The following is a 137,891-nucleotide window of genomic DNA, read 5'->3' as shown; positions in this document are numbered from 1 at the left end:
AAACTACTACCCATTAGCATCTGTAGCTGGACTCACAGCATCTAATTCCTTCTTTAATTCCCTAGGACCATGGACTGATTAATGAAGTATACCAATCAATTCTGAGTATCTTTGAACTTTGAATATCTTTTTGAGTAAATCATTTGACATTTAATCTTAATTTTATTTCTAGCTGTTAAACGTGCGACCAAGCAAAGTGCAGCATTGAGTGTTTAGAACTTATCAGGAATTCATTAACAAGAAGAACATTAGCTTAGTGTTGGACTACTTTTAGATAAAGTTCAGATTATTCTATTAAAAAGAGTGATTAAACTCAAAAGCTCCAATAAGTGACTTCAGTTTGTTCTATGAGATATCATTTCTTACGTGAAGGGAGGATTTCAACCGTCCTTGTTTGTTTGAGGAATTAGCCGAATAATCAACTTGTCTTTGATCTATGACCATTTAATTAAGTGGAGGAATGACTAGGAAAATGAATAAATGAAACCACTTGGTGATGAGTACTCAATGAAGGCTCACTGATAAGGAAGTTACAGAATCTCTTGACATAGTTGTTTACTCTAACAACAGTTCAACTTAAAGACTTTAACAAGTACCGTACAAGACAGCATCCAAATCAGTTCGCTGGATTTGCCAGTAATTCATTTGGGCTTGTTTGGGGGACTTTGGTTGAATGCAACTTCCAGAGCTTGTTGATAAGGAGATGCTACCTAGCTATATGTAGTAAGTGTCCATGTTTGGCTGTTTATGTCCAATGTTTGGTTATTACTTCTGTCTTCCATGGGGAACCCCAAGAAGACTGACTCCCTCTGGTCTAGAGACTTACTGATCATCCATTCACAAGTTGGTGTGCCTAATCTCTCATTAATTTAATCCAACTAAGGCAATTTGAAGCAGATAATCAACATCAACTTGATTATAAATTCATAATGCTTATCCTTCTTCGAGCAGCTGCGCGTATCAACAGATTTGTGGGTCTTGAAAGTATAACAAGTGAGATCCCAAATCCATTAATTATTAAGATCTACACATCAATACAGAACAGATATTTATCTATTTAAATTAAAAGAAAGATTCAAAAGAAGATATAAGGAATGACTGTGTCCTTGCAAGTTGAACCAATTGGTAATGTTATATATGCACTGAAAAAATATCTGATTAGTTCTGAGAAGTTAGTTCAAGGGAGAAACTCAAGTTGATCACAATAGAGTCAAAAAGGTACTCCTTGCCATAACTTAGTGCCTCTACATGAACATATAGGATGATTGATTATTCCCTTTGTAGTGGCTTTTAGGTCTGTTTTTATCTAGACTTGTGATTGGATAAACCAACCAGTGTTGAAAATATAATAGGCAAAAATTATCTGAAGTAGGCTTTTTTAAGTCTTTACCTTATCTTCTGTCAACTTTTTCAGCTCTACATGGAAAAGGTTTCATGTTTTCTATTAATTTATCTCCACTTCTGCACATTTTATTTCTGAGATTAGACTCAGAACAGGAAGCATATGGCATGCAGGAAGCATTGCCTTTCAATCCCAAGCAATGCCCATTCACAGGGATCATCTAATGAATGTGTGGACCACATACAGGCCACCAAAATAATGTACTTATAAGAGAAGAAAAAAAATCATAAGTAGGTATCACCTCTGAAATGAGTTGATTAATTAAGGTTACTCAAAACAGAATTCCAGTGAAACATCCATTGATGGGAAGAACAATTTTCCTGGTTGCTGTGGTAGGTATCTGTCTATTATGGGTTTTAGACTTTTAGCCTGTTGGATGGGAACAGCAGCTACAAACAGAAGTTTTGATAGTGTGGACAGCAGAAGTTGTTGCTCTACATCTATTGTCGTTGATAAGGACTGTTGATCTTTTCTTTTATACTTTTAAGACCCTAATGAAGCATGAAGAGAGAATTATTCACATTCTCTTGGATTGGTTCGTGTTTATCAAGAACTTGATTTAGAAACAGACATGAAACGTCTAGGTTCATATTTGTCTTTCTATCAGAATCAGAGTTCTTTCTTGTGAGGTTGACTATTGCTTGAATTAGATGTCCATGAAAAACCACTTCCATGCCATACAATTTTCAAGTCATTCGTTTATTTCATGTTATTTTTTTTTTATAGAAAATAATATTTTTAGAAGCAATCCTGTCTAAGCACCAAAAAGGACAAGATCCAACAAGAGAGTGGAAATTGACCACACTATCAACATGGGTCAGAGCTCCACACGGCCAAGGAAGGCATGCTCTCCTCCCCCTCTCCCCTCTGATTTTTAAATTTTTCCTAAAAATAAACTCTCTCTCTCTATGTGTGAAATATCAGCACTTGCCCTTCCGTCTCTTCAATGTAGGTTGTTAGCTCCGCCCTTCATTGTCAAACTATAGATCCTTGAGCTTCCAACGATCAACAGTAATAAAGGTAAATTTCAAGGTATCATTTGTAAATAGAATACCATTACAATGGTAATGGGATGGGAAAGTTTTAGGGTTTAGAAGGAAAATCAAGGGTGGAGGACAAAGGAAAGCCGGATCCTTCAGTATCAGCCGCCGGATCTTTTTTAAATCTTCCCTATTAGGAAGGTTATTAGACCGTCAAAGCTGATGTCTTTTAGTGGACTGAAGTGGGACCCACCCGAAGACGATTGTAGCAAAATAAGCATTTTGAACTTGAAGTCATCAAGACGAACTCCAATATGCTAAAAAACAGCTTATTCGCCGGTCAACTTTACCAAAAGATTTTCTCATTCCATATTCTCGTCATTATTGTCACCGTGTGGGCCCCGCACAATCAGTCTTCTGCAACGCTCTCAAAACAAAACTCGGTTCTGACTCAGTCGTAAGCCGGAACGCGGCTTATCGACCTATGCGCGTGCCAGGTGTTTGTTGAATTGTTCGATTGTAATAAATATCTGTATCGACCTATGCCTCTACCAGGTGTTTGTAAATTGGTCGCGTGAAAAAAATGTCTGTATCTGCTTGAACTACCAGAACGCGGCGAGTCGGCGGTGCCCACCAAGTGTTTGTAAAATTGTGCGCTTGAATGGATTAGGCATTGGTCTTTGTCAGCAAGGATCTGAGTCGTATTTGTGACATAAGATTCTCTCGTATCAAGCAATTGAGACCTTTCTCTGACTTTCATAGATGCTGATGATCAAAGATATTAAGAACCAATTATTTACCAACACGTCTCAATTTACTCAGATTGAACCCAAAATAGTGCGGTGGCGGAGATTTAGTTAGAATTTGGAAAGGAATCATGCTGATGATAGGAACAAAAGCACGTTTATCTCTTGTTGGATTATCACCAAAACGCTCATGTATCCGAGTCTAGGAATCCATGATTGCAGTTTCATACTAGGAAATATCAAGAGGACTTGAAGCATTAACTGGAGATAACGATCAGGTAAACCAATCACCCATAGAGAGTGATGATGGAGAGTCCATTTTGCTCCAATATAAGAGGTGGAGGAATCTTAATCAAACCAGTTAAGCATATGGTGAGATTACAAAACTAAGAATCGGTCAGAGTGTTAAAATACTAGTTGCAAATGGATTCTCAATAACCCAATTAATAATCTTAATTTAAATTCATCAAGATTTCTACGTCAAGAAAATTCAAGTGAGTAATTTATTCTCTTGGTGGTAGATTTTGAGTATTGCTTGATGTATCTTTGTATCAATCACTAAAAAAATCTTCGGACAAAAAATCTTGGAATAGATGGCAATCAGCCACAGTCTATTGGTATGTGCAATAGGCTTTGTGGGTGCTAAAATGTAGACTTTCGGAGCCCCTATGACCTACATGATAAATGGGAGTGTGGATCATTTCCTCTGGCGAGAGCACTATGCGCTCTCCCGCATTACAACCACAAATTATGTGGAGCTCACAAGTAAAAAATTAATAAAATATTTAAAATATATATATAAAACTCATCACCCTAATCCTATGAGTCCCCTACAATTTGTGGTCAACAGCCGTAGGGGGAGCACAGAATTGAAGGTGATGATCTAGACTCGATAGATGGGTGTGAAGTTGAAGAGCTTTAGTAATCAAATAATTGTGAACCCATGCTTCTAATATGTGTGTGGACTTTATGTTAAACAATATTCAAAGCCCACAATTGCATTAAACAATAGGCCCATGCTTCTAATATTTGAGTGGGCTTTATTATGCAACAGATTTTAATAGTCGGTTCTCAAAACTCTTGTCAATTGGGCCGGACTACGTTCATTTTTGCAGCACCTGTTTCAGTGGCTGGTGTGACAGCCATTTGAAAATTTCAACAACCCTTTCCACTCTGATGTGAAGTCGGGCCCTTCATTGTAGCCCACAATGAGCTTTACCCATGGATTTTGAGGTGGGCAGAAGAATGGTCAGTGGGCCGAATCCATTGGAAAATTCGTTGAATTACGACTGGTTTTTACCTTTTAGCAAAGGGAATTTACGTGTACCTTTCTTCATTGATCTATTGTTATTGTCTAATTATGCCTTAAGATTTTACACATAAATGTGTTCATAATTGATGAATTGGAAACACACCCATCAATGATCGAGAGTATAGAGATCTAAATTAATACTGTGAGCTTACTCTTTGACGATGTGGTGAAAAACCTTAATTACTAACTTCCACCCATTGGACTGGAATCTTCACCACTCCAACAAGAACCAAGGAACAACCTTTTGGCGAAATTCGGTAAATGGTGAAATGATGGGGAAAACGAAATTTTCCAAAAATCGCCGATTTCGGCAATTTTCTAGCGAATTAGCGAAATATAACGAAAATTGCTACCGGTGTTTCTCGTTTTCATTCGAATCCTCAAATCAAATTGAAACACTTACCATATCTGTAGAGCAACAGTGATGGGGAGAAAGGAAGTGAGAGGAGAGACTGAGAAGAGCTTGTTGAGTTATTAAACAAACATGCTTGAAGAAGAAAAAAACGCTACTTCACACTTCACAGTTGTCGGAGAGTGTGGCTGTCATCATCTAGATGGCTTAGAATAACGTGTTCATGTTATCAAATGCAAAACTCTAACCAGCAGAATTGTCATGATGCTTGACGAGCTCTTATCGTGGAAAGTGACGACAGAGCAATTAATAATTAATAAAAAAAGGAAAACAAATCACAATAAAAATAGACAGTAACCATCACCTTCCTCCAGATATGTCTCCGAATTTTGGATATTTGTTCATCTTTGGACTTACCGGAATGGAAGAGTATGGAGAGTAAAGAAGGAAGAACAGCGTTGCTCAAGTTGAAGAGAGAGAAGTGTAGATGCACCAAACTCGCAGGGTGTTTTTGTTTCCGAGGATGAGGATCAGTGATGAAACTCGCAGGGTATTTTTGTCGCTGCACCTCTGCGTCTGCAAGAAGAATGAGACGAAATGAAAGAATGAATATGAAGAAGAAAAAGAAAAAAAAAAAAGAAAGAAAGACATTTGAGGTTTGTTGACCACACACGTGTGGTTGTGTGGTAAAACAATTACAGAGGGATGACATGCTTGCTTTACATTAATGGGGACATGAATGATTTTTTACATTTGTTAAAACACATGTTAGTTGGGCCGGCCGAGGTTCATTTGCGCAGAACCTGTTTTAATGGCGGGTGTGGCAGCTATTTGAAAATCTCAATGACCCTTTCCACTCTGTTGTGAAGCACGGCCCTTCATTGTAGCCCACAATGAGCTTTACCCATGGATTTTGAATTGGGTTGAAGAATAGTCAATGGACCGAATCCATGGAAAATTCATTGAGTTAGCAGTGGTTTTTACGCTAAAAAGAGAGTTTAGATGTAGCTTTCTTCATTGATCTGTTATTATTTTATAATACACATTTGCAGATACACAAATTGCAAATATGTTGCATAATACATTACAACATGGCAAAACATAACAAAAACATGCAAATATCCTAGGCTCACCACCAAGGATAGATTATTTGTAAGACGCAAGATGAAAGAACAACCTTCTAGGTAACATTTTCATGAAAGGAAACAAAAGGATAAACAGCTTTAAACAACATACAAACTCCTTAGGAAGCACTGTAAGATGAGAGCTCTCGAGACACATGTTGCATTGTTGGTCGAGATTCTGGATTTTCATTCAAACAAGAAGATGCTAACTCCATAATCAAAGCCAATTTCTCAGCTACTTGATTTATAGGAGGTGAGAGACGTTGGTCGGCCATATCCTTCAATAATATGCCTTGTTCAACAGATAGCAATGGTGAAGAGAATAACGATGGCAAAGAGGAGATGAGTTCTCTTGGATGCTTTCCAATCATCACTTCAAATGTCAATACACCAAAACTGTAGACCTCACATTTTTCAGTTACCCTCATTGTGTAAGCTAGTTCTACAAAACAAATAAAACAAGTGAAATAAATAAATTAAAAACAAAAAGAAAATTAGATTGAGGGAAATTCTCTAAATAAACAGAAAAATGAAGACAACAACTATGATGACAACCAAGGTTTAAAGTATCGGTATGCGATGGTGATTTTAAGAGCGTCGTCGGTATGTTCCGACCTAATATATTTTGTGTAATTCGGGTTCGGTCGCGGTGGGTCAAGGACGCGACGGGTCGTGGGATCTTGCCTGATGACAACAATACTAGTCAACTTTAAAATTTTATCCTTTGAAATGAATCAAGATGTTGAGAAAGCGAGCGAACCTGGTGCAAAATATCCATATGTTCCTGCAAGACTCGTCCAATGGGATGAATTAGGTTTGAGAAATCTACTAAAACCAAAGTCTGAGACATGAGGCTCAAAATCTGAATCCAACAAAATATTGTTGCTTGATATATCCCGATGGATGATTGGGGGCGTGCAATCATGGTGCAAGTAAGCTAAAGCTTGGGCTACACCTTTGACTATATTAACCCTCTTACTCCAATCCAATTCTATCGCTTCTACCTCCGTGCTTAGGATCTTAGACAAGCTTCCTCTCTCCACATATTCGTAAACCAAAAATGAGTGACGTACGTGCGAGCAAAAGCCATACAATTTTACAATGTTTCGATGTCGCACTTGCGTCATCACAAGAATTTCATTTTCGAAAGTTTCTGGATTAGAAAGCTCATCATCCAAAGAAGCTGAAGAAGAGGTGAACTTCTTGACAGCTACTAATTGACCTGATGACAACTCTGCTTTGTAAACACTTCCATAGCTTCCTACACCAATGCAATGCTCATGGTCAAATTGTTCAGTTGCTTCAATGATGTCTTGGTATGCTATCCTTCCATCATAGTTCCATATTGCAAACACATCTCTACGTTGTTGGCATGTGATGGGGTCCTCCACATTTGTGCATCTCATTCGTCGGCTAAAGAGTAAAAATGCCCCAACAGATGCAAATAGAAGAAACAACAATACTGCTAAGAGAGAGATGATAAGACGCAAGGTTTTGTGGCTCACTTTCACGACTTGCTTTGTGGTTGATGCAGAAATGCAAGGTTTCAAACCCGTGACATTGCCACACAAACCTTTGTTGTGAATGAAAGCCTCACTTGAAGCATTACGAATAGCATGGTTGTTTGGGAGAGGACCCTCTAACTCATTGTAAGATACATCAATTGTAGTCAAACTGAACATTGAAGAGAAAGTAGATGGAATGGAACCAGACAGCTTGTTGTGGGAGAGATTCAAGTTTGTTAGCTTGTCCAAGCTTCCAAATTGCGGAGGAATCTCTCCAATGAACAAGTTATTGCTAAGGTCCAACAACATCTGTAGGGAAACTAAATTACCAATTTCAACCGGAATGCTTCCGTTGAATCTGTTCTTGCTTAAATTCAAATAGAGAAGATTTGAGCATTTCCCTAGTTGTTTTGGAACTAATCCCCTTAAATTGTTCATTGATAAGTCAAGATTTTGAAGGTCGAAAAACAATCCCACATCCTCAGGTACAGTACCATCAAGTTGGTTATCGTTCAATCTTAGAGTGAACAAAGACTTTAACCTCCCAATTTCTCTTGGAATCTGGCCTATGAGGTGATTTGAAGAAAGCTCAAGCCCTTGAAGTTGAGGTCAGTCTCCAAGCTCAGGTGGTATTTGACCAGAAATTTTGTTTCCTGAGATCTTTAAGTTTGTCAATTGTAGACACTTCCCCCAATCTCGTGAAACTTCTCCTGACAATTGATTGTAGCTCAAATCGATGTAACTTAAATTCTGGTAGACGCCAAATACTTCTGAAATGTTTCCCTTAAGATGGTTATTGTCAAGCCGAAGTCTCGTTAGGCTTGTACAATTTCTCATGCTTTTGGGAATTGGGCCAGTGAGATGGTTATTATTGATTGAAAATGATATGAGTGATGCTCTATTGCATATGTTGTGTGGCAGATATCCATCAAAATAATTATATGCAAACTATAAGTATTGCAATTGCAGAAGATTGCTGATTTCTTGAGGTACTTGACCAGTGAATTGGTTATCTCTAAGGAAGATACCATTTATACTAGTTAAGTTTCTAATAGAAGCAGGAAGTGGGCCAGTGAGATTATTGACCCCCAAATCAAGTATAGTAAGAAGTCTCATGTTTCCAATAGAAGCAGGAATTGGGCCAGTGAGACTATTGCTCCACAAAGTAAGCGTAGTAAGAGCGCCCATGTTTCCAATAGAAGCGGGGCACGAGATCGCAAAGTGAAATAAGAGCGCTCATGTTTCCAATGGAAGCAGGAAGTGGGCCAGTGAGATTATTGTTCGACAAAAAAAGTGTAGTAAGTGCGCTCATGTTTCCAATTGAAGCAGGAATTGAGCCAGTGAGATTGTTGCTCCCCAAATTAAGTGATGTAAGAGCGCTCATCTTTCCAAAAGAAGCAGGAATTGGGCCAATAAGATTATTTGTACTTAAAAAAAGCCGACCAATAGATATCAAATTTCCAATTTCTGGAGGGATAGAATCGGTTAGAAAGTTTGAGGACAACTGTAGGTCATAGAGATTGGTCAAGTTCCCGATTTCCATAGGAATGTGACCAGAGAGTCCATTTAAATAGAGGTACATGTTGTTTATCTTGCTCAAGTTTCCAAAAGAAGTAGGTATTGAACCTATCAAATTATTTGTACTCAAATCAAGCTGAAAGAGAGAACCCAACTTCCCAATTTCAGGTGGAATAGATCCAGATAACAAATTATCAAATAGCCACAAATAAGTGAGTTTTTTCAAGTTTCCCAGAATGGAAGGAATGGAACTTGTTAGATTGTTTACATGCACCATAAACTCTTCTAGGTTCGTCAGATTTCCCATCTCCAATGGAATTGCCCCAACCAAATTATTATAACCAAGATGTAAAACATTCAAGTTTGTTAGAGTACCCAAAACAGCTGGGATTGAACCACTAAGATTATTTTTTGAAAGATCAAGGTAGGTGAGTTGAGAAAGGTTGGAAAGGGTTGGCGGAATGGAACCAAAAATTGAATTATTATCGAGGGCAAGATGTTGGAGATTAGGGAAGGACGAGAAATTAAAGTGATAGAGCGTACCGTGTAAATCCATGTTGGAGACGTCTATTTCAGTGATGACTCCAGTTACCTCATTGCAAGTAATTCCCTCCCACTCACATGGATTGCTGTTGGTTCCATTTTGCATGTTCGTCCATGAAGGGAGTAGTGGTTGGGAACTGTTACGATGAGTGAGACTGGCCTTCCATTCGAGGAGAGCCTTTTTTGCTCCTGGTTCATGAAACATGCAATTGGAAGGGTTACAGGAAGGAGCAACGGCCAAAGCTCTAAAGGATGATGAGGAAGAAGCTACAATAATGAAGGTTTGCATAAGGACCAAGAAGTGGAGGAGGCAGGATAATAACTTATCTCTTCCCAGGGGAAATGGTAGTACCGGTGAGGTTGCAATCATGATTTTGGCTTTGCAAAAACGTACAAAGTTGTTTTGATCTGCTGTTGGGTTGGGGACTTGCGAACTTGGGGTGGCTTCCAAATTTGCGCTCTGGGTGCTAATTTATAATGTTGTCCATGGCCTTGTGGATGGGCCATATCTCTAATTTATCTATTCCATTGATTGACTACTAAGTCGTGGAGAAATATTAATCAATTCATGGTGGATATGCGTAATCTATTCTATTGATTAATTACTGAGGCTCTTTTTTGTATCAATTATTATTCTCAATTATGATAATTTATTATTATTTTAAATTGTTTGATATTTATTATTAAATTTGTTTTTATTTAAAATAATAGAAAAGCCTCCAAAATCCAAAATAGACTTTTTGTCTATTATGGATTATGGTGAGAATGTTCATTTATGCAAAGGTTTACTTAATATTTTATAGTTAAGATGAGGGTAAAATAGTCAATACATATTTTTTTAACAAAAAACTATACTTTTTTTTTCTTTTTTCTTTTCTCACTTGCTTACTATTATTTTCTAAAATTTTTTTTATTTCGACGTACCAAACTTATTTTTCATTTCATAATTTACTTTGACAAAATTCACCAAACTATTTTTTGTTCTTTACCAATAATGAATTATTGTACGTATTTCTTTTGAATAGACATAATAGAGAATGAGAATTGATACAAGAAAGAGCCTAAGTCATGGAGAAATCTTAATCAATTCATGGTGCATATGCATAATCTATTCATGCACGAAAGTCGTGGAGAAATCTTAATCAATTTATGATCCATATGCATAATCTATTCCATTGATTGACTACTAAGTCGTGGAGAAACCTTAATAATCAATTCATGGTGCATTTGCATACCGTGATGGATGGATCATTAGCCGTGGTGGATGGTTCGTCGATCGTCAAAACAAAAGCTAATGTCCTTTTTAGTTAAGAGCTGAAGCGGGACCCACCAGAAGATGACTGGAATATTAAAATAAGCAATTCGTAGTTATCCAAGACGAACTCCACATATATACTTAATACCGATGAGAAATAAGTAGTAGTGGAGGAATCTTGAGGTACTGGAGGGTGGGAATTAAGTTGGGGAGCTTCAGTAATTAAATAATTGTCACCCCATGCTTCTGATATATATGTGGGTGCGCTCTATTACTCAACAGAGCATTTTGAGGTACTTGACACATGTTGTGTGTTTGGCCACAATTGTGGATTTTCATGCAGACGACATGATGCTAGCTTTAGAATGGATGCCAATAATTTATCAGCAACTTAAGTTATGTATGCCAATTATTTTATATCAACTTTGAAATTTTTGTCCTTTGGAGTTAACCAAAATATTGAGAGAGAAAACCTAGTGCAAAATATTCATATGTTAATTCCTGCAAGATTTGTCCAATGGGATGAATCAGATTTAAGAAATCTACTAACCCAAAATTTAAGACATGAGGCTCAAAGTTTAAATTCAACAAAATATTGGTGCTTGATAGATGTTAATAAATGGAGTCGGTCCTGATAGGGCTCAATTACGCTCCTGGATCTGACTGAGCTTCCTCTCGTATCCGGGACAATGAGTACTGCAAGAAAGGTTAGATGCGGGCCGGTTTGTGTGCCGGGCAGCCGCCTCCAATGGCAAAGTCAGATAATGAACAGAGTAAGGACTCGTGCAGAAGTTACACAAGATTATCCTCAGAGTGTATTCGTTGCTTACCGGAGGGGTATGTCTTTGCTTTTATATTGTAAGTGTTACCTTTTATGTATTTGGTAAGTTAGCCCGACAATGGCTATTGTTTCTCCTAGGATCATGCTTCTTTGTCGTTGGTCCCATTCAATCAGCTGCTGAGTTGACCTTCTATATCAAGGATGATTGCTATATATATATGTGGCGTATATTACGCTTTTGGTCATGGATGATCGGCATCTTTCCCGATTAACTAGCATTTGGAGCCCCATCCAGGTCAGACCCGGTCGGGTAGAAATCTTCCATATCAGGTCCAATCCATTGTTTCTTTATTCATGCTTAGGATCTTATACAAACTTCCTCTCCCTCTAGGGATAGAGTCAAGATTGAATATTGGACGGGATGAATAATGAGTCCGGGTCAACTCTTCGGCAAACAAGCGTTAATGCCTCTTTGCCACATACATTAAATGGGCCCATGTGGGTCCCACTTAATTTTCCTATGGCAAAACACACATAACTCATTTTCCACGGGCTTGGGGACTTGTGGGCCTTCCACTTTTTGGCTATGGGTGCTACTTATAAGGTAATGTTTGGATGGATCATACCACCAAATAGACTGACTTTGGATGCTCATGTGTTAGACTGACTTTGGATGCTCATGTGTGGGAGTGGGACGTCTGTTGAAAAAAATGCCCCTTCTTCGCACTTTTTTTTTTTTTTTTGAATCCGAAGAGTTTATATACGGGGAGGTTGGGCTTTTAACCGCTCTACTAATCCACCATTGGCAAAATGAGAGAGGCTTGGAGAAATCCAGGAGAGTGGGTCACTGGGGGCGCTGAAAGTAATGTACAAGTGGTCAATCCACCGTGGTCTAGGGGATCTACTTTTCAAATCTCCCTCTAATTAAGTAGTAGTTGGGAAATTTTAATATAGAGAATATGGGCAAGACCGATATGATCAAGAAAAGTAGTAGTTTTGGAATTTCAATCAAACCCATTAAACATATGTTGAGAATACAAAGCTGATCCAAAAACTGAGAATCATTCAGAGTTCAGAGAAAAGAAGAAAAAAAAAATATTTCCAAGCTGACCTGCATGAGAGATGTTGAGAACTGTTGGGAAGGTGCCGCGAACAACCAAGCTGACCTGCATGATAGAAGGGTGGGCCTGCCCAAAAAAAAAGAAAAAGAAAAAAAAATAGAGGGCTCATGAATGATTACATTAGGCCCATGCTTCTATATTTGAGTGGGCTTTATTTTTAAACAGATTTTAAGGCTTAAGCCCATGGTAAGTTTTTAAAACACTTGTTAGTTGGGCCAGGTTCATTTTTACAGTTCCTGTTTAATGGCCAATGTTGCAGCCATTTGAAAATCTCAATAACCTTTTCCACTTTAATGTGATGGATGAGCCATTCATTGTAAGCCCTAGTGAACTTCATCCATGGATTTTGAGTTGACCAGAAGAATGATCACCGGAGCGAATCCACTGGAAATCTCGTCTGAATTAGGAGTGTTTTTTAGCGAGGGGAATTTATATGTAGCTTCCTTCATTTATCTGTTATTACTTGTCATATACATATATGCGAGTACACAGAAATTGAGAATTACGTACTCAAAAGTGAAAACCACATTTATAGCAGGTTCATGGAGCAAATTGCGTTGACACCTCAAAATGGAGGCCTTAAAGCATTGACACCCACTTTATGTTTGAAAAACACAGGGACCCAAAATTGAATTTTTATTGGATACATTAGTCTAATTTGTCACCGAAAACCGTTAAGTCATTGTTATTATAAAAATATTTTTGGAATTGAAAGTATATAAACAGTGATTTATGTTAAGCCATGCTTTCATTATGGTTCTAGTTCAATGTTTAGTTTTTGTCCTCAAGTTTTTTAGCAAATCCCTTTTACTTTGCTTGCTCGGATTGCCACAATACACCTACCAATATGCATATATACTAGGTGATTTGGTGTTACCATTAATTTTCCTTCATATTTGCATGCTTTCAACCTTCAATGCATAATAGATTGACACAAATACAAAAAATCATAAATAAATACCCTCACAGTAAAAGAAAGATAGTCAAAAAATACAACCGTTCCTTTCCCCTTCCAAATGGAACTTCTTCGAACGTATAGCATGTTCCAATTTCTGGATTGCACTGCAAATACATCAGGATAAAATACCAAACACCCGGTTCAGCACACTTTTGCTAAACTAGCACACTATTTTTAGACCGGTTTACCATACATGATTTCGATTATTTATGTGCCAAATTGGGCAAATGGCACAAAATTAATTAGTTGCCAGAATCATTGTCATACAACAGCTAAGTGATCTAACTTATCATAGAAGTAGTCGGCCGACACCCAATGTCCGGAATATGAGATGATAGAGGACTGAAATGCTAACGTAGCCATGAAATACTTGTATAAGTTCCAGCTAATTTTGTCATTTCCAAGTGATTCGAGCACTCGTATAGAAAAGAATGAGCAGTACTACAAAGGTTGAATGCTCTACTACTAGTAGTCAAGGAGAAATCTTAATCCACCCTCCCTTGTGCTTATGTATCCCGTGATGGATGGATCGTTAATTGATTTGTTAGCCGTGTATTTGACTTCAATAGGATTCCACCAATTTCAACGGAATTTGCAATTGTCAAATACCTAAAGATCTTTAACGATTGAAAATAAATATTTATTTTTGCATGGTGGCTACCTTTAAGCATCTTTTGTTGTTATTCCAAGGCCATTTTGTTTTTAGTTCTATGATTTATATATGTCCCACTCACTGAATTGCACAAAATATTAATCAATAAAAACTATGTTTATTTTAGTAAAGAATACAAACACCAAGCACTACTGAAGATATGGAATCCCACAAAACATGCATTGTGGATCTAATTGAAAACATTTGACCAAGTGGATGCTAGTCATCATGATTCGGGGCATATAGGACATTTTGGGATGAGATGGGGGATATGGAATGTGGAGGGAACGGAGGATCGAACAACAAACCTCCTAGGACTTTAGACATCTAATAAGAGACTGCCTCTCAATGCGCTAGAAGCGCATGCACAAAAATTGCCAGTGTGAGATTGTCAAAATTTTGTCGGTGAGAATGAGAGAGATGATGAAATCAGGCCGTTGCATTGGTGTTGGCAGCAACCAAACTTTTAGGATCCCTGTGACATGCATGGTAAACATATGGATCAATATTAGGTCCATCTCATACAAGGAAATGGACACATCACATCAAATTGTGGAAATTCATTTACAGGTCTGATTGATGTGACTTGTAAATGGATTTCCACCATTTGATGTGATGTTGGGACACTTGTCGCACATCTGCAAAGAAATGAATGGTCCATTTCTGACAAGGAAATAGAGCAGATAAATTTCCGTAAACATATTCAAAGCTCATCATTACATTGAACAATAGGCCCATGCTTCTAATATTTTAGTGGGCTTTATTACGTAACAGATTTTAATAGTCGGTACTTAAAACACTTGATAGTTGGGCCGGCCCATGTTCATTTTCGCAGCACTAGTTTTGTGAAACATGAGCCTTCATTGTAGCCCACAATGAGCTTTACCCATGGATTTTGAATTGGGTCGAGAATGGTCAATGGACCGAATCCATTGGAAAATTCAGTGAATTAGCGGTGGTTTTTAGGAAAGGGAGTTTACATGTAGCTTTCTTCATTGATCTATTATTATCTTATTATACACATTTGCAAATAGACATAGTTGTGGATTAAATTTGTACCCAACCGGGTCTACCTTCGATACAATCTTCGACCCCAGTCGAATACGGCTCAACCACGGTCGAATCATGGATCTCGGTTAGCCCCGACCCCATGGTCGGGACTGGTTCTTGGTTTAAAACACCAATTGCGTAAGGATGACTGACTCTACAGTAATAGCTATAGACGTGATCCCGAATATTGTGGGATACGTGATCGAGTTACAATAGGAAACTACCACCGATTTGAAGTGGAGATCGTGCCAAGATTGGTAAGTACCCACAATTCCGATTATCAAGGGTAAAACCCTTAAGATCCAACGATGATCAAGAAAGGATGCAAACGAATCAAACGGTCGGGATTGGAAATTAAAAACTATATAAACCCTGACCTACGTACAGAGGAGGTAACTGAATCGTTCTTCTTCTATTCTATCTCTCAATTAAGCTCGGCAACTCACCAGAGCTCTGTGTTAAGTTTCATTACTGACTTAGCCTTCGGAGGTGGCCTCCCGACCTCAGGGTCGGACCATCTAACATTGTTTTGCAGGTCATTCCCCAGGGATCTCAAGGCTGAGCAGATTCTTGGACGCATCACACATAAATTGAGAATTAAGTACTTAAAATTAAAAACCACACCACATAGGTTGCCTAGTACATTAAAACATGGGGAAAATAACAAAAACATGCGAATATATCCTAGACTCACCAGTTAGGATAGATTATTTGTAAGATCAAGACGAAAAAACCACCTTCTTGGTAACATTTACATCAAAGGAAGGAAAATGATAAACAACTTTAAAAAACACACAAATTCTTCATGTCTTAAACTACATTCTCTTAAGCTAAATTCACATCTCTAGATTTAATGTATGGTGTCTCTTGGGAAGCACTACAAGATGATAGCTCTTGAGACACATGTTGCATTGTTGGCCGAGATTGCGGATTTTCATTCAAACAAGAAGATGCTAACTCCATAATCGAAGCCAGTTTCTCAGCCACTTGATTTATCGGAGGTGAGAGACGTTGATCGACCATGTCCTTCAATAATATGCCTTGTTCAGCAGATGGCAATGCTGAAGAGAATGACGATGGCAAAGTGGAGATGAGTTCTCCTGGATGCTTTCCCATCATCACTTCATATGTCAACACACCAAAACTATAAACATCACATTTTTCAGTTACCCTCATTGTGTAAGCTAGTTCTGCAAATCAAATGAAACAAATGAAATCAATAAATCAAAACAAAACGAAAATATTAGATGGAGGAAATTCTCTAAATACAACAAAAAGATGAAGACCACAACAGTGATGACATTAATACTAGTCAACTTTAAAATTGTCATTTGAAATGAACGAAGACATTGAGAAAGTGAGAGAACCTGGTGCAAAATATCCATATGTTCCTGCAAGACTTGTCCAGTTGGATGAATCTATTTTGAAAAATCTGCTAAAACCAAAGTCTGAGACATGAGGCTCAAAATCTGAATCCAACAAAATATTGTTGCTTGATATATCCCGATGGATGATTGGCGGCGAGCAATCATGGTGCAAGTAAGCTAGAGCTTGGGCTACACCTTTGACGATATTAACCCTCTTACTCCAATCCAATTCTATCGCTTCAACGTCCGTGCTTAGGATCTTAGACAAGCTTCCTCTCTCCACATATTCGTAAACCAAAAATGAGTGATGTACGTGCGAGCAAAAGCCATACAATTTTACAATGTTTCGATGTCGCACTTGCGTCATCACAAGAATTTCATTTTCGAAAGTTTCTGGATTAGAAAGCTCATCATCCAAAGAAGTAGAAGAAGAGGTGAACTTCTTGACAGCTACCAATTGACCTGATGACAACTCTGCTTCGTAAACATTTCCATACCTTCCTGCACCAATGCAATGTTTAAGGTCAAATTGCTCGGTTGTTTCAATGATGTCTTGGTATGCTATCCTTCCATCATAGTTCCATATGGTAAACACATCTCTACGTTGTTGGCTTGTGATGGGATCCTCCAGATTTGTGCATCTCATTCGTCGACTTATGAGTAAAAATGCCCCAAGAGATGCAAATAGAAGAAACAACAATACTGCTAAGAGAGAGATGCTAAGAAGCAAGGTTTTGTTGCTCTCTTTCAAGGTTTTCTTTTTGGTCAATGTAGAAATGCAAGGTTGCAAACCCGTGACATTGCCACACAAACCTTTGTTGTGAATGAAAGCCTCACTTGAAGCATTACGAATAGCATGGTTGTCTGGGAGAGGACCCTCTAACTCATTGTAAGATACATCAATTGTCGTCAAACTGAGCATTGAAGAGAAAGTAGATGGAATAGAACCAGACAGCTTGTTGTGCGAGAGATTCAAGTTTGTTAGCTTGTCCAAGCTTCCAAATTGTAAAGGGATCTCTCCTATGAACAAATTATTGCTAAGGTCCAACAATATCTGTAAGAAAACTAAATTACCAATTTCAACTGGAATGCTTCCATTGAATCTATTCTTGCTTAAATTCAAATAGAGAAGATTCTTGCATTCCCCCAATTGTTTCGGAACTGATCCCCTTAAATTGTTCATTGAGAAGTCAAGATGTGTAAGGTCGGAGAACAATCCCACATCCTCAGGTACAGTACCATCGAGTTGGTTATCGTTCAATCTTAGTATCGACAAAGACTTTAACCTCCCAATTTCTCGTGGAATCGGGCCTACGAGGTGATTTGAAGAAAGCTCAAGTCCTTGAAGTTGAGGCGAGTCTCCAAGCTCAGGTGGTATTTGACCAGAAATCTTGTTTCCTGAGATCTTTAAGTTTGTCAATTGGAGACACTTCCCCCAATTTTGTGAAACCTCCCCTGACAATTGATTGTGGCTCAAATCGATGTAAGTTAAATTCGGGTAAACTCCAAATACTTCTGAAATGTTTCCCTTGAGATGGTTATTGTCAAGCCGAAGTCTCATTAGGCTTGTGCAATTTCTCATGCTTTTGGGAATTGGGCCGGTGAGACGGTTATTATTGATTGAAAATTTTAGGAGTGATGCTCTATTGCAAATGTTGTGTGGCAGATATCCATCAAAATAATTATATCCAAGCTGCAAGTCTTGCAATTGCGTAAGATTGCTGATTTCTTGAGGTACTTGACCAGTGAATTGGTTCTCTAAAAGGTAGATTCCACCCATACTGGTTAAGTTTCCAATAAAAGCAGGAAGTGGGCCAGTGAGACTATTGCTCTCCAAATCAAGTGTTGTAAGAAGTCTCATGTTTCCAATAAAAGCTGGAAGTGGGCCAGTGAGATTGTTGATCGCAAAATTAAGTGAAGTAAGAGCGCTCATGTTTCCAATAGAAGCAGGAATTGGGCCGGTAAGATTATTTTTACTTAAATAAAGCCGACTAACAGATGTCAAATTTCCAATTTCTGGAGGAATTGAACCGGTTAGAAAGTTACTTGACAATTGTAGGTCAACGAGATGGGTCAGGTTTCCAATTTCTAAAGGAATGGTACCAGAGAGTGCATTTCCATAGAGGTACATGTACTTTAGCTTGCACAAGTTTCCCAAAGAAGTAGGTATTGAACCTATCAAATTGTTTGTATTCAAATCGAGTTGAATGAGAGAGCCCAATCTCCCAAGTTCAGGTGGAATAGATCCAGAAAACAAATTGCTAAATAGCCACAAATCAGTGAGATTTTTCAAGTTGCTCAGAATGGAAGGGATGGAACCTACTAGATTGTTTACATGCACCTTAAACTCTTGTAGGTTCGTCAGATTTCCCATCTCCAATGGAATTTCCCCAACCAAATTATTATACCAGAGATGTAAAACATTCAAGTTTGTTAGAGTACCCAAAGCAGCAGGGATTGAGCCACTGAGATTACATTGTGAAAGATCAAGGTGGGTGAGTTGAGAAAGGTTGGAAAGGGTTGGTGGAATGGAACCAGAAATTGAATTATTATTGAGAGCAAGATGTTGGAGATTAGGGAAGGACGAGAAATTAAAGTGATAGAGCGTACCATGTAAATCCATGTTGGAGACGTCTATTTCGGTGATGACTCCAGCTACCTCATTGCAAGTAATTCCTTCCCACTTACATGGATTGCTATTGGTTCCATTTTGCATGATCGTCCATGAAGGGAGTAGTGGTTGGGAACTGTTACCATGAGTGAGACCGGCCTTCCATTCAAGGAGAGCCTTTTTTGCTTCTGGTTCATGGAACATGCGATTGGAAGGGGTAAGGGAAGGAGCAACAGTGGAAGCTCTAAATGATGATGAGGAAGAAGTTGCAATAACAAAGATGTGCATAAGGACCAAGAAGTGGAGCAGGTAGGATGATAACTTCTCTCTTCCCAAGGGAAATGGTAGTGGGGGTGAGGCTGCAACCATGATTTTGGCTTGCAAAAACATATAGAGTAGAGTTGATCTAATGTTGGGTCGGGGACTTGGGGTGGCTTCCAAATTTGGGCTTTGGGTGCTAATTTATAATGTTGTCCATGGCCTTCTGGATGGGCCATACCTCTAATTAATCTATTCCATTGATTGACAATGACGTGGAAAAATCTTAATCAATTCATGGTGCGTATGCATACCGTGATGAATGGATCAATGACCGCCAAAAGCTGATGTCTTCTTTGTGATAGAAGCTGGTGTGTGAGAATGGGAAAGATGTTGACAAATGACAACTATTGGGAAGGTGACAAGTTGCATAGGTTTTAATCTTTATTGCAAGTATTGTTTTGCTATTTTAAACAGGTATTAATCTTTATTAATCTTTGGAGTTCTACGTAATTTATTCGCTTAATTGGTTGGATTGTTTCGTAGATTTGTTGTACTATATTGTTTTTACTGATAATAATTTTGGGTTCTGCTTTTTTAGATTGAATCTCAAATTCGTGTTATCAGCCGCAGACCAGATCAAGATTTTGATATCGATCATTGGCAGTATAGTTAATGCTAAGCACTAAAGTTGAACCTCCTTTAAAAGACTTGTTGTTCTTTATCAGGCTATACGTGATTGATGGACAGATGGATATTCCGATGAGAGAGATTCCAAAAAACTAGGAAAATGAATCAATGGTGGTGGACCTTGAAAGTAACATACAAGTGATCAATCAATGCGCCGTGGTCTAGGGGTTTTACTTGTCAAGTCTCCCCCTATTTAAGTGGCTTGGCGCATCCATCATAGAAGAAGCCAACTGGCACCCAAAGTTTGAAATGGAAAAAAATTCTCTGTTGTGCACATCTCTCTGCTTTGCACAGCAGTGCGGCACCGCAAATCGACACGTGGCTTATTCCTATTAAACGGAACAGATTGGAAGGAGGATTTTAAGTGAAATTGACCCACCTTCTTACCCATTTTAACAGAAAGAAATTAACCCGTTTTGTGACCCGGCTCCAGATATGGATGCCGAGATTTCTTTCGGTTTTTAGTTGGAATGTTTTCCCGCTCGACGCGACGTTCCCTCTCCTCAGTCTCTCTCGCCCATGAGCAGCTGCAGAGTTGCTGGTAGAAGAGGAGGCGTAGGGGAGAAAGCTCTTAGACGGCTCTGTTCGTGGTTTAGAGAAAAAGTTTAAGTCGTTCATTTGCTTAGGATTTGGTCCGTGGATAGATACTAAGAAGAAGCAGAAGCAGAGGAAGATCACAGAAAATGGCAGCAAGAGCAAGCTTTACAACAAATCGTTCTCTCCAAGATACACCGACATGGGCACTGGCTACCGTTTGCTTCTGCATCATCTCTGTTTCAATTCTTCTCGATCACTTCATTAATTTCATCTCCAAAGTAAGTATTAACACAGAAAAAAAAACCCAAACTATATACATTCTTCATCGATCCTTTAGTTGAAGTAATTTGCATGCAACGAATGAATTTCAGTGGCTCAAGAAGCACGGGAAGAAGTCACTCCACGAAGCTGTGGAAAAGCTTAAATCGAGTTTCTATTCAAAATTTTATATTTTTTTCATGATTCTTGATTTCCCTAATAATGGGTTTGATTGTTCATGGGTGGTGGTGGTGGTGCGTAACTGATGCTAGTAGGTTTCATTTCACTTATATTGGCAACAACACAGAGAGCCATTCCTAAAATCTGTATACTCATTAAAGCTGCAGACACCATGCTTCCATACCGTAAATATGAAACTAGTAGCAGTTCCAGTTCTGATAAAAATGTGCCAGTAATGTATATCTGCAATTTATTATTAACTGTTTTCTTAATCATCTAAAATCAAATTAAAGCTGCTAAACAGAGTAGTCTATAATAGTAATGATGGATTATGTTAAATGATTTGCAGGGAATGGTTTCTCTGGTTTTACAAGAAGGTTAAACCAGCTACATATTTTCATCTTTATATTAGCAGCGACTCAACTTATTTATGGTCTTCTCACCTTGGCATTAGGAAAAACTAAGCTACAGAGTCTCCATAGTTGAAGAACCCACCCACCTTCCCAAGAAGAAACATGTTTTCATGGGAGAATATTGACTCTGACCATTAACCCAAAATGTTAATCCTCCTTCCCGAGAACAATCAATTTTCTCCAAACCACGAACAGAGCCGTCTAAGAGCTTTCTCCCCTACGCCTCCTCTTCTACCAGCAACTCTGCAGCTGCTCATGGGCGAGAGAGACTGAGGAGAGGGAACGTCGCGTCGCGGGAAAACATTCCAACTAAAAACCGAAAGAAATCTCGGCATCCATATCTGGAGCCGGGTCACAAAACGGGTTAATTTTTTTCTGTTAAAATGGGTAAGAAGGTGGGTCAATTTCACTTAAAATCCTCCTTCCAATCTGTTCCGTTTAATAGGAATAAGCCACGTGTCGATTTGCGGTGCCGCACTGCTGTGCATAGCAGAGAGATGTGCACAGCAGAGGATTTTTTTCCGTTTGAAATTAGAGATGACCGGAATTAAATGTAAAATCTATCCCTGAATGACTTGTATAAGTCTACCTGATTTTGCCGTTTCCAAGTGATTGGAAAGAAAAGGTTGCTTGAATACCTGTATAGCTTTCAGTGGAGAAAAATTATAAATCAACCCATTGTACTTATGCATGTTGATCGTGATTGTTAATTGATTCATTAGCCGTAAGATTCTATCAAATACGAACGCCAGATACCTACAGATCACTAACAACTAAAATAGTAATGTTTGCATTGTAGCTGGCTTTTTTTGTAGTTAAAGCATCTCTTGTTGTTATTCCAAAGCCATTATATATGTTTTTAAGTTAGACATTGAAAGCTATACAATATGTCCAGCCCACTGAAAACCTGCACAAATTGCTAATCAATAAAAACTGATTATAGGAAAATTACTTTTAGGTTTCTCTTTACAAAAATAGTCACTCAATGTTTCACTTTATAAAATTAGTCAAAAATGACTTTGCATTTACAAAACTTGCTAAAATATTGATTTTTCACCTCTTTAGACATTTATTACCTCTAAAACTAATCACATTGAGCGGAAAAATCACTATTTTGTCCAAAAGGAAAAAGTCATTATTTTTTCATACCCTTTGGACATTTTCACTCCTATGCCGTACGGTCAATTTTAGGGTAAAAATGTCCTAAGAAGTGAAAAAAAAACTATTCTGACTAGTTTTGTAAATGCAAACTCAATTTTAGCTAGTTTCGTAAAGTGAAACATTGAGTGGTTATTTTTGTAAGGAGAAACCTAAAAAAAGCTAATCACGTAATTTTTCCTATAATTATTGCAAAATACCTGCAGCCTACGGTGAAAATTGAAATTGAGATTTTAATGTTGATTGTTCGTTCCACAATAGATTGAAACCCACTTTTGCGAAACAAACGGTCGAGATTAAGTTGCGCCGAGCTACACATTAATTGCATAGCACTAAAGCACGACCCTATATACAAGGGGTCAGGTCAATCCACCGTGGTCTTGGGGACTAAGTGAGCTAGCCCATCATAGAAGAAGCTGACCAACACCCAATGTCCGGAATTTGAGATGATAGAGGACTAAAAGACTTGTATAAGTCCGAGTTAATTTTGTCATTTCCAAGTGATTGGGAATATGACACATGGCCCCACTCGAGTATTCGTAGAGAATAGTACAAAGGTTGAATGCTCTACTACTAGTAGTCAAGGAGAAATCTTAATCCACCCTTGAACCTATGCATGTCGTGATATCGATGGATGGATTGTTGATTGATTTGTTAGCCGTGTATTTGACTTCAATAGGATTCCACCAATTTCAATGGAATTTGCAATTGCCAAATACCTACAGATCTCCCAAAAATAAATATTTATTTTTGAATTGGGTCGAGAATGATAAATGGACCGAATCCATTGGAAAATTCATTGAATTAGCAGTGTTTTTTCAGGAAAGGGAGTTTACATGTAGCTTTTATCATTGATCTATTATTATCTTACTATACACATTTGCAGATACACATAAATTGAAAATTAAGTACTTAAAATTAAAATCCACAACACATAGGTTGCATAATACATTAAAACATGGGAAAACATAACAAAAACATGTGAATATCCTAGACTCACCGTCAAGGATAGATTATTTGTAAGATGCAAGACAAAAAAACAACCTTCTTGGAAACATTTTCATGAGAGGAAGGAAAAGGATAAACAACTTTAAAAAACACACAAATTCTTCATGTCTTAAACTACATTCACATCTCCAGATTTAATGTGTGGTGTCTCTTGGGAAGCACTACAAGATGATAGCTCTCGAGACACATGTTGCATTGTTGGCCGAGATTGTGGATTTTCATTCAAACAAGAAGATGCTAACTCCATAATCGAAGCCAATTTCTCAGCTACTTGATTTATAGGAGGTGAGAGACGTTGGTCGACCGTGTCTAATAGTATGCCTTGTTTAGCAGATGGTAATGCTGAAGAGAATGACGATGGCAAAGTGGAGATGAGTTCTCCTGGATGCTTTCCCATCATCACTTCAAATGTCAACACACCAAAACTGTAGACCTCACATTTTTCAGTTACCCTCATTGTGTAAGCTAGTTCTGCAAATCAAATGAAATCAATAAATTAAAAAAAAAAAACGAAAATATTAGATGGAGTGAAGTTCTCTAAATACAACAAAAAGATGAAGATCACAACTACAGTGATGACAAGAATACTAGTCAACTTTAAAATTTTGTCATTTGAAATGAATGAAGAGATTGAGAAAGTGAGAGAACCTGGTGCAAAATATCCAAATGTTCCTGCAAGACTTGTCCAGTTGGATGAATCTGGTTTGAGAAATCTGCTAAAACCAAAGTCTGAGACATGAGGTTCAAAATCTGAATCCAACAAAATATTGTTGCTTGATATATCCCGATGGATAATTGGGGGCGAGCAATCATGGTGCAAGTAAGCTAGAGCTTGGGCTACACCTTTGACGATATGAACCCTCTTACTCCAATCCAATTCTATCGCTTCAACGTCCGTGCTTAGGATCTTAGACAAGCTTCCTCTCTCCACATATTCGTAAACCAAAAATGAGTGATGTACGTGAGAGCAAAAGCCATACAATTTTACAATGTTTCGATGTCGCACTTGCGTCATCACAAGAATTTCATTTTCAAAAGTTTCTGGATTAGAAAGCTCATCATCCAAAGAAGTAGAAGAAGAGGTGAACCTCTTGACAGCTACCAATTGACCTGATGACAACTCTGCTTTGTAAACACTTCCATACCTTCCTGCACCAATGCAATATTTAAGGTCAAATTGCTCAGTTGCTTCAATGATGTCTTGGTATGCTATCCTTCCATCATAGTTCCATATGGTAAACACATCTCTACGTTGTTGGCTTGTGATGGGATCCTCCAGATTTGTGCATCTCATTCGTCGACTAAGGAGTAAAAATGCCCCAAGAGATGCAAATAGAAGAAACAACAATACTACTAAGAGAGAGATGATAAGAAGCAAGGTTTTGTGGCTCTCTTTCAAGGTTTTCTTTTTGGTCAATGAAGAATAGCAAGGTTGCAAACCAGTGACATTGCCGCACAAACCTTTGTTGTGAATGAAAGCCTCACTTGAAGCATTACGAATAGCATGGTTGTTTGGGAGGGGACCCTCTAACTCATTGTAAGATACATCAATTGTAGTCAAACTGAGCATTGAAGAGAAAGCAGATGGAATAGCACCAGACAACTTGTTGTGGGAGAGATTCAAGTTTGTTAGCTTGTCCAAGCTTCCAAATTGGAAAGGAATCTCTCCTGTGAACAAATTATTGCTAAGGTCCAACAACATCTGTAGGAAAACTAAATTACCAATTTCAATCGGAATGCTTCCGTTGAATCTATTCTTGCTTAAATTCAAATAGAGAAGATTCTTGCATTTTCCTAGTTGTTTCGGAACTGATCCCCTTAAATTGTTCATTGAGAAGTCGAGATGTAGAAGGTCGGAGAACAATCCCACATCCTCAGGTACAGTACCATTGAGTTGGTTATCGTTCAATCTTAGTGTCAACAAAGACTTTAACCTCCCAATTTCTCTTGGAATCCGGCCTACGAGGTGATTTGAAGAGAGCTCAAGTCCTTGAAGCTGAGGTGAATCTCCAAGTTCAGGTGGTATTTGACCAGAAATCTTGTTGCCTGAGATCTTTAAGTTTGTCAACTGTAGACACTTACCCCAATCTCGTGAAATCTCACCAGACAATTGATTGTGGCTTAAATCAATGTAAGTTAAATTCGGGTAAACTCCAAATACTTTTGAAATATTTCCCTTGAGATGGTTATTGTCAAGCCGAAGTCTCGTTAGGCTTGTGCAATTTCTCATGCTTTTGGGAATTGGGCCGGTGAGACGGTTATTATTGATTGAAAATGTTAGGAGTGATGCTCTATTGCAAATGTTGTGTGGCAGATATCCATCAAAATAATTATATCCAAGCTGCAAGTCTTGCAATTGCGTAAGATTGCTGATTTCTTGAGGTACTTGACCAGTGAATTGGTTCTCTAAAAGGTAGATTCCACCCATACTGGTTAAGTTTCCAATAGAAGCAGGAAGTGGGCCAGTGAGACTATTGACCCCCAAATCAAGTATAGTAAGAAGTCTCATGTTTCCAATAGAAGCAGGAATTGGGCCAGTGAGACTATTGCTCGACAAAGAAAGTAAAGTAAGAGCGCTCATGTTTTCAATAGAAGCAGGAATTGGGCCGGTAAGATTATTTATATTTAAAGTAAGCCGACCAACAGATGTCAAGTTTCCAATTTCTGGAGGGATAGAACCGGTTAGAAAGTTCGAGGACAACTGTAGGTCATAGAGATTGGTCAAGTTCCTAATTTCCTTAGGAATGTGACCAGAGAGTCCATTTGAATAGAGGTACATGTACTTTAGCTGGTACAAGTTTCCAAAAGAAATAGGTATTGAACCTATCAGATTATTTTCACTCAAATCTAGCTGAATGAGAGAACCCAACCTACCAAGTTCAGGTGGAATAGATCCGGACAACAGATTAAGAAATAGCCGCAAATCAATGAGATTTTTCAAGTTGCCCATAGTGGAAGGGATGGAACCTGTCAAATTATTTTGAGACAAATCAATATAAACAAGAGAATCCAACCTCCCAAGTTCAGATGGAATGGATCCAGATAAAATATTTTTGAACAACCACAAATGAGTGAGATTTTTCAAGTTGCCCAGAGTGGAAGGGATGGAACTTGTCAAATGGAGCGTGGACAAATCAAGCTGAATAAGAGAATCCAACCTCCCAAGTTCAGGTGGAATGGATCCAGCTAAAAGATTATGGGACAACCACAAATGAGTTAGATTTTTCAAGTTGCCCAGAGTGGAAGGGATGGAACCTCCTAGATTGTTAGATCGAACGTCAAGCTCTTGGAGGTTCGTCAGGTTTCCCATATCCGCAGGAATTGAGCCATTGAGATTATTTTCAGAAAGACCAAGGTATGCGAGTTGAGAAAGTTTGGCGATGGTAGGAAGAATGTAACCATAAATTGAATTATTATTGAGATCTAGATGGAGGAGACTAGGGAAGGATGAGAAATTAAAGTGATGGAGCGTACCGTGCAAATCCATGCTAGAGACGTTGATTTTGATGATGATTCCAGCTACCTTATTGCAAGTAATTCCCTCCCACTTGCATGGACTTTTGCTGCTTCCATTTGTCATCAACGTCCATGAAGGGAGTAGTGGTTGGGAATTGTTCCCACGAGTGAGACTGGCCTTCCATTCAAGGAGAGCCTTCATTGCTTCTAGTTCATGGAACGACTGGTAACTGGAAAGAGAAGGGGATAAAGATGGAGCAGGGGCCGAAACTCTGAACAATGAGGAGGAAGAAGAAGAAGCAACAACGGAAATGGGCAAGATAATTAGGACCAATAAGTGGAAAAGGCTGAGTAATTGCTTCCCTATTCCCAAGGGAAAGGGTAGTAGCGGTGAAGGTGCAACCATGATTTTGCTTTGCAAAAACATACAGAGCTTATTTAATTATTGCAGCAGGTGTGGGGACTTGTTGTGGCTTCTATCTCTTGGCTTTTGGGTGCTATTTATAAGATAATGTTGCGCTTGGCCTTGTGGATGTGCCATACCATTAGATGGATGGTTGGACGGATGGGAGAGGTATGGAAAAACCAGGTTAGTGGGTTCAGTGGTGGTTGACCTTGAAAGTAACAGTCAACAATTAAATACAAGGGATTAATCCACCGTGTTATAGAAGATTTAAGTGACCTGGAAATATGATACATGGCCCGCGCAAGCACTCATATAGAATAGAAAGACTACTACTAGTCGTACGTGGAGATATCTAAATCCACCCTTGCACTACTTACGCATCCCGTGATGGATGGATGGTTCGTTAATTGATTTGTTACCCATGTAATTGACTTTTTTTTCTTTTCTTTTTTGATATGAGGTTCATGAGGAAAGGACAGATCTCGATCTAACGATTCAAAATAAATAGTTATTTTTGCATGGTAGCTACCTTTTCTGTAGTTAAAGACTCAAAGCATCGCTTGTTGAATCCAATTTCCAGGCCTTATTTGTTTTGTTGGGTAGCTTATTTGTCCTCTCCTGACCTTTCCTGGCTCTGTGTGGGGGGCCCGGTCCCTGGTTTCCCGTGTTGGTTGGGCAGATGGTCATGGCCGATTCTTGTTCGTTGCTAGGAGTGATTTTTAGCAAAGGGAGTTTATTTTCTTCATTGGTCAATTATTTGAAATCTTGATCGAGATTTTGATCTTGACCGTCCGTCTCGGTTGATATTTCGATATTGACCATTGATAGCACATTGCTGAAGTTGAACCCAATTAAAAAGACCCGTCCTTCTTCAGGCTATACGTGATTGATGGATGGATGGATCAATGGTCCAATGAGAGGTGTAGAAAAACTACCAGGAAAGTGGGTCTATGGTGGGGGACCATGAAAGTAACATACAAGTGGTCAATCAATGCACCGTGGTCTAGGGGATTTACTTGTCAAGTCTCCCCTTATCTATTTAAGTGGCTTGGCCTTGGCCTTGGCCTTGGCCCATCCATCATAGAAGAAGCCGACTGGCACCCAAAGTTTGAAATTAGAGAGATGCCCGAATGAATGACTTGTATAAGTCTACCTGATTTTGCCGTTTCCAAGTGATTGGAAAGAAAGGTTGCTTGAATACCTGTATAGCAGTGAGTGGAGAAAATTTATAAATCAACCCACCATTGTACTTATGTATGTCTTTTTTTTTTTTTTTTGGTAAATTGATTCATTAGCCTGTAAGATTCCTATCAAATACGGTAAAATGGATAACGCCAGATACCTACAGATCACTAACGAACTAAAAATAGTTATGTTTGCATTGTAGCTGGCTTTTTTGGAGTTAAAAAGCATCTCTTCTTGTTATTTCAAGGCCATTATGTTTTTAACCTGTTGAAATGTTTTCGAGCAAATCAAGCTGAAAAAGGAGTCGAATCCCACCTCCCAAGTTCAGGTGGAATGGATCCAGATAACAGATTTTTCAACAGCTATAAATAAATGAAACTTTTCAAGTTACCCAGTGATAAGGAAATAATAAATAAGCTTAAACCTCTGTTTAAGCCCGTTTGACCGATCGGAATCAAACCGCTCGGTTTAAGCCTAGTCACCACTCGGATCCGTTAGCCGACCAGTCAAGGTTAGTCGAATAAGCACAAAGGTGAATAACAAGGTAAATCAATAAGATTCTAGCCAAGAACGTTCTCCGACTCAACTCTCGTGTTTAGTGGACTCATACTAGGTCGATCCACCTACTGGTTTGAGTCTCCTCACTCTACATGAAAATCTATAAAAGGTAAGGGCCGAGGTCGTTTGTTATCCTTTCTTTTTATTGTTCTTCTTTCTTGCCTTCCTTGTCGGTTTTACTAGTCGTGGGTTACTCGCCTCCCGTCGGCTCTCTCTGCGTTTCCTGGCAACATTTCAACAATTGCCCTCTTGAATCTTGATCAAAATCATTGTCATCAGATCAACGCTAAATCAACCCTCTAAATAATAATGAGGTGATCAAATTCCCTTATGAGGTAATATTGTCTTCAAATTTCCTTTAAGATTTCTGAGAATCGACCAATATGTTGGGTAACTGCATCAGTTTTGCAAAAGTTACACTAAAGACAAGGTTAATTTGCATCATCAAATGTCATTGTCACATTGAATTCTCTATTGTTTATATACAATTACTTAAAGAGATGACAAATTTACAATGGTTACTAATTGAGATTGATGATAACCATTCTTTATGTCTTTTTGCCAAGCAAGTCACATACTGACAATAACGTGAATTCATGATAAGGATTCTTTATTTTTGTCTTTTGGCTGAAGCATCTACAATAAGTGATCTGCAGACTTTTGGCTGAAGCACTAACTTCCAATACTAACAAGCCCAAAGACAATGCCCAGCCATCTGATGCATGCTGGCCGTTCTGTCGTGCTGGAGGGTATATTAGCAAGTCCGAAGCATGTCTCCGCTGGAACGAAGGGGAGAATCGCCTAATCGGTCTATCTCTCCCAATGATGACTCGAGATGGGCAAATCCTTGATTCGTTGCAGTACTGCCAGAGTATCCAAGCCTCGATCTATCGGGTCTTGCACTTGGGTGGTGATATATCGTCAAACCCAGTTGCTGCCAGCGGTGAAGATGACGAGGGATAACCGTTGCTGATCTTCACTCACTTGCAGATCGCGGGAAAGACTTTCAGAGCTGAGAAGGATGTTAAAGTATTCCTCAAGTTGAGGAACAACTCGTTTAAGCATCATTCTTGCCTTCTTATGGCAGATTTCAGTAAGATCTGGCCTCGATTCATGGTTAAATTCATAATCGGGAGTGCCTTTGGTTCTTCCCCTGCTCTCGGTTCGCTGCTTCAACTCCTTGGAGAAGCCTCTCGTTCGCTGCTTCAACTCCTTGGAGAAGACGAGAAGGCTGTTTTTTGGTCCCAAGAGACGATGTTGGTTGTTCAGCCCTTTGACTCGACTCCAGCCATCTATATCCCTTGGTTCCAAAAACACAGGCGCTCTTAAGTCTTAACTATTTTTCTCTTTGCTGCTGCCGCATTCATCTAGAGCTGCTTCCTCGGAAGGGGCTTACATCCTCCACTTGTTTACATCGCCCTATGGCCTTCTACAGATGTTGAAAGCCAATAAATCTCAACCTTCGTTATTGAAAAGCACTCTGAGCGAGGTCAGGGAAAACGGCTGCATCCATAATATCCTTAGGAGTGCGGTAACGTGTGATGAGGCAACTATGACACCGCGGGATTGGCTGAGAGGCTTCATGGCACGACTGTGTACCGCTGCGCGCTCTCCTGCTCTCGCACTTGAGCTTCAGCTCTTGGGTGTGATGTCCTGTTGCCGCCTGTTCTCTCCTCGTCCCTCTGTCTCCCCTCTTGTACTCTCCTTGCCCTCTATCGTTCTCTCTCGCCAGAACAGAGAGACGACACCCTCCCTGTGTTTTGCTGTGCGCTGTTTCTTGCTTGTTTCTTTCTGGCTTGACATTTTCATCTGGCAGTCCCATTGCAATCCCATTTGCACTTCCTGCTGTCGCTGGTTTCCGTAACCCCCTCGCGTCTCCTGTTGCGCCTGATCCTTTTCTTGCTGCCAGGTCTTTTTTCTCGGGACCTCGGTACCTTCTCTCCGCTCCCCTTTTCTTCGTCCTCTTCTCTCTTCCCCTCTTGGCCGAGTTGTTTTCCCTCTTCGCTCCTCCAATCGCGGGTGGGTTCTGCTCCCCGCTCCCCGCCTCCTTCTCCTGTTGACATGCGTTCTATCACTTCCCTTGGTTGGGACTTTATTATCTCATCGTGCCCCCTGATTCATCGTTCTTCCTTGCACTCCTTCACCTTTGCTTGGGGCTTTGGTTCGATGTTCTTTGCTTCTTCCCTTTTGTTGCTATCATATCCTCCCAGATATTCTTTGCTCAATCATCCTTTGTCTTTTGGCTTCCTCACTCCCTCCCCTGACCGGTGGTGATATATTGTACTCGCTTGGGCCTCCCCCTCCCCATATATGGCAGTTATTTTTCTCTTGGATTTCCCTGAAGATCTTTTTCTTTGTCTTACTCTCTTATTGGTCTATCGGTTTTCCTTTTTTTTTCGTTTCTCTTCTCGCAGATCCTTCAAGTGTTTCCCTTCTTCGAGATGACTCTATATCGATTTCTTATCTTATTTCTTTTTCGATCTTCTTTGTGCTTATATTTCTTCCCCTTTATACTTTTTTCCTTTTGAGTTCTGCATTCATCGTTCGTATGGCTCATTCCCTCCTTGGAAATTCTCTCAGCAAGTTCTTTTGGCTCCTCTCTTCCTTCTGCTCGTTCTCTCCTCTCCTTTCTTGTCCCTGGTTTGGTGCGTAGCTTGCTCCTCTTTCGTCTCTACTTCTCCTCTCCCCTCCCTCTCCTCTTCCCCTCCTTTCTCTCTCTCCCAGCCCTTTCCTTGGCCGCCCTGCTCCTTGGCCTCTCCTTCCCTTTCCTTCGTCCTTTCCTTGGCTCTTCTTGTTTCTCTCTCTTTCTCCTTTTTCCCTTTTCCTTCTTGGACTTTGCCCCCCTCCCCTGGCTTGTGTGCTGACCCTTTTTTTCCTGTTCTCCCCTTGGTTCTTCCCCCCTCCGCCTCTCTCGTTGTGCCTCTCCTTCTTCTCCCGTCTTAGGTTCCCCCTTCCCTTTTTTTCTTCTTCCTCTTTCGTCCCCTTCCTCTTCGGTTCCTCTTCGGTGTGCCTGGCTTCGTGCCTGGCTTCTAGCCTCTTCCTCCTGCTTCCGTTCCCCTTCCTTCCCCTGTCCTTGGCCCCCCCCCCTCTGTCGCCCTTCTTTCCCCCTCCTTGGCCCCTTCCTTCCCCCCTCTTCCCCTGTCCTTCCCCCTGTCTTTCCCCTTCCTTCCCCCCTCTGGTCCCCTGTCCTTGCCCCCTGCCTTGGCCGCCCTTCCTTGCCCCCTGCCTTCCCCCTAGTCCTTGCCCCTGTCCTTGCCCCTGTCCTTGGCCCCCTGCACTTGGCCCCTGTCCTTCCCCCCTCTGTCCCCTGTCCTTGCCCCTCCTTGCCGCCCTTCCTTGCCCCTTCCTTCCCCCTCTTCCCTCCTTGGCCCCTGTCCTTCCCCCCTCTGGTCGCCCTGTCCTTGGCCGCCCTGCCTTCCCCTTCCTTCCCCCCTCTGGTCGCCTGTCCTTGCCCCCCTACTTCCCCTCCTTGCCCCCTGTCCTTCCCTGTCCCCCCTCCCTTCCTTTCTTTGCCCTTTCTCTTTTCTGTTCCCCCTTTTTTTCCCTTGTCCCTCTTTCCTTCTTCCCCTTCTTCTCTCCTCTTTCTTTCTCTCTCTCCCTCCCTTCTTTTCCCCCCTCCTCTTCTCCCTCTTTCCTCTTCTTCTTCCTTTTTCCCCCCCCTTCCTATCTTTCTTCTTCTTCCTCTTCCCTCTCCTTCTCCTTTCCCCTCCTCTCTTCCTTTCCTCTTTTTTCTTTTCCTTTTTTTCTCTCTCTTCCCCTTCCTCTTCCTCCTCCCTCTTCCCCTTTAACGGCGCAATACCCTGTCGGATAATGTCCCATAAACCAGAATCCGTGAATATAACTCAAGTAACACCGGTCGGAAATCTTGTCATAGTCGGTCATCAAATCTCTAAAGCCCGAACTAAATAAAGCTCGGACTTCGAGACTGGGGGGCTTATGATAAGGAAATAATAAATGCTTAAACCGGTCGTTTAAGCCCGTTTGACCAGATCGGAATCAAACCGCTCGGTTTAAGCCTAGTCGACCAGCTCGGATCACGTTAGACCGACCAAGTCAAGGTTAGTCGAATAAGCACAAAGGTCGAATAACAAGGTAAATCGAATAAGATTCTAGCCAAAGAAACGTGTTCAGCACGACTCAACTACTCGTGTTTGGTAGGACTCAATGACTAAGAGTCAGATCACAACCTAACTAGGGTTTGAGTCTCACTCAAACTCATACATAGAAAATCTATAAAAAGGTAAGGGAGCACAAGAGAAAGGTACGCTGAATAGAATTATCACTATTCGTATTATTATTGTTCATTACTTTCTTGCCTTCCTTAGTCGGATTTCTAACTAGATCGTCGGAGTTGAAAACTCGACCTCCACGGTCGAGCTCATCTGTGCAGGTTTAACCGGCTGAAGGGACGAACAGGATTGTGCAGCAACACCCAGAATTGAAGGGATGGTACATGATGGATTATTTTGTTGTACCATAAGCTCTTGGAGGTTCGTGAAATTTCTCATCTCCATAGAAGAAATTGCCCCAGCCATTTGATTACAACCGAGATGTAGGATTGTCAAGCTTTCTGAGAGTATCTAAGGCAGCAAGGACTGAGCTGTTGAGATTATTTCTAGAAAGATCAAGGAGGGTGCAAACATGGTTTTTGTAAAGGAGAAATCAACCGCACACGGTGATCTCAATTCCCCTATAAATACTTGTAATCTGTTATTCATATTATTATTGAAATATCATTTCATCAATTTTGGCCTGCAAAAACTTACTCAACTAATTTACTGCTGGCTTAGGCACTCGGTGTGGCTTCCAACTTTTGGCTCTAAATGCTACTTCTAGGGTAACGTTGTGCATGGCCTTGTGGATGGGCCATACGACAAAATAGACTCCCATTGATTTATTGACCTAGGAAAAACAGGAATGAAAAGCTAATCCAGGCCTGAAAGGCTTGTATAAGTTCTACTGATTTTCCCATTTCCAAGTGACTGGGAAACGTTGAATACAAGTATAGTAATACTTGGTTATTCGAAGGCCATTATGTTCATAAGTTCAAAAATTAAAGCTCTTGAGAAACCTGCACAAATTATGATTAGTGGACAAAAACTGAGTCTATATTTCAGTAGAGAATACAAAATCCCGGGACCGAAAATATGGATTCTGACACACAAGCTGCATTGTAGATCGAATAGAAAACACACACCCCTTCAAGGATCGAGAGTATGGAGATCTAAATTAATACTGAGAGCTTACTCTTAGACGATGTAGTGAAAGCCCTATTAACTTCCAAGGGGTTATTGTTGACCTCATGGGGTGAAATTCTCAACCGAGAAATCTTTACCACTGGAACAAGCACAGAGTTGACATGCATATTCAAATCAAAGTCAGATAAATAAAGCTCAACCCATGTCAGTCTGGCTGCAACCTGAAATTTGTTTGCGTACAGGATTGATATACATTGATTCCTACTCGATGAAGAATCACCTGTAGTACAACCCGACCCAGGTGGGACAGCCATCAACAAGCAAGCTTGGGCCAAGGGAAATGGAGGAGAGAACTACCTCCTTGGCTTTTCAAAGAGAACTTAACAGAGGCCCTGAATAGCAATCGAACGACTTTTTCAACCAACATCCATGCAGGATTGCTCAAGAAAGAACTGGATGCATTAGAAATGTCAGTGCCATCAAAACCTCATGGACACCAGAAAAGAGCCGAGAAAAGCTTGTTGCAGTAACCAGCCGCCCCCAATATCTCCAAGGATCAATTTCATGGTCTGAAACGCATGATGTATCTTCCAATGATATTTTTAACAGGAAGAGGACCCCTGTAACCAATTCAAATCATCAAATATTAGACCAGATGTAAACCAGCCTCCCTCTAGTTCTTTGCTCGGGAAAAATATCACCGGATAACAGGGGCTTCCTAAAAAAGAGGATGATTTGCAAAAGAAAAAAAAAAAACTAACCAAACATGAGAGTCATAGCTGTTGTTTCGGTTGTCACCCAACACAAAAACATGATGTGGAGGTACGTGCTGCAAATAAAGGAAAACACAGACATTTGTGACAATTTCAGATGACAATGACTTCATAGAGCTTCCAGATGTCAACATGGAGTCTACTGGGTAGTTCCTACCCCCATAATATTGTTCTATAACACTCTACTGGTAGATGAGTGCTCAGAAATGGAAGAAGGCATGATGTTAAGGGAACAGACCAACACACTGCCAGTGGTTAATCGACACCTCACATGCCATTACCAACCCAAAGTGGGGAGAGGGAAGGAAAAGGAAGTGTGTCTCAGTTCATATAGACAGGGGATGGCCATATAGTTAATGGGGAAGGGCAATAAGAGGTCAGGCTTCATGAGAGGAAATGTATCCCCAGCAGTGTGCCCTTCCTTTTCCCGAAACTGTATGTACCACAAAAAAGAAAAAGAGACACCAGATGAATGAACATACAGTAGCACTCAATTTGTACTTTGGAGATTCTGCTATGAAATCTTCATAACGGGCAATCCCATTGATATGAAGTAACCCATTATGAATCTGCATCAATTAAAACATGACCACAAATGTCAGCAAGCTAAACATTGGAAAGAGTGCATTATAGTGCGACACATTAGTAAGGATCCCCCTCCCCAAAAAAAAAATGATAAAGAAAAGAAAAGAGGAATCATTACATGGATCAAAATTTCTAATCAATGGCAACCCTACTTAGATATGGTTGATAGTCACCAAGTCTCAAAAAAGGAGAGAGTTTTGCCATTATGCTTCAATGTGGCAGACCAAGAAGAAATAGAAAGAACCGCAAGTTTTTAGAGAGTGATCCACACCCATTAAAACAAGATCATTAAATATCTGCTTGCCCACCACTGCACAATCTGACACTTAGAAAATTGAAAATGTTCAATATTCATTTGAAAAGAATCGGCGTATAAAGGCAAATAATAATCCATATGTATTAATATAGAGTGGTAATTTCACTTGAGTGTAAGGATTAAAACAGCCTTTTCCACACTCCCCCCCCCCCCCCCCAGGACCCCCCCTCTTTCTCTCCTTTTTTCTCCTGTCCTTACTATCTCCTTATATTTTCATAAAACATAAGAGGGCCGCCAGGGGACCTGGAGTTCCTCCTTGAAACAAAAGAATAGAGCAATACCTCAACTAAGTCACCAGCTTTTGCAATGACTCTTTTGATGAAAACATCTTCTTTCCTAAATCCCCTATCCTATGGGGAGAGACAGGAAAGGCAACAAAAGTTAAATGAAGTTGTAGTATGCAATGACAGAAGAACATGGATTATTTATTCCAGTAACACAGACCTGCAACTTTTTTGGTGCTGAAAAAAGGACAATATCATCTACAGCAGGGCTCTTGAAGTAATATGATGCCTGAAGAGAAATATAGAAATCAGAATCTAGTTTGACTGCTTTAGAACATGTTAAGATACTGATCATCAGTACTCATCAAGAAAATAGAAAGCACGGAATACTGCATTTCTCTAATGCCTCATTTAGACTCCAGCCACATTTAGCCGAAAATCGTTTCCAAGTCAGTTACAGGTAAACTATCCTGTTGGAGGATTTTTTTTTTTTTTTTTTGGGGGGGGGGGGGGGGTTTAAATCACAAGCAAGCAAAGTACTCATCTGTTGAAAGTTTTTCCTGAGATAGAGAGGAAGCTGTGGAATTTCAAACTCCTATATATCAAAAACTTTAAATAACAAGCAAGCAAAGTAGTCATCTGTCGAAAGTTTTTCCTGAGATAGAGAGGAAGCTGTGGAATTTCAAACTTCCTATATATAAAAAACTTTAAATAACTAGCAAGCAAAGTAGTCATCTGCCGAAAGTTTTTCCTGAGATAGAGAGGAAGCTGTGGAATTTCAAATTCCCTATATCAAAAACTGTGAAAATCTCCTTTTTTTCCTCATTAGGGACCACAAATTGTTTCATTTGTCGGAGGTTTAGAATTCCACTGCTCCATGGTTATCTTTTTCATTTGATACTTCCTCTACAGAAATACAGACCAAAAATACTCTGTCAAGTTGGCTATCCTCGGTATAAGTACAATTAGGGAAACATTCTTTCTTCAGCCAGGCCCCTTCAGCGAAGATTCAGGCACAATAACCTGGAAGGTTGGCCACTACAAAGAAGGTGGGCTAGGCAACTGAGAAAACATTGGCAATAATATGGACTTTGAAGGAAGATTGGATCCTGCCAAATAAGCACACACTGATATATAATCATGAAGATAGAGCTCGTCCACACTGATATATAATCATGAAGTTAGAGCACGTCAAAAGCTGCTAAATTATGAGGTCCAGTGCCTGAAGGGACTCAAGCACAGGATACTGACATTTTAGACCTGTGATAATTATTAAACCTTGTAATTCTTAATTTCCAAAGTAGAGGCAGTTTCATGTTAAACCCACCCCCACAGGATTATGGTAACATTAATGGTATGGTTGAAAACAGATAAACAGACTTAAAATTCCCTACAACTCCTAGAAAAGCAATGCATCTTTGAGGATAATTGAACTTCTCCAGAGTCTGCTTCTTAAACCAAAATAAAATCAAGTTAGAAGGTGGTTGTCTGGAGAATTAAGTTCCACAATGTCGAATCTATTTCTAGGTTTACATGAATATATCTATGCTTCAAGCGAAGTAGACAAGCTGCCCAATGTAGCAGCGCAGGCTGCGCTTTTACAACATAGGATCAATGTTAGACATATGAAAACCTATTTTACCATTAACAAGACTCTTTCTTAGTTGCCATACCATAAAAGATTCTAATTCCTAATTACTGCTTCAAGTAGTCTAGCAGGAATACAGTGAGTAAAAAAATTCAGTATACAAAGTTCAAAACTCCAAATGAACTCAATGTCAGTATCATCAAAAGGAAATTTTGCAACAAAGGGTTGTAATTTATCAATAAGACATTTCATTACATTAGAAGGTCAGTAGCGAGTAAACACTTTACCATCTCGGCGATGATCCGATCCCCAACGCGAAACGTAGGACACATGGATTTGGAAGGTATGAAGCGCATCTCCACAAACATCGTGCATAAGAGCACCAACACCAGAAAGCTCATAAACCCATCAAGACTTGGCCATCGCAGAAACGACCATCGCAGAAACGAAAATGCCTGACACGCTATCCATCTCAGCGAGGAAATAGCGGGAAGAAATCGACATAACGACGGCGGTCGAAAGAAGTTCATTTCGCAATTCACAGCAAAAAGGACAAGAACAAAAGTGATAAACAACGAAGATCAGAAAAACGAAAGTGAAATTTGAGAAGATGTTCAAGTTTCAAATGGTTTAAATCGAAAATTGAAAAGTCGAATTCGACGCAGCCACTGATTTACAAAGAAATGGGTTATATAGCGAAGACTGTAACAGACAATGATCTTAAGATTACTACTAAAGCTCCGTCCTTTTAACTCGAGAAACATATACTCGAGCTTCTGATCTTCAGGGATCGACGAAGACGAACAAGCAGATGCCCTAGATTGAATAGCTAAGGATAACGGCGAGGTTAACTGCTGAGAAGAAGAGAAGAGAAGGAAAACCAAGAAATGAACAAATGGGCGATGAACAGGCATAATAATAGGGTCAGATGAATTGGGATATTCCGTCAGTTTTGTAACCCTGATATCGCTATGATCAACCTTGTTTCTGCTTTTCTGGCATTCTGGATTCTTCTTCGACTTGGTATTTCCTCTTTCCTTCAGAAGATCCGATCATTCCTTCTAGAGTCTTCTTAGTGATGACGAGTGAGGACCAATGCCCGCCTCCCGATTGACATCCAAGATGATAGCTTGGGTTCCCCCGTGTTTCTTTGTCAGCTTCGATTTCTTGCTGGTTAAGGCTTTCTCTCTCACTGACGTCATTTGCTCCCGACGCCATGGGAGGCCGCTTGCAATGTCCACCGTCACATGTGAAAAAGGAAACATACAGGAAGCTCCAGTTTGGTACTGGTAATTGTGGGTCGGGTTTGCGGGTAGCCCGGTTCTGGATCTTCTATCACATGTTCAGATTAAATAAGCACCCATTTTTTTGTCTATCTTATCTGTGGACATATTAGACATGAGGTATTACATAATGGAATCCCCCCGCCCAGGGAATTTTTTTTTTTTTTTTGTAAACATCACTTCATTCACTGAAAGAAGAAAATAAACACACAAATAAAGGAAAAATACAGACATAAAAGAAAGCATGAAAACACAAAGATCAAACCGATCTACGGAACAGAAATTGACCAAACTGTCGAACATGCTATAGACAGGGTCATCCAAGCTAAGGGATGGGTCAAGCCCAATAACCCTTAGAAAAAAAACAATAAAGACAGCACCAAATAAACACCAACACCCACATAAGGGAACAAAATACACGTCTCAAGGACGGCCCCCAAGGAATTTAAGGTCTCTTACTTTGAATTGTTGATTTTGTGCCATCTCAGTAGGATTTCAGTAGAACTCTTTTATCAAAAATAAAGGAAAAAAGTGGTTCGATAAAGTTATTTTACTCAAACACTAATTACATCTCCCTAATAGTATATCTAAAATGATTAGTATTGTTACGCCAACTATTTGGCGCTAACATTCCTGGGCACATTCCGAAATGATTGAGAGTTTCAACAAAAACTGGGTGTACGGGAAGCCTAAAACCACTAACAAAGGCATCCTGATACACAGCATATTCACCCAGAGGAGGCAAGTGAGCACGTTCATGAAAAGCTGGGACCCTGATCACAAAATTATCAGGGATAGCATACCTAGCTCGGACAAGTTCCAGATCGCTCTCAGTGAGCTCGGAAGGATAGAAGCTAGGACCCGAACTGCTAGGATCAAAATCCACATGTTCGGAAGTCCTAGGTCGGGTTCTTTCAAAATCAAGCTCGGAAGAAGAAAGTTTGTTTAACCATCTGGTTCTATTGGTGCTAAACCGAGCTCGAATACTTAAAGACCTAATCTCATCATCACTAAGGAAGTTCGGACGGGTACCAGGAGACAAGCTCGGATCAACAGAGGTACCACTCTCAGTATCACTATACCCAGAGGAACAAACGTCATCGTCTCCTGGTTGAACAGTTTCTTGCTCAGAAGATGAACGACTAGAAGAAGGCTTAGAAGGTCTAACAGCTTTCGTTTTAACACCCATCACTAAGCTATGGTTACAGTGACATAAAAAAAAAAAAACGACAAGCAGAGACCAGAGAAAAGGAAAAAGGAAATACGCTCAGAATATAGCACAAAACAGAAAACAAATATCATAAGAAGATCTGTGGAACGAAAGGGAACTCACTTGCAAAAGGAATCACAGAACAAAGCCTTCGTGAAGTCTGAAATGAAGTTCTAAAAATCCTGCAACCTTCGTCTTCTCCACAAACGCAAGCACAGTAAAAAGTGAAATGAAAGAGGAAAGGTCAGACTTATATACTTCCTAAAAAAAAAAAAAATTCCAAATCTAATGGATGCAAAAGGAGAATCTGAAAAGACCTGAATCTAATGGTTGGAAGGCTATCTAGATCTAACGATCTTACACAAGGACCATTCCGAAGATGCTAATCCAACGTTGAAGACCTAGATATAAAAACGGTTGAGTTTCTCAATTTTTTGAAAACAAAAAGGGTCATTATTACAAGGACCACGTGTCAAAAAAGAGGAACATGCCAAAAGTCGTGCGTATCATTACGGACGCAAAGCGTAGTTTGTCGTGATACGGCTTCATAACACCTCACAAATCACCTCCCAGAAGACAAGTCAAGCTAGTCGGAATTATGTAGATGTTCGACCAATAAAATCTCTAAAGCACGAACAAGAGAATGTTCGAACTACAGAGATTGGGGGGCTTATGATAAGGAAAGAATAAAGTAAACCAGTCCGTTTGGAGCTCAAACCGACCTAGATCAATCGATTGGTTTGAACCGATGGAGACCAGTCGATCAAGCTAAACCGACCAAGCAAAGGTCGGTTGAAGAAATACTAAGGGTCGAATAACAAGGTAGGTCCGGATAAGATCCTAGCCGAAGTAATAGGATTCTTCAACTACTTGAATCTGAGTAGGACTCAATGACTAAGAGTCGATCACAACCTAATTAGGGTTTGAGTCTCACTCGAACTCATGCATAGAAAGTCTATAAAAAGGTAAAGGAGCACGAGAGAAAGGTGCGCTGAATAGAATTATCACTATTCGTATTATCATTGTTCATTACTTTCTTGCCTTCCTTAGTCGGATTTCTAACTAGATCGTCGGATATAACACTAACCTCCACTCTCCGGGCTAATAGAATATCTAAGGACGAACGATTGGGGCACCAACAAGTATAATTAAAGATTACTAGAACATCCATGAAAAGCACCACAAATACAAAGATCAAATAGTGGATCACCATCAAGTATGAATGAAATGTTGAACTTTGGACCCCAAAAAATCAAGGCTCAGAAGATTGCCAAGATGAATCCTGTTCCTTTATTCTCTTCCAATGGCGCATGGTTGATCCGTACAATGAGGAATAAATATGCAAGATTCCATCCTTTGGCTGCATCTACAAACGACACCATGGCTAGATCATCATGATCTAAATCTAAATTATTGTCGTTTGGGTTCTGGATTATTTACCTGCAAATCGGAGCATTTATGAGCCACTGAACAAAATACTGTTAACTATATCCTTTTTTTACCTTCAATCAACCACAGAAAAGACCCTCCCATAAGCATCAGAACCGGAAGATGAGTTCATTTCTCTGGCTTCTCTTTCATCTCTTCATCGTATTCTCTGCAAGAGCAGAGGATATCAGTAACAGTACCACCATAGTCTTCACTACTCAGGATAGAGCAAATTACGCTTTTGACATCTTCAGCCTTCAGACGTCTCACCCACCAGAGGAAGACAATGAGATTCTACTCACAGATGGTCAATCTGTGAATTTCAATGGCTACTTCCCCTTTCCCACTTCTTCAATTCTTTCTCTACTCCTTCCTAATCAAACCTCACCCCTAGATCCCACTCCTTCACCACCTCTGCAACTTCTTCTCTATGTCACAGAGAGACATGGGTTCTCCAACATCTATCTCGATGCTTATGTTGACTCCATCGACTTCAACCTCAATAGAAGATCGGCTATTGAAAGCCCGTCTAGAATCCAGGTTCCTCTGTTCAACCCAAAACAGAGTAATACCAAAATCTCAATGAAAGATCGACCTTCAATTGCAGGGGAGAATCTTATCTATGTGTCGACCCATGAAAATTCTGGGGTACCCAGGAAAAGTTGGGCTGCTGTTTACTCAACCAATATCTTAACAGGTGAGACTCGAAGGTTAACCCCTAATGGCATCGCTGATTTCAGCCCTTCTGTTTCTCCTTCTGGTGTTTGGACTGCTGTGGCTTCATCTGGGGAGAAGCGATGGGGAGGAGAAGTTGAAGAGCTCAACACGGATATCTACGTTTTCAAGACTCAAGATGGTTCCGAGAGGACTAAATTGGTCGATCATGGCGGTTGGCCTTGTTGGATCGATGATTTCACTCCGTTTTTCCATCGCAAAAGTGAGGACGGTTGGTGGAGTGTTTTCAGAGCTAATCTGCCTCGGCTGAAAGGAATCCAGACCGAGTTTGTGGTGATTGAGCGAGTTACTCCACCGGGTCTCCATGCTTTCACTCCTGCTGCTTCGCCGAGTAATAAGAGCTTCATCGCTGTTGCAACGAGGAGACCCAGCTCTGATTTCCGGCATATTGAGGTATTCGATCTGGTGAGAAACGAGTTCAGGGAATTGACTCGGAGGGTCTCGCCGAATTCTCACCATTACAACCCATTCATCTCTCCTGATTCTTCTCTTGTTGGCTATCATAGATGCAGAGGAACAAGTGGTCCTCTTTTGCTTGAAAATCTGCAAAGCCCAGTAAAGGGTCTATCTCTGTTCAGGATTGATGGATCGTTCCCTTCCTTCTCACCTGACGGGGAAAGAATTGCTTATGTGGGTTTCCCCGGCCTTTACGTGGTGAATCGCGACGGCTCCGGCAAGCGGCAAGTTCTACCTGGCACCGCCTTCTCCACTGCTTGGGACTGGAAGCGTAGAGGAATTGTCTACACCAGCATTGGGCCCATTTTCGCTGAAGAAAGCACAGACGTCGATGTAGTATCTGTTGCCGTTGATGAGGAGAATAAAAGTGGCGAAACGGTTTATGCTCCGTACAAGAAACTAACGGTTGGGGGTAAAAACAATGCGTTTCCATCACCATCGCCTGATGGGAAGTGGGTTGTTTTCCGGTCGGGCCGGTCGGGTTACAAGAACCTTTATGTCATGGATGCTGATGGAGGAGAGAAATGTGGGCTTCGCAGGCTTACAGAAGGGCCATGGACGGACACGATGTGCACTTGGTCTCCAGATGGTGAATGGATTGCCTTTGCATCGGATAGGGATAATCCGGGTGTAGATAGCTTTGCTATTTATGCGATACGCCCAAATGGAACCGGTCTTAAGAAGGTGGTTCACAGTGGTGAGAGTGGTCGGACCAATCATCCTTGGTTCAGCCCTGATGGGAAGAGCATCGTGTTTACATCAGACTATGTGGGCGTGTCAGCAGAGCCAATATCAAATCCTCATCATTTTGGGCCCTACGGTGAAATCTTCACAGCCAAGGTGGACGGTTCAGGTATCCAGAGGCTCACCCATAACTCGTATGAAGATGGTACACCTTGCTGGGCCCCCACATTCATCAAACCCGTAGATGTAATCGAGTCACCCTCCAGCGGGGCCCGATGCGTTTTTGATGACTGTCATTGGCTGCGACCGGTCGACAAGAGTAAGGTTGGGAACTTGGGATCACATCCTGTGTCTCAGGGATCTCAATCGTGCCCATGTTCTCAAGTGTCAAAAATTCAAGAATTCACAATCAAAGAGTTGCTCAGTCAGTAATAACACCTCTTAGTAAAGAATTCACAGGTTCGATGCTCCTTATACTATCTTAGCTTCATGGTATATATTGCGGAATGTGAGTGAGACAAATGAAGCCTTGAGTTGTAGAATATCCATGAGAATTGGGAATATCTTCCAAAAAGCTTCATGTGGGTGGTGTTGCAAGGTGTAAAATATGGCTTGATTATTAGTTTCTACTTTAATGTCAATAAGATGAAAATCGCATGCCCACTGTAAGGCTTGACGTATTGCCATAGCTTCTATAGTGAGAATGTCTTGGGACTCTAGTTCCTCTTCCAAAACAGAAGAGCATGCAGCCTCGATGATCTCGAGCAATACCGCTGTAGTTTGTTGCCCTGCGGTCTTTGAATAATGATCCATCCACATTCAACTTGACGCACGGGAGGTGTGGTGCTTCCCATTTTATTCATGATGGTGATGTACTGTGAAGTAGATTTTTCTAGTTTCACTGTCTGTAGAATTGAAGACCTTTCCAGAGTTGAAAGGTTACTTGAGATGGTGAGGGACCCGTGTGTTTCAATGAGACTATTATAGGCTTTCCACAAAAGCCATAACACTATAAGGGTGGTAGTTGACCCTTCTGTCAACGGGTCATCATGCTATTGGTGAATCAGGGTTTTGACTTTCTCCACAAGAGTACCATGCCGAGTCATTGTAGGGAAGTGTCGAGCCTCCCAAACAACACATGCAAGGGGACAAGTAACGAAAATGTGATTTGGAGTTATTTGACCTTCTCCACAGTGAGACAAAAATTGGAGCATAGGCAGCCTCTCTTGGATGAGAAGTGAAGAAGTAGGCAGTTTTTGGTATAATACCTTTCAAAGAAAGTGTTTCACATGTGGCGAGAGGGGTACCTTCCAAAAACTCTTCCAAATATTTGGGAGGGTGACAATACTAGATGAAGGAATGGTGATCAATCTGTAAGCTAACTTGACTGAAAAAATCCTTCACGAGGTCTAGTGCCAGACTAGTTTGTCCTGTTGTAATGTGACTGGTAAGGAAATCTCTAAAATTCTGTTGACAATATCAGGAGGCCACCATTGTTTCAGTAGTTTTTTATTCCACGTATGAAATCGAACATCAATAAGTTATGATACCGTCTTTGGAGCGTCTGATGCGAATGGAAAACATCCTGAGTCAGAATCCAACATGGCCTCAAGAACTTGAAACTGTTACAAAATGTTAGGTGCCATTCAGCTTGCAAGATGAGCTAAGGCTGAGACTTCTAGGATTGCCCCAATAAGCAAAATCGACAAATTCTTAGGTGCGACTATATATATGTATATTTTTTTCCCTTTTAGTCAGAGATGCCAATATTCTTGAGGTACATTGCATGAACCCAATCTGAACCTAAATCAACCGAACCATGAAATAAATAATATATATATTAAGATGTCAATATTTGAGAAGTGCATTACATGAAAATATTATACATAAAAAATCGATCACATGGACAAAACACGGGCACTTGTTAATTTGCAATCATAAAAAACCATTTTTGTCACCTGAACCTTAAAAAATTCACAAAGCTTCAAAAGACCATCAACACTTGAGACAAAGATGGCTATTATTTGGTATTTTAAATAATATTTTTATAACAAGAGAACCATCTGACTACCTTATATAATAAAATGTACTTGTTTTTGTGCTGTGCACGTAGTGCAAATGTTCACCTACCTAGTTTAATAGTCCCATTTATTTAAATATCACCCATAAAAAAAAAAACCATATATTTTAAAAAATAATTAAATATTAGTCATGCTAAAAGCTACACGTACGTACTAAGAAATTATTTCTAGTCCTTTTTTTTGAATTCGGATCATCACCCTGTCCGGGGAGTACTTTGTGTTCCCCAACGGCTTTACCACCACAAATCATGTAGGACCCATAGATAAAAAATAATAAATAAAAAAATTCCATCACCCAACCCCCTCTTTCTGTGGCGCAGTTAGTTAAAAAACCACTGATGATAATGACAAAGGGTTAGGTATTGAATACCTTTTTTTGGGGCAGAAGCAGAACGGAAGAAGTTAGTTAATAAACAATAATCCGGATGATCATGTACCAGAATTTTAGAAATTAAGCCGTGGAACAGTGGCGGTTAACCAGACCGGATTGAATTTGAGCCGGATATGCCAACTGGTTCCATTCCCTAAAACCCAGACTTGGTCCAAACTGTACAAAATCGAGCCAAACCATGTCCTAAAATAATTATAATGGGCGACATTAGTAGTCCCATGTCAACACATAGATTAGTCCATGCCACAAAAAAAAAAACATAATCAAAACAAATTCACAACCGCAAAAAATTTAACATAATTCAACAAAACTCCCTTAGGGCCGTTGGCATGAGTCCAAATACGAGATTTCAAATCATGGAGTTATAATAAAAATTAGATGTTTGGTGAGGAAGAAATGTGGATTCACTAAAAAACTATTTGATCGCGTTTTTGTGTGTGCAATGTGCTTTTGTCTCGGATTTCCCCATTCCCATAACTCGTCCTTTTTGGGGTGATCTCGTCTGTCTTGGTTTTCACCACGGGTTTCGCGTGACCGGTTTAAAATCTCCCGTCCAGCCCTTACAAAGTGCTACCATCTGCTTGCTCTTTTTGTTACCGTGGAGAGCAAGAAACTACTTATGCATAATACAAGACATCCTACTAAACAATTTACCCATGAATTGTGTATTATTGTAAAACTGGTTTGACCTGACCAAAAAAACCAAACCAGATTGAACCAAGATTAGGCAAATCTGATTATGACCCACAGCACAGGCCATCAAAGTCAACCACAACGGGTTTGAAATTGGAATAAGTAGTTGAACGCCTCGTCTCACGGCAAGCATCATTCTCGTTTTGCCGTTACACCTGTATTCCTCTCTCTCTCTCTCTTTCTCTCTTTCTCTCTTCTTCGGAGTTTTCTTGCTATTAATTGAAGAATCGTGCAAAGCCAGAGTTAGTGATTTCAGTTCAGTTATAATGGTGATCGATGATTCGTTCAAGCGAGCAGGAGCTGTGCCATTCTTGTGGGAGATCGAACCTGGTGTTCCCAAGCTTGTACACCAGAACCAACCCTCATCCACTGGGCCATTAGCACCAGCCCTTACGCCACCACCGGCCGGTGCCGGAAACAACTCTACCGGCGGCGAGACAGCATCAAGATTTCGATCCAAATCAGTTCGAACACGGACCAATCGTGATCGATTAGACTGGTCAAGCTCCAAGGAGGTGAGTAACGTTTTACCAGGTTGCTTCTCGCCGATACTGACGCGAAGGAGTGAGAAGAAAGAGAAACGAAGAGGCAGAGGAGACGGAAGTGGATTACTCCTCCGACTCTGAAACTCTGTCTAGGTGTTCGACGTCGACGGGGAAGACGATCTCTTCGTCTCATGATTCGGTTTCTTCTCCTTCTTCTTCTTCGTCGATTTCGTCGTGTTTCGGTTCATCGACTTCATTCTCGTCGATTCGATCTTCGCCGCAGATGGCTGAGAGCGATGCAATGGGCAGCTGGCGTATAATTCTTGAGAAATGGAAAATTTGAAGGAATTGCAACGATTGATCGAGTTTGTTGTTCATCCGCTTTTCCTACATTGCAGTCGAAGGTTCAGCAGGGCTTAGGGCTTATTTTAATGGAGAAAAAGGAATTCAAAGTTTGAAAGGCAGTGATGTTGTACATCGGATGCAAATAAAAAACCCAGAAGGAAAATCAGAATAGGTGATCGCTCCTCTTTGATGGTTGTAAACAGAAAACGATGCTGCTATTTTAAGTCACATTCTGAGTAGCTTATGATGGTCAAATTGAGATCTTGTTCTTCTTTGAACGCCAATTTCCTGTCTGGGTTATGATTTATGAACACAAACAAGGTGGCCTACAAATTGAAGTGTTCCTTATTTCTCTTTTTGAGTTTGGGGTAAATCAATTACTTAAGATGATGGATTTTTCATTCCAAAAGGGCTTTAAATGGAGGGTGATGTACTGTCTCTTTCTCTTTCAACAGTCATGAAGGGTGTTGTAGTTTGTGTCTTACTGACTAGTTTTATTCGTCTAATTAGTGTATTTCATTTGTAAATTTTGTACTGCTCTCTCTCTCTCTCTCTCTCTCCCCCTGTGCAACCTATTTTTCGCTTCAAAGTTCAAACCCAATTGTCCGAGCTTTACTCATACCCAGGTGGTATAAAACCATCCAACTGGAAACGCAAATATCTTTCACTTATACCAAAATTATTCTAAATTAGTGATCAAGGACAACACTGCCACACTGGAATGTCAAGTATAGATTGTCTACCAACAGAAGGAAAAAATTGAAATATTTAAAGTTGGATTCATGACATTTGTTCAATCTAAAAATAAAATTTATTATTTTTTTTTTGGTAAAAATATAAAATTTATTTTTGAAGCCAATGCAAAGTTGGTTCAGTGATAAAGATCCATACTTATCACCATTTCAGAGTCGAGTATTTTATTTCCAGTATTAAAAAAACACCAGTAACAATGTAATGAAATTCTTTGTTTAGAAAAATTCTGAAAATATAGAAATTCAAATATTCTCTCTCCTTCTCTCCTTCATTCAAAAGTGAATTTTTTTTAAATCTAAAATCAAATCCACTTTTTAATGAAGGAGAAAAATATCTGAATTTCTACGTTTTCAGAATTTTCCTAAACCAAAAATTTTGTAATTTTCCTAAACCAATATTTTTGTTATCACTTTTTAGGACCTGGTGGCATGTCCCTCCCAGGTTTATTATGGACTCTTCTTTTCTCTCCTCTAAAGTTTGTGCTGAGGCCTTAATAGAATTCACTATTTGGCCTTAAAAAAAAAAGAAGGTGCTGATGGTATATATAATACTTTCCAGTTGATTGTTTTAATCACATGGTTAAATTTATAACAAGTGTTCAATCTAAAAATAAGATTTTTTTCTTAAGAAAATTCTGAAAATGTAAAAATTCAGATACTCTCTCCCTCATTGAAATTTTTTTCCAACCATCCTACTAATGACCTCAAACCCCTTTTCGTTTTCTATTTTAATATTTTCTTTTGCAGGTATCGTCCTGGATGTTGTGTCTATTTATATCTTAGCTTGCTTTCTAATGATAGAGGATAACATTTCCACCTAACTTGCTCAATAATTTTTAGGGATTCATATGTTGGTTTGCCTTCTTCTTTTGGTTCTGACTTTCTTACATTGTGGATATGGATGTTCTATCCAAGCTAGAAGTGGAGTTAGTTATGTAAATTCCGTTTTGCAATCTATACTAAAAATCTTGAACGTCGTATACTAGAGGTTCTTTAGTCATAGATTAATTTTATTTGTCTAGATTTTAGGTCATTAATGTATTGTTGTTTTCACTTCACTGATCAAACAAGGCCATAGAACCTTATCTCTGCTGTGCCAGCTTCCTTAAAGTAGAAACACATTTTTCCGTCATCCATTTATCAAATTAAGATAACCATAAGAAATGGTGGTGCAGAATCTGTACCTTAATGGAGGTGGAGGAAGAGCAGAGACATCCCACTCTGTTTTGACCTGCATCAATTCACGGAAGAGGCATGGTTCGCTAAAATTGCCAAGAAAAAGACGTTTAGGGTGAATGGTTCACCTTGGCATTCTCCAACATTTTAAACAAACCAAATCTGCGTCAGGCACCATTCTGTGATCACCATTATAAACTGATTATGTAAATAGCTGCATTTATATTTTGGAACTCGTAGTTTTATATTAGGGTTGGGAATTCAATCTCACTACTTCAACCTAATTATCTTAGAGTTACTTTTGGAGAAATCTTGAAATAAAATAACATGTAAACTGATGTTAAGCTAGTTCTTTTGTGTTAAAAGTGATCAAGAAAGGGAATATGGGCGACACTAATATGAAAACAACAATCCCCTCAAAGGTTTGCTTGGAGCAAGAATGATGGCAAGGGAGGGTGCGGGTGCCTTCTTTGGGATCAAAGGGCATTTTTTATTTTTTTTGGATAAATAAATAATTTAATAAAAGGAATGAAACACCAAACTACAAGAAAGATCCAAACTGGGAAGGATCAGAGAGAATGACGGAATTGAGAGTTGAGCCCCTAGAAAACAACAATGAACATATTCCTTGGAGAATCAACAACTAGAGAATGAGGAATAGAAATAATCTTAGAGGATACATCAAAGTAAATAACATTTCAAATCGAATCAAGAGAGTGAGATTTGGAAGTCCAACGCCTGAGATTATGCTCCCACCACAGATAGTGGACCTGGCATCAAAGACAAGCCTACCAATCCAGTCATAAATAGAAATACCTGATAAGTTACTCAATATCCAAGACCAGTCATGATCAAACCCAAATGAGCGACAAGAGCCGGGCCAAATGTAGGCAAAGGCTTTCCTCCAAAGAGAACTAGAGAAAGGGCAAGAAAAGAACAAATGCTTGATGTCCTCAGTACCACTCCAACAAAGGATGCAGTTAGGATTCACAGGGATGTGACGGGTGATAAAGAAAGCCTAGGTGGGAAGAGCTAAATTAAGGACTCTTCAAAGGGTAAGGGAGTGATAGGGAATGTGACTCAAACCATGGGGGGCCAAGGGAGGGAGGGGGAGGAAGAGTGAAACAGGTTCCAAGCAAAAGACATGATGAATGATTTGGTGGTAGAAGGGAACAACAGGTAAGAGTTCACGATGTTGGTTGAACTTAAAACATTACCATATGGAAGTCCATTGCTAAGTTACATGATGAGCATGAAGGTTTGCTCGGAGCAAGGATGACGGCAAGGGAGGTTGCAGGTGTCTTCTTTGGGATCTAGAGGATTTTTTATTGCTGCATAGGCAACACCATGTAGGAGTTCACCATGTTTGTTGAACTTTAGGATATACCGGATGGAATCCTTTCGGCCAGATCTCTACGGGTTTGCAAGCTACTCATCATGTTCAATTGTCAAGCTGCAGTAGCAGTCCTACAGGGGCTGCCCTAAACCCCCGCTTGTTAACAATTTTAGGGCCTTTTTGGTTACTTGAGTCTAAGATTTCAAAACTTTAGAAATTTCAAATTTATAGATTTCAAACCTATAGAGTCATGGTTCATAAAATTAACTATTTGGTTAGCCTGAGTCTATGGAATGAAATCTATAGATTCATCCTAAAAAAATATTTATGAAATCATGGTTCAATATTTAACGCTTTTATAATAGTGATGAAATCTCTAGATTTCACCTCATACCCATAAGTCTACAGATTCACGTGTAAAAAGGTAAATCTCTAAATTTCATTAATACAAGGGATTCACACAACCAAACATGCATAAACCTCCAATTTGTGAATCCAGAGATTTCGAATCTCTAGATTCATGTAACTAAACAGGCCCTTAGTGAATCATGCCTCATCCTTGAATTGATGCAGGTCAAACCAGGGAAGCCCCCCCCCTCCTGTTATCCCTGCCTACCAGTCAGCCATATCAAACCATCCGGGGCTGGCTGCGGGAGGCTTCATGGCCTTGTTTGGTCAATGAAGTTGAAGTAAAAACAACAATACACTAAGGACCTAAAATCTAGACAAATAAGATTAACCTATAACTAGGAACCTCTAGCATACAATGTTCAACATTTTACGGTAGATGACTTGGCTAGGATGAGACTGCAAAACAGAATTTACATTACTAACTCCACTTATAGCACGAATAGACCATCCACATTCGCAATGTTATGCAAAAACCAAACCAAGAAGGCAAAGCAGCATTTGAATCCCTAAAAACTATTGAGCAAGTCACAGGTTGAAATGTTAATCCTACATCATTAGACAGCATGCACAGGTATAAATAGACACAAAATCCAATTTTGATGCTTACAAAAGAAAACTTAACCAAGAAAACAAAAAAGGGTTTAAGGTCATTAGTAGAATAGTCAAGAATTTACATAGAATATTTGTGGCCCAGAAAGAAGATAGAGAGAGGGGAGAGAGAAGAAAAGAAAAAAAAAGGACAAAGAAGACCTAAGTTAGTAGTGTCTCAGCATAGTGGACCATACAAATAAAAGAATCCCTGAATCCTTCCTCTTCATACAGCCAGATTGATATTTACCCAAAATTGGCTCCTCCTACGTCTGCAAATTATGACAGGGCCCAACCAGGCCAGCCAGTGAAGAGTAACAAATTAAGGGTCATCCAAGACAGACTCCTGTACAGTGATATGGACATCAACCAAATGCATCTTATCTGCAAGTTAAATGGTGAGATTATCTTAAGTACCCTTCCCTCTTCACAGCTGTAGAATGGAATAATTTCCTACTAGGCTGAACATGATAAGGTGCATCAAATAGTCGGTTCTCTATTTTTCTTTTTTCTTCTACTTTATCTTCCATTTTAGACTCTTTTCTCTTATTCAATTTTTCCACTTTTTTTTTAAACAAAAAATCTAATTGAGCTCCTTGGTTACTAGCTTGCATCAGATCATCTTCACCTGTCAACAGAGAGAGTTTGGATAATCACCCTACAAGTGCATCAGCTCCAGCACTCTCTCCCAGCTGAATGTTTTGAAAGCTGGTTGAAATGTCTCTGACAGAACTTATTCGAGCAGCTGGGGAGTAATGCTGTATCCAGTTCATCCAGTCTCCACGTTTACGCACCTTGTCACCCTACACCAATAGTCAATATAAGTCTACTCATTCATTTCGAGAATACAATTCATTCGCTTCCAGAAACACCAAAAGTAAACAAGGAAAAGGCTTACTTGTACTTCTACAACAGAGGAATGTTCCAACGCTTTCACTATCAAACTGGAATTACTTGTAATGGCTTTAACCTATAGGAGAGAGAAAAGGAAGAAACAATATAAATAAATAATGTCTGAAAAAGATGGAAATGCAGTTCAATGATGGATAAACATGGAACAAATAGAATATTATTATTACATTTGAATTGGGAGTCTGCGTGTGTTGTTGGTTTTTTTTTTTTTTTTTTTTTTTTGGGGGGGGGGGGTTGGGGGGCCCTTGTACAAGTAACTGAGATATAAAAGGATTCTCAATCTCCATTTGCCAATAATCTCATTGTCTTTTGGAAGGGAAATCAAAAAAACACATGGGAGGACTGATGGCTTAAGAGATCCTGTAACAATAAGACTCCAAGATAGAAATCAACATACCATCAGAAGAGGAATACCCCACATGGTTACTCCACAAATCAAAGAAACAGAACTGCAACAATGGTCCACAGGTTGGGAGGCAGATAAACACACAACAATCATCAAGCCAACTTAATTTGATGTCAGCCCCAGTGAAAACACATGATACAAGAGCACTCCCATGGATCAACCTGAGTTCACTTGAGAAGCAAAACCAAAATGAACAAGGTCCAACCTTTTTCTGATTTAGTAAGATATTGAGAATTTACTTCACTGGGGAAAGATGTGCAATCTTTTTATTCTGGTTAGCCACAGTCGTCAAGGAGCTAGGTGTTTCAAGACCTTCCGTCTCATGCTTAAGTTCTAAAGCACTTAAGTCGTGCCAAAATGGCATAATCTCCTTCTAATACTAGTAGTCTAACATGAAGTAAATTGCAATATTTTTTTTACACAAAGAATTGCAATATTTCATCGGAAAAACAAGCAAAAAATAAGAACAAATATGCCAAATTATATGTGTATCTCAATATCCATTCAGAAAACTTCAATGTAGGAAGACCATCAAATTATCACAATTTCCAACATGATGACAAGTAAAACAAAATTATACCAATGGTGAAGACCTACAAAATAATTTGGCTTCCCAATTGTTGAAAGAGATGGGACGTTAGAGATGAGACTTCCACAATACAATGCAAAAGAAAAAGAGGAACACCCCCCCCCCCCCCCCCCCCAAAAAAAAAAAAAAATGTCAAAAGTAAAGAGAAGATGAGAAACCGAGAAAAAGAAGAGAAGGATCGTGTTCCTTGTTCAAAAGGAAAGCTAACATATTAAGATAAGCAAAAGGGGGAAAAAAGTGTTGAGGGACATGTCCCATCTCGAATCAGATGTCTTAAGCATTATAATAAAATAAAATAAAAAATTAGAGGATGAGTGCGGAGACAAGACGGGACACTTGAGATTGAAATTGTTTCAAAGAAAGAAAATAATGAAGAGGGAAGAGAGGAGATGTGAATAAAATCAAATGAAATGAAGAATAAAGAGGGAAGAATGGAGATATGACTTGCGAGATCAGTTTGACACGATGAGGTCAGTTTGGTATATGTGATCAATCATCATACCATGGCACAATGAGATCAGTTTGGTGTCTGTGATCAGTCATCTCACCATGTCACAATGAGAATGAGGTTGAAGCCGACAACTTGCAGGATTGGTTCCGTATTTGTGATCAATCATCAAACAATGGCACAATGAGATTGGTTTGATATATGTGATCATACTATGGCACAATGAGATTTGTTCGGTGTCTGTGATCGATCATCTCACCACACCATGTCATGATGAGAACATGGTCAACGTCCATGACTTGCAAAATCAGTTTGGTGTGAGGAGATTGGTTCAGTTACTTCAGTATACCTGATCAATCATCGTACCAAGGCATGATGAGACCAGGTTCAATGTCCACTCACAGGATCAGTTTGATGAGAAGACCTAGGTTAAATGCAGTTGACAGGACTAACTATACTCACCTCGCTTGAACCAAAGACTCCCATGGACAAACTGAGAGGGGGGATCCTCATGTAACATAAATGACCCAGCCTATAACATCTAGCGACGTTCTCAGACTGACCTCTTTGGGTCGGTGCAGTTTGGCTTTAACTGAGACCACACAGACCATGTTAAAGTGCCCTAGACAGATGTCACTAGAGATGCCATATGCCCTATACCACTAACATGAGAGACAGTCTATGCCGATTTCCTTGTAGGTGTCCCATGTTGACCAGAAATGTCAATTTGGCGCTTTGTTGATAACCCCATGCCAAAACAGCCAGGATCTAATGAAAACATAACCACAAAAGGGATTTTCAGAATTTCAAAGTAGGAAGCTGCTTAGGGAGTTGACAACTCAGTTGGGGAACAAGGACTAAGTGCTAATGGTGGAGTAGAGAGAGGTTCGTTGAAGCCTCCTAAATTTCGGAGGTTTAGATGAGGGAAGTTAAGGGATCTAACTTGGATCAAACGCCAAGGTTAGGGTGCTGCAGATTCCTTCCCAGTATCTACTTAATCTGATGGTGCAATGTTGGAGATATGAACTTGGACAGGTTAGAATTAGGTTTCTTAAGAAACAGCAATTGGGGAAGATGAACTGCAGGCCCTTGATGGAAGATGGTTTCAGAACCAAAAACAAAATTATGAAGGGGAGGGGAGTGAGAGAGAAAAAAAGGTCTCATCCCATGTTTGCCTTGTTGGTCAACTCAACAGACCACCCAGCAGTATGGAGGTCTGAGACATACAGTAACAGGGTCCCACTCCAAGCTGATCAAACACTTCCACTGAGGAACCAGGGCAGCATGTTCCAACTCCTCATGCATGAAGCATAATAAAACTCAGTAAAGCTGCAAGAAGGAATTAGAAACCTATCCAACTAATCATACACAAACTCAGAAACAACTCCAACTAAAAGATCCTAATAGGACTTGATCAGACAAATTGATGCATATGTGCAGCAAACTAACAAGGAAAACACAAATTAACAAATCAATTGCAAGCTCTAACAAGAAATGCAGTTAGAGAGGTAGATATGCCTAGACAAAATTCTACTTTGGACCACTATAGACATGTCTACATGTATTTGTCCAAGCAGAACCTTGGCAGAAGCCAACATATTAATAACCATAAATATGAATGAGTCAGATATTATATATGATGTTAAGTCAATATTCATGAAACTTAAATAGACAGATCAAATATGGGTTAAAGATATCAGAAGAGTCAATGGTCATATTGACTTAATTTATTCCATTAGATTTAACCTAACATAGTTTAATTTGTGAATTAATGACTTCATTTGCAGTTGAGGCAAATTCCTGTACTGAAAACAAAGATGAGAATAAGAATTGTGAGCTGTCACTGTTAATTGTAATAATGCAGGCACAAGTTTAGGGACCCTGAATAATCTCAGGATCAAAAAAGAAGTGAAGGAAGATGGAAAGGCTGAGCAAGAAAATCCAGAGACGAATTTCTTGGCAGAAAATGTAGCAGAAAAGTCACAATAAGTTCCCATTACTGCAAGGTCTGAGAAGGGCAAATGTATAAAGCCTTAACCCCTGCTTTATGAAGGCGATCCAAGTTTTGAACAAGCAACCTGATGGTTGCAACCAAGCTTCCCCACTAACAGAAAACTCAGTAGAAACTGAAAATGGCCAGAACACAACAAACAAGAAAGAGGCTCCTGTGGCTAACATAAGAACCCAGACTATGTTAATTAGCAATATATGATTCCACTCTCTAACAAATTGGGTCAATCATTAGTCAAAAAACCTGGGCTCCCTAAAAGAAGTATTAAGGGTAATCATATATCCGAACACCTTAAATTTTGATGTCTATGCAACAATGTCAAATGAAATATTTCTTAATAAAAAAAATAAAAACTAGAATATAATATAGGATAGTCATCAAACTCACTGTCAAGTGCCAAGAGAAGTGCAAAAGGGTTGAGATGTTTCTGTCCACATTTTCAAAGGTCCATAAAGCTTTAAAAATATATAATTTTTAGGATGCATCAAGACATTTTTCATTATCTATATTTATTTGGACTATCTACTTCAAAATTGAAGCATAAGAAATGTGCTTAACGCATACAATAATACATATTAGAAGGCACATGCAGGGATCAGAATGCAGGAATGACTTGAATCAGGAAAGCAAAAGACAAGGAAATACATAGGGAGGAGAAATCATATAAAGAGAAACCAGGGAGGAAGAATATGATGATTCCTGTCCTCAGCTATTGATGCTTATAAGGAAAATGCTTTGCTTTATTCCTATACTACTGAGACCAAAGCTTTGCAAACTCTAGCCTACATACTCCATTCATATGTTTTTAATAGAGTAATTGCAGTCATGTTATTTGCCATCTTATCGAAAGAGTAACATCTTCTTCATATACAAGTATATAAAACCATAGAAACAGCTCTCAAACCACCATCACCAACCCCACCCCCCACCCCCCAAAAAAAAAAAAAAAAAAAGTTGAATGAAATGTGTATGAAAAGCTGCCACCATTTAATCAATTGAAACAAGCACCCTACAAAATAAAAAGAAATGTAATCCATTGGGACGGACGTCCTACAGAATAAAAAGAATACCTTGTTCGCTTGTTCCTTTCTCTTTAATATATTTATTTACTCATCCAAAAAAAAGATTTTGGCTCACAAACTGATTTAACACGTAGAATTCAAACTCAATATATGAAAAGTGAAAATTTTCTTCTGATGCAAGGGGTTGTATCATCTTATACATTATATGGGGGGGGGGAGAGAGAGAGAGAGAGAAAGAGACCTCTCAAAGCATTGTCTTACGTGAAATAAAACAATCTCATTGTCCATTTATTTTTGTTTGGTCGTATTGGTTGCACAAAACAGCCAAGTTGCTTCCTTACAATCATGTGCTTAAACAATTTACCAGAACTGGTTTCCAGTTTTACTTCCATAACAAGTATAACCTAGTAACCGACAGAAGAAAAATCAAATGACTGCTAGAAAGCGTGGGAGATCTCACGAGATATCTCGTTTTTTCAAATTGGCGAGATGAGATGGAGGTCAAGAGCAGAGGTTTAGGATATATTGCCATGGATCACACTAGAACTCTCAATTTTTACCTTTTTTGTGTGGATTTCAGCTGGATTTTCACTTGCAACTACTCTTAGCACATCTACAACATCGAAGGAAGATCAATAATTCTCTGCTTGTCTTATGAACTTATGATTGAACGACTTACTTAGAACTTCTAATGGTTGTATAATTTATTATTCTATTCTTGAAAATTGAGATTGTGATACTCATATGGATGAAATTTTGATAACATTTAGGTTACTTGATGCATTTGATACACTTGCTTTTCATTTATATGCCTCAAAGGTTCTATATTACAAGTTGTATAACCTTGCATTCCCTAATCCTACAAAATTTTGGTTTCACACTATGGGTAGACTTAGAAATCATACTTAGGTTAGTTTTCTGAGAAATCCAAGGCTACCAATGTGTTTAAAATGCCTTGAATAGGTTAAATACCAAGTTTTAACCCAACTGGGACCCTAAAACACACCGAGATGGGCCACCAAGTTGACGCCAAAAAATTGTATATCTCAACCGAGATGGTCGAGAACTAGGTTTTCAAGGTGGCGAGATCTCGCTCGAGAGCAATTGAGCGCGAGATCTTCCACCATGCTAGAAAGTATATCCAAGTTAACTATTGCATCACTATTCTTCTTCTTGTTATTCTCATTTCAGCTATAGCATTGAATAATTCTTGAATTGGCATACTCACAATATATCAATCTCAATAGATAGTTTTATAACAAAATTTTCAAGTGGTGCAAGATCTAAAAGCCAAATCAATTAAAATAATGTCATAGCATATATTAAGTGTACTTTGACTGTCAAAACATCAAGAAAAGAAAGCTTAAAGTCCACAAAAACAATGTTAATTATCACAAGAGAACAGGTATGAGGGTAGAGGAATCACCCTATTAAACCCTGCAATGACATGAACAGGCACCCAACCTTCCTTGTCCATTAAACTCTTTAAGTAGACATCCTTAACTAAGTTCTCCTTACTGCATAGTACAAGCATAAAAATTAAATTCTAGGAAAACAGATATAAGTATGATACAACAAAAAGATTGGAGTAGTTTTAAAGTACCTGAAGTAATACTCGATTTGGTGAAGTATTGAATTACACAGTTCAACTTCTGGTTTAGGCAAAAGAGGTTGGTCGTTAGTTGGCGCTCCACTCCTGGCATCCATATAAGGTGGTGGTGGTAGTGGGGGTGGAGATGACAGAGGTACAGAATGCACTGAAGGATAATATGCGTCTGTAAAAGACAAAGTAAGAGTTACCAAAGGAAGACATCTCAACCTTAAAAGACCAGAGAAGAAGAAAATCACCTGAAAAGTATGGATTACCGTAATACCCATATGGAAATATATAGCCGGGCATAGGAGCTGGAACCGATGGGGGAGGTGGTGGTGGTGGAAGGTTTACATTGACATTGATGTATGAAGGATTAACCATTGGAGTCGAATGAGGGAAAGAGTGTGGTAGTGGCGGCGGCGGTGGCCCAAGAAACCCAGATGGACCATTACCAAATCCATGGGGGTTGTTCTGCTGCGTATTCGCCAATCTGCCATGGGCACCACGACTGTGATTCCAGTTGTTAAACCCACGCTGTTGGTTCCGCCTATTCGAGAAATTTTGATTTGGAAATCCGTCTCCTCCTCTGTTACCTCCCTTGCCATTGAAACCATTCCCTCTCTGATTTGAACCTGATCGACCAGAAGAATAATGCTGATGATTTTGGTTATGACCGTAGCTATATTGTCGTGCAGAGCGATTCTGAACCGGGCTAGAGTGAGTCCCCCTTGACGACGACGTCGATGAAGGAGTAGATGGAGTAGGCGGAACTAACTTATCCTGCGCCGACCCAGGAGCAGAGCGATCAATGGGTACGGAGAGGGACACAGAAGCTGAAACCATCGAATCGGCAGCTGCCGAAGACTCGTCAGCATTGTCGTCGCTTGCAGCGCTTTCGGTGGCTGCCGAGGGAGAAGACGATTCAAGTATTGTAACCTGAAACAGAAGAGTGAGAAGCCCAGATCATTTAAAAGAAACAACAGAATCTACCAAAACCCTAAAATGAGAACTATCAGATCGCAACGGAAATTGATTAATAACTAATATAGAGTTAGAAAACTATAAACCTCTGGAGAAGGAACTCTCTTGGAAGAAAGCGCAGGCCAGGTCGAATCATCTATTACAGAATCCATCGGAACTTGAACGTTCTGAGTTTCAGATAATTTCTTCCAAGGGCTCCCAGGTACGGTAGCCGTGGTGGCGATGATAATTGAAGAACACTCGTTCGAATTGCCGTTGTTGCAAGACTGGTTAGCCATGGTGGTAAGAGTTTCTCTGCCTTCTGTGTATTCAAAAGAGATCTCTGTGGGGACCAAAGCAAGACTTAATCAAAGACCACTAGAGCTTACACTGTTCATGTCGTTTTCTAATAGGATTCGACCTTAAAGAGAAAGTAAAATGTGTTTAAACCGATCATATGATCGGCTTTGCTTCTACAATCGATCAATCAGGAATGGCTTTGTGTTGCAGACATTCCTATCACATCGAAGCATCTTTGGTGACGCCACTGGTTTTGTGATCGGCTGTTCCTCAGCAACAAGATAACCAAAGAAAACAAATTAGGGATTCAAAGAGACACTGGGGCGATTCATAAAAATGAGGGTAAAATAAATAAAGATTCGCTTGTAACGTGGACCGACCGGTTCGGACAATTTGACCCGGAATAAACCCCCTACAACTCAAATCTCAACCTCGACATAAAATCGTCTGAATTTTTTTAACCGACAAAAGAATTGTTGGAAACAGGTACCCTACTTTTGCTTTCGAGAGAAAACATAATCAAAGATTCACAGCTGAAGTTGTTTTTACCAAAAGGAATCTTCGGAAACTTTGAGGAACCCTAGTTTTGCTTTCGAAAGATTACATACTTTTTTATCTTTTTCTTTTTTGGGTAATTGAAATAATACATACTTATGATGTTGGTCATGTCATGTTTACATAGCTGGCCTTTTTTTTTTTTTTAACATATTAAGTATGTAATTTTTATTTTTATTTTTATTTTTTTTGGTTTTTTGTTAGAACAAGTAAGAATCACATTTATCTAATTTGAGAAAAATCCCAAATCTCGTAAAGAGACAATCACCTTCAAAATACCCCATCTCTCTGAATGAGTCTCATTGCTTTCTTGCATGTTTTATATTAGGACAATATTTTTAGGGTTTTAGAAGTTTGCACATAGTAATTGTTAATGATATGAATATAGATGTAACCATTGACTTGAATTTTGTTTTTTGTTTTCTGATGAAAAAAAGTATAGTAATATACCTAGTGGCGCTGGCTTGTGTGATATTAAACATAGCTATGAACAAAATTATAGTCCGAATAGTGGGTCGAGATCAGAGTTGAATGTTTAATCCAATGTCAACGTTAAGATAGGTTGGAGTATTTAAGATTGGACTAAGGATTTTAAAAGCGTAGCTCAAGCCAATCCTACTGCAACCTTACATCTTGCTAAGTAAATGTATAGAACTTATTCGCAATGTCTTTTTCTGCCCCCAACATATGTAGATACATACATTTTTTTATATGTTTATATTTGTCTCGTAATTTATGTATGAAATTTGTTTTAAGTGCAATTAGTTTGAAAATTAGCAATGAAATTATACAAATGCAAGTTGTAGGTGGAGAGACTTGTGGGTACAAGTGATGCTTTTTTAGACTTCTATAGTATAAATACATGTGTTGGTTAATAGGAACATATACACAATCATTCATACAGTAACAAAGTATGAAAAATATGATAATTATACAACTAGATAGCATTCTTTCGTAGTAAAAAGGGTTTTAGACACCATAAGCAACCAAGTTTATGAAGCACTTGCTTGTCACATTTAAAATGGTTACTATTTTCTTTACAATTGTCCTCAATTATTATAAGAATTTATGTAAATATTTTATTTTATATTATTATAATTATGCATTCCAACTAACTCCGTGACCTCCATTGAAGTAGACACTTCGGAAAAAATGGCGAGCAAATAAGCATGTCTAACCACTTTTTTTTATTTATTTGTTTTATGGGCCCTAAGCATTGCGAGGTTCAAATACTTTTGAATTTTATCAAATTGGCCCACCATGGCAGGGCCCACAAGTTCCTATATGTTATCGAACTTCCTTCTCTTGCAAGTTTGACTAGTGGTTCCATTTTCGAAAGACAAAAATGATTTTATGACATCAAAATCAATATATTAGTATAAGAACTGAGACAGAAAAAAAAAATTCAATAATTACGAGTTATTATTGTAAATCGAAACCAAACCACTGAACCACATTTCGAATGTACTTACGATCGAGTCGAGCAGGGTAAACCAAACCAAATCCAAACTGAATCGATCAATTCCCATTGCCATCAACTCCGTCGGAGGATTGCAGTAAGTGCGGAACTTCACGCTGAACAGTTTTTGCGTGTGAATCGTTCCCAAACAAATGGTTGTGTCTTGTCCCTCAAATCATTTGTATTTATTATTGTTTTTATAAATTTTTGTTATTTGCATTTCAATGTGTGTTCCTTCTGCTGAAGAATGTTTTCTTTTTACAGTTTCTTTTGAGCTTCTGATTTCTGGTTGATGGATCACTTTTCTTTAGAATTGTTCATCTTGTTTTATGTACCTACTTGAGGTTTACTGTGCTGGTATTTTAATTAATAAAACAGAAGAGTGATTCTCATTTAAAATCTAAAGTGTGGCTCTAAGAGGAGAAGAATCAATCTTCCCAATGAGAGAGAAATTGAAGAGAAGAAGAAGAATAATAATAACCCTGTTTCTGAAACTGAGTTATTAGGTGGTAACTTCAAAATTGAAGGTAATAATTCATGTTTTATGAAACAATTTTTTGGAATTCTCACAATTGACTTAGAACCCCCGATTCTGAATTGCAGTAAGATCCATGATTCCCGGAATCAGGAACTGAACCAAACATGACCTTCCAATCTTGAACTAAAACCTTTGATGATCACTGTAACTCATCATGGGGGCTAGGAAGGACCCCATTATTCCAAAATCAACTAGGATTGTGGATCATGGTTTTTATTCATACAAAATGTGATATTGCAGTTTAGAGAATATAAACTGTGTTCAAGGTCCGTATGTGAATATCTAAATCGTGTTATTTGTCCATCAAATAACCCCTAAACTGTGTTATTGGTCACCAAATCCTTAACCCCTTATGATCCAATGTGATTTCTTTTTTCTTTTTCTTTTCCTGTCTTAAAGGGTTTTCTTATCAGATAAATCAAAATGGGCATAACTGCAGGGGGAAATTGGGAAATCTATCTAGTATTAGATAGGCACATTAGCTGTTGGGTTTTCTTATAAATGATGTGCCATTGGGTGTTCTGAAGATTGCAGGTGGTTGATAGAATCTTTTATTAGAATTTACTTTTATGATTCATTTGTTTTCATGCCAAGAGATCAGTAAGAAAGAAGTGCTCTTAATTAGTGTTTTCTATAGATTGTTTGGACCTAAAATCCAAAATGGCTTAAAAATAAATAGATCACGATTCATGAAAATATCATTTCCTGGGGTTTTTCTTTTAATTGAAATATACTGCTTTGTTACATTTGCTTGGATTAGAAACCAATGGAAAATCATACTTCCATGGTTAGCTGTTGCTTTATTGAATGTGACGGGTTTTGATTGGTACAAAGATTAAAAGTTGGTTGCTTGACTTATGTTCAAGTTAATTGTATTTTATTGAGAACCTCAGAAAATTGTTGATTAGTTTTTGAAAAAGAAAAAGAAGAAAGAAAATCTGTCTATGACGGGTTTTGATTGGTACAAAGATTAAAAGTTGGTTGCTTGACTTATGTTCAAGTTTAATTGTATTTTATTGAGAACCTCAGAAAATTGTAGAAAGTTTTTCATTAAAAAAAGAGAGTAAAGAACGAAAGAAAATCTGTCTATGTAAATGATGTTTTAGTTTCTCTTTCTTAGTCTAATATTTAAAGTCTTGTTATGTAAAATAAATGGATAGTAATTCACCCAAACAAAAAATAATACGAATGCATAATATGGTCCTTTTTTTCCCCTCTCAATATTATTAGTTAGAGAAAACGTATATTTTGAGGAATTAGATCTATCTGCATCTGCAGTTAATGAGGAATTCCTGTTTCAATAAACAGGTAACTATTTCTCTCTGGATTGGAAGTGTATGAAATGACAGCCAACTTGTGGGTTTTGGTCTTTGATCACCTTTGCAAACAAAAACTTAACTCCACACAATTCATGCTTGCTGCTGCTGGTATTTTGAGAAATTATGTTATTATAGCTTTAAATTACTACACAGTAGATTTACGTGAAAAAATTTTGGTACGAGGACAGTATGACCAGAGAATCAAAGATCTACTACAAGTTTGAAAACAACTTGCCTCGTTAAACCCATAATTCTTTCTTCCTGGGTGTGAAGAGTCTGAACTGCTTACCAAAGCAATGGTGGTTTTTCTTGATTTGACAAACAAAATTCCTGATGTTACCATTCTGGAAATGTTTGAATTTGGGCAATGTTTAGAGGAGCTGTCTTCCAAAATCAACAGTAGTGTCAGGTTTTTATCCACAACACTTACTTCTAGTTCTTTTCTCCCATTGCTCTCTACTCTTCTCCATCAATTTCTCTTCTCTTTGAGTTATGATGTAACATGATTATGTTTTTAGTTGCTAATTTCCTACTTTCTTGTGTAGAATTTAGGTTTATATAGGTAAGAGTTATATTTCTTTTGAAATTCTATTTTGACTTAATCTAAGTATTTATGTCTGAGACTCAGGGGAGGGAAGAAGGCATGGGAGGAAGGGAAGTAAGAGAGCCAGGATCATTAGCAAGGAAGTGGTCCAACTTGAGGCTATGTGGGCAGCTCCCCCTGCTATCTCCACATCCAATCTCCGATCTCCTTTAGCCCTAAGCCCTTCAAATTCTTTGATATATGGATCTCCAACCCCTCCTTCCTTCCAACTGTCAAAGAAGCTTGGGACAAAACTATCCATTGCTTCTCCCTTCCCCTCATAGCCTTCGCTCGAAAGCTCCACAACACCAAGGAGGCTCTCCGATCTTGGAACTCTTCCACCTTTGGCAACATTTCCTTTTGTGTTTCATTATATAAAGCTGAGCTTTTGAGGTTTCAATCTATGCTACAATCTGACCCATTCAACCCTTCCCTTGCAGAAAACGAAAGAACCCTCTCCTTTGAGCTCTCTTCCCTTGCCTCTCAAGAAGAAAGCTTCTTTCGTCAGAAGTCCAAGATCAAATGGATTGAGCTTGGGGATGCCAATGCGTTCTTCCACCGCTATCTCAAAGCTCACTACAACTACATCTCCATACCCGTTATCCTATCTACTAATGGTTCTTGGGATTTAGATCTTGCCAGCACAAAATCAGAAGTGATTTCCTTCTTTGCTCTTCTTGCCCCCCCTTCCCTTCCTTCCCTTCCTCCCCTCCCCCTCTCTCCTTAACAAATTCGTTGACCTTGCTCCCGCAACTTCCTCCACTCTATCCCCTCAGATGATGAGATCCTCGCTACTATCCGATCCCGTAAAACCAATAGAGCCCTGGGGCCTGATGGTTTTAGTATGGGTTTTTAATGTAGTGGTTGCGTGAGTTGTAGAAGAACACTATCTCCAACTAAGGAAACCTTGAATCCACAAGGAAGAGATAGGAATTTGACAAAGCTCAAAACAAATTTCTGATTTTCTTCAAGGACTACATCTCAATTTATAGACCTCTTAGACCCTTAGATCCTTGAGTCTCCAACCAAATTAACTCATGGTAATTAATTTTCCAACTATCTTTACTTTAGGAAAATGAAAAGTACCTAGAACCAACTAATTTGAATATAGGAAAATGAAAGTCCAACTAGGAATTTTGAGAAGTCCTATAACCCCATATGGAAAACTAGGATGAACCCTTTTTAAGGTAGAATCCACATAATTCAAGTTAATATATTCTAGGAACCCATTCCAAGTTCAATGCTGCCACTTTTATGTTCAATTAACCCACTTCTTCTTTCGTATTCCAATGTCCTACATTAGTTTCTTCCTAGCCCCTTGGGATCTCATAGAAGCGGATTTGTTTGAGCCATCCGTAGCTTCTTCATCAACCCCTCCTAGCTCCCCTCCCATCAACCAAACCTTCCTTTGCCTCATCTCAAAAAAATTTGGAGCTTCTTTCCTCTTGAATTTTTGCTCCATCTCTCTCTGTAATTCCCTCACAAATTCATTTCCAAGATCCTTGCCAATCGCCTAAAAAAGTGATGCCCTCCCTGGTTAGCCCCCAATCTGCCTTCATCTTTGGTCATAGCATTATAAACAACTTCCTCCTTTGTGTGGAGATTGTCCACAGTTTTGATTGAGCTCTCACTCCCCTGCTGCCCTCTTGAAGATGGACCTTCATAGAGCGTTTGACTCCTTCAATGAGACTTTATTAGTGAGGTCCTCTTGATGATGGGATTCCCCCCTCGTTTTTCCACTGGATTGAGGTTTACATCTCTTCCCCTTACTTCTCCATAATCACTAACAGCTCTCCCGCGGGCTTCTTTGCTTCTCGTGTGGGATTCACCAGGTTGTCCCCTTTTCCCTTACTCTTCTCGCTTGCTTTGGAGGTTTTGCATCCTGCAATCCAAAATTGACCAACTCCTCATCTCTCCCATTCCCAAGTGCAAGACCCTTAATCTCACCCACCTTGCTTTTGTAGATGATCTCATGATCTTCTCTGAGGCCACCCACTCTTCCTTATCCTCCACCCTCCCTACCCTTTCCCTCTTCAAATCTCTTTGTGGCCTTCATGTCAACATCAACTAATCTACCTCTTCCTTTCTAGTGTCTAGGACTCCGTCCTCGATTCTCTCCTTCACCTCACTGGCTTCACCCTTGGCTCCTTCCCTTTGACCTATCTAGGCCTTTTCCTCATCCCTCCCAACACTGTGCCCTGATGTTGGACCATATCCAGAAAAACTCTAATTGTAGAAAGGCAAGCTCCTCTTCTTCACTGGTAAAGTTGTGCTCATTTGCTCAGCACTCCAAGCTTCCTGTCTCTACTGGTGTGGCAACTTCCCCATTCCTAAGTCCACCATCCATGCAATAGAATCCCTCTTTTATGCTTGCCTATAGAAAGGACAAGAGGTCTCTCGCTTCATCCACCTAATCAGTTGGTCTGATGTTTGTCGTCTAAAAATTGAGGGTGGCCTCAGCATTTGCCGCATCAAGGACATCAACTTGGTCTGTCTACTGAAACTCATCTAGAAGATTGCTTCCAAGCATGACACTATTGGGTTACTTGGGGGTAGTCCTACCTCCTCAAGTTTGACTCCTTCTGGACTTCCCCCGTACCCTCTAACCCTTCCTAGTTTTGGAGGAAGCTCCTCCTTTTGAGACCGATTGCTCTTTCTACCATTTCCTCCTGTATCTCCTTTGGATCCTTTATTTCCTTTTGGCTAACTCCGTGTTTGATGGGCATTCTCTACATTATTTCCTTTTGGCTAGGTCCGTGTCATTGATGGGCATTCTCTACACTCTCCTTGGCCCACGTACTATTTATGAGTCATGTATTCCCAAATCCATCTCCCTTTCCACCTTCATTATTGACTGCTCTTAGTCTTAGTCCCCCTTGCCTCACCCCTTTCTCACACAAGGCTGGACTTCCCTTTTCCCTTTCCCTAACCCCTTATGGAACCTCACCCGCTCCCTCCCCCTTGGTCCCTTGGTCCTCCTTGATTTGGTTCAAAGGTAATATTTTGTGCCACTCCCTCACCCTTTGGCAAGCCCTAAACTATGGTCTTCCCACCCAATTCTTCATCAACCGCCATCCCTATTAATCCTAACTGCTTGGAATTGTTAGAGGACCTTGACCACTTGTTCTTTTCTTGCCCCTTCACCCGCTTTCTTTGGGGAGCCCTCCCTTCCATTTTGGCCTTATTCCATACGCCCATTCGGTTTTGCTTGAGAGTAGTCTTGGATCTTGAGAACCTTCATGGGCTCCTCTATTTGTGATTGGGTTGGTAAGTTGGTTTTCAGTGTTATTGTTCACCACGTGGCGGGAGCGTAATCTTGAGAGATGGACTTCCAAATGTAGATCATTGGACGCAATTTGGAAAGTCATCTGTTTTGATGTTTTTGTTAGGCTTCAATATATCCCCCACCCCCTTGTTATGGATACCCCAAGGAGCACGCTTATTGTTGTTGCCTGGTGTTGGTGGAGAAAATATAGTCTTAGCTCCACGGTTTGCTTTGGGTCCAACCCTTGCTCCTAAGACCAAAACAAAGTGAAAGTGGGCCACCTTTGAGGACAGGAAGCCACCTCCGATGATCGAGTTAGTTCAGGCCAGCAAATCATAGACTCCATTGAAGAGTGAATACCCTAAGAGATGATGAAGACCATGCTCTTGACAAGTTAGAAAGCTAAAGAGAGTAGTGGTTGGAATGGTTAGAGCTTACCCTGTTCAGGCATGGTGAAGGGTTATATGAGTGATTCATACCTCCACAGACATCATGCTTCTTAGCCTTTGAATGCTCATATCATGAGATGGAGGGTGGAGATGACTTCTGCAGCTTGAGGACTCGAGGCGCAAATAAGGGAGTCGCCTTAGCCTTCAGGGGGTTCCATTAGAGGGGAACGCACCTGTTATGCCTTTTTGCCAATGTGATCGAGGCCCACGAGGAGGGGTCAAGCAGGCCGCCACCCCAGGGCTCGAGGAGATCCTTGAGTGCACACAGATCTTGCCGTTTACAGCGGGGGTACTGAGCTCATTTAATATGGCCTTCCCATGTGAGACATCCTTGCCAAGTCACGTATTGGTGAATGATATGGGCTTTAAATTACTTCTTAGTCTGCGGGTCTTTGGTGAGACATTAACCAGAGAAGAGCCCGGCCCAAGGATGTTGCCAAGGGTTGGCCCTAGAACCTGGTTCTTTGGACCATACGAAAATGTCAATAACACCTGGGGTTTAGGTTCGTCCCTTCAGTGTCCCTCTCAATGGCTGGTTGTTGCCACCCCTCTTTCCTCAATTTTGTAGATTCTCCTTCTTTCCCCTTATTGGGGTTTTAATGATATTTTATTATTCACCCCAAAAAAAAAGTATTTATGTCGGTTGGTATAATAGCATAACATTTTATTACAAAGCCCTTTTCTCCCATTGATCTCTAGTCTTCTTTCTTCTCTTACCAGTACTTGTTGTTACTAATTGGATTTGTGTTAGCTACTATAGTGTGGTATATTTAATATAGTTGGTGATGTTGGTGCCATTTGCACTAAGTCTTGGAGCCTTGTTCCAAATCTCTGGCCAGGCCGGTTAGTGTTGGTTAAACCAACATAGACAAGACATATTGGGGGGGGGGGGTTCAACCTGAACATTATTCGAAGCTTCATAGTCCAATAGGCATGCGGATCGCCATCAAGCCTAGGGGGCTCGACCCTAGACCTCAGGAAGAAGATGTGAGGACTGTCGTTGAGGCTGGGAGGCACAACCCTAGACCTTGGAAAGAAAACATGATTATTGCCACTATGGATGAAGGCTCAACCCCGGACCTTAAGAAGAAGGTTCCCATCCGGCGACTGGGACTTTATCCACCTTGCTTGGAGGCTCTTATGCGAGAAGGGAGATTGAGGAATACCTATCACCTTTTTGAAATCTCAGGGCGGGACCTGACAAGAGATAGGTTGGCCTATCAACACATCCTTCTTCAGTGGCACGCCCGTCGATTTGTCTTCCGTGTGTATCACGCCCTGTCATGTTAAGCCGTCACTGCCATGCCAGTGGCAGTGCTGACAAGTTTGAAAGGTCCATATTTGATGCATCGGCCAAGGAGGAGATCCACACCAGCTGGACGATTCAATGACTCTGAAGGGTCGGTTTCATTATAAATACCCCACACCTACCATGTTTAATGGTAATGTTCATTTACTCCCACTTTGTATGACTAGCTAATCAACTTGGACATTTATTGCCCCATTCTTGGGGCGGTATTGTATTTGAATTTGACTTGCTCTTTGGAGGCGACTACTCTACCACTTAGGTTGCCTCACACTTACCCTTGCCTTTTGTGAAGGAGTTTTGGACCGGCCTTCCAAGGTTCGACCATTGTTCCCTCAAGAGGTTAGATTTGGAGCAGTAGGTTGGATGGCGTGTTGACTTCGCCAGCATTGTGACCAATGCATGTGTTCAAGACCATTGCTGGCTTATCTATTCTTGTTAGTCCAAGGTGGGGCATTCTTTTCATACATGTATGCTCAAGCTTGAGGGGGAGTGTTAAGAGATATGTTGTAACACAATTTGGGCGAGGGGGGGGGGATCCCCAGTCGTGGTTTCTTTATTGTTGTTACCATTTTAGTTGGTAGTTTCCTAGTCTAAATCTTGTTTAGGATCTAGGTTTAATTAGGTAAGTGATTTGTTCCTTTTCTATGTTGACTTAATATAAATATATGGCTTAGCTTTCGAATGCACAATTCTTTTCTCCCATTTCTCTACTCCTCTTCCATGATCTCTTTCTCGAGTCTATCTCAGCCCAGATCTCTTTCTTGAGTCGATCTCCGATCTCCTCACCAAAAACAAAGGTAACGCTTGATTGATTCTTCAATCACATCCGTAGTTTTTCCTAGTTTTTCTCTTTTTGACAACGTTTTGAGCTTTTGAAATTTAGGGGTTTTGGATCTTTCATTGAGGGAGATGGATCCAAAAAGTGATGTCTATGAGGATAGGAACTGTGTGGATATGGATTCAAGGAAATATGTACATGAAGATGGCGATTTTGAGCGTAGCGTCAAGAAGTCGCAACCACATAGGCAAATTTACACCATATTGAGTGAGGCCAATGTACGGTGTCGGCAAGAAAGAAGATATTTCAGCGATATCTATTGCACTTTGTATATTAAAAGCTTTGGCAAGCATCCTTTTGTGCCATTTTAGTTGGGATACTTTTAAAGTCAGTGGTGCATGGTTTGCAGATGAGGAGAAAGTTTGCAAAGCTGTTGGTTTTTTAGAGAAAGAAATTATTGAATTTCCAGACATGGTCAAAGATGTTACTTGCGGGATCTGTTTTGATTGTTATTCTCCTGATGATATGGCTGGGGCTATTTGTGGGCATCTGTTCTGTGTTTCATGTTGGGCCAGTTATATTAGCAATTCAATTAATGATGGACAAGGATGTTTGATGCTGTGATGTCCTGATCCATCATGCAATGCTGCTGTTGATCAAGATTTTATTGATCGATATGCTTCAGATGAAGAAAAGAGTTTTCTTGTTACCTTATTAGGTCTTATGAAACAAACAGGAAAATCAAATGGTGTCCTTCCCCAGGCTGTGCATATGCTGTAGAGTTTGAGGTTTGTAGTAGTGGAAGCCATGATGTTACTTGTCGCCGCATGTATAGCTTTTGCTGGGCTTGTATGGAGGAAGGTCACCAACCGGTGGACTGTGAGACCATGGCTAAGTGGATGTTGAAACTTTCTTCTGAATTCCTAAATAAAACATGGATATTAGCTAATACCAAACCTCGTTCAAGTGCAGAAGGCCAATTCAGAAGAACCACGGGTGTATGCATATGACATGTATATCTCCTTCTAATTTTCTATTTTGTGGGAAGATGACGAGGATGGGAGTATACGAAAGAAGGCCAGAACATATTTGGATCGATTTCCTTATTATTATGAACGATGGGTAACTAATGGGTTGTCAAGGCAAAAGGCTTTGGCAGATTTATGCCAATTGCAAACAATCGGGCTTGACAATTTGAGTGCTACATTGGGTTTAACTTCATCGCAGGTCGAATTTATAAAGGAGGCATGGTTACAGATAGCTGAATGCAGGTGAGTATTGAAGTGGACTTATGCCTATGGATATTATCTTCCTGACCATGAACATGATAAGAGAGTTATTTGAGTACTTGCAAGGTCAACCAGAGTTTGGGTTAGAAAGGCAGAGATAGAACTAAAACAGTACTCTGAGGCTCTAGGTCAAATTCTAGGCTTTAAAAAATTCAGCATAAAGCTGCTTCAACTTATCAACATGACACGGAATTACTTTGGAAACTTGGTCCAAGCATTGGAGAAGGGGGCTCTCAGATGTTGATAGCCCGGGAACTTCAGCAAGGTAGAAACCGGAAAGAGCTAGGGAGGTGACAACAGTTTTTCTCTGGTGATCAAAGCTCCTGGTATATTATTTCAACACACTATTCCCAAATGAAATCAAAGTTTTAATAATTAATAGTTGTTTTACGTTTTTGAGTAAGCTGTTTCTGCCTAAGCATATAGGATATTTAAGAAATGAACATCTTTTTAGTAGCAGGGTCTGGGGAAAGAATGGGAAAAGCAAAAACAGAAGTTGCATTGAGCTGAAAGTTGTACTACTCAATATGGATTTAAATTTTAGTCTAATCAAATGAAGGAAAAAGAATTATTGGACAAATTAAATGCTGTCCTCGTGAAAGTGAAGAATTATTCAGGGTGCAGAAGTCTACATGGTACTGGTTATGATTGTTGTTACTCGGATGGTAGGCTACGTGCAAAGTATCCGTGTTGACATGACATGACATGACATGACATGGGGGTAAGGGAATATAATGTGTCTGAAACCATGTAATTTGTTTTCATTTGTTCATAGGCACTCAGTTTCCTTTTACCTGTTTTGCCTTCTGAGATTGAAAGTTGATAAGACTTCAAAAATAAGACCAAGGGTCCTTGATCATCATTAAAACTGTGGTTGCTGTATTTCAAAAGTTGTGGCTTATGCCTTGTCCTTGATTTGGTTAAAAGCCAACAAAATTCTTATCTTACTACCTTTCCCCACATGTTCTGTGCTTTTGGATATCTGATATTCTATAATGTGATTTTTGCACACAAGACAGAGAGAGGTGTTATGGCATTAAAGTTAGACTAGTCTGATTAGAAACATGGCATGGACAAATGTTGCATTACTGGCCAAGCATGCTTTGGGCTAGCAAATACTAAGATGAAATTATCCCAATAATGCTTCATGCAAGCCAGTGTTTTCAGGGTAGTTTCTTGCTTCTTTAGGGGAGTATCGTTAGTGAGAGGTTTTGCAGGCTTGGGGTTTCCAGAAAACAAGCATTGGGAAGTGTCAATTTATGGAAAGATAACTGGAGCTAGAACTGTTTGTAGTTTTGGGTTTGCCTGATGAGTGTATTAATTCTGATTTCCAGACTGTAAGTATCTGCTTCTGCAAGATCAGATGCAATGGAACAAGCAATGGTATCTGTGACTTTTTGACATCTGTTTTCCTGCTGAGGCTCGATCTCACAGGATTACTTGTTCTGGCCATATTCTAAACCGGACTCTTTTCCATGAAAGTGTATTCATTTGTTGACTCTAAAAGCGCCTTCCAATGGATTCCTGAGTCATAAAAGATGAAAGGTTTGGAAATATTTTGAAAAGCTTCAGTGTTCTAGAATCTCTAGTGAAGTATAGTCTTTATTATTTGCCACATGACAGAACATGGGATAGTTAGTCTGTGTGATTGAAGACCCCAAGTGCATCTCAGTAAATTATTTTGTGCTAGTGAACCATCCATGGTCATGACTCAAAAGACTTTTTTCGAATAAGATAAAATGTCCATGCTGCTAGGGTGCCAACCTGTCTGTGCTTCTCCTCTTTTTGTGAAAAGACGCGCTGTCCTTGGTTGCAACCCCTCTCATGTGTCCATTACCTGGTAACTTATCTGACATGTCTAGATGTGAGTGTAGAATTGTTTAGCAGCTTCATACCCCAGTTCATCCCCATATGGCTATATTGGTCTCTCCTTTGTCATTACTTCTCATCATGTTGTGTGAATATTTGTCACTTCAGTCTGAGGTTGCTGCATGGTGCAGCTATGCAATTTAAGTTAGTTAGAATGAGTACAGCAAAAGGCAGAACTTTCTCATAGATCTAATTTTGTTTTATATATGCAGTACTGTTTGTTTTCCCCTATTCTTTATATTCCATGTATCCTGTTTGTTTGGTTTTCTCTCACAGGTTCTGAGTCTGCACCTATTTGTCTGGAGCTATATGTTTTTAAGAAACAGAGTACGAGAGAATTTTAAATCAAAATATTTTTCTTCACAAATTGAGCACCTGAGCTGTGGAGTTCCCCTACTTCTCTATTCATATCTTACTAATGAGATGGATGAAGGTAGGTCATCCCTTACATGCACCACTTATTTAAATAATTTCACTTTCAAAGTACTTGTCTAGAAAAATTCCCAAAACTTCTCTTCTTGTTTCTTTCAAAATTTCTCATTCTTCCCTTCCATTTCCACTAGAATAAAATACAGTTTCCCCCTTTTTAGGTAAGTATCAAGTATATCTAATGAAAAGCAGGGAGATTAGCTCACCTTCATGTCAGCCATTTTCCCAGCATATATGATAATATTCTTTGATTCTTTTGATGTTCAACTTCAAATATATTTGTTATTTTCAACTTGAACGAAGTTTCCCTATTCAATTGTTTGGTTTATTCCCTTGTTTGTTCTATTGATCAACAAGAAATAAGGTAACTGAGTTAAAAGTTTAGACACTTCTCTTGTTCCTTTTAAGTAATTCTAAATCCTTATTTTATAAGGCAGAGTAGGTTGAACTCCTCATCAGATGACAAAATGGGAAACATATCCACATAATTTTGGAGCCAAGTTGCTAATCTTTGGTGGGAATTTAGTAAACAAGTGATGGATTACATTGATGGCAAAGCTTAAACTACTTCAACTCAATCAGGGTTGGATAATTATTAACCTTAATTGTTAAATATATATATATATATATATATATATAGGCCAAATGAATGCTTCCAACTCTAGTAGATAAATTACTTGTACAAAATATCAATCAAAGTTGGATGGATTAAAATAACAATGTGTTGGTTGGAAACTTTGTTGATTCGATATCTAAATACTTCTATGAAAAATACATAGAGTTTGGGTTGTGATAGGTGATAAGTGAGCTTCCTCCATTGGCGTATGTTTTTGTCATGTGTTCGATAGAGTACATTTGGGTTGCTGGACCTCTGGTATTACGTATTATCTTACTTCTTCTTCTTAACTCTACTTGTTTGAATCCATCTCTTCTGACTAGTTAGTAATCTAAATGTGGATTTTTCATGACATACGTGTATTTTAGAGAATCTAAATTGCTTCTTCTGTTGATAGATTTGAGTTATCCCTATGGATGGGGACCAAAAACTACTCATCTAAGGGTTTTGGAGAGCAGGGGTCTTAAAAGGCATAACTACTTCGATGCAGGGCAGAGCTTCCCAAGGGCCAGGGGGGCCGTGGCCTCTTGCCAATTTTTTGAAATTTCTTCCTTAACCCTCTGACTTTTAAAAATTTTCTCTAAATGAAATAATTAAAATTACAAAAAAGAGGCTATTTTGTGTTTTACATAATTACATCAAACTTAATGTATTATCCCAAATGTATTAATTAATCTTTTGTGACAAAATTTAATGATGAGCAAAGAACAAAGTTAGGGAAAAAGCATGAAGCATATGATCTATGATTTATTTGGACAGATCGAATTGATCAAACTGCCTTCGTTGCCTTTTGGTTTTAGCCGCTGTACGTGTAGCAAGAAACCATATATGCCCATGCAAGACGCTCAAATACTTGAAAGTGATTCCACTCTATTATTTGTGAATTCTGATCAATTGGAAGCCCAAAACCAAATCGATCGAAACCAACTATCTTGAACCGGGCAAAACCATTAATAGTATACGCTCGATTTTGGTTTTTGACATTTCCAGTAATGAAGTATCGATTTTGTTAATTTTTGAATCGATTTTTATAAACCCTAGTGTTGTGCATGCGTTCAACCAGTGTGAAAGACCGGTTTCAAGTAGCGGTCAACCCAAAAAGTACTAAACCGGGAGGCTAGACCAAGTGCCATAGGAGGTCAGCAACATGAAGTGTCATATAGGTCCACAAGAAGGATGGGTCGGTCATTCCAACTAATAGTACTCGAGCATATCTCCCCTCTACTCGAGCTTCCAACCAATATCACGTCCATTTCTGACAAGGAAATTGACCATCTATTTCCTTTGTATATGTGTGTCATGTGTTTCAACATCACATCAAATTGTTGAAATCCATTTATCAGTCACATCAATCAACTGTTCATTTTCTTGTTAGAAACGGACCTGATATTGGTCCCTGACAAGACTGTTCCCTAAGCATCCTTCTTGGGCAGTACAATTGCCCATTTGTTAGCCTAACAGTGCAAGACATTGCCTTATCCAACCTTCCCTGTCATTTCTAGTGTTAGTCTCTGAAAGAACAAAATGGTTTTGCCGGCCTCGTGATATGTCATCACAAGAGGTGATTTGCACCATTTGGATGATCTAATTGTTGCAAGAGTCACGTTCAACTATAAACGCCTTCATTTCCCACATTTAATGGTAATGCTTGTTTACTTTCACAACTCTTATCAACCTCCTAATTTTGAATAGTTAAAAGCTCTACTCTTGAGTGTTATTATTTTGGAAATTAATTTAACCTTCGAATGGCCAGACCACCAGAATCGACTACACTAACTCACTTCATGGTGAACAGGAAAACCAAGATCGCATAACAGCCGAGTTAAACTAATTAGAAAAAATTTGAACAAATCAATAAGAAATTTAGGTAGCTTAATTTAATGCTCCTTGCATACAAGTACTCAAATAAAGTGTTGACTTTTAACAAAAAAAAGAGTGTTGACTTCATTACATCACTTATCGGTGAAGAACAACGGTGTTGATAGAGTACTTTAAGCTTCAAAATCAAGCTTTAACAAAGAGAGAGATTTTTTTTTTTTTTTTTGAAAACAAGAGAGAGATAAGAATCAAAGATACTTGAAAAACAGAGAAAAAGAAAAAAGAAAGTCAATTCAACCAACATATACATGCATGCATGCCATATGATCATCATCATCCATCAACCAATTCCAAGTATTTTTTTTTTGTGGGAATTCCAAGTACTTGGCAAGGGATAGATTGCCAATGTACTTTTGGCCTTCTAGACCTTAAAGAGATGTGGTCTTGTTTGGAAGGTACGAAAATTCAAGTCTCTTTCTGTGTGTCCACAAGTTGATCACCTCGGATATATAAAAAATTGGTGTATCTATTTGATTTGATGGGAATGGTATCATTATTTGTATAATGTCATATTAAATCAACCATGTAATCAAATATCATGAGTTGCATGCAGCAGTAGTAATTTGTTCAAGAGAGATACATTTTTTTGTGTCCTAACATCTAAATGATTTCTATATATTAGGTCATAGTATGTTAGATCATTTTGAATCATGCTGCTAATAAACTTTGTCTTAATTATGGGTAATCCGTAATTTCGAAAATGAAATCTATTCGAATCTTCAAAATGATACATATTAGGAACAAGAAAGAGTACAATAGAAACATAAAGTCATATTTAGAAATTTGTTTGGTGAATATCAAATCTTTCACCAAACCAAGAAAAATTCTTGGGCTTCACGTGCAATGATATATTGAAAGGTTGTCTAGAATTAAACATGTCTCATGCTTTGTCAGAAAAAAAAAAAGAAGAAGATTTATCCCTAAAGCTTGTGTAGCAACATTAATTATAAACCAATATTCAAATAAGATCAGATATTTCGTATTAATTACTTACTACAAACTCTTTCCAAATTTTTACATGTTTATTTAATGCTGTCAAACTTGTGATATTTTAGAAAATATTTACAATTAACATTTTAATATCTCTCATATCTATGTTTTGAAGGAGTTAAATATATGCTTGATAAGAGATATTAATAAATTTTGCCCGACAAAATCACAAGTTGAATTAATTGGTTTGCATGTACATTGTTAAGGTTATATGTGCATGTAACATTAATTCTTTTAATTAGACAATGGGAATTAAGACTATTAATTTTTTACTAAACTATCCGAAGTAAGACTTTAACTTGGTTTTAGGGTCAACATCATTTTTTGGATGAATAAATAATATATTATTTCAAATGAAAGAAAAGAGAGAGAAAAAGAAGCAGAGACAAATCTAAGGGTTGTGCTTCAGTGCTCTACAATTAATGCGTAAGATTGAGCTTGGATCAATTCTGGTAGTCGAGATTGACCAATCTTGTTTTCTCTTTTTTTTTTTGGTTTCAGTCATTGTACTTCAAAAAGTAAAGAAAAAAAAAAAAAAAAAAAAAAAGCAAAACGCGAGAATTGATCCTTACCATTCTGACCTGCGAATGGTGAGGTTACAACAATATATCTGAAGCCAAACGACAAATCTAAACTCAGGTTGCAACACTATATCTGTTCTGGGTGTCAGCATTACTAGTAAGCAACAAACTAATAAGGATCTCTTGGTGGTGACTGTGTCTTGGTATGCTTCACACTGCATCGTTTTTTGTTTTATTTCTATCTATAAATAGAGAACAGAACACAAATGGCAGGTCATGTTAAATTGGAAAAGGGAATAGATAGTTGCAGAGGTGACAACTAGAGAGAGAGAGAAGCTCATCTTGGATTGAAAGAATTAGAATAGAGAAATAGCTACTGGCCTGAGAGAAATAGAAAGAGATGGAGCAGCAACAGGTGGTAAGAGATCTTTCATCACTGGGAAGAAGCAACCGCATAGTTCATATGGAGATGAGCCCACCTTCAGTTTTAACAACAGATAACAAACACTTTCCTGAAAAGGATCCTGATCATCAAGATAAACAGGTTTCTTAATTTTGTTCTTCTTCAAATGTTTCAGTTCTAGTCAAGACTAGTTCAATAATTCTTATTCCATATGGGTTAACAGTATAATGTGTTTGTTCTGTTTGAGCTACAGAAAAAGGGGTTCAGGAAGTTTTTGGGGTACCTAGGCCCTGGTTTTCTAGTTTCCATGGCTTATCTTGACCCAGGCAATAGTAAGCTTTCTCTTTATCACTCACACTGAAATGATTATTCCACTTCTTTTTCAGTTCCCCCTTTGTATCTAATTACTGTTACTTTGCAGTGGAAACGGATTTACAAGCTGGATCTCATCATAAATATGAGGTAATTAATTAACTCTTTGACAGAATAATTTTCTGCTGATTCCTGGGCTGAAGAAACTCTTCCTACTAATCCCATTTTGGAATCACAGAAGCCCTCTTCAAGTTTTTTTTAACATTTTTCCTGTTTTGCAACACTATGCAGCTGCTATGGGTTGTCCTCATTGGGTTGATCTTTGCTTTCATAATACAATCCCTTGCAGCAAAACTTGGAGTCACTACAGGTGTTATACATACATGAATCTAGCTAGATCAGTTGGTTTTTGGAGCTATAAAAATCTTTTCATCTCGAATCCTTCTCTTACTACTTCTGATGACCCATGCAGGGAAGCACTTATCTGAACTATGTAAAGCAGAATATCCAAAGTATGTTAGATACTGCTTGTGGTTGTTAGCAGAACTTTCTGTTATTGCAGCAGATATTCCAGAAGGTCAACTTGTTCAAGATTTTTCTATATTCATGACTCTGTTTCTTTTCTTTGTTTATCTGCATGGACGAAACATGCTGGAAGAGAAGATCTAATTTTCAATTCCTTGGCATATTTTAACAGTGGTAGGTACAGCTTTTGCCATCAATATACTAATCCCAGTAATCCCAGTTTGGGGTGGAGTTATCCTCACTGGATTTAGCACTCTTATACTTCTGGGTCTACAGAGATATGGGGTAATTAATCAATTCTCAGCACTAATTGTTTGATGTTCTGCTATATAAATTTTCACAAAAAGTTACTTTGGATGTGACAAGGTGACCTTCTCAGTAAGTTCTTGCATGTTTAATTAATTCAGTTAATTATACACCATGAATCATGATTCATAATTAATCCAAATGGGCCTCTTTAGAGTAGTTTTTCCAGCCCAGCCCGATTCCCAACTCTCAATTGATTCGATCCTGTTCTAACTCTGGTTTATTTTGTTGGATCAGATCCGGAAGCTAGAAACATTGATTTCAATCCTGATATTCGTAGTAGCCGCTTGTTATTTTGGAGAATTGGCTCAAGCAAAGCCACCAGCATCAGAGGTGCTGCAGGGGTTGTTCGTCCCCAAGCTCAGTGGCCAAAGCACCACTGCCGATGCCATCGCTCTATTGGGAGCTCTCATCATGCCGTATAAGCTTCTTTCTTATACATGATTTATTCCAGAGTTGTGAGAACTGGCCCCATTTCAGGAATTTCTGCTGCACTCACTCTTCCACACCCACCTCACCATGTGTTCGATGAAATGTTTCATAGCTGTGTTGTTGAGTGAGTGCAAAGTTTTCTTCTTGGAAGCAACACAAGCCAGGTCTTACAACACTAACTGATTAGCATTCTTTGGATTTGATTTAACAAGGCTATCTCCTTTTTCATGCTCAACAGGCACAATCTTTTTCTCCACTCTGCTTTAGTCCTGTCAAGGAAGATACCTGCTTCTTCTCGTGGCATCCAAGTAAGTTGATTTTTCTACTTTTTCTTCCATTTTGGGCCAGATAAATTGTCAAACTTACTGGGCTTAAGCCCAGAGAAAACTAACTATATTGGATCTTTCTGGGTTTCAAAGTGTTTTGTATTGACCAATTGTGGGCTTCATGAAATTACAGGATGCATGTAGGTTCTTCATGATAGAGAGTGGTTTGGCAATGTTTGTAGCATTTCTAATCAATCTCTCAATGGTCACGGTGGTAGGATCTGCATGTTATGCCACTGACATCTCCCCTGAAGATGCTAACCGTTGTAGCAACCTTACTCTTAATTCAGCTTCTTTCCTTCTCCAGGTTTGGATCAGCAGAATTTTGAAACTTTAATCTTAATAAGAATCACTCTTAAGTTAATTTATATTAATACATGTTCATGATCTTTTTGCAGAATGTATTAGGAAAGTCTAGTTCTGTTATTTATGCTGTTGCATTGCTAGCTTCTGGGCAAAGCTCCAGCATAACTGGTACTTACGCTGGGCAATTCATCATGCAGGTTGTGATATTTTCTCAAGTTAAATCTGATTTGGGTTCTTCAATTTTGGTGCAAGTTATACTAATTTCCTTCAAAACTGAGCAGGGGTTCTTGGAAATGAAGATGAGGAAATGGCTTCGGAACTTGATGACTCGATGCGTTGCAATTACACCCAGCCTTGTTGTCGCCATCAGTTTGGGTCCTTCTGGGGCTGGCCAACTAATTATTGTTGCATCGGTTCGTAATCCATTTTTGTCTTAAAGCTATATTTACCTGCTCAGTCTCCTTCGTTTACTCAAAACAGAAAGCTAAGCATCACCAGTTACCAACTAAAGCAATGTTTAGATTCATGAAGATGTCATGCTTTCCTTTACTTCTTGAAAGACTTGGGAAGGACACTGGTGGGTCTATGTGGTTTAGAATCTACAACAATCCCACTTCCAATTTAATGTCATTCTGAATTCATTAAGTGTAAATTATAAAATAATTATACCATACCCATTCAAATGAATAAAAATGAATATGTATCTTCAATAACCATGACATAGAATTGCTAAACCATTTGCAATTGAAACTACAGATGATATTAGCCTTTGAGCTTCCATTTGCAATGATTCCACTCCTCAAGTTTAGCAGCAGTACTGCCAAGATGGGGCCACATAAAAACTCTATTTATGTGAGTACCATTTATTTTATATTTTAAATACAATCCTCCCCCCCCCCCCCTCTTTATTGCTAGGTTTCATTATTGTTAAATACAGCATCATCTGATTTTTAATTCTGTTTTATATTGCTTGCAGATCATGGTGTTTTCATGGATCCTTGGGTCAGCTATGATTGGAGTCAATATTTATTTCTTGTGCACAGCCTTCTTTGTTTGGTTGATCCACAACAGTCTACCCAAGTTTGCAAATGTACTAATTGGAATCGTTGTGGTTCCATTCATGGTCATCTATGTTGTTTCAATTCTCTACTTGGCTTTCAGAAAGGATTCAAGTGTGACATTCATAGAAGAACCGATCGTAGATTTTAATGCTGAAATTGGAATGGAGAAAGGATTCACTAAGACTGATGATATCTCTGAACTCAATGATAGTCCTTACAGGGAGGATCTTGCGGATATTCCATTACCAGAATAATTGGTTGGATAACTGTTTCATCAAGATTATGCAAGCAATTATCTGTAGTTTATTTAAGTACCTGTTTATGGTTAATTGTGAATCAAGCATTTTTTTTTTTCTTCAGGTAAAAGGTCAGTTGTATTATGAAATGAAAAATGTCAAAATTTTATGATCACTGAACCATCCTAGTCAAAAAAAATCTGTTTTCACCCAGAGTCTTCAAATATATAAATCTGTTCCAGTTGAAGCCCAGGCATCACTACTTTCATTTCTGCTTCAGAATTGGATTTTATACCTAACATAAAGCAAAATCTACACAACAACTTTGCAATTTCATCTCTAGATATACCTCCCAACACACATTACTTGGATTCCCTCTTGAGCTTCCATTTACATTCAGCTTGACTCATCTTGTTTATAGCAAACAACAGTAGAGCTCCTCTGGTATTCTAATATTTTGCAGCATCTCCGTCTGTAAATTAAATTAGGCAGTTCATTGTCAGTATTATTTTATGAAACTTGTTTGATAAGTTTTACTGAGATTCTTGTATTACTAGGAGGGTTTGTTATGACCTACCTAATGATCTGATTGATAAAAATGTGATTGGGTTTGAGTTACGTGTTGAAGCAGGTATTAATACATAAGTCAACAAATCAAATTCTTCTTCCTATTCATTTGTTAATCATTCAATATAATTATTCTTAAGAAAAATATGCTAACAACATCATGATGTAATGAACTTTTAATATTCATTAACAAGCTAAATAAATACAGATGAATGGACAAATATTACAAAGTAAAAGCAGGAAGAATGGACAAAATATTACAAAACAAAGGTTAGTAAAGATAATGTATACAATTGATTAAAATAAAATGTGGGTTGATGAAGACAAAATGAAAATATTTTCATAGATTAATGCAACTGGGGAAAAAAAGAAGTATTTATAGTGGTCTTCAACAACTTACCTACACATGGAGTAACCAAGAGATTTATATATTAAGAGAAGAAACCCCACTTCCAAGGAGATTAAAATCTTTGATCTCTTATTTATGAAGTACGATTGGATTAATTAGTTTAGTGAACTAAAATGTTTAATGTGGTTATCTAGCAGAAGCTTGATTAGCATACTAAATTTTGGTCAAAGAATTGAGTAACAACAAACAAATTTTGAGTATTTCACAATTCCACGTGGACACCACATGAATTGCTCAATGTAAAGTCACTTGACTTTGTTTTGATTTAAATCTCTCAAAACCTTGTTTGAGATTCCCTTCAAGAGAGTGACTCCTTACCCTACCTGTGACACATATATACGTTAGCCCTTATCAAATTGAACATAATAGTTAATTAAGTATTCCCTTTGCTTAATCATTCTCCAGCATTAATCTTTCATTAACTGTGGAGATATCTACAGAAATTATGGTATTTGGATTATTTTATATCTTTCTTTCTTTCTTTTTCTTTTCTTTTTTCAGGTAAAAATTTGGACTTCAAATCTTGAAAATGAATTGATAAAGTAATGGTAATGGAACTAGAGAAAATGACATCAGCAAAATAACCACCCTTTCAAAATTATCTTCACTTGTGCAATTAAATAGATTATATCTTGATCGTATTGCCATATTGAAATTATTCTAAGATACTTACATGCAGATGCTGGATCCCATTCTAATAAGAAAATCATTCTCACCAAAAAAAGAAGTCTTTGCTCCACCCCGTTCTTGGTTCACGTGTCTATGACTTCGTTTTCTAGCTAACCATCAACTGAGAAGTGGTGACTTCCAGGCAACGAATATAGTTTTTGCTGTTTACAGTTTCTGCTTTCTTAAATTGTGTATAAATAGACTTGAGAGATGAAGAGTTGCAAATATATGGGAGCTAAAAGAGAGAATTAAGTGAGACAGTAGGAGTGAGAAAGAGAGAGAGCAAAAACATCTAGAAAGAGAGATGGACCAACAACAGATTGCTAGAGAGTACTCATCATCACAAAGAGGAAGCAACCGTATAACCCATGTGGAGATGACATCTCCATCTCCACCTTCTTTTCCTACCGGTGACAAGAAGCATTTCCAAGAACAACACGATGATCATTCTTACGAGGTCTCTACTCTTAGCTACCCTTTCTTCTCTTTGATCTCTTTAATTTGCTCGCCATTTTAAGGCAAGTTTTTTAAATGTTTCTAGTTTGATGAATAGAAACCTGGCTGGAGAAAATTTCTTGCCTTTGTTGGTCCTGGTTTCCTTGTTTCCTTGGCTTATCTCGACCCAGGCAATTGTAAGTATTCTCTCTCTCTCTCTCTCTCCCTCTAAGACACTCTCTTTCTCTCAATCTAATTGAGTTGTTATTGTACATGCAGTGGAAACTGATCTTCAAGCTGGAGCTAATCATAGATATGAGGTAATCATCTACAAATCACAAGTTTTATGCTCTAAACTCAGCTGAGAACTTAACTGACACCTCTTTGTCAAACGCTATCAGCTCTTATGGGTAATCCTTATTGGGTTGCTGTTTGCGCTAATTATTCAATCCCTAGCTGCCAATCTTGGTGTAGCAACTGGTATGATCACAGTCCAAGGAATCTACCACTTCAACCTCTCCACTTGCTAGTTACCATTACTAATTAAACAATCTTGTTCCTTTTCTTAAATGGTTATTGCAGGTAAACATTTGGCGGAGTTATGTAAGCTAGAGTATCCCAAGTTTGTGAGATATTGCCTTTGGTTGTTAGCAGAGGTTGCAGTCATTGCCGCAGATATTCCTGAAGGTTTTCTTTCTCTTCTCTTCTAATATTATCTAAACTCAGAAATTTTCTACAAGATCCCAAGAGGGGACTGAAAGTGGGTTTATCTCATTTTATTGTTACAGTAATTGGAACAGCCTTTGCACTCAACATACTGTTCCACATTCCTGTGTGGGCTGGAGTTCTCTTGACTGGCTTAAGCACTCTTCTCCTACTGGGCCTACAGAGATATGGGGTAATTATTCCTAATCGGTTAATCCTTCTTTTTTTTCCCGGGTGTCATCACTTGAAGATAGATCTGATCCAGGGTTGAACTAATTGTATTTGTTAATGTCCATCATCCATCTTATGCTAGATCCGGAAGCTGGAATTCTTGATTGCAATCCTTGTATTTGTGATGGCTGCTTGTTATTTTGGGGAAATGAGTTATGTAAAACCACCTGCTTCAAAGGTTTTAGAGGGAATGTTTGTTCCCAAGCTTCAAGGCCAAAGCGCAACTGCTGATGCCATTGCACTACTGGGAGCCCTTGTTATGCCGTAAGAATCTCCCAATTCTTCATCATTTCTATTCATTCTCTTTCTTGATTTAAATTTAATGTTGGGTTGGATCATTCCTTTCTCCTCTCATGCTGGAACAGGCACAATCTCTTTCTTCATTCTGCTCTAGTCCTATCAAGGAAGATACCTCCATCTGTTCGTGGCATCAATGTGAGTGAGATGATACAACACCATCTCCACCAACCTTTGTTACACCACATAAATCTTTGAGTCAATTGTATGAAGTGGTTTGCAATTTTTATTCTTTTCTGCATCAATTAGGGTTTTAGGTTTTCTAATTGTTCTTTGGATTTACAGGATGCATGTCGGTTCTTCTTGATAGAGAGCGGTTTTGCACTATTTATAGCATTCCTGATCAATGTTGCAGTGGTTTCAGTATCAGGCACTGTTTGCTTTGCTGACAACCTATCCCAAGAGAACCTTGCTAGATGCAGTGATCTCACACTTAATTCTGCTTCCTTCCTTCTTAAGGTCAGAGGTCAAAGAGGTCTGAAACGCCCATTTACTTTATAAAACATCATTTGACTATTTCTCACTTAATTATTTGCAGAATGTGCTGGGAAGATCAAGTTCCACAATTTATGCCATTGCATTACTAGCCTCAGGTCAAAGTTCCACCATTACTGGTACTTATGCTGGACAATTTGTAATGCAGGTATTCTTACATGCATCTACTATTATTATAATTTTATTTCTTAACTTAGCTGGTCAAATCATAATACGAAATTGAATGTACTTTTGAACCAACCAGGGGTTTTTGGACATTAAGATGAAAACATGGATAAGGAATTTGATGACCCGAACAATTGCAATTACACCTAGTTTGATTGTCTCCATCATTGGCGGTTCTGCTGGCGCAGGCCGTCTGATCATCATCGCTTCGGTTTGTAATTAGCTACTGTGTATATTATTAGCTTAAAGCTAAGTTACTAATGTAATTTATTTAATTGTTTTGTGATGAATCTTCCAGATGATATTATCAGTGGAGCTTCCATTTGCTCTTGTTCCTCTCCTCAAGTTCAGTAGCAGCACCAACAAGATGGGGCCACACAAGAACTCTATCTATGTGAGTTGTGACTCATTTCAGTTCGTTATCTCCTCTTGGGTAGTTTTTGCTGTTCTTTGAGGTCTTTACACAAACATCTAATCCTCCTAGTAACTCTATTGTATGTTTGGGTATGCTTGCAGATCATAGTGATCTCTTGGATTTTGGGATTGGGCATCATTGGCATTAACATCTACTACTTGACCACAGCCTTTGGCAAATGGCTGGTCCACAACAATCTCCCAAAAGTTGCTAATGTATTTGTTGGGATCATTGTGTTCCCAATCATGGCCACATATGTTATTGCTCTCATCTACTTGACTTTCCGGAGAGATACAGCTGTGACATTCATAGATGCTCTCAAGCTTGAAAACAATGTCCAAACCCAAATGGAGAGAGTGTTCAATGGTACTGATGGAGTCTTTGTCAATAATGTTGTTTTGAGGGAGGACCTTGCAGATATTCCACTAGCAGAGTGAATACCATGAACTATGGGTGGAAAAGATAAAAGATACTTAACTTGGACGAGCTTGTTTAGAATTGGAATAAAGACGACAATCCCCTGTTTTTTTGTTTGTTTCTTTTCCAATTTTCTCTCTTTTCTGAACAATACCATCCAATCCCAATTGTTTCCCAAGCTACGGTCGCATCAAGAGTAGAACAATGTAAAGAAACCCAGAAGAAAAAGTAGGAACAAATTGAATCCATGTAACAAAACTTACAGTGATATGAACATACACTTGGTAAGGTAGTGTTAGATGTTCCACCAGGTATAAGTCGGGTTGAGATAATTCATGCCTATTCAGCCACAAGCCTCTGACTAGTCCTCTTAACCTGTTCTCATTCTTTCATAAACAAGGTTTTCACCTCTGCAAACTGCTTTAGCTTCAGCTCTAATCTCTTCAACTGCATTGAAGATAGAAACATTAATAAGTTCCTTTCTTCCTTTCAAAATATATTATGTGGAAGAAAACATCTGGGATTTATTCCTGCTGTTCATTCACAAAGTTTCCTGATAAAATCAATGCTCATCTTTGCAATGAAAAAAATAAACCATACAACTAATACAAAGTAACCATACCATCCAATAATGGATCATTCAAGTGGAAATCAGATGTGCCCATTGTTAAGGATACGTATAAAAGACAAGGTCCAGCATTATGGTTTTCACAAATAGAAGAGACATGACCCATGAAACACAAGGATCATTTCCAATACAAGTTCAAGCAATTAACAAAGACTTTCACTATAGGTGAACGATAAGTAAAAAATGAACCTAAAAGGATAGGAAAACAACATAAGTTCAAAGGCAAGTTTCAGAAACAATTGAAGGATATGAAAATCAAACGAGAATCAGGAACAGGGTATATGAAAAAATTATAAGAACTTTTTGCTTATTTCTTGCATTGAGCTTACCCATATGCAGTGAGGTTGAGCAAGTTAGAGTGACAAGATCCCTCAGACAAACTGAGAGTGAGTGAGAGAGACAAAGAGTGACTTTGCCATGAAGCCCAAACCTCGATAAACCTGGCGATGCAATGTATTCAAGAGACGGACTGAAAGATAGACCAAGAGAGAAATCCTATCATGCACCTATTATTTAAGCATGAATAATTCATAAGCACCAAGAAGACATGACACCACTCTAGATCAGATTTTATTCATTATACTCATGAAAGATCTTATTTTAATTAGAGACATTCATTCAAGTTTAGTGACACATAATAATGAACACTTCAGCTCTGTGTATGTGTGCCTTTTTTTATATTTATTATTTCATAATATATAATTCATAACAGTAATGGAGCTTTTGAAGTAATTATCCATCTTTAGGTCTCATTCCCCTTTTGAAACATGTAGTGACTAAATGATAATTTTTTTAGTAGATAGATGGCACAAAACTCTTTAAACAATCAAGCTGCAGTTCTGCCTCTGCAACCACATTACTCTTTGAAAGCCTAAATTCAAGATTTGTGGAAATACTACTTCCCAAGTAATCAAAAATAGTAAAGTGCCCTGCAAATTTACTCCTCTTCATTCTCTACCACCCTATACATGGATAAACCAATAAACTATTGGTCTGATTGGTTTTAGCCCATGGTAAGTTTCTTTATTGGTCTATCACAATCAAATATCCCTTTGCTATTGGTTTTCAAAAACCACTAAATTGACTACCAATTGATGGACTGAAACAGGGAGAAAGAATCACAATAAAACTCAAAAATAGATAAACACTGAAAGCAGGACCTCAGGTTGATCCCACACATTCCTGAAAATAATATTATAGCCTTCCAAGTGCTTACAGATAAGAATAACGCAAGTTACTATTATTATAATAATAATACTATAGCTGCCTGCCACCTTAGAACAAGGCTAAGAAACCAGGAGTAGGATGTGCATCCTACCAAGGAAGGTAATCAGGATATATAGCAGTCACCATGATGTTAGGACATCTGAAATTACTACTCCAGGTACCAAACGTGATAGTATCTCTCAATTCAATAGCAATGAGACAATATTCCAGTACCAAACGGTGTTCTACTTGACACAACGAGTATCTCGGAGGAACACTGAAGGATGTCAACTCCACACAATGCACATAACGCATAAAAAGTTAATCACACCATCACAAACCATACAAACTTTACCAGCCCATGCACGATGAATACCCAAACAAATTAAGAGTGCTAAGTTCCACAAAAAAACTCTACTCACAAAGCAAGCATAGGCTGACCAAAGTTACAACCCGCCAGAACTGAATTACAGCCAATACCTAAGAAAAGATAAAGGTAGACATCCAAGAATGCTTTCGACTAAGCTCCATTTTGTAGATCGATAGACCTGCTGTATCTGATGGGACCACAATCAGCCTAGCTGCATCCTCTGTCAAACCTACCGCTGGTTTGCCAAACTGTTGAACCCATCTGTTACAGATTCCAAAAGAGGAGACGCAAAAAGACACAGGTCAGTGAGCAACTGAAAGTTTAGATGTTCCAAGGACAGACCATCTCAACGGTTTATCGTTAGAGCCCAACTGCAAGGAGACTGAGAACCATAAATGTTCCCCCATGAGACGCTAACCCATGAAACATTTTACAAGGATTGAGAATTTGGGAAGCATGAAAGATAAACTTGCACGCTGTAGATAAATGTTAGACAACTGGGCTCGACCAAAACTAGTAAAACTATGAATGCATCACCCTGAATATGCATTCCTAATTACCTAGGACACATACCATCAACTGTTTTTGCCCTGACAAAGGTTTCTCTACATATGTGGCAACGTGCGATAACATTATCCAACACTCCAAACACAAAGACCCACAGTTAGGACACAACCAAAAAACACTATAAAGAAATACCTCCTGAGCCAAAACAGCTCCATGAGGACCATGAGTAATCTGTAACCAAAACTACCAAAAGTCTAAAGCGACAGACGAAAGACTTGCATTCTTGACTGACTACATTTCCACCCAAAATAAGCAAACCAGACCTAAAATGTGAGAGTAACACCCGAGAACCTGAAACCCACCATTACAAGCTATTTGAGTCTTAAAACGCACAACAAGACCGACATTTCTATGAAAACTCAATCTAATTCACCCACAGGCCAGAAGATAGAAACAACACAACTCCAAAGAGGCAATCGAGTGAACCGAGCTTCCAAACGCTTCGACCAAAAACCTAAGCACTGAGGCCAACGACGCCCCTTAGCGGCGTCTGCAAACGTGATCACCCCAAACAGGGCAACCTCTCCGGGAAGACGGGCAGGAACCTTTTCCTATTAAACCCCACACGCTTCCTCGGAGACAACGAAGGCATAATACTACTAGAAGAAAATAAACGGATCCAAAACAGCCGAGAACAGAAAATTACAATCAAAGTGACAAAATTCATGACAGCCATTTCTATTTTCACCTGAAGATCTCTGGGAGGAAACCCTGAGATGGGCTTCTGAACTTATAGCTGTGGCAGCCTAGCAGGGAGGGCGAGTGGGCTGTGGTGTTGCAAGAGGAGGAGAATCAAAGAGCAGAAGGCAGTGACGTGAAGAAGAAACGAGAGACTGACAGCAGTGAGACATTGATTTTGCGCCAGTTCGACCATTGGATTCGTTGCTTCAAACCAAAGATGCAACGAACAGATCTGCGAAGAAGGGATCCCAAGAGACAAGAGTCTCTCTTCCAGAGTGGAGGAAAAAAAGGCGCGTTTATTAATATATATTTTATTTTATTATATTTTTATTTTTTTTGAATCCGATGAATTTAAATAGGGATCCAAATCCTTGTAATTCATATTCCTTCAATTCCCTCATAGGATTGTGCCATGTGGCATTAAGTAATCTAACGATTATCCAATTCAAATTAAAGTTAAATAAAATGAGTGAATTATAGAGGATGTAAACCGTTTATATTTAGAATGGGGGGAATATTACTAATATAGGTGCCGCCGAATGGGTGCAAACCAGGACCTCCTTGTGAGGGGATGAGCTTTTTAACCGCTCTCCTAATCTACCATTGACAATTTAACATCTTGTGTCTACAGTTGTAGCTAATGAGCAAAATTGCTTTTGCTCGGCACCATAAATGCACTGATAAACAAAATTTCACCATGAATCTCACTGAACTGACGGACCGTCGGATCGAGATTTTAATCTCAACCATTGATAAACAAAACCTCGATCAAGATGCCCCTTAGGATGTAATCGTGGTGCGTGCAAGTTGGCCTAGATGAACCTCAAATACAAAAAATAATAAGAAATCTCCCTCCTGAGGATGTAATCGAGGTGCGCGCAAGCTGGCCGAATAACCTCAAATACCCAAAAAAATAAAATAAAAAAAATCTCTAATGATACTCTTTGATATGGATGGGGTTTTTCTATTATAGGGGTGGTATAATAAAACTTCCATTGACCTTTAATATATAGGTACAATTAGAGGTGGTTTTCCTAAGTCAATAAAAAAAAATATTTTTTGTGTCCAATTGGTATAGACTTACTTTTAACCCACCGCTACCGTGGATATGCTCTAGCATAGTGGCAGTAGCCTCCTATAGAAAGATAATAAATTCAAGAAGGTTATGGGTTTGAACCTCCCTCGGGCTTGTGGGCCGTCAATCTTGATCATAACAAAAAAATAATTCCTTTGTCAACTGTGTTAATTATATTTTATCCTTTATGTATATTGTATGATTGAATTCTTATTATTTTTTAATATTAACAATTAAGGTATTCGGACCAGCACACTTGCATGTATAATTGAGAGATGAATTGTCATATTAAGAGAGGAAAGTACCAAGAAGAATTGGAATTTGTTGCCTCTTCACCCTCCACCTGTCTATACGGTCACGTGTTTTTCTCAAGCTATTTGTATGTCTCATGTGTTTCTATCTAGTTAGACACGAGTATTTAAAATTTGCATGCGAAAACCACATGATTTGCTCCTCGTTGAATTGTTTTTATTTAAATCTCTCATAACATGTTAGAGATTTACTCTAAGAGAGTGACACCTCACCCTACCTGGTGATCCAAATGTATTTAAACCCCTATCAAATTGACATAATAGAAATTAAGTATTCCCTTTGCCTAATCCATCGCCAGCATTAATCTTTTTTTAAAACCGAATTTGATAAACTAATGGTGAGGGAACTAGAGAAAATGGCATTAGCAAATAAGTAATAACAAAACTTCCAAACTTATCTTCAGTTCTGTAATTAGCAGAATAAGTTAAATCTTGAACATTGCACATGAAAGCAATTTTGTTTTAATATATTGGTATTTGGTATGGCAGGCATATAGAAATTGTTTTAGGATACTCACATGCAGATGCTAAATCCCATTCTCATAAGAAAATAATTTTCGTAAAAAAGGAAGTGATTCCTCCACTGTATTCTTAGGTCACTTGTCTATGGCTCTGTCTTCTAGCTAACCATCAAGTGAGATATGATGACTTCCACACAACTAGTCTTTACCGTTTACACTTTCTGCTTTCTTAATTTGTGTATAAATAGACTTGAGAGATGATGAGTTGCAAACATATGGGAGCCAAAAAAGATTTGAAGAATTCAATGAGAGGGCAAGACTCAGAAATGGAGCAAAAACATCTAGAAAGAGAGATGGAGCAGCAACAGATTGCAAGAGAGTACTCATCCTCACGAAGAGAAAACAACCGCATAACCCATATGGAGATGACATCTCCATCTCCACCTTCATTTCCTACCAATGACAAGAAGCATTTCCAAGAACAACACGAAGATCCATCTTATGAGGTCTCTATTCTTCAGCTATCCTTTCTTCTCTTTGATCTCTTTAATTTGCTCCCCATTTTTTGGCATTTTTTTTTTTTTCAAATGTTTCTAGTAACTCTACCAACTTTGATGAATAGAAACCTGGCTGGAGAAAGCTTCTTGCCTTTGTTGGTCCTGGTTTCCTTGTTTCCTTGGCTTATCTCGACCCGGGCAATTGTAAGTATGCCTCTCTCTATCTCTAAAGACACTCTCCTTGTCTCATTAATCAAATTGCATTGTTACTGTACATGTAGTGGAAACTGATCTTCAAGCTGGAGCTAATCATAGATATGAGGTAATCATCATCTATAAATGACAAGTCTTAAGCTCTAAACTCAGTAAAGAAACTTAACTAACAGCTCTTTGTCAAATGCTATTAGCTCCTATGGGTAATCCTTATCGGGTTGGTGTTTGCACTAATTATCCAATCCCTAGCCGCCAATCTTGGTGTAGCAACTGGTATGATTACAGTCCAAGGAATCTACCACTTCAACTTCTCCACTTGCCAGTTAACGTTACTAAATTGATCAGTCTTGTCCTTTCTCTTAAATGGTTATTGCAGGTAAACATTTGGCGGAGCTATGTAAGCTAGAGTATCCGAAGTGTGTGAAATATTGCCTTTGGTTGTTAGCAGAGGTTGCAGTTATTGCCGCAGATATTCCTGAAGGTTTTCTCTCTCTTCTCTTCTTATATTATCTGGAAACTCAAAGAAATTTAATTTCTAGTAAAGAAGACTAAAAGTGGGTTTGTCTCATTTTATTGTTACAGTAATTGGAACAGCCTTTGCACTCAATATACTGTTCCACATTCCGGTATGGACTGGAGTTCTCTTAACTGGTTTAAGCACTCTTCTCCTACTGGGTCTACAGAAATATGGTGTAATTATTCCTACTCTCTTAATTGTTCTTTCCTGTGTCATCACTTGAGACTGATCTGATCCTGGATTGCACTATTTGTATTTGTTAATGTCCATCGATCATCAATCTTATGGTAGGTCCGAAAGCTGGAACTCTTGATTGCTCTACTTGTATTTCTGATGGCTGCTTGTTATTTTGGGGAAATGGATTATGTAAAACCACCTGCTTCAAAGGTTTTGGAGGGAATGTTTGTTCCCAAGCTTAAAGGCCAAGGAGCTACTGCTGATGCCATTGCACTACTGGGAGCCCTTGTTATGCCGTAAGAATCTCCAAATTCTTCATCATCATATAAATTCATTCCCTTTCTTGATTTAAATTTAATGTTGGGTTGATCATTCCTTCCTCCTCTCATGCTGGAACAGGCACAATCTCTTTCTTCATTCTGCTCTAGTCCTGTCAAGGAAGATACCTCCATCTGTTCGTGGCATCAATGTAAGTGAGATAATACAACACCATGTCCATATCCACCAAGCTTTGCCAAACCACATTAACCCTTGTGTCAATTGTATGAATGTTTTGCTACTTTCATTCTTTCTGCATCAAAGTGACATATACACTAACCTCTGTTCCTTGGATTTACAGGATGCATGTCGATTCTTCTTGATAGAGAGTGGTTTTGCACTATTTGTAGCACTCCTTATCAATATTGCAGTGGTTTCGGTGTCAGGAACTGTCTGCTTTGCTGACAACCTGTCTCAAGAGAACCTTGATAGATGCAATAATCTCACACTTAATTCTGCTTCATTCCTTCTTAAGGTCAGAGAAGAAAGAAGTATGAAACGTGCATCTACTCGTAAAACATTACTTTAACAATTTCTCACTAAATTATTTGCAGAATGTGTTGGGAAAATCAAGTTCCACAATTTATGCTATTGCATTACTAGCCTCAGGTCAGAGTTCTACCATCACTGGTACTTATGCTGGACAATTTGTAATGCAGGTAATGAGTTATGTGAGGCTAATTAATCCTGCTTCTTACGTTCGTCTACTATTATAATTTTCATCTCTTAACTTAGCAGGCCATTTCGTAATCTGAAATAGAATGTAATTGTGAACAAACCAGGGGTTTTTGGACATTAAGATGAAGGCATGGACGAGGAATTTGATGACGCGAACAATTGCAATTACACCAAGTTTGATTGTCTCCATCATTGGTGGTTCTGCCGGGGCAGGCCGTCTGATCATCATTGCTTCGGTTTGTAATTCGATAATGTATATTTTATTTGCTTGAAGCTAAGTTACATATCTAATTTATTCAACCCTTCTGCAATGAGTCTTCCAGATGATACTATCAGTTGAGCTTCCATTCGCTCTTGTTCCTCTCCTCAAGTTCAGTAGCAGCACCAAAAAGATGGGGCCACACAAGAACTCCATCTATGTGAGTTGTAACTCCTTTAAGTTCATTGACTCCTCCTGGGTATTTCTTGTTGTTCTTTGAGGTCTTTAGGCCAACATCTAAGGTAACCTTTTGTATGTTTGGGTTCCAAACTTGCAGATCATAGTGATCTCTTGGATCTTGGGATTGGGCATCATTGGCATTAACATCTATTACTTGACTACAGCCTTTGGTGAATGGCTGGTCCACAACAATCTACCAAAAGTTGCTAATATATTTATTGGGGTCATTGTGTTCCCAATCATGGCCACATATGTTATAGCCCTTATCTACTTAACTTTCAGGAAAGATACAGCAGTGACATTCATCGATGCACCCAAGCTTGAAAACAATGCCCAAACCCAAATGGAAAAAGGGTTCAATGGTCCTGATGGAGTCTTCATCAATAATGTTGTTTTGAGGGAAGACCTTGCAGATATTCCACTACCCGAGTGAATACCATTGAACTTTGGGTGGAAAAGAGAAAAGATCCTTAGACAAACTTGCAGAGAGTTGGAATAAAGACTGACCATCCCCTGTTCGTTTGTTTGTTTATTTTCTAGTTGTACTTGGATTCAAGGTTTGATTTCGAAAAGGTTGTACACTAAAGAAGGTTTTCCCCCTTTCTATCCCTTTCTCTTTTCTGAACAACACTATCCAATCCGAATTGTTTTCCAAGCTACGATTGAATCAAGAGTAGAACAATGCAAAGAAACCAAGAAGCGAAAAAGAGGAACAGATTGAATCCATGTAACAGAACTTACAGTGATATGAACATATACACTTAACTTATTAAATAACTAATCCTGATTAATGCAGAAGCATGAGGTGTGTTCGCTCCTTTCTGCAACTGGAAACCTCAGATTCTGGAATGAAAATAGATTTGATTCTTCAAAAATGACATTTTAGCTCTAAATTTCAAAAACGAAAGCTCAGATGTAAAAAACTGAGTAAAAAAACCTCAAATCTTGAATTTCAGAATGGGTTGCAGAGAAACATGGGGGAAAACCTTTTTTATTTTGTTGGAATTAAACTATTAGATCTGATTCTCGAAGAATGACATACCGTATCTAAATTTCAATAAAGAAAGCTCAGCTCTGAAAATTTGAGGAAAGAAATCTCAGATCTTGAACTTTAGAATGGCTTGCAGGAAAACAACGGGGGAAAACCCAGAAAAAGGAAATTTCGTATAGATTCTTTCATTCTCAAAGAACGACATCTTAGAGCTAAATTTCAAGAACGAAAGCTCATATCTGAAAAAATTGACGAAAAATGCCTCAGATCTTGAACTTCAGAACGAGTTGCAAAGAAACAATGGAAAAAACCAGAAAAAGGAACGATCACGGTTACCAAGAAAACTTGTTTTCTCTGTCCGAGCTTCCTCTTCTGGAACCAGGTAGGCAGGTATGGCCCCAACAGAAAAAACCCCCATTTATAAGATTCTAATTTTTCGATCGTTGTTTACCATATGCTAGCTTTCTGTATCTGAAATTCTTTTTAAGGTTTCAATCTGTTCATTGACATGATTCTTTTTAAGGGTTTCAATCTGTACTCTGCTTTTTACCAAAAACAAAAAAAAAAATCTGTACTCTGCTCTTCTTTTCTACAGTACAACGTGGCAACTAAACGAGTCAAACCCTACAAGGCGGCTTTTGTTTGTAAAGGTGGATGGGAAAAAAAAAAGTGGGAAAAAAAATTATATATATATATATATATAAACAAAATTATATATATATATATATATATGTGGGTTCTATATATAGTGGGGTGAGGGAGAAGAAAATGAAAGGAAATAATTTTGTGAAAAAGTGATAGTGGTGGGTTTCACTTTTTACTTTTTCCAACTTTCTCACAAATTCCTACTAAATATGTGAGGTTTTAAAATGATTTTGGTGGTAAAATTGGACAGCCACATCAGCAGATTCAAGGAAACTTGTCTTTCACTTTTGCACCTCAAGCAACCAAACAATCTACCATTTTGAGATTTAAGGAAAAAATAAAAAATCTACACTCTTTTCAAGAATTTTCCCACCCCTTTTTTCCCACTCGACCTTTATTCCAGGCAAACAAATGCAGCCTAAGTATACTCCAACGTATAGTGTTGGTACTAGTTTTTATGTAAAATTATTTTTTAATATTTTTATGGTAAAAGATAGTTTTTTGCTCGAAATGAGCATTTGATATTAGAATAGGTCGGCATTTGATAAAGATGTTCTAAGGTTTCGAAACCAAATTTATTTACTTTTTGTTTATGTTATTTGGTAGAAAAAAAATTTTGATGTTCTGCAAAATATGTTTTTTAAACCATTTGTCTGACAGGTTCAAGCTTAAAGAACAGAGGAATGAAGTGTTTTAACAAACACTTCTAACATGTTCTTCCGTTCCCAAAAAACAGAAGAATACTATAAATATTCTCTAAGAACATTACCAAACTCCCCTAAATTGCCTGAAGCCCTTCTTCTAATATCTTTGATCAGGAGCTCAAGACAAATTTAATGCTAGAGCCACACGACAACTCTCTCGTCTTCATTGACAATGACGGTGGAGATAACCATCACCATCAAAAGGGAAATATTAGCAGCAACGGGATGTTACAGATCACCATGGAAAAAAGACGGGTGAAGGGAGACTAGGGAGCAAAATGAGAGGAAATTTTGACTAAGGGTAATTTGGTATTTATATAACTAGAAGGGGGGGTATACGCAATGTAAAACATATTGGAGAAAATTTGGGCGAATTTCGCCAAATTTACCCCAATTAAGGGAGGAGCGAAATGAAAATGGGGGCAAAATCAATTTATGCTATATATCGGAGATTTTCTGGTGAGCTGACGAAATACAGGCGAAAGTCGCCGGATCCATGGCCACTGTTGCCTCATCCTCTTCTTTTCACTCGAGTTCTTCCAAACCTCTCCCCAAACCTCACAAACCCTTCCATCCCAAACTTGACGATCGCACCCTGCACTGCACCTCTGAAAATATTGAACTCCACCTGAAAATTTGGAATAATAAATACGGATTCTGGAGTTAGTTTTTAATTAGAAATGATATACCAATTATTTTACCGTTAAAAATTGTTCTCAATATTGGGGCCAAATGGTAATATTTCACATGTAGCCATGTAGGAAGAAAAAAATTAAGAAAATTTACATAAAAAATGAAAAATTTTATGAAATTAATATAATTCTTTTTAAAATAATGGGGGCCATGGCCCCCGGCCCCACTGTGATTCAGCCCTATCCTTGAACAATCCCTAACCAAAACAACCAAAAGTCAAGTCTTTGACTGACTTACATTTCCACCCAAAAGAAGCAAACCAAACCTGAAATATGAAATTAACAACCGAGAACCTAAACCCACCATTACAAACTATTTGAATCATAAAAAGCAGAAGACCAACATTTCCATGAAAACACAAACTAATACAGCCACAGACCAGAAGATAGAAACAACACAACTCATAAGAGGCAATCGAGTTGTTCAATCACCAGACGTAGCACACCAAGAGAACCGTTGAGCTTCCAAACGTTCGACCGAAAAACTAAGCACTGAGGCCAACGACGCCCCTTAATAGCTCCTGCAAACGAGATGACCCCAAACAGGGCAACCTCTCCTGGAAGACGGGCAGCAACGTTTCCAATTAAACTGACACGCTTCCTCGGACACAAGGAAGGCATGATGCTAGCAGAAGAAGGAAGTGGGTTCAACTTCAGTGTTGTGCATTAACTGTACTGCCTCCGGTCGAGATCAAATCTCTTGGAGGAAACCCTATGATTGGCTTCTGTCCTTGTACTTAGGGGTGTAAACGCCAGGTAGTGGTAATACTATATTTGCATCTTATTATATTCGGAAAAATTTGGATAATATCCTATCGGTTTTCAGTTGGATTCGGATGATAATCCGATAATTATTTTATAAAATAGATTATTCTAAGTGAGCATAAATACAGATTGAATACAAGCTTTCGACTATTTGTAGACATTATTTTTACCATTTAATTTTTTTGGCTAAATTTGAAATTTAAGAATTTAACAATTTTGGTGTTATTTTAGCAGAAAATCTAGAAAAAATAGTCAAATATTTCAAGTAAAAAAAGTAAGAAAAAAATACAAATAAGTAACTTAATTGGATAATTTAATTGAATACAAGCTTTCGACTAAACAGATGTGGATGCGAATTCGATAACAAATTTCGGTTATCCATTTACACCCCTACTTATAGTTGTGATAGCGTAACATAGCTGTGGCAACCTCCCATGTAAGGGAAGTACATCCAAATAAGTCGTAAGTCCACCTCTACTATACATTTTTTCTCCTTCCCGGTTTGTGGGCCCCTAGTCGCTATGATTGGTCAATGATGATCACAAGAATAATCCTAGTGCCACCTATGGTGATTATATTTGTACTACAATATATTTTGTATAAGTGATTATTTAATGAATTCATTCGGTTCCAATTCCTCTTATATATGAAGTATGATTTGATTCTTAATTATTTTTATTTTTTATTTTAACAATTAAACAATTGGATTTATCATTGACGGATGCATTTTTATATCAAGAGAGGAAAGTCCCAAGGAGAATGGAATTTGCCACCTCATCACCCTTCAGGTGTCTATACGGTCACATGTTTTTCTTAAGCTTTGCGTATGTCTCGTGTGTTTCTATTTAGTCAAACACGAGTATTTCAAAATTGTATGCGAACACCACATGATTTGCTCATTTTAAATTACTCGCTGAATTGTTATAATTTAAATGTTAGAGATTCCCACTAAGAGAGTGACACCTCACCATACCTGGTGATCCATTTGTCAAATTGACATAATAGAAATTAAGTATTCCTTTCGATTAATCCATCCCTAGCATTATATCTTGAATAATATTTTGATCTCGACCATCCGTCTCGCCGGTATTCTTGGGTTACCTATCAATGCTTTGTCTTCTAAGCAAACCATCAAGTGAGATATGAAGACTTCAACGCAACAAGTATAGTCTTTGCTGTTTGGTATAAATAGACTTGAAAGATGAAGAGCTGCAAACATACGGAAGCCAAAAAAAATAGCGAATTCAGTGAGAGGGGAAGAGTCAGAAATGGAGCAAAAACACACAAAAAGAGAGATGGAGCAGCAACAGATTGCTAGAGAGTACTCATCGTCACCAAGAGGAAGCAACTGTATAACCCATGTGGAGATGACATCTCCATCTCCACCTTCATTTCCTACCAACGACAAGAAGTATTTCCAAGAACAACACAATGGTCCTTCTTACGAGGTCTCTACTCTTAGCTACCATTTCTTCTCTTTGATCTCTTTAATTTGCTCCTCATTTTCAGGCAAATTTTTTCTTTTCAAATGTTTCTAGTAACTGTACCAAGTTTGATGAATAGAAACCTGGCTGAGAAAGCTTCTTGCCTTTGTTGGTCCTGGTTTCCTTGTTTCCTTGGCTTATCTCGACCCGGGCAATTGTAAGTATCTCTCTCTCTCCCTCGAAAGACACTCTCTTTGTCTCAATCTAATTGCATTTTTATTGTACATGCAGTGGAAATTGATCTTCAAGCTGGAGCAAATCATGGATATGAGGTAATCATCTACAAATCACAAGTTTTACGCTCTAAAATGAGTAGAGGGGCTTGACTAACAGCTCTTTGTCAAACCCTATCAGCTCTTATGGGTAATCCTTATTGGGTTGGTGTTTGCGCTAATTATTCAATCCCTAGCTGCCAATCTTGGTGTGGCAACTGGTATGATCACACTATCACTTCAACCTCTCCACTTGCCATTTCCCATAACTAATTAAACAATCTTGTCCCTTCTCTTAAATGGTTATCGCAGGTAGACATTTGGCGGAGCTATGTACGCTAGAGTATCCGAAGTGTGTGAAATATTGTCTTTGGTTGTTAGCAGAGGTTGCAGTTATTGCCACAGATATTCCTGAAGGTTTTCTCTCTCTTCTCTTCTTATGTTATCTAGGAACTCCAGGAAATTTAATTTCTGGAAGAGAAGACTGAAAGTGTGTTTATCTCATTTTATTGTTACAGTAATTGGAACAGCCTTTGCACTCAATATAATGTTCCACATTCCAGTATGGACCGGAGTTCTCTTAACTGGTTTAAGCACTCTTCTCCTACTGGGTCTACAGAGATATGGGGTAATTATTCCTACCATGTTAATTATTCTTTCATGTGCCATCACTTGAAGATTGATCTGATCCCGGATTGCACTCCTTGTATTTGTTAATCTCCATCGATCATCAATCTTATGGTAGGTCCGGAAGTTGGAATTCTTGATTGCTGTACTTGTATTTCTGATGGCTGCTTGTTATTTTGAGGAAATGAGTTATGTAAACCCACCTGCTTCAAAGGTTTTAGAGGGAATGTTTGTTCCCAAGCTTAAAGGCCAAGGCGCTACTGCTGATGCCATTGCACTCCTGGGAGCTCTTGTTATGCCGTAAGAACCTCCCAATTCTTCATCATATCAATTCATTCTCTTTCTTGATTTAAATTTAATGTTGGGTTGGATAATTCCTTTCTCCTCTCATGCTAGAACAGACACAATCTCTTTCTTCATTCTGCTCTAGTCCTATCAAGGAAGATACCTCCATCAGTTCGCAGCATCAATGTGAGTGAGATGATACAACACCATATCGATATCCATATCCACCAAACCACATTAACCCTTGCGTCAATTGTATGAATGTTTTGCAATTTTCATTCTTTCTGCATCAATTAGGGTTTTAGGTTTTCTACGTGATATTACATTAACCTTTGTTCCTTGGATTTCTGTGCATGTCGATTCTTCTTGATAGAGAGTGGGTTTGCACTATTTGTAGCATTCCTGATCAATGTTGCAGTGGTTTCGGTGTCAGGAACTGTTTGCTTTGTTGACAACTTGTCTCAAGAGAACCTTGATAGATGCAATAATCTCACTCTTAATTCTGCTTCATTCCTTCTTAAGGTCAGAGAACAAAAGTATAAAACGTAATCCACCTCGTAAAACATTACTTTAACAATTTCTCACTAAATTATTTGCAGAATGTGTTGGGAAAATCGAGTTCCACATTTTATGCTATTGCATTACTAGCCTCAGGTCAGAGTTCTACCATCACTGGTACTTATGCTGGACAATTTGTAATGCAGGTAATGAGTTATGTGAGGCTAATTAATCCTGCTTCTTGCATTCATAATCTGAAATAGAATGTAATTTTCATCCCTTAAACTTACCTGGCCATTTCATAATCTGAAATAGAATGTAATTGTGAACAAACCAGGGGTTTTTGGACATTAAGATGAAGGCATGGACGAGGAATTTGATGACGCGAACAATCGCAATTACACCTAGTTTGATTGTCTCCATCATTGGTGGTTCTGCCGGGGCAGGCCGTCTGATCATCATTGCTTCGGTTTGTAATTCGCCACTGTATATTTTATTTTCATAAAGCTAAGTTGCATATCTAATTTATTCAATCCTTCTACAATGAGTCTTCCAGATGATACTATCAGTTGAGCTTCCGTTTGCTCTTGTTCCTCTCCTCAAGTTCAGTGGCAGCACCAAAAAGATGGGGCCACACAAGAACTCCATCTATGTGAGTTGTAACTCCTTTAAGTTCATTGACTCCTCCTGGGTATTTCTTCTTGTTCTTTGAGGTCTTTAGGCCAACATCTAAGGTAACCCTTTTGTATGTTTGGGTTCCGAACTTGCAGATCATAGTGATCTCTTGGATCTTGGGATTGGGCATCATTGGCATTAACATCTATTACTTGACTAAAGCCTTTGGTGAATGGCTGGTCCACAACAATCTACCAAAAGTTGCTAATATATTTATTGGGATCATTGTGTTCCCAATCATGGCCACATATGTTATAGCCCTTATCTACTTAACTTTCAGGAAAGATACAGCAGTGACATTCATCGATACACCCAAGCTTGAAAACAATGCCCAAACCCAAATGGAGGAAGGGTTCAATGGACCTGATGGAGTCTTCATCAATAATGTTGTTTTGAGGGAAGACCTTGCAGATATTCCACTACCGGAGTGAATACCATGAACTTTGAGTGGAAAAGAGAAAGATCCTTAGACAAACTTGGATAGAGTTGGAATAAAGACCGACCATCCCCAGTTCGTTTGTTTGTTTATTTCTAGTTTTAATACTTGGATTCAAGGTTTGATTTCAAAAAAGTTGTACACTAATGAAGGATTTCACCCTTTCTTTCCCTTTCTCTTTTCTGAACAATACCATCCAATCCGAATTGTTTTCCAAGTTACGATTGAATCAAGAGTAGAACACTGCAAAGAAACCAAGAAGCGCAAAAAGAGGAAGAAATTGAATCCATGTAACAGAACTTACAGTGATATGAACGTACACTAAACTTATAAATAACTAATAAACCCATCTGTAATCTACATCTAATAAACCCATCTCTGATACAGATTCCAAAGAGAAGAAGCAAAATGACCGAGGTTAGTGAACAACTGAGAGCTTAGACGTTCGAGGAAAGACAATCTGAATAGTTTATAGTTAGAGGCTGTTGAGGTATCTAAGTCATACTCAAATATGGTTGAGTTATTTGAATTATACCCAACGTATGTTCTAATATAGGCCATTGATCAGTTATGATCCAACGGTGTAATGGGCTTTTATGGGAGAGTCCAACTAACCGTAGAACCTAGTGGTGGTCTATAAATACTATTGGAAGCAACGGTATGGATATTCCAATCTAGATACTCAAGGTGTAATGCTTTAAGCAACCTTGTGCTTAAACCCTAACCCTAACAGAGGCCAACTGCAAGGAGACTGGAACCATAGATTTTCCCCCGAGAGACCCTAACCCATGAAACATGTTACAAGGATTGAGAATTTAGGAGGCATGAAACAAAAGCTTGCAAACTGTAGATAAATGTTAGACAATTGGGCTCGACCAAAACTAGTAAAACTATGTTTGCATCACCCTGAATATGCATTCCTAATTACCTAGGATGCATAACAGCAAACTCGTTTCGCCCAGAAAAAGGTCTCTTTACGTATGTGGCAACTTGCTTTAACATCCTACACTCCAAACACAACCACAGTTACTAAACAGATGGGAAAGGGGGGGGGGAAAGGAGGGGGGGGGGGGGGGGGGGGGGGGGGGGGAGGGGGGGGGGGGGGGGGAAAAAGGAGAAAAAGGGGGGGGGGGGGGGGGGGGGGGGGGGGGGAAGGGGGGGGGGGGAGGAGAGGGGAAAAAAGGCAAGCAAAAAACAGTAAAAAGAAAAGGATACCTCCTGAACAGAAACAGCTCCACGAGTAATGTGTAACCTTAACTACCAAGAGTCTAAAACGACAGACGAAAGACTGGCATTCTTGACTATCAACATTTCCACCCAAATGAGCAAACAAAACCTGAAATGTGAAAGTAACACCCGAGAACCTGAAACCCACCATTACAAGCTATTTGAGTCTTAAAACGCAGAAGACCAACATTTCTATGGAAACTCAATCTAATGCACCTACAGACCAGAAGACAAAAACAACACAACTCAAAAGAGGCATTTGAGATTTTAGAAAATTCTAACATAGATTGAACATCACATCTCCAGACGATTATTACTAACATATATGACTGCGATTTCTATTTTCACCTGAAGATCTCTTGGAGGAAACCTGAGATGGGCTTCTGTCCTTACAGATGTGGCAACCTAGCAGGGAGGGCGAGTGGGCGGTGGGGTCGTAAGAGGAGGAGAAACAAAGAGCAGAAGGGAGTGACGTGAAGAAGCGAGAGAGATACAGCAGCTGAGAGACCGAGCTAAAAAGAAACGGGAGACTGTCTTTATCTTCCTCAGTGGAAAAATAAAAACACGCGTTTATTAATTTAACATATCCATGGATGATATAAGCCTCAGCCTCGCTCAGTGTCTGCGGGTTTAAGTGTTGCAAAAAGGCTTCCAAACAGTGGGCATTTAATCGTTAGGTATTAATTCTTATTTGAGTCTCATCTATCAACACAATATCATCAGCAAAATCATACACTAAAGAATTTCGTTTTGAATGTCTTTGATTAATTCATTCATTATAAGTACAAATAGATATGAGCTTAAAGTTGATCATTAATGTAGTTCACCTATAATTGAGAATTCATTATTTATCCGCTCACTGTTGTTACACTTATCAATAAACCACCAGACATATCATTATCTACGTCCACATATTTACTTGCAACCCTTTTTTTCTCAAGTACTTGTCAAATTAACGCTCTAAGAACTCTATCATAAGTTTTTTTTAGGTCAAAAAATATCATATAAAGGTCTTTTCATAAATCTCATAATTAAATAAATAGCCTCTATCATAGATCTTCCTCGCATAAAACCAGATTGGTTCTCCATTTGTGGTTAAATGTCTCAAATGACTTTTAAACCCCAAATTAGTAAAATTACTCGTGGAATTGTTTTCATTTAAATCTCTCATGACATGTTAGAGATTCTCTCTAAGAGTGACACCTCACCCTACCTGGTGATCCATATATATTCAAGCCCTTATCAAATTGACATAATAGAAATAGTGTTCCCTTTGCTTAATCCATCTCCAGCATTTATCTTTTGTTAATTAACCGATATTTGGAGTTTGTGTCTTGAAAATGGCATTAGAAAACAACCAACCTTTCAAACTTATCTTCATTTCTGTAACGATAGAATAAGTTACATCTTGAACATATTGCATATGCAAGCAATTCCGTTTTAATAAATTGGCATGCCATGCGTATAGAAATTATTCTAGGATACTAACATGCAGACGCTAAATCGCATTCTCATCAGAAAATCATTTTCGTGAAAAAAGAAGTGCTTCCTCCACTGTATTCTTGGTCAGTTGTGTATGGCTTTGTCTTCTAGCTAACCATCAAGTGAGATATGAAGACTTCCCCGCAACAGGTATTGTCTTTGCTGTTTACAGTTTCTGCGTTCTTTTCTTTTTTTTTCCTGGTAATCCAGTTTCTGCTTTCTTATTTGTCTATAAATAGACTTGAGAGATGAAGACATACGGGAGCCAAAAAATAGAGAAATCAGTGACAGGGTATAAGAGTCAGAAAGAGAGATGGATCATGGAGCAGCAACGAATCCCTAGAGAGCTCTCATCATCGCGAAGAGGAAGCAACTGTATAACCCAAATGGAGATCATGACATCTCCATCTCCACCTTCATTCCCCACTAATGACAACAAGCATTTCCAAGAACTACATGATGATACTTCTTATGAGGTTTCTACTCTTAACTTCCCCTTCTTCTCTTTGATCTCTTAAGTTGTTCTCCAGTTTCAAGCACTTTTTTTTTTAATGTTTCTAGTAACTTTTCAAACTTTGATGAACAGAAATCTGGATGGAGAAAGCTTCTTGCCTGTGCTGGTCCTGGTTTCCTTGTTTCTTTGGCTTATCTTGACCCGGCCAATTGTAATCTCTCTTTCTCTTTTTCTCTAATACACACACACACACTCTCTCGCTCAATCTAATTGTAATGTTATCGTACATGCAGTGGAAACCGATCTTCAAGCTGGAGCTAATCACAGATATGAGGTAATCCTCTACAAATCACAAGTTTTAAGCTCTAAACTCAGACGAGAAACTTAACTAACAGCTCTTTTGTCGAAGCTATCAGCTCTTATGGATAATCCTTATCGGGTTGGTGTTTGCACTAATTATTCAATCCCTAGCTGCTAATCTTGGTGTAGCAACCGGTATGATCAAAGTCCGGGAATCTACCGGTTCAACTTCTTTACATGGCAGTTATCATTACTAATTAATTAATCAATCTTGTCCCTTCTCTTAAATGGTTATTGCAGGTAAACATTTGGCTGAGGTATGTAAGCTAGAATACCCAAAGTTTGTGAACTATTGCCTTTGGTTGTTAGCAGAGGTTGCAGTTACTAGCGCGGATATTCCTGAAGGTTTTCTTTCTCCTCTCTTCTTATATTATCTGAACTCATAAATTTTCTAGGATTGAAAGTGGGTTTAACTAATTGTATTGTTACAGTAATTGGGACAGCCTTTGCACTCAACATAATGTTCCACATTCCAGTATGGACTGGAGTTCTCTTAACTGGTTTAAGCACTCTTCTCCTACTGGGTCTACAGAGATATGGGGTAATTATTCCTACCTTGTTAATTGTTTTTCCCGTGTCATCACTTGAAGATTGATCTGATCTTGGATTGCACTACTTGTATTTGTTAATGTCCATCGATCATCAATCTTATGGTAGGTCCGGAAGTTGGAATTCTTGATTGCTCTACTTGTATTTCTGATGGCTGCTTGTTACTTTGGGGAAATGAGTTATGTTAAACCACCTGCTTCAAAGGTTTTAGAGGGAATGTTTGTTCCCAAGCTTAAAGGCCAAGGCGCAACTGCTGATGCCATTGCACTACTGGGAGCCCTTGTTATGCCGTAAGAATGTCCCAATTCTTCATCATATCAAGTCATTCTCTTTCTTGATTTAAATTTAATGTTGGGTTGGATCATTCCTTTCTCCTCTCATGCTAGAACAGGCACAATCTCTTTCTTCATTCTGCTCTAGTACTATCAAGGAAGATACCTCCATCAGTTCACAGCATCAATGTGAGTGAGATGATACAAGCCACATTAACCGTTGTGTCAATTGTATGACTGTTTCTTACCAATAGAAAATAAAATTTGTATGAATGTTTTGCAATTTTCATTCTTTCTGCATCAATTAGGGTTTAGGTTTTCTAAGTGATATATACATTAACCTTTATTCCTTTGATTTACAGGATGCATGTCGATTCTTCTTGATAGAGAGTGGGTTTGCACTATTTGTAGCATTCCTAATCAATGTTGCAGTGGTTTCGGTGTCAGGAACCGTCTGCTTTGCTGACGACCTATCTCAAGAGAACCTTGACAGATGCAATGATCTCACACTTAATTCTGCTTCATTCCTTCTTAAGGTCAGAGAATAAAGAAGTATTAAACATACATTTACTTCATAAAATATTAACAATTTCTCCGTAAATTATTTGCAGAATGTGTTGGGAAAATCAAGTTCCACAATTTATGCCATTGCATTGCTAGCCTCAGGTCAGAGTTCTACCATCACTGGTACTTATGCTGGACAATTTGTAATGCAGGTAATGAGCTATGTGAGGCTAATTAATCCTGCTTCTTACGTTCGTCTACTATTATAATTTTCATCTCTGAATGTAGCTGGCCATTGCGTAATCTGAAATAGAATGTAATTATGAACAAACCAGGGGTTTTTGGACATTAAGATGAAAACATGGATGAGGAATTTGATGACCCGAACAATCGCAATTGCACCTAGTTTGATTGTCTCCATCATTGGTGGTTCTGCCGGGGCAGGCCGTCTGATCATCATTGCTTCGGTTCGTAATTCGCCACTGTATTTTATTTGCTTAAAGCTAAGTTACATGTCTAATTTATTCAATCCTTCTGCAATCAATCTTCCAGATGATACTATCACTTGAGCTTCCATTTGCTCTTGTTCCTCTCCTCAAGTTCAGTAGCAGCACCAAAAAGATGGGGCCACACAAGAACTCCATCTATGTGAGTTGTGACTCCTTTAAGTTCATTAACTCCTCCTGGGTATTTCTTGCTATTCTTTGAGGTCTTTAGGCCAACATCTAAGGTAAACCTCATGTATGTTTGGGTTCTGCTTGCAGATCATAGTGATATCTTGGATCTTGGGATTGGGCATCATTGGCATTAACATCTATTACTTGACCACAGCCTTTGGTGAATGGCTGGTCCACAACAATCTACCAAAAGTTGCTAATGTTTTTATTGGGATCATTGTGTTCCCAATCATGGCCACATATGTTATAGCCCTTATCTACTTAACTTTCAGGAAAGATACAGCAGTAACATTCATTGATGCACCCAAGCTTGAAAACAATGTCCAAACCCAAATGGAGAGAGTGTTCAATGGTACTGATGGAGTCTTTGTCAATAATGTTGTTTTGAGGGAGGACCTTGCAGATATTCCACTAGCAGAGTGAATACCATGAATAAGATAAAAGATACTTAACTTGGACGAGCTTGTTTAGAATTGGAATAAAGACGACAATCCCCTGTTTTTTTGTTTGTTTCTTTTCCACTTTTCTCTCTTTTCTGAACAATACCATCCAATCCCAATTGTTTCCCAAGCTACGGTCGCATCAAGAGTAGAACAATGTAAAGAAACCCAGAAGAAAAAGTAGGAACAAATTGAATCCATGTAACAAAACTTACAGTGATATGAATCTTCGTCAATAATGTTGTTTTGAGGGAGGACCTTGCAGATATTCCACTGCCGGAGCGAATACCATGAACTTTGGGTGGAAAACAGAAAAGATCCTAAACTTAGACAAACTTGTACAGAGCTGGAATACAGACTGACATCCCCTGTTTGTTTGTTTATTTTCTAGTTGTACTTGGATTCAAGGTTTGATTTCAAAAAGTTTGTACAATAAAGAAGGTTCTCCCCTTCTTTCCCTTTCTCCTTTCCAAACAATACCATCCAATCCGAATTGTTTTCCAAGCTACAATTGAATCAAGAAAAGAACAATGCGAAGAAACCCAGAAGAGAAAAAGAGGAACAAATTGAATCCATGTAACAGAATTTACAGTGATATGAACATACATTAAATTATTAAATAACTGACCCTGATTAGTTTGATTCAGATAAGATAGAAGCAAAATTACTTTTAAGATTTTGATCTAATAAAAGTTATACTACAGACCGCTGGACCATTATAGTCGTCAACCTACATTAGTGTTAGTGCCAGATACCGGTCTTAACATGGGATGAGTAAGAGTTGGGGGGACTGCACCTGGGGCAGAAGCGAACATGACACTACTTGAGGGAGCTGATGAGGAGGGATGGATTGCAGAGAGAGGTAATCGAGGCCCATATGCAAACATTTGTGGCCGTGGCATGAAGGACATATGTGGGTGGCTTGTTTGATTGTTTACGAAAGCTGGGACGTTTGCCTGTGCAGGTGATGCTGACATAAGTTGAGGTCTGTTGTTAACAGCAATACTACCTGCTACAGCACCTCCAGTAGCACCTGGTAAGGTAGCATTAGATGTTCCACCAGGTACAAGTCGGGTAGAGATAATTCGTGCCCGTTCAGCCACAAGCCTCTGCCTAGTCCTCTCCACTTGTTCGCATTCTTTCATCAATAAGGTTTCCACCTCTGCAAACTGCTTTAGCTTCAGCTCTAATCTCTTCAACTGCAATGAACATAGAAACATAAATAAATTCCTTTCCAATAATATTATGTGGAAGAAAACTTCCGGAATTTATTGTTGCTGTCCATTCATAAAGTTTCCTGATAAAATTAATGTCTGTCTTTTTAATGTATGATTAATATGAAGTGATCATACTACCCAATAATGGGTGATACAAGTGGAAATCAGATGTGCATATATCTTCCTTTGCATGCAAAATCTTAAGAGATGGTACCACAGAAAAAGAGAAAGAGTTATAAGACAAAAAAAAAAAAAAAAAACAGAAGCTAAAAGCAATATTAAAATCCTGAGGATCATGACCAGTAACGTGGTCCAAAAATTAATGCAAGTCCACAGGCTACAAGAACCCAAATTCCCCCCCCCCCCCCCAAAAAAAAAAAAAAAAGAGAAAGAGAAGTGGAGGAGGCAATGGCCAAAATGGGAACAAAAAGCAAGTGATCATGAATAAGGATGAGGACATAGAAGAAAGAATAAATATGAATTAATAAACGAAAGAAAGCCAAATCCAGAAAGTATGGTAACGTAAGCATCAAGGTAATCCAAAACTCACCATTAAGAGATACCAGAGGAGACAAATAAACTAATACCACCATCACCTAGTGCTTAAATAAACTAATATCACCATCACCTAGTGCTATCCCAACTAAATGGGCTGGCTAAATGTGGCCCTAATTCACCAGTAACTAGAAGAGATAAACCAAAGTTCAAGGTCATGATCTTGGGACCCGTCTTGCCAACTCAAAAAAGAGAGTTGGCTCAAGATCTCGGCAAGATATTGCTGAGTTGGTGGAACTTTTTCCCCAACTTCGAGAGTATTAGGGGTCATTTGGGAAACTTGCTGTCAAGCCTATTTCAGCCTTTCTGAACACACTAGTTACCTTGGGTTTATTTTTAAAATTATATAAAAAAAGTGTAGTTCCACTTTGGACCCCAAGTGGGAAATAACTATCTTGAATGTAGAAGAACCCTTAAACATGATATACTCATACAGAATGCCAATGTGCAAAATTAAAACAAGTCTATTACATTATGCATATTCATTACTCAAGTTACAAAGTTCAAATGATAATCCAATCATCAAAGTCACAACTCCAGAGTCGAGACTTGAGGCCCTATGTGCTAAGCACATCATCTAGTCTCACTAAATGAAAAAGAGAGATATTGTGAAATCTCGCAAGATCTCGAGAGTTCTCCCACCGTGAGAGAAATCGCCGATGACAATCATCAACAAACAGGGTGCAGGGACCAAACCCATAGGAAACACATCTTTTTATTTTCCTCTCAAACAGCAACTCACAGACTAACTGCTGACCAACAGGACAGTATGGGCTTGCGCCAGCCAAACACAAGACTCGCAAAAGCATTTTAACTAGATTCTGGCCATCCCAGTGAATGACCACAAGTGGAAATATAATTCACTTTAACAGATCAGTCTATAGCTCATCCCAGCCATACTCGTCTAAGTTTGCGATAATTTTCACCAGACCACCTGGGACCACAAGATCTTGGTCCAGTCAAGAAAGGAAACATCAGTAACTGATGCAGCATAGTCTAGAGCTACAGATTTTCCAAGGCTAAACTACAAAGCAAGGTGGCATAAAGAGGCTAAAATAAGAACTTGTGATGGGGAACAGTAAGTGAGAAATTGAGAATAGTAACCATAGTGGTGAAAGCTATTCCCCATCATGAATTCGTTCTTCACCATTTTTCAGCCATGGATGTAACCCCAGAGCTTCATATTTTGGATATTCTTCAAGTTAGAGCTGATCAACCGCTGCTCATGAGCTGAAACTATGAAATTTTAACTTAACAATGCTGGAATTCTTAAATCTAAAATATTGCTCTAGAGAAGGATTAAAAAAAGGGGGGGTTAAATAGTCATTTGTTTTGACCATATGTGTGTGTGTCTGTGTTCATTCACAGCTATTTTGACAGCATTTGTGCACATCAAATAAGGTCTGTCCAGAACATAATTCCTATGGTACAAATCTAATTTAAATCAATTTCAAATTTATAAGAAAGCTCATGTTCTACATAATAAGGAAGATCTTATGTAAAAATAATGTCATTCAACTAGTAAAAACATCAACATGGAACAAAAACATTTCCCCATAATCAAGGACTGTAGGTAAGAACATAATTTTTAAGAACTATATAACCCAAATGTTAACAGACTGATTTGAGGACCATGACAAACTCCAAGAAAACTATAAACCAAATGTATGCTTTGATTGTTCTAAACTTAGGATACCATCAATTTTTGGTTTTAGTCTTCTAGTTCTATGCTGATTTTTATGACTTCTGATGTGGTGTGGCGTTGATTTTTAATTACTTGATGTAGCTTAATGTTGATTTTGATATCTTGATGAGGCTAAATGTTGATTTTTGATGTGGCCTAATGTTGATTATGATATAAGGTATACATCAGTTAGAAAAGAGCGGAAACATAAGACAACACAAGGGTTCCTTGGTCACACCGCACCCACTTTGTTGGGTCACCTTGCCAACTATGCTGTTCACCAACTCCTGAATGATTCTTTTGTGTTGTTGCTGGAATTGGGTTACATTCCGATCTGTTTGTTTAAGAGATCAAACAGAGTTGGGTCAATTGTGAGTCATGGTATGGCATTATTTTACAAGGTTAATTAGTGGGGCTGGACTCTGCCACACCCACACATTAACATAATGCACTTAAATTATTTGAAGAACCAAACCCATTTGAAGAACTTGGAATGTTAAATTAGAAGAGGAATAACCTCAACACACTGAGCAATAGAATTGATCTAGACCACTTATTTGAGTTTGAGATGCGCAACCTATTAAGGAAAAATCCCATCTATCCAATAACTTTTAAGTGACTATATCATCCAATTAGAAGAAAAAGCACACAGCATTGGATTATTTCAGCACTCTTAGAGCAAAAGTCGTTTCGCCTAAAATATTATGCGAGAGAGAGAGAGAGAGAGAGAGAGAGAGAGAGAGAGAGAGAGAGAGAGAGAGAGAGAAGAAGAAGAAGAAGGAACAATGCTAAAAGAATAAGGGAATCATAATCATACCTGGTGATTTATAATGGTAGCAGCCATTCTCTGAATCTCACGTTCTTCATGTTCTGCAAACAGTTTAGCCTTTGTTGCTGCAGCAGCTAGACCAAATTGTGCAGCATGTTTCACACTTTCAATGGACAATGGCGCAGAGACAGTATCATTCTGACCACTTAATCCTTGTGCTGCCGTTGTTTCTTCTGATATTCATTGAAAGAACTATTATATGGAAGAACTGATAATCTGATTAGGGGGGGTGGGGGGGAATAAATAAATAGAATGAGGCACCAACCTTTCTGGTGGCTTGTGTTCGTTGAGCCTCCATGAGAACTACCTTCTCTGGCATGAGCAGTCTCTGAACTAATCCTTCACACGAAAAAGAGAAAATTTTAGAACACTTTCTCCCAGAATAACCTAAATTCACCGGCTGAGGCACAAAAATTAAAATATTACAGGAAGGAAAAGGCTGAAAATATTCCAGTGCTTTAACATATTTCATACGTATGCAACAGTACGGAGTTTGCTAAAAATACAATAGACAAATTGATACTAGGAAAGACAATGGATCCCACCTATCCCCATGAGCAGAACCTTCCATTTGCACAATTTTATTGGAAGCAACTGATTGATGCCCTTCCTTGGACAGTGCCGATAATGATGCATGAGCACAGGCAGCAGCAACTCTTGGCCCAACTGCAGAGGCCAGAAAGGCAACCTGCAAAACTTCTCCAACAGTTAGATCAGATAAAGGAGTTTTCTTCAAGGCACGCAGACACTCCATAGTTCAAGATCTCGTCAAGATCTCCAAAAACTCAAATCTTGAAGTCGAGACCAGATTGCATGCAAGTTTTAAAAGGCAATATCTCATGACTTTCCAAGATTTTGGTCACATGCATATGTAAAAGAAACCATAACTCAATCCCTTCAGTTTGGAATTTCAACAAAGACCTGCAGTTTGGCCGAGAGCAGGAGAAAATTCATTGTTCTTCACTTTTTGGAATGATCCTTACCCAATGTTACATGATTATGGCACGAATGTTTGATTTTACTACCTACCTTGGCCCCCGGGTAGATAAAACAAAAGCATGGAATGAATTGGTTTGACTCACCACTTTTTGATGACCAACAGGCATGATGTTCCGTTCCCATATCAGATGAATGGCCAGTCTTACTATACAACTAGTTTAGCTTTAATGTAAACCAGGGCCAAAAAAAAAGGCCCCCCGGATCAAAGGTTCAGAGCTGAGAATTCTTGGAGTGAGACTTTCTTTTTGCAAATTCCAGTTTCATTCATCAGAACCTAAGATATCCGAGCTGGCAGGTCCCCATCCCTTTCTGTGCACACCTTTCAGCTCTCTCCCCCAAGGTCAATCTATTTATGTTGGTTTAGTTTCCATTCTGAAGTAGTAGTATACGGATCAACTGCTCCCAGCTTGGAGAGGCTCATGCTTGATCTCAACGCCCTTACGAGGTAGTGGGGCAGAGAAAGCAATGGACTTGAAAACCATTTTCCTTCCTAAAAAAATTGGTTAGCACCATCACTCCTTTCCAACTCACTGAACTAAGTAAGCTTAATTTTAAGCGACTCATTCATTTCTGAGGCGGGAGGGAACAAGAGATGGGCTTTGTTTCATTTTGAAGCCTCAATCCCTCTCTATGACCGACACTAGTTTTAGGCTAGTCTTGAACACCAACATTTATTTGCATTCAACCATCTCAGTTAAAGTTACTATTCCAATAATCTACTTTTTGCATTAAAAAATGACAAATACTTGTGTCGATGTTGTTTCTTTACACGTCGCACATTGGAGGCCAATCTACAACCTCACGGAGTCTGAAGTTTTTATTTGTTTTTCTGGTTTTGAAAAATTGAATTTCCTACAACCAAAGTAGAAAATTTTTGAGTATATACTGGAGAAGGTTCAATTTTAAGTGTTATGTGTGTGTGCTTTATTTTCGAAAAATGTGAAAAATAATTTAAATTTTCAAAAAAGTAGGGAAAATAAGGAAAAATATTCTGTTCTGTGCATAAAAATAAGGAAATTTATTTCAGAGTAATTGAAGCACATATGAGGCTTCAATTGCTTTACCATACTTGTTTTATTTTTTTAGACCAAAATTTTATTGAAAAAAATATATTGAAACAAGATTTTTAATTAGGAAATAAATAGGAGGATTAGGAAAAATAAAGGAACTTTATTGGACAGCACTGGAAGCACATATGACGCCTCAAATGCTTTACCATACTTCTTTTATTTGTATTAGGCCAAAAGGATTTCTAATTAGGAAATAAATAGGAGGGTCAGGAAAAATAATAAGTGCATACATTGATACAAACGAAAAAGAAGTTAATGATGGCTTCTTTTCCTCCTTATCTTTTTTATGCAACAGTAAGGAGCCAAGAAGGTGAGACAATGGCTGAGAATGAAGGCAATAGCGAAGAGGCATCAGAGGAGGCAGGGAAGGTGATGACAGATAGGATACATGTACATGGCAGTATGGTGTTGCCATTGATGATGACAAACGAAAAAGAAGATGCAATTATTGTTCCAAGGTGATGACCCTCACAACCCCCTTCAGTTTTCCATTCTCAATCAAGTAACTTCTCCACTGTATTACAAGAATCTTTAAAATAAAATAGACTACATCTAACGGGGAAGCTCTAAACCAGAAAAACAAAACTACTTAAAAAGGAAATTAAGCAACTTAAGAAAGTTATGAAACTATCACCTAGGAAATTCTATCTAGAATTCTTAACATAAAATATTTCAAGGTTTAAATATAAATTTCTAATATCTTACTGAATCATAAGCAAACTTGGCTATCCATTGAGACACACAAACATGTTGGGCCTGCATAGAAATAAATAACCAAAAGATGCATCCACAAAGGAACTGACTCAAGTACTTCACTGGAAGTGCTATCCATCATAATTCATCAGTAGAAGCCAGCACATCAGACCAAACAAGGGAGAAAAAGTGGTAGAAGCTAGCCTTAAAGTCGACATATTTTCAATTTATAACCAAGATATGATGGATTGTTATCCATCTATACCTGGATCGGTCATAAGAAAGACTACTACAACTCTGTCCCTCATCATTTCGTCCATTCATATCAGAACTAAGTTTCTTACAATCTAAACCAAAAATAAGCATCTGTTACTTTGTCTATACCACTAAACATCTCAGGATATCAACATTTAAAGACCAATCTATGATTTCATGACACAATAGAAATAGTTCAACATATTCACAGACCAAGATACTAGAGCCCCCTAAGCCAATCAGAATACAACGATATATAAAGGGGGGAAAAGAACATGGTAGTGAATATTACTCTTGATGTATTTTAAAGTCTTCCCAATAAAATGTTTCTTCCTTATGAAAATAATGACCATGGGCATAGAAAATATGAAAAAAACAAATGTTAATGGATGTGAACTCAAATATACCAAATTTCCAATCATATGATGCTTCCAAACCAGTGATACAGAATAACGCATTCAAGCAGACATCCGGTGCAAATATTAATAAATAAATAAATAAATATATAGTTCGAAAAACATAAAGCTTTCAATGATCTTAAATCCTAAACAACCATAACAAAATACAATAAGATAATATGCATATTCTACTATGCATTAAAAATGATAAGCTAAATAAATCATGCAATTATCACAATAACATACCAGGGACATCAGAGGGTTCGCAGATTTCTCGAATGGAATTCTGCTTTCAGAATCGACGCCTGCAATGCAAAGTACAAAGAAAGTTAAAGTTTCCATTTTTGTGATTCCATCAAACAAATATTATGTTATGAAGTCTGTCAATTAGGCAGAATAAATACCTGAAGAATCACCATTAGAATTTGAATATGACCCCCTATCATCACCTCTGGATGACACATTACTTGAAATAGACTTATTTGGAACTTCAATATTCTCCAGTAGGCCATCCTCCATTGGGAGCCGAATGAAATGGAGGATGCACTGCGATTTAGACTTGGTACCAACATGCTCTGCAATTTCATTCCAGTTGTCATTGTAAAGTTCCAGTGCTTCCAGCAGAAGCAGTGTTTCCTGGTCAGTCCAGCTGTCACTATCAAGGTCATACAAATCTCTAGTGGAATCCACCCTTATGAAATCAATGCCAGAGTGACCAGTCACATATCTCCCATCATGGAAGCAATCTGAGCAAAGAAGAACATCTGCCTGTACAAATAGGTAGGGGTCATTAAAAAGTCCAAACAAGCTGAATAAAAGTTATCCAAATTGCAATGCATTACACATTTTCCAATCAAGCAAAAAAGCTGAAGTGAAAGTTCCATTCAAGAGGATTTTACACATTGTTAATAGAAATTAATCTTCAAACAAAAACTTTATAAGCAAACACAGAACAAGAGTAATGTAGAGCTCAAATTCGAGAGTGATTTAGTTCCAAAATACCCACACAACAAAATTAGAAACTAAGGACATAAAACAGGAGAGCATGGCTTCTAGGGAAACCAGCTCGTAAGCTTAACCAAACTTGTATCAAGTGATGATGGCACAATGATAAAGCACTGCCGAAATTTGATAAATCCCAATGGCTGAATTGAGAGTTATGACCCAAAACACCAAATAAGTAACTAGGTGCCTGCAGGTCAAGTTACCTGGTATAATGAGCCTCAACTCAAAAAGAATGATTTACTGCAGATGATGAGTAGAAGGCGCAATTCTCGTAGGATTCTATGGTGTCTGGAACCCTAGTCATGAAGTTAGATAGTTGCAGCAACTGCACAAGCTTCTGGTCAGCAGCAGTCATGCTTGAGTGTTTTTCGCCTTTTTTTTTTGTGGGGGGGGGGGGGGTGGAGCAGCAGAATCTAAAACAGTAAGGTGTTGGAAAGGATCAACAGCAGCCTTCAAACTTGTCTTTCAGCAGCAGCAGCAAGTTCAATTCTTCAGCACAAACGAGGATCGAAACAAAGAGAAGAAAAGAGGAGAACAAAGGAAATAGATAAAGGTGTTTCAGCCCTCTTAGTAGCTCCACAAAACTGAAGGCATTTAGCTGTCACAGCAATAACAAGCCCTTCTTGGTACTCAAACAGGGACCCAAAAACCAAAAAAAAGGTCGCAGCAATGCAAAGCTTCTTCATAAATCAATCAGGAGGTCATTACAACCTATTTTAAACATATATAGAGATTTTTAATGCTTGTTCTCCAGATCACATGAATATAGAAACTACCAATTCTAAGAACAGAAACTAACTTTGCTGAGAATTGAAAATTGATTCTCTCAACAATAAAATAGAAATTTTTAAGTTGCTTCTTTATATTTCGGTTTCTAAAACAGAAAGAAGCAAAAAAAGGACTTTCTAGGCAGCCTTACCCTTAAAACAGAAAGAAGCAGCTTAATAAAAATAGAAACCAAGCCTATAACAAAACAGAAAGTAAAAAAACTACCAACTCCCTCAAATGGAAGCTCATTGAACCTTCCAACATCTTAACATGACAAGGCCTTGGCCTGTCAAGACCTTCTACCATTCACACAAATGCAAAATAAGGGGCTCTGAGCCTCTGAAACTGTTCACATGAACAGTAACATGAACAGTGTTTTAGCCTGCTTTTGTTTGTATTTTGCCCTACATCGATTACCATCATGGTGCTCTCAAAGGGATTCTCTTGTCTCACCGAATAAGGTCTGCTAACTCTCTACCAGATGAGCTGTCTTGCATAGTAGAAACATAAGGTTGTCAAGGTGTTGTTCCAAGCAAGCAGGCTATTTCTTCAGCCCAAGGCAAAAGCACGCTTTGTGGGCACTTGATTTTTGTTAATTGGTTTGTTTTTTATTAATATTCTTATACTGTATCCTACACTCAGCTTATTCTACAGTGGTTTTCCATATTAGGCAATAAGTACAAACATTATATCCTTTTGTGTTGATACTTGATATGACTTCTATGTTGCCCACAACAACAATAACAAACACAAGCCTTATTCCAACTAAATGGGTTCGGCTAATATGGCTCTTATGTTGCATATTTCTATTAAAAAAAGTGCACCCCAATGCACAGGGAGAGACTGTTTACATGTCTCAAACCCACAACCTGATGGTTGCAATACTGCAACTATACCATTGCACCTAGGCTCACCACTTGCATATGACCATAATCTGTACATAGTTGTCAAGGGCCCAAGGCACAACTTAGGTGTCCCAGTGGTTTTTAGGGTCTGGACGGCTACTGACTATGCTACATATTAACTGGATTTTTTTATGGCAGGTGAAAATTTTCAACATTATAGCTCTAGGGTTTTTCTCAAGTCAAAGTTCCATAAATCTTAATATGATCAAAACTGGATTTTTTTTATGGTAGGTGAAAATTTTCAACATTATAGCTCTAGGTTTTTCTAAGTCAAAGTTCCATAAATCGTAATACGATAAGACTTTGCTACAAACCAGAAGAGTGCTATTTGTTTACTTTGAAATTAAAAAATATAACATTTTTTTCATGCAAAAGAAATTTGACAACATTCACACACAATAAATAAGATTTGACTACACATAACTCCTCCAATACAAGTCAGATTTAAGCGGTCTTAATTTTGTTAGAAAGCCGGTTTTGTGCTTTGCAAAGACAAAGTGTCATGTAAAAGTAAAATCATTAGACCAATCAAACATCTTAGAGAACACGAGTAATTCAATTACCTATAGACAAGATCAAATTTTCTAAGAAAGTACAAACCTAATGAGACCAGGTATACCATGACAATGACCAATAGAAGAATGGTATAGACCAACTGTAAGTTTTAATTGTTTCAATCTTCCACAGATTGCCTATTCAATTTTGTTGTCTTCTAGTTCCATGGTTTTGATTTAGTGTTGATTTTTTATGACTTTACATGACTTGATGATTTTTGTTTTACTTGATATGACTTAAGGTTGACTTTTAGTGATTTGACGTGGCATAATGTTACTTTTATGAAACAAGGTTCATAATATATATTGTGACATAAAATAATGTTAGAAAATTGCAGACATAACAAAGGGTGAGGCTGCATATATTTGCCCCTCCAAGAATTTGTACTAACAGAATTCAGGGGACTTGTGCACTAGGTTGCTCTCTTACCATTTCTATATATGGTCATATATTGTGACGACTACAATGCCCAGGTGCCCCTCCATCGCCTTTGGTCACCTAGTCACCATGAAACTATGGTGGATAGACAGTCTGATATATCAACGCTGTCCAGCAAAAACCACACCTATAGGTGTAGGGATTATTCCCCTCCATCAGCAGCACCATGGGTGCAGAGTAGGTGCACCAGTTCTCCTACACCTACATAAAAATCATGGGATGTTGGTATTAGGTTTTATTAGGTTTTATTAGACTTTTATAGTTTATTCAGTCTTTTAGTTTAGTTTCTGTTCAGCCACTAGGCTACATATATGTAACAGCTCTTCAGTGCCACAGAGGATTGAATGAATTTGGATTTTGCTTCAAGCACTATTGAAGTCCTCAGAAAGGATTGGTGAAAGGCATGAGTGATATGCAATTCTCTTCCCCCATTCCCTTCCATCATTATCTCTAAGCACCAATTCTGCCCTAGCCGATCTCAAGAAACTCTTCAAGTTGCCGGAAACTCTCCTCTTGTTCTCATAGTGATATATAGTTGTGGTTGCATTCTACCTTCAAGAGGAGAGTATTTAGTGGCGAGAGAGGTTTTTTAATTCATTTGTAACTACATCAAATTACTGTTCTATCTCTTTTTTCGCTGGTGGTTACCAGTTACCATAGCCAATTTGAGATCTCATCTCCTCCAACATATTTGCAATACCGTTGTTCTCTTTCTTGTTGTCTGAGGTTCTCTATTTGAGCCCACCCGAGATTTTACATATTCTGATTCTAGTCTTACGTTAAAATCTTTGTAATCAAGGCCTTGTCATATTATATGGTTACTTTTTTAAGGGTTACAGGCCCCAGCCTATTGATAGTGGCATACCTCATGCTTTATGCTTTATCTTTTTTATTAACTTTTTTATTTTTATTTTTATTTTTAAATAATATCCATCCTTCCTTATCCAATCAATGGTTTTACAGGATAACACTTCTGAGCTCTCATACAAGTCATGAAATCAGCATGTCAAAGAAAAGAAGTAAAGTACAACCTGAATAAATGTAACAAATTTACTTGGAACCATACATGAGATCAACTGAAAAATACAGTATTCTTATACATAAGCAGTTATTATTCCAGACAAACATGAACACCCTAATCCATTGATGACAAGTTTTTTTTTTTTTTTTACTAGATCTGACACAAAACTTATTCGCTTAGTCAACTATAATAAATGCCAACTGGCGTTCCAGGCCAGCTGTCACGCAGAAAGGGAAGAGCATTACTACTCACATGACCAGTCAAAATAGTTGCAGTTATTACTTCTATCTTTTCTTTTATTTCAGAACTACTATTTAATCATGGGCATAATTAGTTAAAGCAACCATTTGGAGCTCTTTGGTCTCTAAGAATTTGAATTAGTAACCCTGTCACTCTCCTCTCTATAAAGGTGGGTCTGTAATATATGAGGGGTGCAGAATCTTGAAATAAATGATTTTGAAAGGTGGTATTATGGTTTACGATCACAAATGGTGCAAACAGAGAATGGGCTAAAATCAGTGGCATTCACACAAGTCACTCAAACGAAGAAAATGGAAATGGAGGTTGGAGAACAGGTCGACCAGAGGGTTGTCGTGAAGCAGCTAGTGCCCTCATTGAGTTGATTCTTGGGTAATCCTAAGGCGAACCCTGTGCCGAAGGCTTCCGCACAAGCAGATCCCCGAGAGGGGGTGTTATCAGACAATGAAAGCAAGCTAATTGCAACCTCATCCCATTATAATGGTTTATGTAAAATAGAAATATCTATGATAAGAGCACTTTTGTACAGTAATAGAATTGATAAGGGATTGCCCTCCTTGAAAAGCAGCCTGTCTCCATCTGCTTGAGCTTGAAGAATCCCCAGACAGGGCCAACGTATTCAGGTCCAATACACTGTTTGTCCCTGTGCATATTTCTCTTTCCACCTACACAATAACTTGCATTGCTATTGTGATTCCTGAGGCAAGAGAAAAATTAAGGAGATATGAGCTAAAAGGCCTCTTTAATAGATTCTATTCCGTATAGACACCTATGACCTCCCCCCTCTATGCCTGTAGTAAGATCACTCTACAAATGGAAGGCGTCTAAGTTATGTCAAGTTTAGGATTTGAGAAAGTTAATTATTCATATAATTAGTTAAAGCAACCATTTCGAGCTCAGCAGCATTTCTTTCGAAGATTATGGAATTAATGGTCTTTTTGCTTCTAGGAGAAGACACCTGCCTGTTCCATTCATGGTGGGAGATCTTGCGAGAAATCTTGTTCTTTCAAAGAAGCGAGACAAGGTGGAGACCAACAACAAAGAGTTGGGATATCTCGGTCAAGATTTCGCCATATCTCGCTGAAACTCTCAATTTTCGCCCTTTTTTTGCAAGTTTCGGCTGTATTTTCACTTGCAACTACTCTTAGCACATCGACAACATCGAAGGAAGATCAATCATTCTCATCTTGTCTTATGAACTTATGATTTAATGACTCATATAGAACTTCTAATAGTTGTATTATTTTATTACTCTATTCTCGAAACTTGAGATTAAGATACTCATATGGATGGAATTTTGATGACATTTAGGTTATTTGATGCATTTGATACACTTGCTTTTCATTTATATGCCTTAAAGGTCCTATATTACATGTTGTATAACCTTGCATTCCCTAATCCTACAACATTTCGGTTTCACACTATGGATAGACTTAGAAATTATATTTAGGGTTATTTTCTAACAAATCTAAGGCCACCAATGTGTTCAAAAGGCCTTAAATAAGCTAAATACCAAGTTTCAGCCCAATTGGAACCTTAAAACCCACCGAAAAACCCACCATATGGGCCACCGAGTTGACGCCAAAAAATCACATATCTTGACCGAGATCTCGCCAATATGGTCGAGATCTTGGTTTTTCAAAGTGGCGAGATCTCGCTCGAGAGCAAGATCTTCTACCATGATTCCATTGTTAATTGTCGAACTTACACATTCTAGAATGTCACTTCATCCTTACAGTTTGATGACTGGAACAATAACAATTTTGGAAAACAACAAGTAATTCTATGGAGCAATCCAGTGGATATTGTCATGAAGCTCAACATCAATGGTTCCTAACTAGTTATCCAAGGACCATTAGTGGTGAGTGCATAGGTAGGTGGGTGTAGAAAGCTAATATGGAGCCATCCTATGAGCCTATCCAACACCAATTAGGAAATGGAAATTTCTAAGGGTTGAGTTACTATCATTGCATATTGAATTGGGATATGCTTCAGAGATGTGTTTGACAATCAATTAGTTGAGGAATATTCAGGTACTTTCATAGCTTTGATGAGGTCTGCCTATCAGGTCCCATAGAGATTCTCCTGTCACTTGAAGTATCAGGTCCACTGCTTCACAAATCCACTGCAACCATAGTTCAAAACTAGGCAAAATTTCACCAAAAGATTGAGTTCAATAACTTTGAACTCCTCAAGATGAAACATTAAACAACACATTGATAACCCTAAAAATAGAATGTTAAGACCGTAATTTTGGTCATTTTGTTTCAGTATTTCGCTCATTCCAGGATTTTGCACCTAAAATAGCTAAAAAAACCCAGAGGAAAAAAACAATGTGCAGAAGGTTTTGAACTCTGTGTTCATAAGAAAGTCCAGATCTGCTAATCATGTGGCAAATCAGCTGCACAAAAGGGTGTTCATAGGCTCGTAGACTGTTACAGAATTTTCGGTCTTCTGTTCTACGATCACGTTTGTTTCCTTGTGCTGCTTCTTCATGCATTATAGGGTTTCAGTTTTCAAAATGTTCTAAATGTGACATCTGTCTGATCATGTCTTGTACATTATTCATAAAAACATATTAGTTAAAAGCAAGCACTTAAGGAGTTGCACACTTGGAGCTATATTAGTTGTTTGACTGGTCCATCCTCCATAAGTTGATTAACAAAAGTTGTTCAACTTCAGATAAAATAAATTAATATGCAGGGTAATGAAGCCATTAGCTGAACCTATTAGATAGTATGAAATGTCACTCCACAATTCATAACCCTTTTTCACTAGGCAGAAAGAAAAACTTTTGACATTTTACCTCCTTCTGCGACTGATATTGCACATGGGACAGAGGACAAGAACAATAACTACAGTGGTTTTCAGCTAAGCGCTCCCTGATTCTGCTATCGAGATCCGCTACCTCATCACCAGGGCCAGAAGATGATGAAGAAACATCAGCAGGCCTGAGCCTGCTCTTGGGCCTATCAAACTGAATTAAACTATCAATGGACCTCAAAGCAGCTGAAGGCACTTGAATCTCCCCGTTAGGATCCTCCTTTAGATACGGCCCACCAATTCTAGCCTCGTGATCCATCGTAACCACGCCATAATTAATGATCCCCCAGTTATCCAGAAACCTAAAAACTCGGTTCAAATCATGGGGATCAATACCAGAAGCCAGACCTTGGCAATCATTAATTTTGAGCCTCTTCTCTGGATTCTCCATATACTTGGCAACAACACGGTTCCTGCAATCCATATATTTCTCTGGAGTATGTTCCACAGACTTGCCTGAAAAGAAATATGGCACTACTTGCCTCTCCAATCTGTGCACTGAATTGGGGGAAAACCAGTCTGTACCACCAAAACAATTAAAGATTCAAACCCGAGAAATTCAGAACATAAACTTAAAATTCGAAGAAGGAATCAAATTGAAGCAGGAGAAAAACGCATACCTGCGTGCATCGGAACCACAAGAACCCGATTGTTCCCGAATCTCTTAATTACGCCTCGACCTTCCATGATTGCCGGAGGAGTACAGACATAGGCAGGTGGAGGCGTATCAGGCTTGTCTCTGTCGTGATCTGAAGGGGCTAGGGAGGGAGAATCAGCAGGAACGGCCGATAATGCCTGAAGCTGCCCGTGAGATATGTTCTCAAAGAAGAAACTATTTTGGTTTTGCAAAGACCGGTGTTCCGCGAATTGAACAGCACGTTCTGCAGAAACAACTGCCATAACAGAAGAGTGTGGTTGATTCACAATGCGCTTAATTACATGAGGAAATTCTGAAATCCGAACACCACCACCGTCTGAAAGGACCTCGCTTTCTCGTGATTGGATGACCGGATCAGTAGGTGCCGCGGCGGCGGCGGCGGTGGTGGGGGTTTCTTCTTCTTCGTCGATGTCAGCCTCATCGTCCTCTTCTTCTTCATCATCGTCTTCTTCGCCTCTCTGTTTTTTGCTGTTACTTCCTATATTAACATCTCGCTTCCTCTTCTTCCACTTACCACGAGCTTCTGTTTCAGAACCTTGGAGCAAATTAGCTAACGGAAGCATGAAACGGACCAATCTGAACAAACGAGATCCACTCACAGAGAGATCTGACTTCAAGGGTTTCACACTTTCACTTACCTGTGCCGAAGGAGAGAGTAGCTGACATCAATAAAACACGGAGTCGAGAGATAAAACTTGGAAATGGATTGAGGGGAGCCAAGCTCAGATTTTCACGGGGAGAGGGCGGGCGACGGGAGATACCTGGAACTGGAAGCGCTTCTCTCCCTATTCGTTCCCTTCCTTTCCTGCGTTACTCTGTAGAACTGTATTGTCCAATTGTGTCGAACAGTGCGTACTTCTGGTGGATGGGCTTGAGCTTGGGCTTGGGCTTATTTGGCCATCTCAGACATGCGGCCTCAACAGATGAATCCTAGCCCATGGACCAGCTCTTGATTTGAGCTTGTATCATTTGTATAATTCTCATATTAAAGGGAATTCACGTGGGACCCACTAAATATCCAACATCTAAGTCTTATTATCAACATTTAAATATGCGTCTTATTATCAATATTATATTGCTCAATACATTCACAAATAATATTACTAATTTCGAGGCTTAGTAATGAGTTTTTCTTAATTTTTTTTCAAAAGCAAAAAATAAAAATAATGCTTAAGAGTAGAGTACCAGGACTAATCAAGTATTTCTTTCATTGCTACAAACATGACAATATTAGCATTGACAGTACATAAATGTAACTCATTTTTCAAACAACTATTCAGAGTTCCTAAAGCTCCTTCTAAGGCTTGTTGGAAAACTTGTTGTCAGACTCTTGGGTTCAAACTAAATGGTTTCATTTTTCTAATTTTCTAATCGTTCCAAACTCTTATAAGTCAAATTAATCAAATTCCATTTTTCTCGTTCCATCTCAAAGTATCCATTCATTTGAAACTCATATGCTTCCATTTCTACTTTCCGTAAGCGGGCCCGGGTCAACTGCCGCCTCACATAGTTATTCTAAGTGGTGAAACAAATGTGAGGAGAACACAAACCTCTACAATGACAAATACAAAATCCAGAATCTTTATTATTTACATACACCAACCAGTAAAGGCACATTTAAGAGCTAACCATTGTCTAATGTTTTTTCAGAGACAACCATCATCTTCAAAAAAGATGGGTTGTGCACATGCAGTAAGATATTAAATTACAGTAGACAAATATTTAAGAACAAATTTGTGAAATAAAAATTTTTAACTCTCAAAGAGATCTCCTATGAGTGGATCTTGCATGCTTAAATAGTTAAATTGGTCCGTTTCTGCTTTAAAACTGTAGTTTCTTCAGGCATGCGTAGCACTCACAATTAGAGTACCAAACATGATTATTTTGTTTAAATTAGTTTCTCTAAACTGTTACCCTGAAGAGTGAGTCGCTGGAAGTTCGTTTATGAAACTGAATTTCTAATTTATTTTCAGACTAAAATAATTCACAGATACAAAATATTGATGTGTTCAACAATAAATCTATACAAACATAAAATAAATTATGTGTAGGATTCATCTGAGTTCCTAGGAGCACACACTGCATCTATTAATAGAGCTTTTGGGATGCCTGGACATGGATCAATACCGAAACTTCTGGTTGAGCGTCGAATAGAACAACCTTTCTTTCCCAGACAAGCCTGCAAGAAACATAAAACTAGAATGCATTAAGGAAGACAAAAAATTGGAAAGAGAATAATCAGCAAAGAGAGAACAAATTAAACATCATCTCACCCTTTCCACAACTTCTCTGGCATTAGGTGAATGACAACTTCCGATAACACGATGTTCACTTCGACATCCACTAGATGAAGTATTCCCATAGCTTACAAATGTAATATTTGAGATGACCTTTCTAAAAGGACATTCAAGCCGAACTCTTGGTTTCCTGCCAGGGTATCTTGCATTCATAATTCCCTTATTATTCATACGTTCCACCCATGGAGTCACTGGGCACAGATGGGTCTTAGAAGCATATCCACATATTTTATCATTTGATACAGTCTCCAAGGTGATTTGTCGAGGGTCACCACCAAATTCTTCTAACAGCACTAGAAGGTTCGAGGAAGGTTTCAGGAAGGATCGAGGAACATGGTACCTATGTAATGAGAACAAGAATGGTATGAGATGAATCTAATAGCTTGGAAGCAGTACAGTAAAGATCAACTCATAAAATGCCACTGTATTATATATATAGAATCAAAGTTACTTACAATGACTGTGAAGGAGCTCCACTTGGGGTGTGAAAGGAGACCCAATAGCGACCAATGCTTTGGCCATTAACCCAGGCTTCACCTTTTCCCATTGAACCAAGATTTAGGGCCACAGGATCAACCCCTGAAGGTGTGTCAAAGGTCGTCTGAAAAATTCCAATCAAGGTCATTCAATAAGAATACAATATGCAGCTTGATTTACTCAGATAAGAAACTCGTAGTTTCTTTTTTCATTTGGAAGATTAAGCACTATTTTCTTTGCCTCGAGAGCGATATAGATAAAAACGACGGTATAGAATGATGTACACAAGTACGGAAATGAAGATAAGTAATTAGATAACGCGTATGGTGGGCCAATTCCCTTAACTTCTTAATGGCCCCATGGATTCAGCCCATGAATGAAAGGAATGGAAGACACAACATTGTAACCCAAGTAGGTACAGTTTGCAATTATCAGTGAATCCTGATCCGCAATCTCATTAGACAGAGATCTCTTCATTTGGCTCATAACAGAATTTAAACTAGCTGAACTTAGTCTTCGTACCTTATACCACGTGAGAGGCTGAGTAGAATTTCCAATGCTGCTCCACTGAACACTATTTGATCCCTCATCATTATATATATGTAGCTGCTCTCCTAGTAACCCAACCTACAAAAATTTAAACAAGAGCATTATTTCAATAAAATTGTCATAACTACAGGAAAAGTTCAACTCTTTCTTTCAAATTCATGTAATCCGCAACAGGTGCTTCTCCAATGTAAAAGATAATTTTAGGGTGGCTGTTGTGGAACGTTGCATTTTTTAAAATGGCACCAGACGGTTAACTCTAGCCATTGACTTAAGTCTGGCAGAATCCTATTTTGGGATTTAAGTCTACAACATGATTTGAGTGTTCTTCATACTATGTTCTTTTAGTGATGATTTCATTATTATGGCAGAACACTTTGATTAGCGTGAAGAGAGAGCAAAACTAACTGTATATCCCCAGCTGTGGTTCGTGAAATCAATAACGTCTGCTTCATTGTTGCTTTGATAAATCCTCACTCTTCGTAATCCCGCAACTCTACGCTCAAGATATGGTCCTGAATCCTAATGGACATTTTCCATTAATAAAAAAGTTAATAGTGCATCAGCAGTTATCAAAAGAATATAATCAAGTGAAAACAAGAAGAGGATAATATGAGAGAGAATAGTACCGGCAAGCCAACCATTACACTTAACAATGAAAAATTGTTCATCCCATTTATAAGTGAAATTGAGGCATTAAGATACGAACTCACATTGCCATGACTACCATGTGCAGATCCTGATGAAAATAAAAGCAATCAGTTAAGAAATCCAAAATCATGCGATAAGCCCTAATATGAAAATTCTCAATAATGTAGAGCTCTATTAAAAGATGAATCAACTTGTTTGTGTTGCAAACAAATGGAATAGCAAAAGGCAATCATACAGCTGCATACAAAGATTCATGTGGCTTGACAAGAAATACACATGCTATGAAGGGGGAGCAATACCATCACTTACCAACATATAAATTGTTGACAAATGCATGAACAACATGGCCAAGGGAGTAAACAGAGAGACGCTTATCATCAGTTGAGTTATTCTGGAAGCTGCATTTTACCCTCAAATAGTTTAGGATATGTTACGATGCCAAGAAAAGGAAACGAAAAAAATTTAAAAAGAGAGATAACACACATAAATCAATCATTATTAAGTTGATGTCCACTTCAACTTGTATAACTACCTTCTAACGCAAATATTATCTAGTCATTTAAGATTTTAACTACCAGTTAATTTACCTGAAAGTGTACCAAAGATAATCTGACTTGTCCTGAGTTGTACCCATGTGCTCCAACAATTTATTTGCCCTTACTGATGTCTCTTCAAAGTTAGGGATAACATCTTGGAATGCTTTCCATTGGTCATCTGAGAAAAATGATTGTGACACTACTGTTGATCTTGTACTATATTGAGAGTTAACCTGTGAAGGAGTTATGAAAATACATAGTAATTAGAATTTTGAGTAAAAAATGGAATTCAAGAGGCTGGGGGGTGAGAAAGAGAGAGAGAGCACCTACCTTCCCAGTGCTGAAGACTTCATTCTGGCAATCCGGCAAGATGCTAATTGATTCTTTGGCTAATTCATAAGACTTATTCCGAAATAATACTGTAGCGCTACTATTTAAATTCTTGTTCACAAGAAAGGCAGCACATTCTCCTGATGAGTTGCCTTGAAAAACATGAGCCTGAATCAAACCAAATGTAGAAATGTTATTAGCAAGCTATAATAACAAAAATAGAAATACTCTTAGAGATCAAACTATGTTAATGTTCTTACCTCTTGTGATTCACCTAGAGAGAAATTAGTGTATGTACCAAAAAGTAAAGGTGTAGAACACAATTTTATTGCGGCATGTAATTCCTTGAGATGGCCCCATTTTGGTTGCCTAATTAAACCTACATTTAGAAGCAAAAAGAAGTCATAATTAAAATTTTAAAAAAAGTAAATATGGAGTATGTGAACAGATCAAAGATTATTCCACACACCATACTCATCAAGTGGAGCTTGATCATAATAACTTGTCGTCACATATGCAGACCCTGTCCTTCCAAAATTTGTTCCACCATGATACTAGATATAAAAATTACACCATTAGGAACATCTTTGTTGTTAGAAGAAAATTGAATTTGAAAATTTTTGTATATAAATAACTAAATAACAAAATCATGACAAAGGTGATACTGAATAACCTAATTACTGTACCATGTAGTAGTTCACATAGCTTCCTTTCTTTGCAGCAATGAATAGAGCAACATTAAAGGCAATGTTTTGAGCGGACCTTATGTAAGGGACGCCACCAAATACTTGATAGCTTCAATGTGGAAAAAAGGTGCTAATCTGTCAGTTTGGTTTCAGATCTTGAAGCATTGAAAGTATAATTACAAATTAAAAGGTGATACTTCACAATGCTTCATGTAATCCAACAAATTGAGAACAAACAGGTTTTATAAGAACATACAAGGATGTCCAGTTCTCTGTCCATATAGCTGGTTTATTGGGTGAATTGGGTCCTGCAAACGTTTCTCCACATTTCATTCCATTGCAAGTGTTGATCTGCAAAATGTAGATTGATAGGATTAGTGAAACTAGTAATCCAAAATGATCAATTGGCATTCGGTACCATGAACTGAACTGCTAAAAAAATTAGACTAACCACAGGATCAGGGGCATCATCTTGTTTGCACATCACCCATGGAACACCAGTCTTAAGCCCTACTGCCATTTCTGCAGCCCAGCGAACATAAGGCGGCCCTCTTTCATGAAAGGCAGGTTCTACATTTTTGTATTCATTCTCAATCTACAGAAGTCCAATGCTTCAGCCATAAGGTCATTGGAAGAAGATGCATTAATTGTATTTTACTGTGATCAGTCCATTATTTCAAGCCTTTACCTGTGACAGAATAATGGGTCCTCCTTGAGAAGCATAGAGGTTCTCTGATTTCATCAAGTTTACTATCTTGGTTGTAAAGTTTTGCATGTAAAACTGCACAAATGAAAGATTAGTTTCATTCATTATAATTAATTGCTGCTCTTCTATGTTGGAGATAAAATTACGGGAGATTGGAAATTGTTGCAGTCAGGGAACATCGTAGATATGCCTGGTTCTGGATTAAAAACCAGCAGGTTCTTAACCATTCTTTACCAAATTCAACAAGTATGACTGTATTATTACTGGGTCTTTGCTGAACTTTTGGTTCGAAGCCGAACCAGCCAGTCTGGTTGAGGTTGAACTATGATGGAGCCATCAACCCCAGAATTACACCTACTCTTCTTCAATTTTTTCAAAATTTATAAGACATACCCCTGGAAACTGATACCGTTTCAATTTTGAAAGGAAAAGTCCACATGACAAAATGCCTATTACTGGAAAATCGACAATAATGATAAGACAATAATACCCTTCTCTCCTGTTGAGGTCCTCGCGAAATCAGATCTCTTCCAGAGAAATGATTTGCAGATTAGACAAGCTTGAAAATTTCGAAAGGCTAAACTGCAAAGGGATCAGATGTTTAGTTGGAATCGAACCTGAAGTACTAGTAGCTCTCATATTTAGAACCAGCAACACTCGCAAAGGTCTAAGGTTGGAGGTTCCCTTTCTTGGAATCATCGAAGGACCTGCTGCATCCATCAGCGGCAGCCTTCCTGTCCCCAACCCCTGTCTCCTTTCAGTTCCCGGTCCGTGGAGTTGTGGAATTGCAAGTTGGGACAGCTGGGAAACATAAAACGAGCCTATTGTGGTTGTGGGATTGTAAGTATGGCAGAGAATTCAAGGATCGGTTGCTAGAAATGGGAAAAAGAATGAGAACTGGTGAAGAAGAATTCTTGTAAAAGCAAGAAGATACGAAACAAAGTGATCCAAAACGAAATTACGCTTGACCTAGCTTGCCCTAGCTTGCCCAGTATGATCTAGGCTACTTGATCTTCATCACTGATTCCTGGGTATGCATAGAAATTGTGCGAACCAGAGTAACAGAAGAAAAAAGAAAGAAGGCAAAGAGTGAAAATCTGATTGCAAGATAGGGTCGCAGAGGGCCGTGGGTCGGGGCGGGCTGGGGAAGGGAAGGTGAAAGGTTGCAGGAGCTGGTGGAGGAAGAACGAGGGGGGATAAGGAAGAAAGCAGAGGGTATTTGTGGGTTTCAAGAATTTGTTTTGTTGTATTTTTTAAATTAAAATAATTTAAATGGTGACGTCATCACTTAACGAGAGATGAGACGTCGTTAAATCCCAGGATACTGGGTGTAATTTTTTAAATTTTAAAGAAACTAAATGTAATTTTTCAGACATTAAGTCTGCTTTTTGGTAATGTTCTTAGAAAATGTTTTTGTATTCTTCTGTTATTTGGGAATGAATAACGGATTAGAGGCATTCGTTAAAACGGTTCATTTTTCTATTCTTAAAAATGGACCGGTCAAAAAGTGGTCGAATGACACCTTTTGCAAAATATCAAAAAAATATTTGTACGAAAAACAAAAATGGAAGAGATAAAATTGGTCCCCAAAACCTTGTAACTATTTTTTCATACACCAATTTATCCTAACAGTGTTCTAAACATATTTTTAAAATTGAATTATCAAACACTCGTTTTAGGCAAAGAACGAACTTTTAGGACATATAACACTAGAAAATGGTTTTGCATAGGAAATAGTCTTTTAGAACAAAGTTGTTATCAAATGCATACTTAGGTATATGTAATTGTCTGCCACTTGAAGGGGTTCTTAGACATAATTTGATATAAAATAACAAAATTTTCAACAAAAAATAATAATAATAGAATGACTAATATAGATGAAAGAAAATAATACCTTGAACGGTTCATTGTCAGATCGATAAACGATACCTTTAACATTATGCAACCAGAATGGGAATCCTCTACATCATCAATAAAAAATATTTAGCACATCAGAGAGATCAAAACTTGATGTCTTACCTCCTAAATCATCATTATATTGTTGAAATATGTGAATTGATAATTCAATGATTTCAAGGATGTTAATTTGTTCGATTCCTTTTCATTTGAGATACAAAATGTAAATATCAAGCTAAAAATCAAATCAAAGCATTATTTCTTTTCTATGTTCTCTTTATAAACCAATAAAGATACCCATAAGTCCACTCCGCTTCGATGAACGGTCCTATTCGAAGAGTTGCATAGAGGCCTTGTGCTTGGATTTCTTTGATAAATTTCACCAAGTCTAATCTCCCTTCAAAGTTATACTGTGACACAAAAACATAATTGATTTGTAAACATAAATTTTCTAATAAACAAAATTGTTAACTTTTATTTCCCCATTAGATATAAAGAGAACAAGGAGAGTGTAACTCACTACTCACCTGACCTTGTTTAGGCTCGTGTTGATTCCAAAACACGTAGGTTTGTATAACATCTATTCCACCTCTTTTGGCTCTTTCTATTAAAGAAGGCCACATCTGAAAATTTCAAAGCTCATCATGTTAAGAAAAGTTTTTTTTTCCCTAAAATAAAATGAGAAAAATCTCTTATTTAAACAATATAAAAATTCCCTAAGAACATTGTACAAGTGGGTAAAAAGCGAAACAGACGGTGGAGATCAAACTGCACATTTAGTGCGTAGCATTGAAGTTATAACCGAAAATATGGAGGGAGAAAATAAGATAAAACGAATCTTTCTCCCTATTCTGTCTCATATTTGGGTTGACAATTTAAAAATCTTATGTGCGAAGAGGAAGTACTGTTTTACTCGATCAATGGTAACCAACTTCAGAGACTAAGTATTATTTATGGAATGAAACTAAATCTCGTATATGTAAGAAATTTCTTCTGCAAATACGTATGAAAATTTCAATAAAATGTACAGTCTATGATGTATACACATAAAAAACTAAACAAAAAGCATGATCTGAGAAGGAAAAGCCAACATTTACCTAGAACCGCCATTAATTTCATTAGAAAAAGGAAAAAAAAACATTTATTCTGATCAATCAAGCTATGCAAACTCTCTTCATCGATCAAAGATCAAAGCAACAATTTTGAATGAAGTGAAAGGAAACACAGAAAGAATGAGCTGAGAAATCAAAAACATGTGATCTTTAATTTCTAACCGACCAAAGGAACGAGAGCCTTGTGATGACTTCGCTTCATGATCAATCTCTTGGTTAATCACTTCATGTTTTCAAAGAAGTTAAGAGGAAGAGCGTGCATGGAGTATTAATTAATTACCTCAGGAGTGCTACGAGGATAGTGAATAGAACCAGAGAAGAGAATCCGGTGCTCTCCATTGATGATAAGAGATTTTCCATCGTATGTGACATCTTCTCCTGCAACTCCTCCGATGACTGTCGCCACCAAAACAAGCCAACACAACCACCACCTGATCACCATTTTCTTCATCTTGCAGTAATGCTCGACACTGTATTTATAGCTTTCTAACTCAACTCAATCAATCAATTTAGGAGACCAGACAAGCAACTAGCTGTGTATCCTAAGCAACTAGCTGTGACTTCCCTCATTTCTCCCTCTCAAAATACATACTCTTTTTTCACTCAAATCTCTCTGAAAATTATAATTCAAGAGATTCAAAATGTTATATGTTCTTAAGGCAAAAGAAGGTCCAATTGCGTTATTTCTGTTATACGGTTGGAACCGTTCTTAATTTTGGGAGGAAAAAAAGATATATTAAAATAAAAATACCACTAGAAACTTGGAGTTCTCCTGAAGTCTTCCCAAACTTAAAGTTAAAATCAAATAGATATACACACTCAACGCCTAAGCATGTCATAGAAGAATGAAGAATCGTAACAGATTTCCATCCTTGTATTTCGCATGTGTTAGTTAATTCTCCTTAATCTCTATTATTGTGTTATCTGTATTCTTTTTTTCTTCTAACTGATAAACTTATATTAAAGGCTAAGGGGATGACTTTTTATATATATATGAAGCTTCACCATTGGTCTCAACGAGATTGAACTCTTGATTTCAAACATAAAAGGTGTTTTTCTTACTCAATCACTACCCTTGTTAACTTGAACCAATCCAATTATCATTATTTTTCTTGATGTAAAAGATAAATATAAGGCCCTACCCCCCCCCCCCCCCCAAAAAAAAAAAAAAAAAAAAATATAAGGCTTACCTTTTAATACAATCTGGTTATGAAACTTATTCTATAACCAGGATAAGAAGTTGGTCTTTACCAAAAAAAAAAGTTGATTTAAGTAGTTTCACATGTGAGGTTTGGTATAGACATTTGTATTTTCACATGTATTGCCGTCTGTTCATTTTTAGTCTTACTTCTTAGCCATTGATAACCCCCGGCCCCCTTTTTGTCTTGGGTCTTACTTTTAGATACCTTAGGTTGTAAAATTCCTAGAGGGTTTCACGCCAATGCTCAAACACAGAGATTAGTGCTTGCATTTATATGTCTAAAATGAGTACAAAACCAAGTATTTCTTAGCAGAACAAAATTATTTGGGATGAGAAGAGAATGATTCCAATTCTCAAACATAGAGATTAATGTATGCACTAATACATTTAAAATGAGTACAAAATAAAGTCTTTCTTAGTGAAACAAAATTGCCAGCTTACGCACACCTCAACTACATTTTCAGGAGAGATTTTATATAATGAGTATAGGTGGGGCCTTGCCTCTAACTTCAAGGGGATTCAAACTCTAACCTACAATGTGAAAGTGTTAAGTCTTTTACGAACTGAGCCACCCCTTGGAGTTGAGTGAATCCAATTTTTCACAAACCTATTTAAGAATAACTAGGCAAGTTTAGCAAGCCATGTAGAATGATGGGACAGAACACAAAACATATTTAAAAATATTTTTTGACTAGTAGCTCCCTTATGTGAGGGTGAAATTTAAAGTACTTACTGTAAGTGCCAAATATTACTAGTGGCTCATCATTTTATTATTGGTTACTCATACTTAATAGAGTTAGATATATTTTGTTAAATCCCATAATAAATTGACCAAAATATCTCATAATATTAATTTAATAAACTCCCATTGTGTCTCATCATATACCCAATCTTTAGGTGTATGAAGGGATTCTCCTGACACCCATCTTCTTCCTACACCTTGTCATAAACCACCCACCACACCCCTTCTCCTGCCAAAGACCACCACCCCCACTTTCGCCCACCTTCCCCTTTCCCCCTTCCCTTGCCTGAAATTGCCCACCATCCACTTTGCATAACTTAGATATTTCACACAACAAGATATTTGGGAGCATTCTGGAGCCAATAACTAGTTTAAATTTGCATAACCTGAATGTGAGTTATAATTGATTGTGTGGGAAGATTCCTTGAGGTGGAAGGGTTCAGACTTTCCATTTTTACAACTTCGCTCACAACAAGTGCCTTTGTGGTTCACCTCTCGCTGCTTGTAAGTAACAAATTAAAATCATTGACGCACAAATTGGTATGCTACTTTCATACTCGTTCATTTGAAATTGATCCCCCATTATCTCTCGTTATCCCTTCTATCTCATTTTTTTTATTGTAATAGATTCAATTAAGTTAGAAATAGTAAAGCGAATATGAGCATCTCAACTCTTATGAGTAAGGGTTCAACAAGAACATCGAGTTCGATGTTGATTAGGGTTTCAGCAAGCAAGCATTTGAAATTGTTATAAGGACACATTGAGGATGTGGTCATCGAGGACTGAAATTGGGGCAAAAAATTGTTTCTTCTCTCACAAATCACGCTTGATCTGTGTGTTGCTATAAGGTAATTTTCTATTGCAGCATCGAGAATAAGGATTTTTATAATAAATGTGGGATCCAACAGAAGCTGATTCAGATGGCGAGGTATTTAAGTAGTGAGAAGTGAACTTCCTTATTCCGATCTAGTGGTGGGTGATGGTTATGGGTTTAGGGCAAAAGGGAATGATGGTGGGTGATTTCCGACAGGAGGAAGGTGGGGGCAGTGGTTGCCGGCTGGGGAGGAGGTGGTGGTTTTTGAAAAGCGTAGGAAGAAAATGGGTGGAATCCCTTCACCACTTAAGGGTTGGATATGAGATGAGACACAAGGTTTAGTTTAGTAAATTTATATTATAATTGTATTTTAGTCATTTCATCATGGGATTTAACATAATATATCTAACTCTGTTAAGTAAGAGTAACTAGAATAAAAGGATGAGTCAACAGTAATATTTAGCACTTAAAGGGAAGTTCTTTCAATTTTACCCCACTTAAAGGAACCACCAATAAAAAAATTAATTTAATTAAGAGGTTGGTTGCACTAAAATTTTTGAATTCGGCCTTTTGTGTAAGTACCTGGTGTAATTAAGGCTCAGTTGAGGGAGTTTTTGTGTAGTTCACCAAAAATAAAGGGGGTAACGAAAAATATAAATTTAAGGGATGGAAGCTACAAGTAAGGGGGTCAATTCGGTACGGTAATGGTAATTCGGTACGATTTT

The 137,891-nt window shown here is 38.5% G+C and overlaps 11 protein-coding genes, 2 long non-coding RNA genes and 2 pseudogenes across 16 annotated transcripts; 8 read left to right on the top strand and 7 right to left on the bottom strand.

Moving 5' to 3' along the window:
- Positions 1–6,035: 6,035 nt before the first annotated feature.
- On the bottom strand, positions 6,036–9,852 carry LOC149009375 (uncharacterized; annotated as a pseudogene).
- Positions 9,853–16,038: 6,186 nt separating this feature from the next.
- Positions 16,039–19,686, bottom strand: LOC149009374 (uncharacterized). Its single transcript, XM_089163801.1, has 2 exons — positions 16,667–19,686; positions 16,039–16,489 (listed from the first exon to the last, which is right to left on the bottom strand). The coding sequence occupies exons 1-2, from the start codon at positions 19,665–19,667 to the stop codon at positions 16,125–16,127; spliced, it is 3,366 nt and encodes a 1,121-aa protein (XP_089019927.1). The 5' UTR covers positions 19,668–19,686; the 3' UTR covers positions 16,039–16,124.
- A 3,978-nt stretch (positions 19,687–23,664) lies between these two features.
- On the bottom strand, positions 23,665–27,163 carry LOC149009373 (uncharacterized). The gene is made up of 2 exons (XM_089164166.1): positions 24,428–27,163; positions 23,665–24,250 (listed from the first exon to the last, which is right to left on the bottom strand). Exons 1-2 carry the CDS (start codon positions 27,087–27,089, stop codon positions 23,889–23,891), a joined length of 3,024 nt encoding a protein of 1,007 aa, XP_089020292.1. The 5' UTR covers positions 27,090–27,163; the 3' UTR covers positions 23,665–23,888.
- Positions 27,164–33,856: 6,693 nt separating this feature from the next.
- Positions 33,857–39,306, bottom strand: LOC149009372 (chloroplast processing peptidase-like). Of its 2 annotated transcripts, XM_089163748.1 has the most exons (6): positions 38,356–39,306; positions 36,701–36,769; positions 36,538–36,606; positions 35,838–35,924; positions 35,344–35,411; positions 33,859–35,202 (listed from the first exon to the last, which is right to left on the bottom strand). In XM_089163748.1, exons 1-6 carry the CDS (start codon positions 38,596–38,598, stop codon positions 35,145–35,147), a joined length of 594 nt encoding a protein of 197 aa, XP_089019874.1. In that variant the 5' UTR covers positions 38,599–39,306; the 3' UTR covers positions 33,859–35,144. The 2 variants fall into 2 exon arrangements, with proteins under 2 accessions (XP_089019875.1, XP_089019874.1); XM_089163749.1 differs by lacking the exon at positions 35,838–35,924 and having other exon boundaries at positions 33,857–35,202.
- Positions 39,307–41,830: 2,524 nt separating this feature from the next.
- LOC149009371 (uncharacterized) lies at positions 41,831–44,687 on the top strand. The gene has a single exon (XM_089161192.1). It carries the CDS (start codon positions 42,113–42,115, stop codon positions 44,294–44,296), a length of 2,184 nt encoding a protein of 727 aa, XP_089017318.1. The 5' UTR covers positions 41,831–42,112; the 3' UTR covers positions 44,297–44,687.
- Positions 44,688–52,473: 7,786 nt separating this feature from the next.
- Positions 52,474–60,671, bottom strand: LOC149009370 (uncharacterized). 2 transcript variants are annotated; one of them, XM_089161194.1, is made up of 7 exons: positions 60,172–60,671; positions 59,359–60,040; positions 59,114–59,285; positions 58,937–59,027; positions 53,021–53,092; positions 52,751–52,925; positions 52,474–52,506 (listed from the first exon to the last, which is right to left on the bottom strand). In XM_089161194.1, the coding sequence occupies exons 1-6, from the start codon at positions 60,361–60,363 to the stop codon at positions 52,776–52,778; spliced, it is 1,359 nt and encodes a 452-aa protein (XP_089017320.1). In that variant the 5' UTR covers positions 60,364–60,671; the 3' UTR covers positions 52,474–52,506; positions 52,751–52,775. The 2 variants fall into 2 exon arrangements, with proteins under 2 accessions (XP_089017320.1, XP_089017319.1); XM_089161193.1 differs by having other exon boundaries at positions 52,474–52,925.
- Positions 60,672–70,373: 9,702 nt separating this feature from the next.
- LOC149009369 (putative E3 ubiquitin-protein ligase ARI7 pseudogene) lies at positions 70,374–75,220 on the top strand (annotated as a pseudogene).
- Positions 75,221–78,352: 3,132 nt separating this feature from the next.
- Positions 78,353–82,136, top strand: LOC149009368 (metal transporter Nramp7.2-like). Its single transcript, XM_089163190.1, has 13 exons — positions 78,353–78,755; positions 78,868–78,946; positions 79,036–79,076; positions 79,218–79,296; positions 79,399–79,503; positions 79,624–79,736; positions 79,995–80,176; positions 80,428–80,497; positions 80,649–80,822; positions 80,914–81,018; positions 81,103–81,234; positions 81,578–81,673; positions 81,798–82,136. Exons 1-13 carry the CDS (start codon positions 78,612–78,614, stop codon positions 82,134–82,136), a joined length of 1,659 nt encoding a protein of 552 aa, XP_089019316.1. The 5' UTR covers positions 78,353–78,611.
- Positions 82,137–82,596: 460 nt separating this feature from the next.
- Positions 82,597–90,634, bottom strand: LOC149009366 (uncharacterized). Of its 2 annotated transcripts, none has more exons than XR_016174599.1 (3): positions 90,383–90,634; positions 89,180–89,388; positions 82,597–87,370 (listed from the first exon to the last, which is right to left on the bottom strand). It is a non-coding gene; the product is annotated as an uncharacterized LOC149009366 (long non-coding RNA). The 2 variants fall into 2 exon arrangements; XR_016174600.1 differs by having other exon boundaries at positions 89,238–89,388.
- On the top strand, positions 84,065–86,943 carry LOC149009367 (metal transporter Nramp6.2-like). Its single transcript, XM_089163191.1, has 13 exons — positions 84,065–84,220; positions 84,317–84,395; positions 84,478–84,518; positions 84,600–84,678; positions 84,781–84,885; positions 84,987–85,096; positions 85,217–85,398; positions 85,500–85,569; positions 85,717–85,890; positions 85,970–86,074; positions 86,171–86,302; positions 86,390–86,485; positions 86,608–86,943. Exons 1-13 carry the CDS (start codon positions 84,068–84,070, stop codon positions 86,941–86,943), a joined length of 1,662 nt encoding a protein of 553 aa, XP_089019317.1. The 5' UTR covers positions 84,065–84,067.
- A 1,722-nt stretch (positions 90,635–92,356) lies between the features above and the next one.
- Positions 92,357–95,524, top strand: LOC149009365 (metal transporter Nramp7.2-like). The gene is made up of 13 exons (XM_089163189.1): positions 92,357–92,728; positions 92,845–92,923; positions 93,001–93,041; positions 93,127–93,205; positions 93,309–93,413; positions 93,515–93,624; positions 93,741–93,922; positions 94,026–94,095; positions 94,246–94,419; positions 94,499–94,603; positions 94,727–94,858; positions 94,946–95,041; positions 95,159–95,524. Exons 1-13 carry the CDS (start codon positions 92,480–92,482, stop codon positions 95,492–95,494), a joined length of 1,758 nt encoding a protein of 585 aa, XP_089019315.1. The 5' UTR covers positions 92,357–92,479; the 3' UTR covers positions 95,495–95,524.
- A 5,063-nt stretch (positions 95,525–100,587) lies between these two features.
- LOC149009364 (uncharacterized) lies at positions 100,588–101,176 on the top strand. The gene is made up of 3 exons (XR_016174601.1): positions 100,588–100,775; positions 100,867–100,971; positions 101,073–101,176. It is a non-coding gene; the product is annotated as an uncharacterized LOC149009364 (long non-coding RNA).
- A 165-nt stretch (positions 101,177–101,341) lies between these two features.
- LOC149009363 (metal transporter Nramp6.1-like) lies at positions 101,342–103,193 on the top strand. The gene is made up of 7 exons (XM_089162349.1): positions 101,342–101,481; positions 101,583–101,656; positions 101,840–101,988; positions 102,066–102,170; positions 102,302–102,433; positions 102,521–102,616; positions 102,735–103,193. Exons 1-7 carry the CDS (start codon positions 101,342–101,344, stop codon positions 103,068–103,070), a joined length of 1,032 nt encoding a protein of 343 aa, XP_089018475.1. The 3' UTR covers positions 103,071–103,193.
- A 3,020-nt stretch (positions 103,194–106,213) lies between these two features.
- On the top strand, positions 106,214–109,023 carry LOC149009362 (metal transporter Nramp7.2-like). The gene is made up of 13 exons (XM_089162348.1): positions 106,214–106,260; positions 106,346–106,449; positions 106,532–106,572; positions 106,655–106,733; positions 106,839–106,943; positions 107,030–107,139; positions 107,256–107,437; positions 107,539–107,608; positions 107,782–107,955; positions 108,031–108,135; positions 108,259–108,390; positions 108,476–108,571; positions 108,688–109,023. Exons 1-13 carry the CDS (start codon positions 106,214–106,216, stop codon positions 109,021–109,023), a joined length of 1,581 nt encoding a protein of 526 aa, XP_089018474.1.
- Positions 108,447–134,859, bottom strand: LOC149009361 (uncharacterized). Its single transcript, XM_089162347.1, has 29 exons — positions 134,689–134,859; positions 133,824–133,919; positions 133,594–133,706; positions 133,295–133,361; positions 131,383–131,475; positions 131,146–131,289; positions 130,951–131,045; positions 130,695–130,803; positions 130,478–130,562; positions 130,269–130,387; positions 130,009–130,176; positions 129,730–129,911; positions 129,452–129,540; positions 129,121–129,230; positions 128,900–129,013; positions 128,468–128,572; positions 127,924–128,069; positions 127,445–127,808; positions 127,216–127,350; positions 127,086–127,129; positions 125,810–125,976; positions 125,134–125,694; positions 124,497–125,032; positions 117,145–117,508; positions 116,987–117,045; positions 113,871–114,013; positions 113,591–113,664; positions 113,314–113,498; positions 108,447–110,239 (listed from the first exon to the last, which is right to left on the bottom strand). The coding sequence occupies exons 1-29, from the start codon at positions 134,857–134,859 to the stop codon at positions 109,766–109,768; spliced, it is 5,112 nt and encodes a 1,703-aa protein (XP_089018473.1). The 3' UTR covers positions 108,447–109,765.
- Between the last annotated feature and the right edge of the window lie 3,032 nt (positions 134,860–137,891).

This window comes from Hakea prostrata, chromosome 7 (genome assembly GCF_041222555.1).
Source record: "Hakea prostrata isolate BN-2017 chromosome 7, UWA_Hpros_2, whole genome shotgun sequence".
Lineage (NCBI taxonomy): Eukaryota > Viridiplantae > Streptophyta > Magnoliopsida > Proteales > Proteaceae > Hakea > Hakea prostrata.
This window is presented reverse-complemented; position numbering and strand designations above follow the sequence as displayed.

Coding starts and splice junctions, on each gene's coding strand:
- LOC149009370 (XM_089161193.1), bottom strand. CDS start 60,363: ATGGCTAACCAGTCTTGCAACAACGGCAATTCGAACGAGTGTTCTTCA. Junction 60,041..60,171: donor AGAGAGTTCCTTCTCCAGAG/GTTTATAGTTTT, acceptor CTTCTGTTTCAG/GTTACAATACTTGAATCGTC. Junction 53,093..58,936: donor TCATTGCAGGGTTTAATAGG/GTGATTCCTCTA, acceptor TCTCTCCTATAG/GTTAAAGCCATTACAAGTAA.
- LOC149009368 (XM_089163190.1), top strand. CDS start 78,612: ATGGAGCAGCAACAGGTGGTAAGAGATCTTTCATCACTGGGAAGAAGC. Junction 78,756..78,867: donor CTGATCATCAAGATAAACAG/GTTTCTTAATTT, acceptor TTTGAGCTACAG/AAAAAGGGGTTCAGGAAGTT. Junction 79,077..79,217: donor GATCTCATCATAAATATGAG/GTAATTAATTAA, acceptor AACACTATGCAG/CTGCTATGGGTTGTCCTCAT.
- LOC149009365 (XM_089163189.1), top strand. CDS start 92,480: ATGATGAGTTGCAAACATATGGGAGCCAAAAAAGATTTGAAGAATTCA. Junction 94,604..94,726: donor CTGGACAATTTGTAATGCAG/GTAATGAGTTAT, acceptor TGAACAAACCAG/GGGTTTTTGGACATTAAGAT. Junction 95,042..95,158: donor CACACAAGAACTCCATCTAT/GTGAGTTGTAAC, acceptor CCAAACTTGCAG/ATCATAGTGATCTCTTGGAT.
- LOC149009367 (XM_089163191.1), top strand. CDS start 84,068: ATGGACCAACAACAGATTGCTAGAGAGTACTCATCATCACAAAGAGGA. Junction 84,396..84,477: donor TTATCTCGACCCAGGCAATT/GTAAGTATTCTC, acceptor TTGTACATGCAG/TGGAAACTGATCTTCAAGCT. Junction 86,486..86,607: donor CACACAAGAACTCTATCTAT/GTGAGTTGTGAC, acceptor GTATGCTTGCAG/ATCATAGTGATCTCTTGGAT.
- LOC149009361 (XM_089162347.1), bottom strand. CDS start 134,859: ATGAAGAAAATGGTGATCAGGTGGTGGTTGTGTTGGCTTGTTTTGGTG. Junction 129,912..130,008: donor AAGTCTTCAGCACTGGGAAG/GTAGGTGCTCTC, acceptor ACTCCTTCACAG/GTTAACTCTCAATATAGTAC. Junction 127,809..127,923: donor GGAGCTCCTTCACAGTCATT/GTAAGTAACTTT, acceptor CTCATTACATAG/GTACCATGTTCCTCGATCCT.
- LOC149009363 (XM_089162349.1), top strand. CDS start 101,342: ATGGCTGCTTGTTATTTTGAGGAAATGAGTTATGTAAACCCACCTGCT. Junction 101,989..102,065: donor CTGCTTCATTCCTTCTTAAG/GTCAGAGAACAA, acceptor AATTATTTGCAG/AATGTGTTGGGAAAATCGAG. Junction 102,617..102,734: donor CACACAAGAACTCCATCTAT/GTGAGTTGTAAC, acceptor CCGAACTTGCAG/ATCATAGTGATCTCTTGGAT.
- LOC149009372 (XM_089163748.1), bottom strand. CDS start 38,598: ATGAACTTCTTTCGACCGCCGTCGTTATGTCGATTTCTTCCCGCTATT. Junction 36,607..36,700: donor CAGCACCAAAAAAGTTGCAG/GTCTGTGTTACT, acceptor CTCTCCCCATAG/GATAGGGGATTTAGGAAAGA. Junction 35,412..35,837: donor AGTACAAATTGAGTGCTACT/GTATGTTCATTC, acceptor CTTTATTTGCAG/CACGTACCTCCACATCATGT.
- LOC149009362 (XM_089162348.1), top strand. CDS start 106,214: ATGACAACAAGCATTTCCAAGAACTACATGATGATACTTCTTATGAG. Junction 106,573..106,654: donor GAGCTAATCACAGATATGAG/GTAATCCTCTAC, acceptor CGAAGCTATCAG/CTCTTATGGATAATCCTTAT. Junction 107,956..108,030: donor CTGCTTCATTCCTTCTTAAG/GTCAGAGAATAA, acceptor AATTATTTGCAG/AATGTGTTGGGAAAATCAAG.
- LOC149009371 (XM_089161192.1), top strand. CDS start 42,113: ATGAGTTCATTTCTCTGGCTTCTCTTTCATCTCTTCATCGTATTCTCT.
- LOC149009374 (XM_089163801.1), bottom strand. CDS start 19,667: ATGTTTTTGCAAGCCAAAATCATGGTTGCAGCCTCACCCCCACTACCA. Junction 16,490..16,666: donor ATATGGATATTTTGCACCAG/GTTCTCTCACTT, acceptor TTTGATTTGCAG/AACTAGCTTACACAATGAGG.
- LOC149009373 (XM_089164166.1), bottom strand. CDS start 27,089: ATGGGAAACCTGACGAACCTCCAAGAGCTTGACGTTCGATCTAACAAT. Junction 24,251..24,427: donor ATTTGGATATTTTGCACCAG/GTTCTCTCACTT, acceptor TTTGATTTGCAG/AACTAGCTTACACAATGAGG.